Genomic DNA, 121896 nt, shown 5'->3' on the forward strand with positions numbered 1-121896 from the left:
AATGTTACCACAATAGATGCACGTGTGCTATAACAACGATCTGAGGTCTTTGCTACGCGCTGCTTTCTTGTTTACAAACATTGAATCTTGGTGAACTTAATTCACTATCGTCCCCATGCTAACATGCAAAAGAAGAAAACGCTTTTGTTCTTGTTTATGTGTACCATGCAGTGAACAGAAGGTAGACCTGTAAACTGTGCCGCTAGGCCCTAGCTGTAGTTTGCACTTTGACGGATTGTCACTGCTCGTCTACTATTCGAAGCGAAATGAAAATCAAACTAGAGATCTCGTGCTGTATACTTTCTCGTACTGTGTACTATATACCATATTTAAAATGCAATTTGTGGTAGTACTTGTCAACGCTGTGTTTTTGGCTCAAACTTTTCTCTCTCAAACTTACTTGGTTACGCAGGGGCGGATCCAGGGAGGACCGCAACCGGCGCCCGCCCCCCCCCCCTATTTTTTTTTTTTTTTTTTTGTTGAAACAAAAGAAATGTAAAAAAAAAAAAAAAATGGGGGAGGGGTGCGTGCGCCCCCCTTTAATTTTGTAAACGCGCCCCCACTTTACGGAATTCCTGGATCCGCCCCTGTTACGGGATAATACCTATCAGAATTGTGATTTTGGTGCAAGCTGCATGGCAGTATTGATTTTGAGACACTTCTATGGTCCGTCAGCACCTGATTCTCTTTATGTGACGATGTGCACGTGAAAAGCATTCAAACTTTCCCATGTTTTTGCTCTTGCGTTAAAGGCGTATTAATTCACCACGTACATGAAACAAAACCCCCATAGTTCTGAAATGTGAGTTATAGGGATAGAAACAACCGCTGGAAAAAAAAAATGAATCCGTATGATCGAAAATACAGTACACTATGTGAACGGTTACAGTTTGCTATTCCGAAGGTTCGTTAATCCGAAAATATGAGGTTTGTAACTTGTTATTCCAAAGGTTCATTTATCAAAAAATGAAATAAGGTTCGTTATGCCGAAGGTTCGTTAATCCGAAAATGAAACAAAGGTCCTAATTCCGAAGGTTCTTTACAATCTATAAGAGAAATACTGATATCTCCTTATATTCTAGGCTTTATTACAAAAAATTATGTAGGATGCTTTGCACAACGGACCTATTATGCATCACATGTGATATCTAAAGGTTTAACACGCGCCATGCCCCAATCTGTGCCGTCTTTAAAAAAAACGCAACCCGTTCCCCCCCCCCCCCCCATGATGCAACAGTCCTGCTTAGCGACGGCGTTAACGCTTCATCGCACACACATAAATGGCGACAGCTTGGGTGTGTGAGAAAATTCATTCTTAAATGGATGCACCCCCATGGCACTCAGGATTATCACTGACCCTCCTATGCCTTTTGTCTATCCACCCTCCTGCTTTAATCCCCCTCCCTTCACCTGTTGGCCTCCTTGCCCATGACCTCCCATCCTCTCCTTTTGTTTTCTTTGTTCCGTGTCCCTAGCCTGTCCCTGACTGTTCGTGTTGTGTGAACTTCTTTATAATGTGATTGCTTTCCCTGCCTGATTATCATTTTGCCTCTGACGAAGATTCTTCTGGAATCAAAAGCTCAGGCCCCTTTAGAGTATAGACTCCATTTTACTCCTTTGGCACGCCACTGATATTCGATAAGCAGTTTTCAGCATTTTTGTGTTTGTTTGTTTTGTTTTTGTTTTGTTTTGTTTTGTTTTGTTTTTGCTACAGATAATTAGCCAATCACAAGACAGATATAATTCGATTCTAACCAATACCAAAATACGGTTGCCTGAATGTAAACTTTGGTGTGTTTGTGTTGTGTGTCGGCTGCAGTGTAGTTTGAAACAACAGAAACAGAAAAAAAGAAAGAGGCACGCAATGTGTGCTATATACGAAAAGCCTCATTTTACCGAGAAAGTTGATCGCTTCCATTCTCCTCCCATGGCATGTTGTTGTCAATGGAAGCTAAAGAGAATGCTTTTAGCAAGTATACCAGTACCTAAAGAGGACCTGAGGAACCCGTCGTTTTGAATGCTGTGCTCGGTACGAGTTCAAAACGCAGTCGAAGTTATCAGAATGCCATTATAATAGAACTGATAGCTCTATAGAAAACTTGTTTAGGTCAGTAAAGGTTGCTGTAATGCAATCTTTGTGGAATTGACTCATTACATCTGAGCATTTTGAAAAACGTGTAGAGTACTTTCGTTTTGCATATAAATGTTAAGAAATAGTTTGAACTATGAAAATAAAAAAGTATGGTTACTTCAACGATGTTGAATAGTTCGATTAGCCGTGATGCATAAAGTGAATTCATGAATTCATCTGACTAATCCTTACCGATTGATGATCACTTCTATAAGCCAACAGTTAAGCTGAACTGCTTTGGAGTGATAAGACAGGTAAACGATGAAAACTTGGTACATGTTGTATGCTATTATAATTATTATAAAATCCTGTAGCCAGAACTGATTTTACGATCATCTTTAACCTTTCAGAAAGTTCCAGTTTTCAACTTAAATAGTAGCGATAGCTTGTAAGAGTAAATTAGCATCCCTCTGACTATTTTTGGTCAATATGCATACTCTTAACCCTATTCTAACTGGGTGGGGGGGGGGGGGGGTCAAATGGGTCAAATTGACCCCCCCCCCCACGTTTCGCGTCACGATTCTGCAACGCGCAAAGATTTTGCCGCGTCGTTTCACAACTTTTTTCATTGAAGTCTTCCGCATATTTTGAGACCAAATTTGCGACGTCTGAGTACACCGTTCTGAAGTTACGTAATGTTATGCAAATGCATGTCAACCGGAAAACAGCTCAAATTCATGATATCGTGTGCAAATTGAATGTAAATTGTGTTTTGGGGGTTAAATTGATATAAATTATAGTATTTCATCTTTGAACCATTGAAATTAATCAATTCTATATAGTGTAGATAAGCCTGAAAAAGTGCCTGCAACAAATTTTGAAAAACAACAGAAAACACAAGGTCGAACAATCAATAAAATACATAAGAAATTAACAAAACAATAAAAAACAAAAGAAATTGGTTTTGACTGGGCTTTATTTTTAAATGGAAATTGGTTTATATGTCTTGAGGAATTTTGACACAAAAATTTAGCAATACTTCAGTCTTTTTTATGGAGTTATAGGTGAAAATATGATTTCATGCACAACTTTGCATAATCAATTTATTAAAAATAGAAAGGCAATATTTTTCTATTGTATGACCATGTAATCTTGTAGTTGACATCCAGCTCTATCTTCAGGAAAAATTTCGCAGCGATCGCGCGATCGGTGGCCGAGATCTGAAGGGGGGGGGGGGGGTCACCCCCAGTAAAAACTCCTCCCAGTTAGAATAGGGTTAAGCCAGCTGGACAGAGCGATCAATGGGCGCGATTATCACCACGCGTGGTTAACCTAAACAATGCTCGGCCGGCTTGTTCGGTTTCAGTGTTGTTTATTTCCCCCTTTTAAAAACGAAGGTTCCTTAGTCCAGCCATTGTTTTCGCTTCCTGCTCAAGACATTGAACAGTTCAGCAAAGCTGAAGTTTAGATCACTAAACGGCGACATGAACTCATGATGATAATAGGACTTAGATCACAGCCGAAAGTGCGCTCCTTCATTACTCTAGAATGAGAAAGAATACCCTGTCTGTGTTCAAAGTTGGGTTACGGACGATGAAAAAAAAAAAAAAAGTTTGAATCATGAATTGTCGGATGACGTCGGCAGATTGATGATATAAATATTAGCGTATCATGGGAAAGATTAAGTAATGATGAGCCCAATGATATCGCAGGGCTCCAAACTAATTTTTATTTTTGACCACCAAAATCATTGATTTCTATTTTTTTTTTTGGTGGCCAAAAAAATCAAGAAAAACATAGGAAAAACTAAATCGGTCCTACTAAAAACAATTATTAAGCATTACTGACGTGACAGGTACCCATGTCTAAAATAAATGAATACAAAAGTAGATCATCTCAATCACCATTATTCTGAATTCTAAGATTTAGCAAATAGGCTTATAGATAATTATAAAAGTTGATGCCTATGCTATTAGGTGGTCATAGCTTACTTTTGGGATGAGAAAGTGGGAGCATTTCCAGATTGTTTGTTTTAGCATTGTAAAGAGCCGAAAGTTACCGCTATTCATTTCTGATTGTAAAAGCAATCATCCAACATTTACTATAGTATGTTAGAACCTTACGGAGCCGAATATTACCGTTAATCATTTTCAAATACACTGTATAAAAGCAAACAACCGACATTCATTTTAGCATCTTATGGAGCTGAATGTTACCCTTATTGATTTCCGAATGTGAAGCAAACATCCTCTATTTATTTAAGCATCATACTGAGCCTATGTATACCATTAATCATTTTCAAATGTGAAAGCAATAATCTGTTATTTATGTTAGCATTGTACCAGAGCTGCCAACCGTTCCGAAAAAATCGTATACGAAAAATCGAAGGGAATACGACAATATGAAAACGTCCTTAGAAAGTACGAATTCACAGTGGGGCAAAATAATGGATAAAAATATAGCAAACGCACGTCGCATGTGCCATGTTATCTGTATTCAGCTGGGATATCGATGCAACGCGTACGCACCGTATGTGGAAAGCGCTGAATAGAAAAATGTGCGCACACGCATATCGCTGTTGCGTACTGTGTACACCGAACAGAACTTCGCGCGCGTGAATCCCTGTCGCCTACGGACCCTGGATGTTTACATGGATCGCCGTGGTATCCCAATTAGCCAGCTGCCACTACAGTACCGTATGAGGCGGGGTGAAAGCGTCCCGTTGTGCAATGTCTGCTTCTTTTTCTCTTCTTTTCATCCTCTTGTCCCTTACCTCCCAAGTACGAAATGATTTTTAGAGTGTTGTCTGTTTTTTTTTTATAACGCTATTGCATCATTTTCTGCGAGGAAGTTGTAGAGGTGAGTTTCTGTTCGTGTATTGATGACTGATGTGCACTGCCCTCTGCAGTATATGTGCAGGTGAAAAGCGTTCGAACTTTCTTTCCAGAGTATCGTGGAAACTCGATTATTTCTAGGCCTATTAAAGGAGATCTCATATAACAGAATACTTATAACAAACTATTTTACCGTCAAAATGAATCAATTTCCTTTGTTTTGTATCGTTTATTGACTTGATCCCATAGGATCTCGTCGCAATACCGAGTTTTATATGTGTGTTTATTTTCGCGTAGCTTTCGGTGCTGCAAAACTTTTGCTAGGGCCTAAGCTTACTACTAAACTTCGTTTTATTTCCGTCGTTTCTCACACCTCGTTTAGTACGATTTCTTACATTTTATATCACTTTATCTGTTCCCTTTATACTTTGAAGTATTTAAACGTAATTCTCTTAGTGTCTCGCACTGTTATTTTCGGCGATTTCTCCGCTTCGCTGCAATCGAAGCGACGGAGTTTGATCCCAGTCGCTTCGATGTGCTATTTGCTGTCTTTTCTAAATGTTTGTGTTGTTGGGAGGTGTTGATACTTTGTATTTATTATTGAGTTTCCTAGGTATTTATCTCGAGGGATTATGCGTGTTTCTTAATGTTGATCATAGGAAAAGGCTAAAATGATCTTAAGTGATGTCTGATAGTGATGATAACTATGCTGGTGACTGGTGTAAAAAGACGGCTTCCTGTGAATGCTCAGCGTACGTGACGTTTGTTTTATTTCCCTTTCCCTCTAGTCTTCTTTCCCCCTTACTCTTCTTTCCCCTCTCAAGAATGATTAAAAAAAAGAAATTACGTACACCTCACAACAAAACGAACCATGTGCTATAGCAACTTTCGTAAAGTTAAATCTAAATGTTCAATATCAGCAAAGAATAAGGCGAAAACACGAATGACAATAAATAAAAGCGAAGAGATTGTGTATGCAGTCTCTTCGGCTCGAAGAAACTTGACACCCCACCCCTCTCCCTTGTGGAAATTTCCACAAAAGCAGGTGCCACACCCAGGTGCGTGCCAGACGAAAGAATGCGCGCATTGGAATAAACAGCGTGTAAGTATCCTGGAAATATCGATCGAAGAACCAGCTCATTAGTTGAATTAAAGGAAAAATTCCAAAGATATCATGGTTCTATGTCTATAGCCTTTCTTTTGGCGCATAGTAGGGAACATCGAAGAGTCGATTATAGTGTACTTGATCGAATATCTAATGTTCCCTGAACAATAACAAAAGGATTGATTATTTAGTCAATTAAAAATGCAATCACAGAAATACATGAAAGGTCTCGTATGCCCAGACAAATTCACTACGAGAAGGTCCAATGAGATGCAGTCATCACCTGGTTAGACAGCAAAATACAACGTGTAATGACAATTAATTTCAGTTCACGCGCATCAAAACTGCTTATTACTTTTCAAAGTTTTGGCTATCAACATTCGTTCGTGGGTGTATTTTGTTTGTTTGTTTGTTTGTTTTGTGTGTTTTTCCATCGTGAAAGACGTAATGATTTCTTCATATCGAACGTAAATTGCATGTTTACCGTAAACAAGCCATTCAGCTCAGCTCAGCTATGGCGCATTCGATCCATCGAACTTGCAGTAACCTCTTAGGCAGGAGCACATGGCGCATTCATTTAAACTTGAAAATGAAGCCACGTGTTTGCACCACATCGGCGCTTCCACACACAGCGCGGCATTTTGCGATCATCGTTATAGCAGACTTTCCGATTTCAGTCAGGGGAAAAGGAATTGGAATACTTCGAAAAATACTGATGTTTAAAATCCAATAAAATGAAAAAAGCCTGAAAACAACGCATGATTATGTTTTGATAGTGCATAATTGGAAACACAGAACAGAGTTTTGCATCCGCTCACACAGAAGCTCTCTTGAGAAGATCAAGCATTCCCCGTCCCCTGCTAGAAAATGGAAGCTTCCATAATCAGCCCAGAAAGATTTTGGAGGTACAAACTTGCACTTGTACACATTGCGAGAAAGCAATCAATCAACGCTGAACATTGCGTAGTTTAGAATCTTTATCGTGCTGGTGACCAGCTGGATGCTTCGGCATGTGTCATAACGTTATGTTTAGAGCCTGTAGGCCTCATAGCAAAAAGAGGGAGATGGAAAAAAATACGAATTCTGGTGGAAAATACGAATTTTGGAGCTGCTGAGTACTAATTTGTGCTTCGAAAGGTTGGCAGCTCTGTCGTATACGGAGCAGAATTTAACAGTTAGTCATTTCCAAATATAAAAGCAAACATCCGACATCTATTTTATCATCGTACGGAGCCGAATGTCACTGTTGTCCACTTGCGAAAGTGAAATGAGTCATCTGACAATTATTTCATCATATCGTACGGGGCCGAATTTTGAACGTCAAGGCAGACATCAGACAGTTTTGTGTGTGTGTGTGTGTTTTGTTTTGTTTTTGTTTTGTTTTTTACCATCAAACGCAGCCAAATGTTACTATTCATTTCGAAATGTAATACACATGTAGCAAATATCCGACATTTATTTTAGCATAGTACGGAACAGAATGTAACTGCTATTCACTTCCAAACGTAAAAGCAATCATGTGTCATTAATCATTTTGGCATCTTCCGGAGCCGAATGTTATTGCTATTTATTTGCGAAAGTACATAGCAATATAAATTATAAGCAAGCATCCGACATTTATTTAAACATCGTACGGAGTTGAATATTATTATCATTCATTTCCGAAAGTCGAAGGGAGCTGATTGTTATTGTTATATTTCGAACGTAAAACCGAATATCAGACATTTATTTTATCATCGTATATACGGAGTTATTTTGGTTATTCATTTCCGAACGTCACAACAAACATGCGTTATTTATTTTAGCATCTTCCGGAGCTGAATGTTATTGCTATTTACTCTTGAACATAAAAGCAAACATCAGACATTTATGTTATCATCATATACACGGAGTTGAATATCATTGTGTTCATTTCCGAACCATCGAACGCAGCTGAATGTATACTGTTATTCATTTCGAAATTTAAAAGCGAACATCCGACAGTTATTTTAGCATCGTATGGAGCAGAACATTACTGCTATTCACTTCCGAACGCAAAATCGTATATACGGAGTTGAATATTTTTGTTATTAATTTCCGAACGTCACAGCAAACATTCGACATTTATTTTAGCATCTTCCGGAGCTGAATGTTATTGCCATTTACTCTTGAACATAAAGGCAAACATCAGACATTTATGTTATCATCGTATACACGGAGTTGAATATTATTGTGTTCATTTCCGAAACATCGAACGCAGGTGAATGTTACTGTTATTCATTTCGAAATTTAAAAGCGAACATCCGACAGTTATTTTAGCATCGTATGGAGCAGAATATTACTGCTATTCACTTCCGAACGTAGAAGCAATCATCTGACATCTATTTTGTCATCTTCCGGAGCCGAATGCTATTGCTATTTACTTTCGAAAGTACAGGCAATCATCCGTCATTCATTTTATTATCGTAAGAAGTTGAATATTTTTGTTATTTATTTCCGAACGTCAAAGGGATCATTCGACATTTACTTTAGCATCTTCGGGAGCTGAATGTTATTGCTATTTACTTCCAAACGTAAAAGCAAACATCAGATATACATTGTATATTTTATAAACGTATATACGGAGTTGAATGTCATTGTTATTCATTTCCGAACATCAAAGCAATCATTGAACATTAATTTTACCACCGAACGCACCTGAATGTTACTGTTATTCATTTCGAAATCTAAAAGCAAACATCCAACAGTTTTTTTAGCATCGTATGGAGCAGAATATTACTGTTATTCACTTCCGAACGTAAAAGCAATCATCTGACATTTATGTTAGCATTTTCCGAAGCCGAATGTTATTGCTATTTATTTTCGAAAGTAAAAGCAAATATCCGTCTTTTATTTTATCATCGTACGGAGTTGAATATTTTTGTTATTCATTTCCGAACGTCAAAGGGATCATTCGACATATAGCCTACTCAAGCATCTTCCGGAGCTGAATGTTATTGCTATTTACTTTCGAACGTAAGAGCAAACATCCGGCATTTATCTTATCGTCTTACGGAGTTGAATATTATCATTCACTTCCGAACGCCAAAGCAAACATTCGGTATTTATTCCAGTATCATACGGAGTCAAATGTCACCGTGATTCATTTCTAAAATCAAAAGTAAACATGCGACATTCATTTTTGCGTCTTACGGAGCCGACTGTTACCGCTGTTCATTTTCAAAAGTAAAGGCAAACATCCGACTTTTTTTGTAGCCCGATTGGGCCACCGAATTTTCAGCAATGAAATTTTGGTGGCGCAGGTCGTTAAAAGTCGTGAATAGCGAGATGATCGTAACCGATGTCGATATGTTCTAATAATTATTGATACTTGAGTGATGAACGCATGTGCACAACTTCCGCAGGTGTACTTCTTTAGAAAGTAGCGAACAATCAAGGCAGTGGACATCAGAGTGTGATTAAATCGAAAAGAAGCCCCTGAAATCGGAATTTGATGAAAATGGGCAAAGTCGGAACTCCATGAAATGTATTTTGATTGAGCGGTCAAAATAAAGCTTAACGGGAATGTGCCCTTGAATACCCTCGTCCACCCTCGTCCACCCTCGTCCAACCCGCGTCAATCGAGACGCAAATTCCCGAGGATGGATTATCCGTGCGGGCGGATGGACTCGTCCACTGAACGCGTATACCCGCGGGTACCCGCGGGGATACGCGTCAGTGGCCTCGTCCAGATCTCGGAAAAGCGTGACGTTTCCCGCGGTCGGCACTGTAGTTGCTTTTATCAACTCAACGCGAACACGAAAACTGGCCTTGTCACTTCGCAGCTGCATTACGCAATTTGACCCGAGGAGAAGGAGTCATATACCATAAGCACAGTACAAAGCCGTTTCAAAATACAATGTAGCTTTGCGTAACTTATCTTGCTTCAAAGGACTTCTAGAAACAGGTTTCTGGAAACCTATTTCAGAAAGCACAAATTTGCGGCCTTCAAAAAGGCTTTGCGAACCCCATAATCAAAACAGCTTTGCGTTTATCATCTCACAAAAATTCCCTGAAAGCCATTTGGAAAGCCTGTTTCTGCCAAGAGGGAGTTGATAAACGCACCCTTTATCAAAAAATGACAGTCTGGTCTTGATTGAAGGATCGGCAGATGAAGGCAGCTGAGTGGTTTTGTGTGTGTGTGTGTGTGTCAAAGATGTGTCTTCAAGTCATTTGATTTCATCACAATGCAATTCCAAATTCATGCCATTGTTATGTAGATTCATCCAATCCAGTTGTGACATTGCAACAGCTGATTCTTTCAGGTTTTTAAAATCATTTATACTGCTTCATTTTTTAAACATTATTGCAGCTTGTGGTGCACACAAGTGTTGCCTTTATTTTTCTGACTTCATTTCACAATGGGAGCAGAATGACATTCATGGAAATGACGACTTCCTCAACAATGTCAGAGAGACAAAATGGATGAAAGAGAGGGGAATTGAATTCTTGGTATCGCCAATACCTAGATGTCGTGCGGCAAGCAGCGTTTTAGATGCATGAATTATAAGATAGCTGCATATGCACTCAGGTCACGTTCTGCCCTTATCCACAGATATTTATTTTTCTTGAAGATTTCTTCGCTTTCCATCATGCGAGTAGCACCTTAAAGCCTTGCGGTGGTGAACCATGACTCCAGTGACCGCAAATCAATAAAGATTTTGAAATTTTACACTCATCTTTTTTTAGTTGAATTCTAACTGAAGAAAAAAGCAACAAAAAAAAAAAGGAGACAAAAATTGCATTGAATTGCATGGGAACTAAGACACCTGCGCATTGGCGATACCAAGAATTGAGGAGTGTCTCACAAGGAGATCTATCTATTTTGGCAAGGAGAAGAATTTTGACTCTCCCAGTAGAAAGTCTGCATCTAATACTGGTCTGTCATGTTGTAGTTTCTGGGAGCATTATTACATAAAACTTAGAATTGCTTTCTGCCTTCAAATGAATCAAAGAATTCTATGTCATTTCACAAGTACATTGTACACTCACATTCCCTGAACCATAATATGGTTAACCCGTTGAGGACGGTTTGATTTTGCTACAACAAGCATTTCCCATACACACCTGCCCGAGTATACTCGGGACTCGTCCTCAATGGGTTAAAGGAGACCTTGGGATGATTTTCAGACTTTTACATTTGAACAACTATAAATGAGTTAAACTGAGGACAGATTTCAGAATTTAGGATAATTGGGATGAAGAATAAGAATATTTGCAAAATTTAGAACAAATTGCAATGAACAAGGATGATGACATGGCAGAGTCACCATAAGAATGCATGAGTTGGGGCTCAAGGAAGCAGAACAAAAGAAGAAGGCATGCATAGATATACACAGGTGAGCTCGCAAGCAAGCGGTATCATAATGGAATTTCACTGCTACATTTCTGAAATATGTGAGCCTCCTATGTCATCATCCTTGTTCAGTGTAATTTGTTTAAGGTTTTTCAAAGTATTGTTTCTCTGCTCAAGAACCACCATAAATTCCACAAATCTATACATGGAGTTGTCGATTTATGTACTACATGATGTGAAATTACGAAAATCGTCTGGAATGCCCCTTTAAGTGCTTATTTCAACATACAGTATCGTAGGGATAAGTGGATCAGTCAAGAATTGATTTGGTTTTGAAATAAGAACTTTCCTTGTAAAGCCATGCATGTGGTTCTGTCACAGGATTGTGTCATAAATTCTTTGCGGGCATTTGTGCTTGACAATTAACCCGTTGAGGACGAGTCCAGAGTACACTCAGGTAGAGGTCTATGGGAAATGCGTGTTGTAGCAAAATCAGCCCGTCCTCAACGGGTTAACAGCTAATTATGAATGTGTGCACAGCACCGCAGCTACACAGAGAATAGCTTGATAGCTGAATCACGTATGCAGCTGTGTACTCAGTCATCACAAGTCTTCATTTTGCAAGAGAAAAATGCCGCAAACTTTGCCGACTGAAAATATACAATCTCCCTACTGTCATTGAAAAAAGAAAAGAAAAATAATGTCAACATCCTGTGAACTTGCCGTCTTTTTAGAATTTTTCTTGGCTCAAATCAGCAATCCAAATTTTGGTAATTCTCCAATATGCCTGTCCAAATGGAACATTGTCTAGCCTAGTGCCGATGGATAGGCACTTTTATGAGCTAAAAATGCTTTTCTAAATGTTTTGTTGTTGTGGTGTCTCTCTTTTTCAATGTTTTTTCTTCTCTTTGCATGCAAAAAACGTCACAAACTTTCAAAGTGCACATGAACACTTTTTTCCCGAAAGTACTCTTGTAAGCTTGAAATTTTATTGAAATCCATTTACTTGTTTATGTAGAGTGTTAAATTGTATCACAAAATTCTTTTGAGGCCCATTCTGCCACAAAGACAATGCTACATAATTAAATGCTCAGTGAAATCATATTAATCCACTATTTGAGGCCTGCACTTCTCTCTCATTTAACAGATTAATAGAAGGAAGTCTAAAATGGCTGTGAATATAAAATGCTTCATTTGCTAGAGATTAGACCAACTACTGCACAATAGGTACAATAAGTACATATACTGGCCAAGCCTTGCCTCTCTCCATAGATGCATAGACCATTTCAAGAAGAAGGGAAAATTTGCAATGTTGTTGAATTTGCTTTGCATTACTAATACTTTTCACAGAACCATTTTCCTGTCTTTTTTCTTAATACATTGATAAATACAGATAGTGATTAAAAGCAATAGATGAATAGAAAATTAGATGAGTACATAGATGAATACACAGATCAATGAATAGACAGATGAATGATAGTTAGAAAGATAAATAAACAAGGAAAAGTAGAAATTACGCGGTGCGTAAAACATGTCCCCGCCGGAAGTAGCATTTAGTAGCAAAATGTACAATATCGGTAAAAAATCAAGGTCAAAGGTCAAAGAGGTCAAAGGTCAAAATTCTGTGTAGAAGTTTTGAAGCCCTCACCTAGTGCCATCACAAAAAGCAAACGGAATCGAAATCGGGTTAGAAATGGCAAAGGAGTAGCATTTTGTAGCCAATGTACAATATAGGTCAAAAATCAAGGTCAACGGTCAAAGAAGTCAACGGTCAAAATTCTGTGTAGAAGTTTTGAAGCCCTCACCTAGTGCCATCACAAAAAGCAAACGGAATCGAAATCGGGTTAGAAATGGCGAAGGAGTAGCATTTTGTAGCCAATGTACAATATAGGTCAAAAATCAAGGTCAAAGGTCAAAGAAGTCAAAGGTCAAAATTCTGTGTAGAAGTTTTGAAGCCCTCACCTAGTGCCATCACATAAAGAAAACGGAATCGAAATCGGGTGAGAAATGGCAAAGGAGGAGCATTTTGTAGCCAATGTACAACATAGGTCAAAAATCAAGGTCAAAGGTCAAAGAAGTCAAGGGTCAAAATTCTGTGTAGAAGTTTTGAAGCCCTCACCTACAGACTGTAGTGCCATCACATAAAGCAAACTGAAATGAAATTGGGTTAGAAATGACAAAGGAGTAGCATTTTGTAGCAAAATGTACAATGCAGGTCAAAAATCAAGGTCAAAGGTCAAAGAAGTCAAAGGTCAAAATTCTGTGTACAAGTATTGAAGCCCTCACCTAGTGCCATCACATAAAGCAAACGGAATCGAAATCGGGTTAGAAATGGCGAAGGAGTAGCATTTTGCAACTGATTGACAAATTGCCCTACATCGACGTAAATAAGCACTGAATTGATCAGTGTTTTAGTAGTAGCCATGATAAAAAATCATGGGCGTACATACTCGAGCAGGATTCGAACCTACGACCTCCTGATCACCGGACAGGCGTCAACATCTCGACGGAAGAAATTCATGAATTTGGAGTAGCATTTTGTAGCCAATGTACAATAAAGGTAAAAAATCAAGGTCAAAGGTCAAAGAAGTCAAAGGTCAAAATTCTGTGTAGAAGTTTTGAAGCCCTCACCTAGTGCCATCACATAAAGCAAACAGAATCGAAATCGGGTTAGAAATGGCGAAGGAGTAGCATTTTGAAGCAAAATGTACAATATAGGTCAAAGGTCAAGGTCAAAGGTCACAACTGAAATTCTGTGTACAAGTTTCAAAGCTCCCATGTAGTGCTATCATATAAAGCAAACAGAATCAAAATTGGCTCATAAATGACAGAGAAGTAGCAAATTGAACATTTTGATCACACACGGACGCACAGACAGACAGACGGACGGACAGACAGACGGACACACGGACACACACACGTACAGAGCCCGTTTCATAGTCCCCTGCTCGAACTCGTTCGGCGGGGACAATAAATGAATGTATGAATAAATAAATAAATAGACAGACTGATAAACTTAGTGATGATAAGAACGATGAAGATCTTCCAGAATTGCAGCACAAAATAGAAAGAAATATATGGACATAGTTTCTGGGGTGAGATTTCATGTTTACCTGTGTGAATGAGTCTGGTTCCAGCTTGAGAGAATACACTGCTTCAGAGGTCAGTAGGACGAGATATTCTGATGTTAGCTTGAAGTCAACCAACTGCCCCACAGAGCAACCTACAATCACATAAAAGCAGATTTTGATTTGTTGACTGGAATACCTTACTGTATACTGCAAAATGCCACATATTGTGTGGTGGTCTCATCTTAACCCGTTGAGGACGAGACCCGAGTATACTCGGGCAAGCGTCTATGGGAAATGCATGTTATAGCAAAATCAAACCGTCCTCAATGGGTTAATGAATTGGTGAAATGAGTTAAATTAACAACACCACAAATTATATCTCAATGACTGCAAGCACATTGAGTCTTGCCTCAGTTTTAGACACTCTGTATGTTCAAGTCTAGCATCACTTTCTTTGTTTCATTTTCTGTCTGGACAGTCATTGTACCCATTGCTATCAAATGACAACTTGTGTTCTGATTTATGTATGATGATGATTGATGAACCAATAGATCAAATATATCTCAAATGGTTTTTTGATTGTTTAACATGCCTTCTTGCCCCAATAAAATGACTGAACTGTGAATCTGATGCTTCGAGGATAAAAAGACATACCATGAGAAGGCATGCTGGCACACAGGGCACCCAGGTCATACCAGCTGGTAGTGTTATCTCTCAGACCTTCAAATGACACTCCAAGATACACTCCTAGATGCCAAGAGATACAATAATTATTACATCAATCAAATGCAGTGGCTTTAATTTGATTTGATTTAATTTGATTTCTGCATTTTTTACAAAATTAATGCACCATTACAAAGACATCTTCAAAAACAATTATACACTGAAAAACATGTATATTAATAAGAAAATGAAATAAGATTATCATACAGTTAAAAACTCATTAATCCTGTTGAATTAATATATTACAAAGATATTAATATCTGAAGATCTTGGCAGACAGAAATACCTGGCCTGCTGGAAACACTGTGTTGCTGCATTGTTCTTGTAATCCAAAGCCTAGGAGCAGTATTCACCATAAAGACTATTTTCTGTGATGCTGTCTTGGATTACTCATATGATTCTACCCCATGAAAACAATGTCAGCACTCCAAGTGTAAAACTGTGCCTTTGAATTGTCAGCCATGTTTCATATATACGTGTACATGCAACTGCACACAAAAATATGCTAGTACAATAACTTTTGTGGAATTAAGCATGTTTATTTTCACACACACACACACACACACACACACACAAAGAAACATGCGAAAAATGCAAAATAACATGATCTCAGCAAATGACATTTCATCAATCTCTTGATCTAACAGGTTTGATACATACTGAATAGAACCAACTAGGAATGGAGAATATAGAAAGGTGTAGGAAACATGCACACAAGCTCGCTACACGAAGGATCCTGCACACATGCATTGTCACATATTTTTAGTCACCAATAGAGGGGGTAGTTGCAAACTTGGGTGCAGTTTCCATAAAGTATTCACCTCCTTACACTACAATAGGCTACTGGCTAGAAGTAATTACCACTGAAGGCCTAACTTGACGAGAGTTCTTCTAAGATCTTGTTTAAAATAAAACAACAAATTTCTTTTCATATATTTTGCAATCCACATGCCTCTTAAAAGCATATTCTTTATAACAAAGTACATTTCTTTCCAGGATCCCGTGGATGCAAATCTTTCATGAGGAAGATGACACATGCAAGTGCCAAGCTTAACCTGTTGAGGACGAGTTCCGAGTATACTCGGGCAGGTGTCTATGGAAAATGCGTGTTGTAACAAAATCAATCTGTACTCAGCGGGTTAAAGTCCAGTCCAGTGTCTCACTCACCATCAGATGCTCCTGAAAGAATTGTCATGACAACAACATCTGGAGAGCAGGGACTCTGGGTGAATGAGATGTTGATGGGAGATTCTAGCATCCAAGGAGATTGGGACCACTCCACCACAGGACCAAGGTTCACATTCTTTATGGGCTCTTTAAAACAGTAAGGAACAGAAAGTAAAAGAGTTATTATACTTGTAAACCAGCAAGGTACACTTTAGCCTTCATGAATAGGGAATGTGGAAGATACAAATTGTACCTGTGGGTATGTAGGGACTAGTGTAAATGCATGAATTTTTGCAGTACATATTTGTAGCACATTAATATTTGTGTATTTTGCACTACTTTTGGCTAGCACAAATTCTAAAACCTGTGCAATTATTTTCACAATTTTCTATGCACATTTTGAATGAGTGCACAATTGTGCAGTACATATCTAAGAACCCACAAATGTATTGTGTTTTGGAGCTGCAAAAATTTCGACGCTTTCAGTAGCAAGTGCACTGCTTAAAGACAAACAAATTGTGATAACAGAATGGCTTGCAAAAGAGAAACAGATTATGACAGGTTGGGAGTGTGAGAGTCTACTGATGATGTTCAATTCACTTTCTTATCCACAGATACAGGGTTTTAGCTATATAAAGGAGTCTTAGTTTTAACCACACTGTTGACATTGGAAAGTAACAGATCTATCTCAAATAAATGTGACCAGTAACCATGCTATTGTGACACAGTTACAGACATTGAAGCGGAGAAAACTGCAAAATTAACTGATATGATTGAAAAAAATAATAAAATGTGTTCCCTTAAAAAAAGATGACATAGTCACAACTTTCAAAAAAGAAAGAATGGGAATTAAACCATGTTTCTCACAGGGTAGGGGGTCCATTAAGTGACCTTCTGTAACTTAAGTGCTTTACATTCTGCACTCTTGATGGTACTATTTTTCTCCGCAGTGATCTTAATGGAGGTGTTCTCTTTAAGTGAATGGAGACAGATTATAGTATATCATTCGAAAGAGTATAGTCTTGCGAGTCTAGAGTATTCATGATAGAAAAACACTATGTTCAGTGACTTTGTTAGGCTTTTATAGGAAAGGGTCTTCTTTAACTATTTATCCTTTCATAACAAACTGCACGACCAGCTCCTAAAGCTGCAAAAGTCACATAAAAACTTTCCTTGAACCTATTATAAAACAAGGCAATCGCCAAATTGTGTCTTGCCCATTTGCGTACAAGGAATAAATGTTTTTTATAACTCCAAGAAGTTAATTGACCTGCTTATGACCTTTGACCTTGTGGTGACCTTCAACACCCTAAGGGACATTTACCATCCAAGTTTGGTCACAAACGGACAAAGGGATCAAAAGTAATGAGCCATAATAGAAACGCGCCATAAAAACTTAACATTGGGCCCTAAAAATTTGTTGACCCCTTTCTGTGACCTTTGACCTTTTGATGACCTTTAACTCCCAAAGGCACAGCTACCGTCCAAGTTTGGTCACAAACGGACATAGGGATCAAAAGTTATGAGCCATAAACGAAATGCGCCCTAAAAACTTAACATTGGGCCCTAAAAGTTCGTTGACCCCCGTCTGTAACCTTTGACCTTGTGGCTACCTTTAACTTCCCAAGAGACATCTACCATCACCCAAGTTTGATTGCCACTGTAGCAACATGTGCTGAGTTACGTGTGATAAGAGAGTCTTGCAAGTAAACTTTAACGTATGACCTCAAATGACCTTTGACCTTATCATGTGACCTCTTACGGCACCATAACATGAAGGTACCCCCAGTGCATTCATCACCCAAGTTTGATTGCCATTGTAGCAACATGTGTCGAGTTACGTGTGATAAGAGTCTTGCAAGTAAACTTTAACGTATGACCTCAAATGACCTTTGACCTTATCCTGTGACCTCCAACAGCACCATGACATGAAGGTACCCCCAGTGCATCTATGACCCAAGTTAGGTTGTAATCCAAGCAACTTATGTGAAGTTATTTGTCAAAAGAGAGTCTTGCAGGTAAACTTTAACGTAGAAAAGAGAGTCTTGCACATACTCTTTAATATATGACCCCAAATGACCTTTGACATCATCACATGACCTCTGACAACACCATAACATGAAGATACCCCTAGTGCTTCTATCACCCAAGTGTGGCTACCATTGCTGTAACAGTTGCCAAGTTATGCATCATAAGAGAGTCTTGCAGGTAAACTTTAACATTTGTGATGGACGACGGACGGACGACGGACGGACGACGGACGGACGCCATTTGGATCCCTCAGTCTCGCCTTCACCTCCGGTGGGCGAGACAAAATGATTTCAATGTTGCAATGCAAACATTGGTAGCCAAGACTTACCTCTCAAAGGATCTATGATACTAACAGTCTTCTTCAGTAGACCAGTGTTGACATCCATTTCCACCACGCCGTACCACTCTCCAGTATTCACTACAATATAACAAGTGTACACCAGACAATGTATCAAACCAGCAAATGCTGATCATCATCAGTCATGTTAACCCATTGAGGGCAAGTCCTGAGTATACTCGGGCAGATGTCTATGGGAAATGCGTGCTGTAGCAAAATCAAACCGTCCTCAACGGGTTAATAGTCACTATTAAGTACTTACCATTTTTTACTGAATTTAATGGAAAAGTATGATGGATTCTTGCATTGGCCTACCTGAGTCTGATTTTTTATATCCTCGAGAAAATTTGCAAGCTTTTACACTACTGTGCCACGCTGTTTTGCACACTGTATAACATTTGACCAATCACTTTCATTACACTTCAAATCCAACTGTCACTTTATTTTCCAATTTTCTTTGCATGTGTCAAGACAGAGAATTCTTACATAGATCTGTAATTCATTGTATAGAATATTGCCAGGCTGTTCACCGCCTTTGATATTCTACCGTTGTCTTACAAATGAAATTAGATTTTGAATTCATGTGTTTGCGTTCATAAGTTAGTCCTGTACTATTCTTCACTTTGTTACTAGCAATCACATGTCAATGTAAAAATTTTCTTGCCATTTGAAATACAATATACATTTATCATATATATAATGCATGCTCATATCACAACATATTGTAAGGCAGGTAGTTTCTGATAGGCAGGTAGTTTCTGAATGGAATGTCCCCTTAAACAACCAATTACATTCAATATTTAATGGACTGTTCATAGGTAAGGGTTTTTTTTTTCTTCTTTTTTTCTTAGAATTAATCTTACCTGATCCATGAGGGCTAAAGCTATCACTCTGGATCTCCATTTCCCAGAAGCCAAGATATGGTTTCTACATCACAGGGGCAAAGAAACATCATCTGATTAGGAATATATACTTTTTCTTCCCCTTTGAATCAAGCCAAAAACATGAGAAAAGGAGTTATTGTACACTCCTAATCAAAACCAAACTGAGAGGTCTAAGGTCTTCTTGTTAAGTCAGATAGGTTGGCAATAGCAAGATCGAACGAGACACTTTGGAAAAAACCTAAGATTGAAGGGAATTTTGAAAGACCATTATAATTTCCCTCTTTCCACACACACACACAAAATCATCCGTTAATATAACTCATATCACTGTAGGCCAATGATTGAATTATGACTAAGATCAAAGAGAGAATGAAGGGGAGGGGAGGCATTGGGTATTTGTTCACACATCATCATGTGACTGCCTGACCTGGCTGTAGCTCAGAGATAGTGTCATTTACCCAGAAAGCAGTAGGTGATGCGGGTTCAAATCCAAGGCTAGTTCCTCCTTTTTCACTTGAACTTGATTATACAGATCAAACATACAATTTTGTTCACAAAGAACAACAACATAAAAAAAAAAGAAAAATCCCTCTAGAACTAAGATTATCTGTTTGTTAAACTTTTAATGTGTGTAAGCAAATACTGAATAAACCTATGATGGGGTGTACAATGTCTTTCAAGCAATGGGTGTAATATGATTTTGTTGGATGACAGGTGAAATATGAATACAGTGGACTCCCATTATAACAAAGTCCTCGTGACCGGCAGTTTTCTTTCGTTACATCAAAGTTTTGTTATAACCAAACAAATAAACAATAAAAAAACACAGAGCGGTATTTTGCAACCTGGATTTTTATTTCGTTGTAACCGGAATTCCGTGCACTGTACAAATTTTGGCCAAAAAGGAAAAAATGCTGAGCAGTAAGGAAAAGGAATTCCAAAACTGAGAGGTGATTGCTAATTTAAAAAAAAGTCATTTAACCCCCTCCCCCCCCCCCCCCCCCCATCCAAACTTGTGCATTTGACATCACGATGCACATGTACAAATAAGGAAGTTGCCTGTGGTATTTAGAGAAATTAGAAAGAAGAAAATATGAGGAGGGGCTAAAGGAAACAATCTGATAAGATCCTCTTACCCATGAGTCTGCTGTAAATGCGAATGTTTGGGACCAGGTGCTGTTGTAGATAGTGAGACTGGGTAGAAGTCCTGAGAAGAACAAGGTATTACCAAGGGCAATGCTGCTCTCAATGCTGTCTAAAGTAGGAATGCCATGGTTGACTCGGCAGAAGACCACCTAATTGCAGATATGCAACAATGACATTTGGCATACAGATGAAAAGACTTCAAACACATTGACGCCTGGGGTATTTTAGGAAAACTGTTACTTGTGTGCATGCACCTATTTTTGATCTTTTTTTAAATAATATTTTTTGTATTATGATTTGCTTGCTGGGGTAGCAACAATGATGAATGCTTGTATGTAAAGCAACCATGAAGCTTAAGAACTAGACAATGAAAATAAAGTGCATTGGCTAGTCCGGAACAAACCATTGCAGCCAGGCTACTCAAAGCACATACCATGGAATGACAGCCTAATTGAATGCCTCAACAGATCCATTGAAGTAGCTTGATTAACAAAGACAAAGTATGCATAGAAATCAATTGCACAACAATGTTAGCCATTACAATGGCCTCTTTACAACAGCATGATTAAATAAAGCATGCAGATTAGAGAACACTTCACAAACCCAATTGTAAAATGACAACTCAAGCTGTCCGCCCGAATGTGCTTTCCACGAGAAATACAGTATGACAAATGCCACATTTAGACCACATACCAATAAAAATATTATTGGGAATGAATGGGTGTGTGACATAAAGCTGAAGGAAAAACTGAAGAATACATGATTGATTAAACCAAGTCAATGAACACTAAGCATCACAATAATATGATGTAATTTTTGTTTTTAAATACCCGGTAATCATCTGCATTATGACACTTTCCCTGATAAGGAAGAATTGCCTTCCAAAAAATGATTTTCACATTCATCAATAGCAGGAGTACAATTATCTTTTAGAAAGTGAGACCCCGTTTACAGTTCATTTACCTTCGTTTACCTTCGTTTACCTTCATTTCAGTGTAAATGCGCAAAAGGCCAAATGCGAGGCCAAAATTGGCCTCGCATTTGGCCTAGCTCGCTCTGGAGGGGATCTCGGCCGCGGCCAAGCAGCCAGCCGGCCTTTTCTCGGTGTAAACGCAAACTGGGCCAAATGCGAGGCCAAATGTGCGGCCAAAATTGCGACCCTGGAAGTGCCTGGTTGTACAAGTAGGATATGACGTCATAATCCCATGATTAACAAACTTTCTACAACATTGGTGTATGCGCTACCGCTATGCATGCAAGTGATACAACTCGTCATCATCATCTGGGTATGAGGAAAGGTAAGATAATACATATTTTGTATGCATCGATTTCCAAACTTGAGTTTGAATTAACTGTACTACACCATTTCTTATATTTTGCTGGTCAACTTCGGTGATTGATAGAATGAAATTCGATATGTGCAGAACCATCGCTAAACCCATGTATATATAAAACTATATAGCCCCACTCACCTACTTTTGTGTTGATTCAGAAAAATCAGATCCGATATTTAAGTGAAATGCTGAAATATTCGGAAGAAAAATACTTCGATACTTTTTTTAATAAGAAATTGACCCTAGTTCAAATGAAGTGTCAGTAGAGGTGTATCACAATTTATTTTAGATTCGATGTGCACTATAACTTACCTTTTGAGTTGTCGGATGTCGTGCATATAGTGTCAATGTCCTTTCGCTAAAATTGTTTGTCGCACTGTTTTTCTAATATAGGCCTATTAAACCACATGATTACATTTCTGAATGAACTTTTATCCATACTGCATGTATATGAGTAAATAAAAGATGAGTGAATGGATCATAATAATGTCATCAGATGATTACAAAATTATTTCAACTACTCGTAAAATTTTGCTTAGAAGCATTCCACTACCGTTCTGGAATGGCTTTGGAAACATCCATTTTTTCCAAGCATTCTACCTGGTAGCACTTTGTACAGTGATTTGAAAATCAGAATCAATACTGAACTATCCTTTTCAGGGTTTGTGACATTTTTTTTCCAGTACTACCATGTTTTTTTATCGTAGTATCCTTATCAATTGTTAAATTATGCTTTCACATACTTCACGGTTTGCGAAATGCATATTATATACAGTGAACAAAATTAGTGATTGGTATTTACTTCATTATAAATGTTCACGTTGATGATTCTACAGTACTTTGGCTAAACTGTCAACTTCCAAAGCATGTACATGTAGTATTGATGCAAAACTCTATTTCCTTTGATTATTTGACATTTAGCAGCAGTGGAATGGCAAGCCGAGGGAGTTCATGGAGTGATGAGCAGACATTATGTCTGCTTGGAATTTGGAAAGACCAAAATATTCAAGATCAGCTAGATGGGACTGTGAGGAACAATGTAGTCATGCGAAAGATAGTGGAGATGATGGCTGCGAGTGGTTATGAAAAGACCATCTCTCAAGTCAAGAACAAAATGAAGAAGTTAAGGGAGAGTTTTAAACACACTGAAGATAATAATCGGACCTTTGGACGGGGACGAAAAACGTGCAAGTACTACAATGAGTTGGAAGAAATTCTAGGTGGACGACCAGAGACTGCACCTGTAGCTGTACTAGCATCTGTTGAATTGGAGGCACCACCAGCTACCACAGGAACTGCAAATGATGCTGAAGATAGTGGCATCCTGGAAGAACTCTGTGACCAGGGAAGTGGCACTGACAGCGACAGTACAAGTGAGGTTGACAAAGATGCCAACCCACAAAGACCAGCTGAACTAGGTACCTGTTGTCTGTGCATTAATAAGGACAGTAAAGACAGAATGACAGAGAAAGACTGCCATACATTTGTATCTCATTGTATGAAACTGAACTGCTAAATTGACTTCATTTTGCTATTTACAGTATCATTTTCTCTTTTTGGGTCATCTCACTGTAAACTATCCTTAGACCTATTTCGTATCTCTTTTTTTTTCATAGACAGAATATCAAAACTTGATGATAAAATATGTCTAAATAAAAGAACAAATCAGAAGAAAGTAATCATTGAAGATTATAATTTCAGAAGAGGACATGGCTTGTGAAAAGTAGATTCTGAAAAATAATGTTGATAAAGTTGGTATCCTTTTGATTTTATTTTTTTCTTTAATCTATCAAGTCTATATACATTATCAGTGATTCTATTATTTTGCCTATTATTAACATTCTTTCAGTTGGTGACTTTGTTCCAGAGGCGATAGCAGGCCAGAGTACTCCGCGCACAGCCAAATCAAAAGGCAAGTTATAAAAGACAAGCCGTTTATTTACTGCTAAGACTTTATAAAAAGATACACAATGCCTACAATTTAGTCTGTTCTTTTATCTAACAAAATAAGGGTATTACAATATGAAATGAACATTTCACAGGTAAACAAAGTTTATATGAATGGAAATTTCCAATATACAAGGTGTATTAAAAGAAAAATTTTGTTTTCTTTGACAGCAAAGTGGTTAAAAAGCATTGTCGCCCTTCATTTTGCAAATTTTCAGCAAAACAAAAATCTTTTCCATTCACAGCAAAATATTGTCTGTTCTTCTCTTTTTTTTCCCTTCAGGTACAAAACGCAAGAAGAGCAAACTTCAACAATCTCCTGAGTGGATGAGGAAGCAGATGAGGGTCATGGACCAGGAGTCAGCTCGCCAAAACCGAATCAACGAGGAGCAACACTGGCAAGAGCACTTGCAGTGGGAGCACAAACTTTTGAAAAGTAGAGAAGAATTAGAGGAAAGGAGGAGGCGAGAAGACAGAGAGTTCCGAGAAAGGGAAAGAGAGTGTGACAGGCAACATCAGTTGCAGATGTTGCAGATTGCGGCATCTGCATTTCAGAATCCTGTGCTAAGAAATGGCCCAATGCGCAACACGGAGGCCATGCCAACACAGCTTGACTCATATTCATTATGGGACCAGGCTTGTAGCGGTCCAAGATACACATCCCTTTAATCACATATTTTGATGACAGTTTTGATTTGTTTTCTTTTTTTCTTTTTTTCTTTTTTTTTCTGCCAACAGTGCCAATCACTTTGCCAAAGAGTTAGCTAAAGTATACCTCATATAACATTTTTGTTAAAGGCTAAAATTGAATGTTGTTAAAAGTTTGGTTACCATCTAAATACTGGTTCATTTATGTGCAGTTTGATTGCTTCCCCATAAACAATAATCAATGAAACTATGAAGTCAAATTTGAAGTTCAACTCTTAAGCATCTCTTACTACTCTGACTTCAATTTTTTATGGATAGGTCTTTATGGGGCAAACAAAATTGATTGATTGAGGCCAATTTAGGCCATTTATTCGGCAAAATAAAACACAATAACATGTAATAATGGCGTTTACAATGAGAGCCAGGCAGCCTTGAAAGCATCTTGTGCTTGTGTTAGGTTGCCTACACATGAAAATACAACTTTGCAATAGCAACATATATTACAACTGGTTCTGTGTGAAATCAAGTAAATAAAAAAAAAAAAAATCATCACATTAATACGTACATAGTATATACACACTCTCACACATACATACAACACACACACACACACACACATGCAGTTTACATACTACTCTACTACTCAGTCATGGCTAACTGTTCAAAGAAAGAACGCTTCAATAAGCACTTAAATCTAGAAAGAGTTGTACTGCATTTCAAAGCAGTACTTATTGAATTCCATTCACTTACACCTGTGAACCTAACAGAGTGGGATCGTACAGTCAAACGAGTAAAGGGATACCGTAAATTACTTCGGGAACGAGTGGAATACATATGAAAATAAGAATTTGTTAGAAACATATTATCAAATACAGAAGGGAGCATACCTCTATGATATTTAAACATAAAGATAAGGATATTCAATCTGACAAGTTCATGCAATGGCAAAATCTGTAATTTGAGAAACAATGGCAGACTGGGGCTATAATATGGGGCATTACTTATTAAACGTATTGTTCGTTTTTGAAGAAGAACAAGCTTATTAATATGCACATGATATGTTTTTCCCCAGATTTCATTACAGTAATTTAAATGTGGCAACACAATAGAGTTATAAATAATAATCAATATTTTTCTTGGTAAAAAATGTTTGAGTTTTGATAAAATCCCAACGGTCCGTGAGATTTTTGAAGAAACATTGGATATATGAAGTTTCCAACTGAGGGATTCACTGATAAGTATACCTAGAAAAGATATTGATTCAGTTCTTTCAATAACATTATTATCTATCATTAAAGTATCACTATTCAACGATACTTTTTTAGTCATAGAATGAAAAATAACATATTTTGTTTTTTTATAATTCAAAAATAACTTGTTACTCTTGAACCATTCATTTAATAATTGAAGTTGTGTATTCACTGTCCTTATCAATAAAGCAATATTCTTATGTGAAAACATAACCACTGTATCATCAGCAAAAAGTGAAAACTTAAATACACGAGAACAATTTACTATATCATTAACATAAATAAGAAAAAGCAGAGGACCCAAAACAGAACCTTGTGGTACACCAATATTTACAGAGAGATAAGAGGAGCTGACACCATCGACCATCACATACTGTTTTCTATTGGACAAATAATTTTCAAACCACTGTAACTGTACACCTCTCACTCCATATAGATACAATTTCTTAAGTAGAATCTTGTGGTCGATGGTGTCAAATGCTTTAGACAAATCCATGAAGACTCCACAACAATAATTACCATCATCAATTTTCTGCAAAATATAATCTGTGAAGGATATTACGCTAGAACATGTAGAGAAATATTTTCGAAATCCAAATTGTTCTGGTATCAATATATTATTTTTGGTTAAAAAATTAGAAAGACGATTGTACATTAATCTTTCCAAAACTTTAGCAAAAATAGAAAGAATTGCAACCGGCCTATAATTTTCAATACATTCTGGATTATCCTTCTTAAATAACGGAACAATTTTAGCTATTTTAAGATTATCAGGGACAACACCAAACTGCAAAGATAAATTATAAATATAACAAAGAGGTTCAACAAAACAATAAATGCATTCTTTTATAATTCTTGGCGCAATATCATCAGGACCGCTTGCCTTTGAACTTTGAATAGATAAAGATATATCTACTATTTCATGAGTAGATACTGGTGTACAGAAAAAAGAGTTACTGTTTTGATATGAAAAATAATCAGTAAAATCACGCGAAGTGTTCGGTACTGATGATGAGAGTTTTGCTCCAACATTAACAAAATAAGAATTTAACTGTTGCACAATATCCTGTCTCGATGTAAGCTTCACATCATCATGATACATACATTGAGGTAGTGAGTCATCTTTCTTCCTTCCAAGTACATCATTTATACATTGCCATGTTTTCTTCATATCACATTTTAAAGAAGTAAACTTATCAGTATAATATCTATATTTTGAATATCGTATAATGTTTGTAAGTCTATTTCTGTAGTTCTTGTAATTCTCAAAATATATAACACTTGGATTCTTCAAACTCAATTTATACAACTTATTCTTTTCATTTATAGATTTCAATATACCTTTTGTAATCCAAGGCTTTCTACAACTTGGGCTAGTATTTAAAGGAATAAACCGCAGTGGAAAACAACTATTATATACAGAGGAAAACATTTCAAAAAAGATATCATAACTTTCATTTACCCCTTTCTGGTTACAAACATTTGACCAATCAATTAATATCAATTTTTGTTTGAATAATGATATATTTTCATTTGTTATACATCTTTTCCTAATATATTTCTTTCCTTTATCAACCACAGCCATACATTTTGTTTTAGATATACAAAAGACTGGAAAATGATCGGAAAGATCGTCATAGATGATACCAGTCTGGAACTGATAATTCAACAAAACATTTGTATAAATATTATCAATCAAAGAAGCATGTTTGGTAGATACACGAGTTGGTTTTGTAATCAAAGGGTATAAATTAAACGAATACATCATATCCAAAAAATCTTTTGTTTTATTATGTATGCCAGATTTTAATAAATCGATATTGAAATCTCCTGTGAAGTAAATATCTTTCTTTTCACATTCCAATTTTTCTAATACATTACGCATTTTGTCAGAAAACGATGATATATCAGTATTTGGTGGTCTGTAAATACATGCTACAATTACAGACTTTTTCTTGATGACTATTTCAATAAAAAGCATTTCATAATCTGGTGTAATACATGATAAATCCTTGCGTAATATATGTTGATAATCATTGCGGATATACATAGCAACTCCACAGTTGTTGATAAGAATAGTATAAAAAGAAAGAAAATACATGTACAATGTATTCAGTACTTTTATTAAAGTTTTCTTTTCCTCTGTGGTGTAACAGACTAAGTACACCTAAATAATTCATTAGAGGCATTATTGTTATTTTATCTCTACATTTTTAGATACATTCCTCTGAAGTAAGACTACTAGTTGTTGGTGGTAATAGTATAAAAAGAAAAAAAATACAATGTATTCTGTACTTTTGTTAAAGGACAAGTCCACCTTCATATACATAAGGATTGAGAGAATGCAGCAATATTAGTAGAACACATCAGTGAAAGTTTGAGGAAAATTGGACAATCCGTTCAAAAGTTACGAACATTTTAAGTATCTGCACAGTCACTGCTGGAAGAGAAGACTACTACACTGTATGATGTCACATGCGGACAACTATATAAGGAAAAGTAAAAAGAGAATTTCACAAAACTTTACTTTTTGAATAAAGTGCTCATTTCTTTGACTTGCTACTGACGTATACGTTAAGGGTAATATTATTCCTCCTGACTTCTGAAAGAGAGAAGTCGAGTGTTCTTTTGTTATGCCAGAAAAGTAGAAATACGTTGAATTTTCTTTATTCTTTCTTTATATCGTTGTACTCATGTGACATCACAAGCTATAGTAGTCTTTTCATCCAGCCGTGACTAAGCAGAAACTTCAAAAATTCATAACTTTTTAACGGATTGTCCGATTTTGCTCAAACTCTCACTGATGTGTTCTACTAATATTGCTGCATTCACTCAACCTACATGTCTATGAAGGTGAACTTGTCCTTTAAAGGTCTCTTTTCCTCTGTGGTGTAACAGACTAGATACACCTAAATGATTGATACCAGGCTTTATTAGTTATAATAGTTTGATGGCTGAAAATAAGATGTATAGTAATGCCACCCATTGAAATTGTTTACACTATGGCTATGTTAAAAAACTGTTTGCAATTCAGTTTTCTTTTCCTTCAAAATGATTCTGTAAGTATGCTAATAGTTAGTACTTTATTGTGCATTGTTTCTATTTCTTGTTGTGTCTTGCTAGTCTTTTTCTTCATAAATGTGTTAATCACTCTATATTTGGATAGTGGATAAATATGTAGTGTGGATCTGACATAACTTTAATGTTTAGATTAAATGTAATAATTTGTATACAGATACTAGACTTGATTGATTTGCAATAAACATAAACCATACATTATTTTGTGCGACACAACTTTTTTTTTTGTTATAAAAGAGTAACATTCTGTGAAATGCAATTGTAGAAATTACATTCTTGTCTTTATGTACTGTTTGTATGCATACATTGTACTTCATGAATTATATCTTCTGAGGTGACTTTTTAGTAGTTATGTGAAGTGCACATGAGTTGAGAATCGTTTAAACTTGGATGCCAAGAATACATGCCTTGGCACTTTCAAAGCTTAGCTTTTTCATGTACAAAGGAGCTTATTTTGATTTTTTTCTTTCCATTGTAATTTTCATCCTGTATAAACAGAAGTGGTTCAATAAGAATGCAGGGGATATGACTATTGTATTTCATTGTACGTTTAAACTATGTATTCAGTGTAAAGTTTCTGAGGACATTCCAGGTTTTGTAATAAATTTGGGATGAATGCAAATAAATCATTTTATGTTCTTATTAAAGTTACACATTTGTTGCACAATTTATTATATGGGGAAATTTGACACATGGATTTCAAACTTCTGATTACAGTACTTTAGTGAGAGTTCACTGAGCAGCCATTTTTCAATGTTCGCTTCGTGCATCACTCATTATCCAGTACTTTTACAACACAGGCATCGACGTCATAATCCTTTCAGTCTTCTTATCACAACATTCTCATGGTAGACAACTCAAAATCATCCCACCAGAAGCACTGATGTCACCACATTTGAAGTAATCATGCACTAGTTTGAAAAGAAGTTGCTTTTGAATTTTCATAACAGAATAGAATTTTAATCCCAAACTGCACATTGCAAATGACTTTCATTTACATCAGGAACGTGGATAGTAAACAATCATCTGTACAATCTGAAGTTCCATGGTAGTTCAGTCATGTCAATATAGAGGATTGTTGAACCAAAATGATGGTCTCCGTGGCTTATTTCTTACAAGTACGTAGACTGTACAAACAAAATACAATACCCTATTTTTAAACACCACTTAGAAGTGCCTTTGTTATGGATTCTTTAAGGACAAGGTGCATATTGAAGGAGTTTAAGGGCATCCAGTTGACTCGACAAAAGAAATACATAATATACATGTATTATAATGGCTGTAAAAATGATTGATATCATAATGCAATCTGTTCCAACTGAATGAAGAGAATTTGCTTCTAAAATACTTCAAAGAGCATCATAGCCATAAAAATGTCACATGAGTGTATTCTACGCTATTGTATTCATTCAGTCCTGAAATTTAGAGTACATTTGGTACTTGGTAGAGCTTGCAATAAGTTTTAATTCTCCTGCATTCATGCATATTGCCTCAGTCTCGACACTTGTGATTTTTCATCTCTCTCATAGTCCATTAGGAAACAAAAGTGGAATTTGTACAAGAGTACAGGGGAAACTCGGTATAACGAACACTGCTATAACGAGATATCGGTTATAACGAGGAAATTTTCCCGGTCCCAAATTTCCTTCCACACAAGTCTATGTAAAATGCTACTCTTATAGCGAGATCGGCTATAACGAAATAACTGCTATAACGAGATATATTTTGTGACTTCCAAACAAAGAAAAACATAGTCAATCAAACCTGCTATAGCGAGGTAAAGCAAAATGCCTTCGGTAAAGCTTTACTTCGCCTGTGCTATCATCGTCCGAGATTGTAAAGCTTGATGCGCCAAAAACTGTCTTGTACACACATAATCATTTTCTTCAGTGCACTCCAGCTAGCACTGCATGTTGTACGTGTAAGTGTGTGTGTGCGCGCACACTGATACATGCAGAAAATGTGGTGGGACGGCCATATGTATACATGACATCATCATGACGTTTAGCAGGTGTGAGGCAATCTGATGCTGTGATTGGCCTTCTACGTAGGGAATTCCCCATCTTCACACACACACACAGTCATAATGTACATACAGGATGTGTCACATATACACACACAGCATTGTGCAGACCATATTCAAGCTTTCCACACAACACACACCCATACGATAACCACATACCAATCCACAGACGATCTTGATACAATCGCAAGCTATATAAATTTACAAATTCAAACATCTACAATTAATAAGAAACACATTCTTGATATTGGATTTCCTTGGCGAAAAACATCTTCTTACCCATAAAGGTGAGTAATTCCCTCACACACAATATCAAGTTATCAGTAATGATTTAAATATGATGGGTAGTCCCACATGTGCAAATTAATGTCTTTATGTTATGCCTTCTTTTATGCCTACTGATATAACGAGATATCGGCTATAACGAGGAAAATGACTCGGTCCCGACCATCTCGTTATATCGAGTTTCCACTGTACAAAGAGCATTTATCATGTTGAAAAATAAACCACAGCCTGGCATAAAACAAACAAACAACAACACATACTGTAATTAAAACTTATGAGGGTTATGTGGGAATATGCCGAAAAAACATTTTAAGTAAAGTGACACCTATGCCATGAGTTAATCAACAAGAACACGAAAAGTATCAAACAAAATTTCACTTCTATTTTAGCTGTTGACTTGTTCTCCAGCCTAATTTGACCATACCCCCTCCCCCAAACAAGGCAATCGCCAAATTGTGTCTCGCCCATTCGCGTACAAGGAATTAATATTTTTTATAACTCCAAGAAGTTAATTGACCTGCTTATGACCTTTGACCTTGTGGTGACCTTCAACACCCTAAGGGACATTTACCATCCAAGTTTGGTCACAAACGGACAAAGGGATCAAAAGTAATGAGCCATAATCGAAACGCGCCATAAAAACTTAACATTGGGCCCTAAAAATTTGTTGACCCCTTTCTGTGACCTTTGACCTTGTGATGACCTTTAACTCCCCAAGGGACATCTACCGTCCAAGTTTGGTCACAAACGGACATAGGGATCAAAAGTTATGAGCCACAATCAAAACGCGCCCTAAAAACATAACATTAGGCCCTAAAAGTTTGTTGACCCCTGTCTGTGACCTTTGACCTTGTGACGACCTTCACCTCCCCAAGGGACATCTTCCATCCAAGTTTGGTCACAAACGAACAAAGGGATCAAAAGTTATGAGCCATAAACGAAATGCACCCTAAAAACTTAACATTGGGCCCTAAAAGTTCGTTGACCCCTGTCTGTAACCTTTGACCTTGTGGCTACCGTCAACTTCCCAAGAGACATCTACCATCACCCAAGTTTGATTGCCATTGTAGCAATATGTGCTGAGTTACGTGTGATAAGAGAGTCTTGCAAGTAAACTTTAACGTATGACCTCAAATGACCTTTGACCTTATCATGTGACCTCTTACGGCACCATAACATGAAGGTACCTCCAGTGCATCCATCACCCAAGTTTGATTGCCATTGTAGCAATATGTGTCGAGTTACATGTGATAAGTCTTGCAAGTAAACTTTAACGTATGACCTCAAATGACCTTTGACCTTATCCTGTGACCTCCAACGGCACCATAACATGAAGGTACCCCCAGTGCATCTATGACCCAAGTTAGGTTGTAATCCAAGCAACTTATGTGAAGTTATTTGTCAAAAGAGAGTCTTGCAGGTAAACTTTAACATAGAAAAGAGTCTTGCACATACTCTTTAATATATGACCTCAAATGACCTTTGACATCATCACATGACCTCTGACAACACCATAACATGAAGATACCCCTAGTGCTTCTATCACCCAAGTGTGGCTGCCATTGCTGTAACAGCTGCCAAGTTATGCATCATAAGAGAGTCTTGCAGGTAAACTTTAACATTTGTGACGGACGACGGACGACGGACGGACGACGGACGGACGCCATTTGGATCCCTTAGTCTCGCCTTCACCTTCGGTGGGCGAGACAAAAAGGGATGAGACATAGAAATTAATTGCGATTAAAAGCAATTGAAATTGAAATCAAATTTTGATATGAAGGCGCTGGGCATACACTGGGCATACAAGGCATACATTTCATTGGTTTGTAGTACGAGCCGTATAAAATGTTGCAATGGTAATCACAATTTTATCACATTTTTATCAGAGGAGTTGGATCTGCTGCAGCAGGAGTATCAATCACCACCAGTTAAAGTTGGTGAGTTATACAAAGTGTTACGACAATTTTGGTAGATCTCTGGTTTTATTCGGCATGGAATGTGAGAAAAGAAGACATTTTTCGAAAAAAATTAAAGAATCTAATAACGGTCATGCAACTTGTGTGGTCACATGTTTATGAGGCACATATTTTGATAGATTGTTAGTTCTTCGCATATCTTAGCTTTCCTACTGACTAAGGAATTCTACTAGTGCATTCCAGATCGTTGCAGCGGGTGTTGCTTGTCCGTTTTAATTGCCTGTTTCGGTTACCATGTAGGAGAGGAGGTTGCAGCAAAAATCATTGTCGGACCAGTAATTTCTTAAGGAATACACCAGAACAAAATATGGGGAAAAAACTGGGTATACCTATTGGTCCGACAGATGTCGGACCAGTTTTAAAAAAAAAGTGCATGTGCAGGCACATGTACTGGTAAACATCTACACATATATCATATATATATTTCATGCTTAATAAATTGCGATCCACTCTTTACAGGTCTTTCAGAAGGTGTACTTACGGTACGTTAGTAGTATGCCACATCCTAAGCTACCCTGAATACACGTTTATCTTCTTTAATTCAAGTTTAATTCTACTATACAGCTTTATTTAAATTGTCAGGACTCTACACAAAGAAAGTGTATTGGGAAAGAAAGCCTACCTATAGTTATTGCCACAGACAGCCTGTAAAATTACAGAGTACCACCCCTTGCGATTGTAGTATTGACATCGGCTCGATATTTTTGTGGTCCTAAGATAGGGATGTGAGTTCCATCGATCACTCCACCAACTTGGGGAAATCCCATCTGCTGGAAGCCCTCAATGGTTGCGTTTAGCCTCTCGCCTGGCGGGAATGATATGTACCGCTGAAGCAATGCCTCCACAATGGCCCTACAAGTTGCGTTGACAATAATACAGACGGTGGATCGTGCTACTCCGAATAAATGCCCTATTGTCCGGTAGTCACAGTTTGTGGAGAGCCTCCATAATGTGATGGCCACACGCTTCCTCACCGTCACAGCCTCCCTGAAATTTGTGTCTGATTTCCAAATGGCGGGCTCCAATTCTGTGCACAAGAATTCGAAGGTGGATTTATTCACCCTGAAATTCTCCCTGAAGTCTTGAGCAGTGAATTGTTTATTCACTACTTGCTGCCAGAAATGGCCCGAGCGGTACTTACACCAGACTCCACGGTCTATGGTACAAGCGAGCGTCATCGCAAACACGAGCAGTAGGCTATTCCTTCTGCGACGATTCTCCTCGAATTGTTGTCTCCTCATCCTCCTGTCACAAGTGTACTTTCGAAGTCGACGAATTCGATCTTCCTCGTCCATTTTTCTTGTGCTGTATGCGAATGTGACGTTCCAAAGTTCGCCGTATAAAAGCTATGGTAGCCCTGCCGGCTGCCTCCGTTGTTCATTACATGCAATTGACCCCGGCGTGCCCCCTAATAATCGTTTGTTTACATGAAGAGCCCCACTACAACAAAATATTGAAAGGTTTGAATTAAAAGCGCGGCCGAGCCCAGCAGTTTAAACGGACAAAATTGCGAGGCTCGGCCGCGCAATTGAGGCCGCGCAATTGAGCCCGGCCCCGCACTGTAAACGGGGTCTATCAGATATTGAAGTAAGGCTGAGATTGCTATTGAAGGTTCCTCAAATACACTATTCCTGAACTTGTACATAAACATATATCCTGCAAACAATTCATTTACTGAATTTTTATTGATCTACATGTTTATTTTGGGTACAAATATCTATTTCAACAATATGCCTATGCTTTGTGAAATTAAATTTTCAAATATTTTGCTCAATTCATTATCTCAATTCCCCATCCTTATGAAAACGTTCAGTTCATCATGTATCATAAATGTAGCTACACAACTAGGAAAATAAACAGCTTACATGTGTATTTGTTTTTGCAACTTATTTGTAGCACTGAAAGCTGCAAGAATTTCAATTCAAAGTTTATTTCATTTTTCGACAAAACATATAAGTTACACTTCTTTTGACAACAGAGAATAAAGTGAACAGAACATTATGTATCGAAAAGAATGTAAAACAATTGAGGAGGACCTTATAGTAATTATACATTGTACATGTAGTAAAAAAAACCCCAGAAGTGATCGAAATAAAGTACATGTATAACTTTGCTTAAAGTGCGAAAAATGGAGAGACCCACTAAAAAGACAGAGCTTGTAGAATGTGGGCCAGACAGAGCTTGTAGAATGTGGGAATTGCAAAGATAAATTGTTGTTCAGGCATAAAAGACTTATCAAATGAGTTAAGTTGTACTAGCTAAATAACATCCATCCTCTTTTACCGACAGATTGACAGATTTGTTCTTACTTTTAAGGGAATTCATTTTGCTCAAACTCGAATTCAATTTTCTGATTTCACATCTACCACAGATAACACTTTTCATCTTGAACACCAAGATGCTTTACAATCTTTTAAAATTCTAAAAAATTCTTTTTAAATGATGTAATTTTTCATTACATCAAATATTTGTATGTTCAACTTGATCTTTCACAATATGCCGTAATCAACCCATTGAGGATAAGCTGATTTTGCTATTTGATAACACGCATTTCCCATAGACACCATAGACACGTTTTGGGGCATTGAAGGCTCTCGGAGAATTGCAGGAGGAACGGGTTAAAATTATTGATTACTCACCATGGAAGCATTCTCCACAACAAGAATTCCATTTAGGTTCCCATTAGAGTCCCACCTACTACCAACACTGATGGTTACTCCTGAAAAGAAAAAAACAAATAAGCCAAGTCTTTCCTAAAAATATTCTAGTATTGCTAGTAGTACTACATTCATCTGATATTATACAAACTGCTATTGAAGTACCACCAGTAATATGACACAGAGTTTTGTAATTATAGGAAATGTCCTGCTGTATTTACACCTGCATACTCTGTTGGAAATAAAATAAATGAAATCAAATGAAATCAAATTTGTTGAATAGTATTCTCAAAATACAAACAGGGATAACAGACCATGCATTTCCTGAAGAAGTTTTGATTTGATCAAGTTGATTTTATTGGTTCCTGCATTATCATTGCACATATTATGTGTGCATGTGTTGTTGGTAGCATAAAAACATATAGTTGCTTACAAAGTAATTTTGTCACCATTGAACTGACACTGCGTAACAAAAGTGTCAAGCATCACAATAGATAATACAGGACGCTAAGGACTACAGCTTATTAAAGTGCAGCTAGATCTACTTGCAGCCCTAAACATTCCTAACACTTATAATCTTGAAAGGAAAGATTAGCAGGGAAGAGTGACTTACATAGAGATAGGATAGAAGAACTTAGGGAGGAAGGAAAGGACAACTTGACTACAATGTACTTTCATCAAAGGTCTGCCTATTGTATGTTATTTTTTTAATACAAAGTTATATCACCTGTGTACAGTATAAGCTGTTATTTTCGCAAGGGTTTAATTTTCACAAATTTTGCAAATCACTGTTGAACCGCGAATTCACCAACACATGAAAATTTTGCCAAACATTGGTGTAATAACTATGGTGCACTTAAACAGCTTCTGTGTCAATTTGGGAAAACAGCATCTCATGAAAATGTCCATGACCTCATCATTCGCAAAATGAACTATACAAAAATAACAGCTTATAAAACACAGTGACTGATCAGAAAAGATCAGCAAAGAATGATATTCATGCTTTCTTACCAAGGTGCAAATTGAGAATTTTGTATGGTACGGTATACTTTGGTAGGTCATGGTCGGTCAAATATTAACAACTTTAGTCTAACTTGTCTGAAATTTAGACTGTCCTACTACAACTAGGTCTATACTGAATGTACAAGAATACAATAACAAGACTGCTAACATTCTCACATCAAAATCACGGTGGTTGAACCAAACAGAACAATCCGGGACATAGGCCCACTTGTGAGAAGTGTGTCACATGCTTCTGAATGGGCAAATCAATATCTGAATCTGAACAACTTTCTTACCGGTATGTACTTTCATATCTATGTGGATATCTCAAATTCTGGAAAACTAAAATTGAACCAAAACCACATTAGACACTTCATACAAATCATAGCTTATTCTAAATCACTCTGGTAAATTAAAAACAAATTCAGTCATTTTGGAAGCATCAATAATGACGTCAAATTTTATGTCATAGCTCAACATCTTATTCTTATGTGTGGTGTTTACAGTCCAATAGAAAAGGTTCAGCTTCCTTTGGAGACTGTTGAATAAATAATCTTCTACCAGAACCTCTCCTTTCACAACTGAGGGTTTAGTAGAGCCGAACTTGTCAGACGAACTTGTTACTGACAAGTTGGAGAGATGTACACTGACAGTGTCAGCATAGACATCCCATCAAGAAAATACTACTACAATAGCTAGGCTGGAGCTTTAGTTTCAGTATAGAGTTTAATAGCTAGGGCCAGGGCCACAGGGGCTGTTTCATGAAGAATCTAACGTTAAAAGATGCTGAAGGTTGACTAACTGCAACCAGCCCAAAAGTGAAGCTCCCACAGTAAGATAACTGTGTAGATCTGCAAGCCTTACAAGGAGTGCCCGGGGTGTCAAAAGTTGTTGGATTATATGCCACTGGTTTCCCTGTTCAGTTTTATCAGGTTTTCAGAATCCACTTTAAGTTCAAGTTATTATGAAAATTTTAAGAGAAATCACTTTGTCACTTATCAGATTTAACTTATTGAAGTTATGGTTTCATCTATCTACACACTCTTTCCAGACCCTCTACTCATCTCTATAAATGTTTGGTGCTGATGACAATGTAGGCCCCTAACCCTGGAGAGCTCCTCAATACAGCTTCAGCTGTACTTCGCTTCGCATTCCGGCTGGTCGCAGTTAGTAGGCCCTATACTTTTGTATCCATACGAAACTATCCATGGCATTAGACATCAAGCGCTGAAATGTTTCTTCCACTAATCCAGTTGTATGCTTACATTTAAAAGACATCTAGGTAACTTGTTACAATCTAGACCTCTACAATGATATCATACAGTGTGAGCATCGTTGATTGAACAGCCTTACTATTAGTTCGAGACAAAACCCTAACATACTCCCTACTCCTGCCCTCCTGACTCTAACATGTTGTTACAGACTCCACTAACAGTTAAACGGTTACCGGTATCAATTAATACTGTATAAGGCTCTGTCTTCTTCTGATTAAGTCTGCCTCCTTCAATAGGCTGACCCCATGAAGATTCTTGCAGACACTTCTTGAGTTCACTTCGACTCGAGTCCCTAACTACATGCACACTCACACACAAGGAGTAGGTCTGTGTCTGTGACAGTGTGTCCTGGTAAACGTTACAGTACTTACACTTACCCGGAAGAGATCTCGAAATGTTGAAAATGACTAAAATGATGAAAAAGACATCAACTCTTGCCATAGTTGAGCGATCTCGAATTCTAAACACAAATTCTAGTAGGACAATGAAGTTACGTTGTAGCGAGTTTTAGTAGCAAAGTGACTCTCACTAATGATAACCTCTCGTCAGAGTGTGTGCCGCGTAGTTTCTGTACACGGTATACGGTGGGGAGTTCACTTCATCTAGCTGACAGGCACAGAGATTATAATCTCTTTGCTGACAGGTTACACTTGCACTCACAAGGCGTAGGTCTGCATGGGATAGCCAGGGAGGTGGGCCTCGCTCTTCAACAACTCGGCGCACTTGAACGCGGGCCGGTCATGGATTGTGCCTATCACTGGACCCCAAGTCGTCGGAACCCCACGTATACTGTACAAGTGTACATGTACTACATAGGCCTATGCACACCCAAATTATGTGATTTTTTATTTAGTGAGTTGAACTTGAATTTTTATCAAAATTGGACAATCTGTTCGAAAATTATGATTTGAGTCATCACCATTGCTGGATGAGAAGACTACAACATTCCTTCACGAATGGACAACGACAGTGAAATTACAAAATATTTCACTAAAACAAACCCTAAAAACAAAACAAAACAAAACAAACTCCCTCGTGTTTAGAGGGGGTAGTTACCCCCTCCCCCCCCCCCCCCCCGGCCACATCCATAGACTTACGTAGTACACGGTAAAAGACGCACGTACACCATGGAACAAGAGGTGGCAGATAATCATTTTGTACCACGATTTTATAGTCTTTCACATTGCACTGTATAATTAAATTTTGTCTTCCTTTGTCGTCCCTGCTTATACAGCATTATATTCATCTCTCATATTGCCTTATTGTCCTCGCCGAACGAGTTCGAGCAGGGGACTATGAAACGGGCTCCGTACGTGTGTGTGTCCGTCCGTGCGTCCGTGCGTCCGTGCGTCCGTGTGTCCGTCCGTGTGTGCGTCCGTGTGTGATCAAAATGTTCAAAATGCTACTCCTTCGCCATTTCTAACCCGATTTTGATTCTGTTTGCTTTATATGATAGCACTACATGGGAGCTTTGAAACTTCTATACAGAATTTCAATTGTGACCTTTGACCTTGACCTTTGACCTATATTGTACATTTTGCTTCAAAATGCTACTCCTTCGCCATTTCTAACCCGATTTTGATTCCGTTTGCTTTATATGATGGCACTAGGTGAGGGCTTCAAAACTTCTACACAGAATTTTGACCTTTGACTTCTTTGACCTTTGACCTTGATTTTTGACCTATATTGTACATTTTGCTACAAAATGCTACTCCTTCGCTATTTGTAACCCGATTTCAATTCCGTTTGCTTTAAGTGATGGCACTAGGTGAGGGCTTCAAAACTTCTACACAGAATTTTGACCTTTGACTTCTTTGACCTTTGACCTTGATTTTTGACCTATATTGTACATTGCCTACAAAATGCTACTCCTTCGCCATTTCTAACCCGATTTTGATTCCGTTTGCTTTATGTGATGGCACTAGGTGAGGGCTTCAAAACTTCCACACAGAATTTTGACCTTTGACTTCTTTGACCTTTGACCTTGATTTTTGACCTATATTGTACATTTTGCTACAAAATGCTACTCCTTTGCCATTTGTAACCCGATTTCAATTCCGTTTGCTTTAAGTGATGGCACTAGGTGAGGGCTTCAAAACTTCTACACAGAATTTTGACCTTTGACTTCTTTGACCTTTGACCTTGATTTTTTTACCTATATTGTACATTGGCTACAAAATGCTACTCCTTCGCCATTTCTAACCCGATTTCGATTCCGTTTGCTTTATGTGATGGCACTAGGTGAGGGCTTCAAAACTTCTACATAGAATTTTGACCTTTGACTTCTTTGACCTTTGACCTTCATCTTTTTACCTATATTGTACATTTTGCTACTAAATGCTACTTCCGGCGGGGACATATATTACGCACCGCGTAATTTCTACTTTTCCTTGTTTAAATTATGGTATTCTTGTATGGGGAAGTACATATATCAAACACTCTTGGATAAATTACTTCTGTTACAAAAGAAGTCACTGCGTATTATGTCACACTGCATTTCAGTGTCTCATACTGATCCGTTATTTTTTGAAAATAGAAATATTTGAAATACAATTTAGGACAATGTATGTATAACTATAATAAAAATAATCTTCCAGATATATCATTTGAAACAATGTTTTCAAAAAAATCAATCCTTTCACAATTATCCAACAAGGCGATCCAATGAATTCCATTTGCCATTTTTTAAATGGCAAATGAAGAGGTATGTCATCTATACAGAGTTACTACAGGCCTATGCAGTGAGAAGAACTATATTCTGCAATGTAGTAAAACATAGAGAAAAGGCAGTATGCTTCCTGGCACAGGTGATAACAAATGAAATGGTGTAACATACAATGTTGATTTCCAGATACAATTTGGAAACAAAAAATGTGTAGATATGATAGGCCTATAATGTCATCAAAATCACGTTGGTATATGATCATAAAGCGGGGTTCCCACTATCGTGCGATCCATTGCGAACGCCACGATTGGACATTCGTAACTGATCGTAGAAAATTTGTTGAACTCGTCTGAAATTTCACGTTTGAACACGAGGTTATGCGAGTCAATACGCGTTGGTACGCTTGGATGCGATATGGTCACGATTGGTTTATTTCGAGCAATACGATCTGTCACGATCTGGTCTGCCGTTCAAATACGATCCGATAGGATTGTCCTGATTGAGTTCACGATTGGTACCGATCTAACATGACCATTACGACCGGGATCCCCGATCTGGTACGTGCAGCAACGTGCTGATACGTTCCAATACGAATACCGCGAACCAATACGGGCTGTTGAGATAAGATACGATATCTTTCACGATCGGGATCAAAAGCGACCCCCATTTAAGGCGCGATTGAACCCGAATGGGAATATTATAGTCCGGCTGACGATGTATTTGATTGTTTCCCTTAAATTCTGCAGAATAATTAGGCCTATTAATTTCATCCACAACCATTGATGATGGCAAGGGTTGACAGGTTGAGGATGAGGACAACGTAACCTTTGCAGTATTGTGAATGACGATTACGTTATCAGCCCTAGAGAAAGTAGCACCCAGGCCAGCCACAACCTCAGATAGTTCCTCATCTAATTCTAAACCTAAAGAAATTAATATATTGTTAAATCGACATACTCACCCTCCCCCCTCACAAAAAAGAAAAAAAAATAATGAACCCAAATACATAAGATCAGATGATTGCCCCTCTTCCCCAGAAAAAAACAAAACAAAACAAACGACCTTTCTCTCCAATACAGAAAGAAAATAATTATATAATGAAATGGAAGCTACAAAAGAGGATGGGATCATTTTCAATGTTATATAACGTAGTATTATGTGTTATATACGCTCGATATAAGAAAATTGGCAGAATGGATAGTATTGCTTGTGTGTTTGATTTCATATTCTTAAAGTGTACATATCATATGCCTTTTTATTTCAAAATGTCGTTATCTCAAGGGTTATTGAAAGTTTGATTTATTTGGCTTGATTTATTGTTTTACTTAATGTTTAACATAACTGATACACACACACAACAGAAAAGTGACTCCCCTAATCAAAATAATGTCACTTTTTAGCAAAGAAAAAGGAGGTTTTAAGCAACATTATTTCGCAGGGGTATATTGCAACACTTATTGACTAACTAACAGCGAAAAATAATGAGAGTGATCTTTATCGTCATAATACGGGTGATCTCACATCCACGATAATGGTCACTTTTACATTTGCAGTAATAATGAGAGTTGAAAATAACCATTTTCCTCTAAAGTTATGCTCTACCAAACACACACACACACCCACACACACAAATGACATTGAAAAGTGTCACAATAGACGTGAAGGGGTCAAACGATGGCTGATGAAACAACAACAACGCTTAATCATTATGTACAATACACAAACAACAGGATACTGCACCCCAAAAATACTATATAGTATACTTTTAAAAATTAACCATTTGCCTTTGATATGTGCTCATTCAAGCACGATTCATTGAATTATTCTCATCTTTGTACTGACGTTAGTCAATACGTGCAGTCATACAAATGCCATTTTATTTTTGCTCATTTTTGGTTTTCGTTACAAAAGTTACCCCATTTTGATTGCGGGAACAACTCCTGTTTTGCGTGTCTGTATAATAGTAATAACAACTTATTAATGATAACATCATTAGCATAATGTATGAAAATATCTAACAATCTGTAACACAACTTTCATATCTTAAAATCATAAAAATATGATTTTAATAATGTACCTTAAAAATTACAATTCAAAGCCCACACAGTCATACAATTTACCGTTTGGAAATAATAATCTGAAGATGCAGGCTACCACCTATCGGAATACAAAATATATGTAATCTGTGAGTAAAATAAGGGCAACTGGGAAAAAATAATGATAATACGCGGAAGTGAAGTGAAAAAGTCGATCCCGATTAACACGATTAAGAAGCACGATTAGATGAGATTTGCTGCGTTTAGATAGGATCCCAGGCGATCTGATGCGATGATCACGATCAAAAACTAATCGTGTTAATCGTAGAAAATTTTTGAACCGTCCAAAAATTTTCTACGATTAACACGATTGCCACGATTGACCTTAAGATCTGATACAATCTGATAAGACCATCACGCTTGCTCCACGATTAAGACCACGATTTCAATCGTGGCGCCAATCGTGATAGTGGGAACCCCGCTTTACTTGGAGTGTTACTCCAAATTTACAGGACTTGAATAGTGCTTTATTTTTTTAGTCAGCGACATTAAGGTCAGCCTAAAGAAGGAAAAATATTTTTGGAGATATCAACTAGAGGAACCTTAACTAGATGTAAATTATTGTATCTGAGATAAGGAGGCCTAACGTCTTTTGTCGCAAAACAGTGGGAGCTTCTAGAACCTGCATTTTTGGGGAAAATGTACACTGTTCTTTTTTTCGTTAAGTTATCACTCTCACTAATATTTTGTAGGTCCTATATTACAGTGAATGATTTGTCCTTACTTTAAATTGTTGTATCACCTTGTTTTATGTATTTCCTTTTATTGATGGAAATGAATTGTATTTGAATTGAATTGAATTGAATTGAACAGGCAGTTTGGATAATACATTCAAATTAACTATGCATCGTATAGGCCTACCTTTTAAACAAATGCCGGCTTGACAACCTCAGAGCTTGTCTGAGGCTTGTCCGACTTCGCAACAAGCATGTTTATGCAAACTGGATTCCAGCAACTAAATTTCATTTTAAGAAGAGGCAAGTTAATGGGATAGCTCGTCTCTCAGTGTTTTCCCGGGAATGAAACATCCATGAATTTGAATAGGGCCTACATTACGAAAAACGTCTTGACTCGCTGGCACGGCCTCACTCAATCGCATTAGCGATCGCATGGTCTGACGTCTACTCGCACGACGGACCATGGGATCATTCGTGCAACCATGGAGGTAGAAAAACCTCCATGGTGCAACTATTGTGATTGACGTCAAGCCACTTGCAATCAATCGTGACATGAGATCGACGGCGATTGAAGCCTGTTGCAGCCTGTCGTATATTATTGTCGCAAACGGTCGCATAAGAGATTCTCCCCTAAAAGGCAATCAATATCATCCTTGCCCTGTATACTTCGGTGGGGACTTAAAGGGATAGTATAGTATTGGTTGAGGTTAAGATTCAGCCTTTATTTTTCTTTTTGGCAACATTTGCAAGAAACAATTTTATGAAATGTTAAAAGAGCAAACAATTTTAGAAAAATTCAAAGTTTTCTTGATGAAAATCGGTTTTGAAATAGCTGAGATATCAAAAAAGAAAATAAAACAAAGAGTTGAAAAAATGAAAACAAAGAGATCGCGCTGTTTTGGATATCTCAGCCATTTCAAAACCAATTTTCACCAATTAAACTTTGAATTCCCCTTAGAATTATATGCTTTTTCATATTTCAGTGAAGGTTTTTCAATATCTTATATTAAAAAAATGTCATCAAAAGAAGCAGAGAACCAGAAGCCCCGTCTCAACCGAAACTGCACCATCCCTTCTTAGTATACCCTTCCTGTGCCCATTGGTCAACTGTGAACAAATTTTACACACAAAACTATAGACAGGTGATCAACAAGGCACACAGAGGGTTAAAGCGACATTGGTCCCGTGCTGTTTGCTTTCAAACGCTCATCGTTTCCCAAAAAGGGTATACGTATAATAGAAATCATATTTCACATTAAAAGTCAAGTTATAATTTGTCAACTTGTTGGCATGGAACTATTCGTCTTTATTTACGTCAATACTCTCGTTCCAAACTATTACCGTTCCTCAGATTATGCGTATTCATAACCGCGGCCCTGCGTGATCCACTGCCACGCAACATTTTTTCCATCTTCTTTTAACTGGTAATCGCGCCATCTGTGAATAACGAGTGGTAAGTCACTTCAGAACATAATAAGCAGGAGGAAAATCAGCGTGCAACATAATGTACAACATATACATATAGCGAGACGATGATATTTTCCAAAAAATTCGTGGCTTGTTGAGTTTTTGTTTGTTTGTTTGATTTTTTTAATTATCAATATATACCTGGGCGGATGGATTTCATTTTGTATGGACACAAAATACACGCATGATCCTTAATGTGTTATGAAGGAACGAGTGTTTCCCAAATGAAATCAATTACCGCTGGCGCTATAGTCCTTGTGCAGGCTGTCCTTCAATAAAACACTGATATACGTTGTAAATTGGTGAAGTACTGTGGGTGTTAGCTATTAAAACCTTATGAATCCATCTATTTCAGACTGAACATCTGTTCTCATTATAACAAGTGGGCATTTTGATTTATAATCATGTTCATTGTCGACAACTCATAGAACTTTCTCATACACGGAGTCCTTAACGGATCTTGAGACGCCCTTATCTCCCAGAGTAATTCACAAAATTTACAAGCTATGCTTCTCTTGTGATTTCCTCTTTTCCATATTATACAGTTAGAAAATAAAATTGTAGTTGCTAACTTGTTCATTTATCGAAATACAAAGTTGATATTACAATAATAGTATACGATGTTTTATTGTTGAAGCTTGTGTGATTCCTTTAAAAATTCTGTAATGATGTAAACGTTATGTACATTATTTTGTACTACTTTACATGGAAAAAAGCATTATTTGAATTTGAATTGAATTTCCATTGCATTGCGTTGTACAGACATTTTTTGTCTTGGATTTAAGGTTAAGAATGAAAAGTGCCAAATTATAGACATAGCCTTTCAATAGAACTGTATATTTCCAAAGTATAATGCCCACTGATGAAGTTATAAGATGAAATACAACGTGCTTTGCAGGGGCCGCGGAACGTTTTTCAGGGTGTGGGGCTGCCGAGCCGGGGAGGGGGGGGGGGGGGTAATGTCAATGGTGTCATCCCCTTTTTTGACAGAAACAATCTAAGGACGGAGACTTTGGGAACTCATGGGTGTTGTGATTTTTTTTTACATACAAATTGCCTTTTTTGCCGAGGCAAACAAGTGGGGGGGGGGGGGAGGGACTGCAGCCCCATCCTGCCGCGGACCCTGCTTTGTTTGTTGTTTTTTTTTTCTTAAAGAAATTTTCAACTTGACGATGTTACTTCATTAGCTTACTATTATGGAAAATGAACAAGTACGCCGTATGTATCACTGTTAAGAAGAACGATAAAGTATGTTGCGATCACTCTATGTAAACTCGTTATATATGTTATTTGTTGTTAATAAATGCATCAATAATTCTGTGATTCAAACATGGTTGTTATGATGTGGATGTTCCATCTATTTTTTCACTCCTGAACATGATTGTGATGCATCCTTTTCTTTTTTTTCACAGAGGATTATTCTGGATGAATATTTTTTTGTCATTTTTCAAAAAAATAAGCGTACAATGATTGGTATAATGATTTAGTTATAAGCAAGATTAGATGAACAATAATTTGATAAAAAGATTGGAAAGACATGTTGATTTTGAGCTGTTCATGATAGAGAAATAAATGGCGATCTGATTGAATTATGCATGCAATGGTAGAATGCATTGGTTTGACAGGAATGCAGATGGCTTTCGTTGGATAGACAGGTAGCTTTTCAAAAAAGACGACAGCCTGAAGAAAAGATGAGAAATATATAAAGCCATTATCCCTTCCATTATTTTGTCGTCACATTGGGATGACAGCAATAAATTATGTGGGTATAATTGGAATGTGTGGCCCTAAGGTACAGTAGTCTGTTTCATTATATTTCACTTATTTCATTTGCTCGACATTATTTTGGGGACATTGATCGATCAAAGAAATTATAATATGGGCGAAACTATCAGTTATAGTTGTTGAAGAGCATGGTTAGGGCCTAAGTCTTTCCTTGATCACAGAGTAATTGTTTACGATGTATAAAAATAGGAACTACAACATTACAGGAAATTGCAGTCATCATTTATCAAACTTAATCTAGTCTATGTTCCTGCTTATATCCCCTCAATTTTTCTTCATATATGTTACGCAATATATTAGAAGGATACAGGGCGGTAGATCTAGAAACAGAGATAATGAAAAGAGACTATAATGCGCGTACGTGTTTGTGCGTGCGTGGTGTGTCAATTATTTCACTCAGGAGATTCCAAGCTCCATGCTACGATTAATTATGAACTTGCGCAAAGTACTTTAACATCTAGGAGAGAATGAGAAAAAATTCCTTCAAAAGACATGACAAGGTAAAACAGATATCAATACGGAATATATAAGCGATACCTTTTATTTGTTTGAGAAAACCATAATAAAAGCTGTGACTGAAGGTGTAGAGTTTCAATGTGTCATGCCATCACAGAGCTCAGCAAATTAATGGAGGAGATGATTAGTTCTGTCCCGAAATTACATAGGATTAAACCTCCGTCATCGGAACTACTGCATTCAGTGTGATCTAATTTCACAGAGAGAACTAGGTTGCACTCTCCAGTTGCCTTAAGTGGTAGGGGCGATGCTTTTGGTCTCAAGAATTATTCACGCCCTGATGGTGCGGATTCGCAAATGGAGGTATAGTCTTTGAAGTGAAGGAAAAGGTCAAAGCATCATTTGCATCGTTATTACGGAGGGGCAACCAAAGACGTAGGTTTTCCCATCGATCGACACGAATCGAACGCTGTGTCTCAGCAGGCAGAGTGCGGAATACATTATTAGACGGTCGAATTTTAGGGTCATTGTACCACACGGTGCTGTAACGAAAATTCCTGTATGCAATCTGATTTTTTTTTCTTTTTTCTGCGCGTCAATTTCTTGAGGTCGTATCGCATATATTGAGAAGTTCATATCTACTAAGTCAAATCAAACAATCATATGAAATAGCTACAATAATTTATCACACTCGTACATACATTATATAGACGATGTTTCTTATACTTAAGTACGCATGAAAGGAGGGTAAATTAATGTTCTCTCTCATTATCCGTTCCAATGAAATACTTGATTCGCTCAAAAGAAGGGGTAAATTCGTGCAGAACGAATAAGGATCTACTTTTCTCATGCTTTGCTATCGTGAAAATGAAGGCCCTATACACTTTGTTACAAATTCCATTTTCTCGCAGGTGTGCTTCGTTCCTTCTGAGCTGTTCTAAAGCATCTTTCAAACATCAGACTATTTTCTACTGCTGTTTGGAAAAAATATTACCATCACTGATCAATTATTAAAATGATAATATCTCTCATTTAGGACTGTAATCGTCATTTCGTCCTGTTTGTTTGAATAGGACATTACATACAACTGATTGATTTCATGAATTTAAAGGATACCATTATTCTATCAAAATCTCTTAATACTGCGCAAAACAAACATCCAGGGCAATAGAACTCTTGAGATCCAGACAAGCATTGACAAACTCGACTTTGCCCGAGCCTAAGAGGGATTGCTCGTTCTGGTTGGTATATATACATTTTAAGTTTTGTGTTTGCACGGGGCTATTCAATTGGAACAAGTCTTTAGAAAACACAATGCAAATACAATCTGCCTGTACGTATAGCCTCGCAATGCAAACGGAAGAAGACCTTCCAGTGCTTGAAGCGGCTGAATTAAAATACAGGATAGAAGCCGGAGGTCAGACCACCGTACTACGCCATTGCTATCAATATTCGTACATCGAGGGATCGATCTACATGAGGAAAGTAGGGTAAGTCAAAGTTTGCTGTCGTTTTCGTGCACTGTTTTACTAATGCGAAACGCTCTGTTTCACGCTCGGAATTGTTTATTCTTACAGATACCATTATCGTAACCGAAAGTTTCAGTTATAGTGCCGTTGCGATCAGGTTGAATGCACTTCCTTTTGTGATCTCTGATCGTGCTGGTATTTGCATGGTGAGAAGGCTCTGTCATTGAGAGGTGGACAGGGTATGCATTGCATTTAATCTCTCGCAACTGGTAGCGCGGTCAGAAAGCAACAATCCCATGCGTGTATGAAGGTTTCAAATGCAATTTCAGGGAAGCAGTCGAGAGGGGAAGCATTTTACTCGAGTTGGTTATGTATAGAGCAGTGACCATTTACTTCAAGGGGTAAACAAGGATGATTGTAGCGTTGAGACAGGTTCATTACTCCCCCAAAAAGATATGATTATACGTTTTATATCACACATTCTTATCAAGCTATGCATGAGTGTGTCTGCAAAACATAAACGAGAGAGATAACCACACACTTATTCATATTTAAACATGATTAATGTATTGAACATTATTACGTCTGTTATGCACATGTAGGGCCCTACATGTCGTATAGAGACAGAGAGTCAGTGATTGATAAGTGATGAGTAACTGATTATCTATAGGATTTGCTATTAAGAGCAAGACATCATCTCTCAATTCGAGTTTAACGAACTGGTGTGCACTTGACTTAAGAAACTGCATGGTTGCAAATTATCTCCTAGAGTTGAACATTGTATGCTCGAATGCAAAGCGTACCCACTTTTCTGCCTGTTGCATCGTCTTCCATGGTCTCTCGAAACACAGAACTCTGGCGGACCAACAAAATGGCGGCAAACGAACCTGCGTTTATAAATCAGTCTCATGAGTACAAGGGCTTTATGTATCCCAACATCGTTCTGGACTCCAGCATCGACGCGATGCAGACGTTTGAAGTTCGTCCGGACGACGTGTGGATCTGCACCTACCCGAAATCAGGTACGCATCCATCGATTATTGTGATCTTTATCATAGAAATGACGACGATGCTGTTGATGACGATGAGGTTGATGAGGACAATGATGATGATGATGGTAAGAGCGTGACGTCTTGGCTTGAAACGATACTAAGGATAGTGATGATAAAAATAATCGTACTATCACCTTTTCTCAGTTTCGTTGTTATAGATTGAGAGTTCATAACTATTGATTTTTTTAAATATAATTATTATGAAATGTTATTATTTTCATTAAGAAATTTTCATTAAGATTATGTAGGTACCATTCACAGACATGCATGCATGAAACAACTTTATCCATTCGAGTTCTTACATCATGACCCTATACTGAGTGCATTGATATGCCCCTTTATGAAGAGTCCTTTGTAATCAGACCTGTTGAAGGATGGTCTCATTTTTACCTTAAAATTAATGCAAATACAGTACTGTGGAGCTTAACATTTTTTCAATCTATAGCAGTACGTCGTTTCCTTAAAGACTGCTAGAATTGTGCATGTAAGGGCTTTGTTGCAAAACATTTAGGTTTGACTATACGCCAGATTTTTTTTAAACACGGTTTCACTTTCAGTTTCACTAAGTTTTATTTCTCCACTTGTATATAAAAGAAAATAAGTATGACAATATGAAACATGTTATTCACAAGTCACGAAAATATAAATAATAGTTCACATTACAAATATACAATCATGTGAAATAACACTTTTTTTATGGCAAATCTTTAAATATACAGGTGGGGGAGACCATTATAATAAGCAAATAACTTGACTTGGACAACCGCCTCTAAACATTACGCCTTGTAACAATTGATTCTGTATATTTTTTTTTTCTTTAACTAAAGGACCACACAAAGGACCACACACAGAGAACAAATAACGTAAATCTTTAAAGTATTTAATTGTCACTTGACCAAAAAGGACAACACAAGGTGGAATATAAAAGGAAAAAAAACGATAACAAGGGACAAGAATAAGGGGGTACCGAATAGGAAGTGAAGGGAAGAAAAGTGATAGTATACAGTGTTCAGGAGTTGGGAGCTATAAATCTGTTTATGGTGTGAGGCCAACCAAAAAAAAAGTTGAACAATAATCAAAACAAAACTGGTATAGCCGGGCGGATGTTTCTCTTAACTTCCTATTCGAAACAAATAACATTCTCTCTGATGCTCTTGTGACCAAACTATACAACGCGTTACTACACAGTATTATCTTTTCCGTTCAGAAGTCCAATAATCACAGACCAGCTATAGGGTACCATTTCATTAGAAGTCGATATGATAGCAACTCTTGCTGGAATGGCAATTGTCATGTTAATGACAAAAATTCAGCTTCCTGATTGGCTGTTACTATGGGAAGTTGCCATTCCAGCAAAAGTTGCATCTTTGATGAAATGGGGCCCTTGTGTACATTTGTTGATCATACACTTTAAAGAGATAAACAAAATTTTGACTTAACATAAATGGAAGATTGATTATTGGACATCTTTACACGTCTTCTCCTTCTTCTTCCATTTGTAGTGCATATTCCTCCAGGGTTTGAAGATTAATCACACTGCATAGAGTCAATCAAACTATAAGCACAGATAGGATCTCGGTGCATTATTGTCTACACTGAGGTTCAGTTAAAAGTGCATCGTTATAGGACTAGCTGCTTGCTATCAACAGTAGAACCTCCCGTAATGCAAACTGGGAGACATCTTAAAAAGTTGATATGATGGCAACTCTTGGTGGAATGACAATTGTCATGGTATATATACGACAAGAAAGAATCCAGCTTCCTGATTGGCTGTTGCTATGGAAAGTTGCCATTCCAGCAAGAGTTGTCATCCTAACATCTTTTATGAAATGGGACCCAGGTGATGAGAAGTCAGTTGGATCCTCCTCGATTGCATTCCATTCACTTCTCAGTATATTGTGCATAGGAAGAAAAGGAGGAAGTCAGAACCTGGGAACCTGGGCAGACTGGGGTCTGAAAATGACATGTATGGCCAATTGTGATTGAAGACAACGGTATAAGATGGTTGTCCCATTTGATATCAGTTGATTTTGATACTGATGAAATTTGATATCAAAGCGGATTCTGTCTATACAGCATTGCCAGACTGATTTCTTGACGCCAGATTTGAAAAGCGTTCCACTCAATCACCCTTAGTATGAAATGAAATGCAATGAAATGCAATGAAAGTAAAGTAAAGTAAAGTAAAGTAAAGTAAAATAAAATAAAATAAAATAAAATAAAATAAAATAAAATGAAATAAAATGAAATAAAATTTACCAAACAAACATCGTCAACATAGTTAAAACTGTCAATAGTTAAAGTACAGTTTTGGCAAAAAAAGAACCGGCAATAGCGTGCAAGCTAGTCGAGGCCAGTCCTTTCAATGATATAACGTATTTACAATATTCACATAAGCAATGTTATACATATCTACAGTTTTTAAGGGGATCATTTATACATTATTTGATAAGAGATACGTTCGCAATAATTTCCGAAAAGCGTTTCGGGTGTTCATCTTTTTTTAGATCCTGTGGAAATCCTCTCCAAATTATACTGCCCGCATAATTATGACGTGGAGTGTTTCAGATTTGATTTTGATATAATTATTTGGTATAGTTGAAGTTGGTTGAAATTGCCAGTCACATACCTGACACTGTTTCGTAATACCTGTTTATTGATATTATTATTACTTTTCTTTTACTTGTGTGTGTGTGTAAGTGTGCTCTGTGTGTGTGTGTGTGTGTGTGGGTATTGGTATTCATCTCATTGATCTTCCTGGAGGAGCAATTCTTTGAAATCGCGCCGGAGAAAAGCACGGGTGAAATTTGTTTTCTCGCTTTTGACATCAACAATATGTGTCACATATTCCTTTTTGCGAACATCCTTCATATTCAAATACCCACAGTCTATTTGTGTCACGTATTCCTTTGGCGAACATCCCTCATTTCATACCCACAGTTTATTTATGCAGTGATACATGAACTAGCATAAATAGATCAGATGTGAAAACAATTGTTATACAGTGTGATCATGCAGCCATGCAATATCAAAGTCCCTCTTTAGTGGTTACAGCATAATTAGGTCTATAATAGTGGTCCAAGGTCGACGACATCAGAAGTCATCACACACGACATTGTTTCCGGTTCCCGCGATTTATACAAGGTTATAAACTATAGGCGGCAGCATCCCGTTCACAATAGTATATACGGAAGTTATAGGCAAACATGTGGTTTTCCTTATTAAGTTTTACAAGGAAGTCTGTCTTGTTGATTTGATATAGGGTGCCTACCCTACGCACATACATACACACAAATGATTATGTGGTATAAACGTACCACACGCGTATCCTTGCTTACAAATGCTGTGTGTAAAGTATTGTTCGTGTAATACTGTAATATTATAAATATTTAATTACATAACTTTATCGTTCGTCCAGGAACGCACTGGATGATGGAGATAGTTGGTCTCGTACTTTCAAGAGGCGTGCCAGAAAAGATCGACCGATCATTAAATACCAGTACTATAGAGATGATAAACACAGCACAGAAGTTCCCGAAAAACCGCGAGGAGGAACTAAAGAATCCCATGGATATGTCACCATTCATTGATGTGGTTGCCAAGGCAACGTCACCGAGAGTCATCATCACCCATCTCGCGCATCAACTGTTACCTCCAAAGCTGGAGGAGAGAGGAAAAGTATGCAAGAGTTGGAATCACCCTTCCCCAGTAATCTAATTATCACGATCACTAAAGTCAACACTGATTACAATACGCAGCTCTGTCTATTGTATACGGCATACATGACAAGGTTTACCAAGGCCTGTACAAAGTGGTCCTAAGTAACAAGACCATAAGTAAACTTCATTGACATGGTAAGATATGTCTAAAATGTATAAGTACCGTTTCAGCAGACAAGTAGGGAAAGTTGATTAATGTTACCATCAGAAATTAATTAATGGACACTTCGGTCTTTTTTTTAGAGGAAGGAAAGGCATGAAAACAATTAACGTTAAAGGATGATCTATAGATGAATTATGTAAAGTGAACTAAAACTATACAAACTTTGAAATGGTGCTATGTTCAATTTCAAAAGCTCTTAATCATTGCTGACAAAAAGCAAAACGTTCTATTTGAGTAGTGTATCATCACTATTCATCATCTGCGCATTACATTCATCGAACAGAAATGACCGTTATTTTCACACAGAGTATTCAAAAAGCGATCAAGTATCACATGAAATGAAAAACAAACAAAAGAAATTGTGTAAGTCTAGAGGCCCAAATATTGTCTCCCTCTGAGATTGAAAGAAATGAGGGACTCTCTTTAAGCGCAATGCATGTATAAAGCCTTGCTCTTCGGGAAAATTCATGTCAAATGAGTGAAAGTAAAAAGGAATTTATGTATATAAATACATTGTTCATCTGCACACTGCAAAAAAAAAAAAAAAAATCGGTGTTAGATTTAACACCTTAGGTGTTAAATCTAACACCGATCAAGTGTCAATAGAGGACTACACCCACAGGTGTAGAAAGTATGTTGTGATGGTGTTGAAAAGTGTTCACCTGTCACTTCGTGGAGTTAATTTGACACTGTATTATACCTGGTGATATTTTTGACACTGCGCTGGTGTTAATTTAAAAAAAGTGACACCACATGGTGTTGATTTGATATTGCTGGTGTTAATTTCAATGTTAAAACACCCGTCCAGTTTCAATAGGAGATCACACCAACTGGTGTTACTGTGGTGTAAATGTGTTTACACTTTTTTAAATCAAGTACTTTATCGGAAAATTCTTGATCGTCTTGTTGAAGTTCAAAATCAACAAGAAGAAAAGTAACTAAGAAACGATTCAAAACACAATTCTATATTTTGAAATTTCACCCTGCCGTGTTAATCTAACACCATAAATGAGCACCGGGAATTTAACACCGGCTCGGTGTTTCTTTTGTAACACCGGACTTTTTGCAGTGTGGACTATAATGCGTCCTTCTCTGTAATCTCGGTGTTGTTGCGGTTTTTTTTAAGGTAATATACGTGGCTCGGAACCCCAAGGACTGTCTCAATTCTCTGTACAACATGATGATGGCAGAAGAAGACGTTGTTGGCATGATCGCATGGGAGACACTGTTGGAATCCTTCTTAAAAGACAGTGAGTCTGAATCAAAGTTATACTCGCCACTTGGAAAAGATAACGCATCGCAAACACTGTACATACGTGTATTTGAAGAAGGCAAGGCCATACCTTTTTCTTCGAAAAAAAAAAGCAGCAACCACAAAATGTAGAGAACTTCATAACAGCATATTATAGAGGCCTTGTAAGGGATCTGACAATGAACAGAGAACCTTGTTAAGATGATCACAAGGCCTTTGGATCTGAGCGTGCAACAGATAATGAAAATAATATCACCCGATTTTATCACAGAGTTAAAGCCTTCTTTGCAATACAGTGATCTTAGAGGACAATGGCACGGCATCATTTCTAGCTGCTCATTTTTCTACCCTTTGGTCAAATAGGGAATTGTGGGTACACCATAGTCTACTTCAAGTCTCCAGATTACAAGCCTCGATACGAGTCCACTACATACTGGTAGGTCACAAAAAGATGTAAAAGATTGAAAACGACTTTTGATGTCTGTGCGAGACGAATCAGGACATGATGATTCGATGACCCTTTTCATCTTTAATGTATGATTTTTTTGATAGAGACGTCGTGTGGTCCGTGGCTTGATCACAACCATGGCTTCTGGAAAATCAGGAACAAAGAAAACGTTCTCTTCCTCTTCTACGAGAACATGAAGAAGGTACAAAATAATTTCCATATCCCTATTGATCTACACACTGTCTATACAAAATTCGAAGGCAAGGATTAGTTCGCTGGAATACACGTTTTATCTTGTGCTAAAGTTGACCTCAATGAAAAGCTCACGAGCAATCAGAAAAAGGATTTCAATGACATTCGACACAAACAAGAACAAACTCATAGTCCTTTTGCACGCAGGGGCCGTGGGGGCCGTGGGGGCCGTGGGGGCTCGGGCCCCCACAAGTTTTTGTGCACCACACAAAGGAATACATAAGGTGTCATCACTTTGGGCCCCCACACTTTTTTCAACCCGGAAGTACGTAAGTGGCACTAAAATAGAAATAGATAGAGATCTTGGAGAGAATGAGCTGAGGACCTTTTTTTTTTTTTTTTTGCTTGTCAGCTGAGGAAACCCGGAAGTGGACGGGGGAGAGATGAGCTGAGGCCATTTTTTTTTTTTTTTTTTTTTTTTGCTTGTCAGCTGAAGAAACCCGGAAGTGGACGGGGACGGGGAGAGATGAGCTGAGGACCTTTTTTTTTTTTTTTTTTGCTTGTTAGCTCATGAAACCCGGAAGTGGGCCCCCACACTTTTGAAAACACTGCGCCGGCCCTGCACGTACATGCGGAACTTTATTGTAAAAATCTATTGTGAATTCAGAAAATGATTGACGTAATTGCATGTGCCTTTCAAAGCAAGAAGACAGAATAGGCCAGTGTTACAAAATTAATCTATATAATTTTGTCCTTTATCCGTCCTCTGTATGTTGAAAAGGATCCGGTGAATAGTATACGACAGGTGGCCACCCACATCGGCATTGATCTGACCGACGAGGAACTCCAGAAGGTAGTTGAGCACAGCTCGTTTAAGGGAATGAAGAAAACGTACACGACTAAAACGCCCGAGGAGAAAGGTACAAACAAGGACTTCTACGACGTGGTCAACGCCTTCTCGTTCATGAACAAAGGTATTCTATCTAGGATTGGTTATTTAACGTTCTCGCTCGTTCTTTGTATGAGGCCTGAGTGTTGCTACACTGTTTCGTGAAGCTGCCCTAACTAGTCCATAGTGTCATGGCTTGGGTAGGTCAGATCATGAATGGGAGGGCTCCCAGGAGGAACAAGTCTGGAGCACTCGAACAAGATGTGGTCCACAGTTTGCTTTAGAGCACCGCACAGGCAGGCTGCATGTGGCGCCAAAACGGCCAACTCCATTTGCGCAGGCGAGTTAAAAGTTACCCACTCTCTGCGGCCATGAACCTAATATACAAGGACGTTCATTGTTAATAATCAATCAATGCGCCTGTACATCTCAAAGGCGCCACAAAGACATTTTTAGCATGCTTCACTGCTTTGATCCAATGATCGTCACCGCCAGCAAGCCGGGAGAAGAACAAGACGGAGATTCGAGAAAACTAAATCTACATGCGCAGAAAAAATAAATGAATGTGCAGTTGTGGTGTATGGTAGGAAATCATGTCTCAAACAATTTCGCTTGGGAGAAGTAGGCAGTTTTTAAAAGAAAGCTAACATTTTGGCAGAATGATTGTCATTTGTGATCTCAATATTTCACTTTTCCGCAGCTTATTCCAGAGCAAAAAGTGACGGTAATGGTAGAAAACAGGTATATCTTACCATATGGCAAGGTCTTATACGTGTGCGAAAATGTGCGAATCAGCAATTACCCATCGTTTGACACAAATATTGTCATGATCTCAGGTTTGCTGCTCCTCCGTCTGATAAAGACACATCAGCGAAGAGGGAAACGATTCTTTTGTTAGTGATGATACATTATCACACAATCGTTATTGTCCAGACACTTGAATGTACTCATTAAGATGCATATATTGTGTCGGCGACGATGATAACATCAAAGAAAGTCTGCCGTGAACAGTCCATGTATATTCGGTCCATGCTGCGGCGGACATTAGTTCGTGTAGTTTGTTCTGGACTTCTGGGATGCATTGTTAGCTACGTATAATACTTTACAGTCCTTTGCTAATAACATGCTTCCACTGTTTACTGCTCATCAGAAAGTTGAAGTTTGTGAGGGATATTGCTTGCTGGTGACGGAAAGGCCTGTTACGGTACATTTTGGTAAATTGGACATTTTGGTAAATTTACCGAAATGTGCAGGACATTGACGGCACGTTTTTGTAACTTTCTGCTCCTCCACAATCATCACAAAACAAATTGTAAGTGCAGTTGGTTTTTGACCCCACCGAATGAGTTCGGCTGCCTAAAGGCCGTGTCACACCTTTCCGGGCAAGCTACGCGGGCTTGTTGCGAGTAAGGTTTTTCCAGCACGCAGGAAAATTATCTCGCCGGTAGTTGCCCGGAGCTGCGCACGCAAGTCCGATTTACCCGCAGCCAAGTTTTGAGCAGCACCTCGCAGGCAACTCCCAAGCAGGTACTTCGCAGTCCCCGTATGCGGTCAGCGCGGCCAAGATAATGACATTCTGTCATTTCTGTTGGACTTCTGTCGTTCCTTCAGATGAATTTCTGAGTCGTCAGCCCCCACGCGCTTAGCACGCAGTTCACCCGCAAGAAGAACATAAGTAGCAGGCATCAAGCAAGTAAGACATATGCACAACTCGCCCAAATCCTTGTCCGCCCTCAGAAATTGTCCGGTATGCTGAAAAATCCTCACACGCAACATGCCCGCGTAGCTTGCCCGGAAAGGTGTTACGGGTAAAAAAGATTTGCGTGCGCACCTCCGGGCGACTACGGGTGAGATACGTGCTAGGTACTGTTACGTGCGAGTCATCTGCGGGGACCTCCGGGAAGAAACAATTGTTCTTCGCAAGTCGCACGCAAGGCTTCCCCGAAAAGATGTGACACGGCCTTAAGCTTTATTCAGGAGGTTTCATTCAGATGTGAATGTGATCCCTTTTGAGATGGTTAACACGGAAAAGAAGCGGTTAAGTGAATTCCGGCAAGTATACATTAAGGTGATTTGGATTTCTGTTTACGTTTATAGTTATTTTACTCGACAACTATATACAAGGTATACTTATGCCATCATTGTCAGATGGTTACAGGTAAGATCATGCATTAGCTAATATACTGTACTGTGTTTTAAACTGATTCCTTTGTAGTGGAGTTTGCATTGTTTCTTTTGATTGCAGGGGTTTCCGGTCAGTGGAAGAATCGCTTCACTGTGGCCCAGAATGAAATGTTCGACCAGTGGTTTAAGGAAAAGACTGCAGGACTGGACATCACATACCAATTCGAATAATTTGGATCCTGTATGATAACAACTGCAATATAACATTTTGATGTGAACATAAATAACAGGTATAATACTCTTATGCTGGAAGTTGCTCGGCATATGCTTCGGACCCCAGTTCCCTTATTCCTTCTTCCTTCTTTCTTACTCAAATGAAGGCAATGAGTAAGTAGTAATAAACACTTCAAAAACAAAGGATAGAGAAACTGATATGTGATGGGATCATGGATTCATATATGGCGCCTATAGATTAGAGGCATGCCGGGACCTGTTCCGTGAGGCTGCCATGTCATCATCCTTGCTCATTGTAATTAGTTATAAATTTTGAAAACATTCTTATTCTTCATCCCAATCATTATAAATTCCAAAACTCTGTACTCGGTATAACTAATTTATAGTTGTTCAAATGTAAAAGTCTGAAAATCGTCCGGAGGTCTCCTTTGTTTCCCCAAGCCTCTGTACGTATGGTGTGTGTGTGTGTGTGTGTGTGTTTCCATTGCTTTACTTTTCGTCTTTCGTAAGTTCTTTCAGGAGCCCACATTTCTATCATCTTGTCTTTAATGTGGTCCTCTCTTTTCCATTCCTGCAATAATGCGATGATTTTTGAATGAATAGTTTTATATCTGAATGTTTATGTAATTTTGTATGTCGTGTTTTTTTATGTATCGGGAAAATGTGTTGATTAAACTTGCCGCTTGAGATAGATTTATATTCTTGAGTCTTTCTGGACATGAGATATATTGTATATAGGAATAGAGAACGAAAAGATAGATACTTGTTTCGGCGATCAGTTCAGATCATAACCTATTGAAAACAAAAATGAGTGAGATTTTGGGTTTGAAAAAAAGTGACGTAGATTCGGACCTTTTTTAAGTCATTAGTCAATTAGATGAGTTGCCCACAGTTTAAGCTTTGCTTTTAGTGGACTCCTCATATTTGTCTTTTTTCCTCAGAGCATGAATAATATAGCATAATACATAATGAAAGGGAAACTATATGTATATGTATGTTCTGTGGGGGAAAATAGTTTAATAGAATTGGATCGAATTTAACTGAATTGAAATAAATGAGCTCAAACATTATCTTAGTTGATCTCTACTCTAAAGCTACCACCGTTAAGGATATCATTTTTCTTTATGAAGGTTTATTTTCTTAATGTGCAATAGAGCATACCAGAAGGAAAGCTAAATTGTGATCTCGACCTCAAGACTTTTTTTAACACAAATTATATGAATAAAAAGACTGCCACGAAGAAATTTACTTCGTGCAACAGACTCACAGTTCGTCTTGCAGTAACTGGGTATTCTTAGAGTAGCTCGCGTGTCTTGCAAAGAAAATATCTGGACCAGTAAAACTTTAGTCTGAAAAGAAAAAGAAAATTCTCTCAGAAAAAAAAAATGCCCACTCTCAAACCGTGATATACCTAACTGATTATCATTTTGTAGCAGGAATGCAACTTTATATATATATATATATATATATATATATATATATATATATGTATATTTCATTATACATATATACACACTCACACACACACACACACACACACATATATATATATATATATATATATATATATATATACATATATAACACGACCAATGGGAAATTGTGAGGTGATGTCACCATCGGCCCACTCTTCCTCATCTACACATCTGTATCAACTGTTCAGCAGAAATTATCATAGCTACACAATTTCATAAATTCCCTGATTTTTTCTCCGTTTATTTTTGACCAAATCTTCACTTTGCTTGTCATATTTTACTTTCTCTTTTGAGATTGACTTTTATCTGACTCGGAATCCCCCTTAAAGAAAGTACCCTTCTATACAATGTGCAATCTGAAAAGTACACTGCAAGTTGCTCTGAGATTATGTATACCTTGCAAACATTGCTCTTTATATACATATTTGCGACAAACATTCCAATATGATATATCTAATGAATACTTAAACATTGCAACGTTCCAAATCTCTCTGCAGGATTTCACGTGAAATAGATGTTAATTACATTCTTTTAAATACATGCTCTTCGAATGTTAATCCATGAGTCTGCATTTACAAACAAATTTCCTTCAGAGCTTAAGAAAAAAAAAACAGTCTTGTCATCTCGGAATGCACATTAATAATATTCTTAATAGAGGCTATCAGTGAATATGAGATATGTTAAATAAACAGATATATATATATATATATATATATATATATATATATATATACAGATATATATGAGGGCATATTCATTCATTTTCATTCATTCATTTTATTCTGTCACGGTACCGGACTCAGCCGGAGGCTGTTTTTTGGTCAGTCCGTGAATTAAAAATACACGATACACAATGAATTGTACAATACAAAAGTTACATAACTGCAAATGAGTAGGAAAAACAGATTAAAACAAAACAAAACAATACAAAACAGCATAACAAACGTACAAAACTTAAGACATAGAAATATGTACAGAATAGAATTATCAGAAATTATACAAAATTTAAGATAATTGTCATAGTAAGGTACACAAATGAAATCAGCTAATTGCAGACTGATCTCCCCCCCCCCCCCCGCCCACTTATTTTACTAATCTCCGGTGTTTACTAAACTCAAATGTTTCACGTTATAAAATTATTCACCTGTCTCCTGAAGTTGTTCCAACCAAGCCCTTTTATTCCAAAGTCTTACCCCACTAAACGACAAACTTCTTTTTTTAATTCAGTACGGACTTTTGGTAACTGAAAATTATTCATTTGGTGTCTAAGATTATGCTCATTATTCTTAAATTGAAAAAGTTTACAAATAACGTGAGGTGACATTTCATGTGCGATCTTATACATTGTATAAAGAATTCGCTTTTTCCTCCGAGTTTCAAGTTTATCAATTTTCAGTTCACGATATATAGATTCAGAAGGAAATTCCCAGTTTACGCCCATAACTGTTCGAAGGGCACGATTTTGTTGCTTTTGAAGTCTGCTCTTTAGTCCTATTCCCATAGTCCCCTAAACACTATCACAATAATCAAATTTAGTCTGAATTACGGACTTATAAAACACCAATGCTACCTTTTGATTTATAAAAGCCTTAATCCTCTTAAGCAAATAAATATCCTTATTCACCTTTTTGATAACAGATTCTGTTTGAGCAGTCCAGTCCAGATGTTCGTCTAACATAACCCCTAAGTATTTACATTTTCGTACTCGCTGAATTTGTTTTTGTCCTATATAAACGCTTGGAACAGAAACTTGTTTGATTCGTTTCCTCGAACCTATCATCAGGAATTCACATTTCTTCACATTCAGTGCTAATTTGTTATCATTAAGCCATACATCCACTACTTTAAGTTCCCTATTCAGCGTATCGACAACTCTATTTGCATTCTTGCCTTGCGCATAAATTAACGTGTCGTCGGCGTACAAAGAGATGTTACAATCCTTCAAACAGGTTGACATATCGTTAACGTATATAACAAAGAGAAGTGGGCCGAGGTTGCTACCCTGTGGAATACCACACTCGATCGGTTGCATTGTAGACGATATACCGTTAACTACAGTACATTGTGCTCTGCCATTTTAGTGATATTTCTCTAATCCCCAGACGTTTGAGTTTGGAAAGCAACAAATCGTAAGCATTCCCACTACATTCCCTTTATCGAGACAATCAGCCCAGTTTTGTGTTACATTTATAAGTGCCGTCTCCGTGGAGTGTTTTGGTCTGAATCCAAACTGATTTTCACATAATAATGAGTATTGTTTAAGGTATCCATATAATTGTCCGAAAACGATTTTTTCAAAGATTTTTGTAAACACATTCAGAACTGATATTGGCCTATAGTTTCCCAGATCTAATTTGTCTCCTCCCTTAAATATTGGAGTTACTCTAGATAACTTGCATGGCACAGGTACCGTTCCTTGAGTGAAAGACAAATTAATGATATGAACTAATGGTTTAACAATGTAAGATGCTGTCTGCTGCACTATTGATACATATAATATGTAGATGTTATATATGTATATATGTATGTATAAATATATATATATATATATATATATATATATATATATTCTTATGATATGAACTAATGGTTTAACAATGTAAGATGCTGTCTGCTGCACTATTGATACATATAATATGTAGATGTTATATATGTATATATATATATATATATATATATATATATATATGTATAAATATATATATATATTCTTTTTTATTTCGTCTTCACTGAGTGTACACATCCCCTTCACAGAGAAGTCTGTGTAAAAGATTTTGTGAGAGATTTATAAGACATAAGTGATTTGCATCACCCGGATTCGGATTCAACATCCTCGAAATAGGGTAAAACCTATCAAAAAATGGGAGGGCATTAAGATAAGTTTCAGCCCCTGGCACCCAGACTATCAACTCTACAGACACAACGCCAAACACAATGTCGTGACTGCACGTGCAGTTTATCAGTGTGCACGGAATAAACATGCAACTGAATCAAAATGCGTGGGAAATTTGGAAAGCAGACAACCGTGTCACGGCGTTAATAAATACGTGCACATTGAGGCATCGGTGTGCTCTGAGGAAAGGAGGGTAAGTACGATGTTTGTTGTCTTTGTGTGCTGCAAAATGTTCTGTTTGCACTCGAAACTATTCCAGCTCTTATAATGATGTCGTTATCTCGCCTACTGAAATTTACTGTTATGGTATCTTCGCCATATTACTCATGTGATTTCTGGTCGTGCTATTTCGTGCATGTTTAAAAGGCTCAGATATGGTATGCACATCAGTTAACATGTCCGCGACGATTCTCTAGGTCAGAAACTGACGGTTCATGCGTGTATAACATCAATAACACAATTTCAAACTGCAAAAAGTCGGGTGTTATATGAAACATCGAGCTGGTGTTAAATTTCAGGTGTTCATTTCTTAAGTTAACAGCTCTGGGTGTCAATTCAAAATACAAAACTCCTTATTAATAGGTATACCGTAGTTGGTTCCTGCTCTTGTTGATTGTGAAATTCAATAAGACGAACAAGAACTTCCCGATAGCTCATTATTCAAACAAAAATGTGAACACATTTAGGCTCTACCTCACAGAACATCAGTTGGTGACCGTGTGGTTTCCTATTCACAGTGGGCGGGGGTTTTACCACTGGAATTAATACCAGCAGTGTCATATTATCAACACCATGTAGTGTCATTGTTGAATTAACACCATGGTAGTGCAGTGTCAAAAATATCACCAGTTATACAGTGTCACCACGAAGTGCCATCATGCAGGTGAACGCTTTTCAACATCATCACAACATATCATACTTCTACACCTGTCGGTGTGGTCCTGTATTGACATTCGTGCTTAACGCCTATCTTTTGCTGTGAAGAAACATAGTTGAAAAGGAAGGCATTACTACTCGAAAGTGGTAATGCACAATGACTGCAAATTGCTCTGTGAGTTTAGTCAATATTGTATTGCCATTTCCTTTTCAAACCGGATCTCTTTATTCGTTCGTAGTCGAGTGTGAAGAATGGCTGTGATCGACTGAACGTTTCAATCCCGTATGACACTACAAACCTGGGATGTTGATTTGCTAATACAGCGTCGCTATAAAAAAATCCTCCAATATCGACACCGTCAGTCAAAGCAGACAAAGAACAAGGTCAGCTGTTTTCTGAACTGTAGAGAAGGGACACATAAGGCTTGAAGCGACATCACCATTTTAGTTGTTAGAAAAGGATAAAGATTGAGCAATACTCATAATAGCATTCTGAAATAGGTGGTAGACGAGATCGCCCTTTGCAGAAAGTCTGTTACGCCTCAGTCACACCTTTGTGTATAGCATATCGCTGCGTATAGCTGTGCTTTGGGGCATAATGGTATACATGTATTACGACGTAGCCATTTCAAAGGGACAAAGGTTGAGGTACAGCATTCTGAAGAGGGTGATATAGACCTCTTATTGCATATAGTCTGTTGCGAGAATGATTCTGGCATCATTAAGTCGTTACTCCACAACAAAATTATACATGATTATATACTTTGTAATTTTGTATGCATACATGTATAGTCCCATGAAAAAATAGACGGAACAACAGAAACAAAAACATGCGTAATTACAATCATATATGTATCCTGCACATCGATTAACTGTATACAACATGTCGTAGAGATTGGAAGTTTTACGATTATCTATGGCATTTGCTAAAGAGAGCAAGATAGGATCTCTTCAATAAAAGTAACAAAAACAACAACAACAAAACAAAAAACTGGTGTCTTCTTGAGGTAAGAACATGGTTGCAAATATCGTGTAGAGTTGAGCATAGCGTGTTGGATGTACTTCGATGCCCGTTGCATCTCATTTCCTCATCTAAAATATCCAGGACTGACGGACCAACAAAATGGCGGCAAACGAACCTGCATATGTAAATCAGATTCACATGTACAAGGGCATTATGTATCCCAATGCCGTCCTGGACTCCAGTATCGACGCGATGCAGACGTTTGAAGTTCGTCCGGACGACGTGTGGGTCTGCACCTATCCAAAAACAGGTATACGCTCATATATCACTATGATCTTTGTCATAACCTACAGTGTAGGAGTGACGATGAGGATGATGATGATGATGATGTTGGTAGAGTGTAACCATGGCTTAGATGATACTCAGGATGATGATGATGACAATATTATCACCTTTTCCCCATTCCTATTGTCACAAACGATCGAGGTAGTAACTTGTGTCTCTGTTTTATTATGATTGTGAAAATGTTATTAGCTTCATTAACTGTAGAGTATATCTTGTACTTCTCCATATATCACACAGGTAAAGGACCGCCATTAATGCCTACATGCATGAAACGCACTTCCTCAATTTGCACTCTGACATTATGGGCCTTACTGCCCCTACTAAAGTGATATGCTCTATGTGAATTAAAGTGATATGCTCTATGTGAAGAGTCCATTTGTACCAGACCTGTTGAAGGATGATGTAATTTTCCAGAAACTGTCAGAACTGTGATTTTTTTTTTCATATTTCGCAAACAAAAGCAGTTCGTCGTTTGCCTCAATATATTGTTTGCTTCAAAACAATTCACGTTTGACTACACCAGAAGTTCTATTTTTACGCAGTTGTGCTGTGAGACCAAAAGGTCGAAACTTAATATGAAAACAAAATCAGTGGAGCCGGGCGGATATTTCCCTCAACGTCCGGTTCAAGGCTAACCTCTTCTCTGGTGCTCTTGTAACCAAAAACCTTCCTTCAAAACACACTATATTAATACCATCATATCCATTTAGAAGCTATCAATATCTTTGTAAGCCGAATGTTCATGAACATAGTTTTTTTTTTTGGATAAATTCGTAATATACACATTTTTGCTCAAAAACAAATTTGACGGCATGATTTATAGAGTATAAAGTAAAGATTAGGGATTGAGTGAATTTGATACGTGTCACATTCCCTTCCTTCATGTCATAAACTTATAAGTGTAACACTTCAGTGATGCAGTGAGCGTAGATTGGATATAAAAGAAGTTGGTATAATCATGATTAGAATATCCCAAGCTTTACAACATAATCATTAGCGTATTCCAAGGTCGACATACAGAAGTCATGACACACGACATTGTTTCCGGTTACCGCGACAGAAGGTTATAAACTATAGGCACCAGCATCTCATTAACATTGGTATATCATACGGAAGTACACAAACATGTTTTTCTTTCAGTTCTTGCAAGAAATTCTGTCTTCTTGATTTAACACCTTACAGACACCCACCCCTCCCCCCACACACACAACAAACAAACAAACAAACACACAGACATGTGTTATTGTATGCATGCGAATATTGTGCGTGTACTTAATTATGTTAAGTATAATTATTTAACTTTATTATTTTTCTAGGAACCCACTGGATGATGGAGGTTGTTGGTCTCGTGCTTTCAAGAGGCGTGCCAGAAAAGATCGACCGATTAACACATACCAGTACTATAGAGATGATAAACACGGCACAGAAGTTCCCGAAAAACCGCGAGGAAGAACTGAAGAATCCCATGGATATGTCACCTTTCGCTGATGTGATTGCTAAGGCAACGTCACCAAGAGTCATCTCGACCCACCTTGCACATCAACTTTTGCCTCCAAAACTGGAGGAGAGAGCAAAAGTATGCAAGAGTTGATGGAAGTGATCAGTCACCCCCTATAATTCTCATAATGGAGGTCAACACTTCTTATACAGTTCGGCGTTTTTACGCTAGATACAAAAGAAAGTATTTTTAAGACTTGTACCAATACTGTCACACGAGAATAGTGGCGGATCTAGAAATTCCGTACGGGGGGGGGGGGGGGCGCAAAAATATTTCTGGTGCCACTTCCCAGTTTAATCAGCTGACAAGTTTATGTTCATGTTCATCTTAATGAGGATGCTAGTTGATTGCATATCGAATATTAAAAAGCCCTTGAATATTGCAGGTGATTAAAAACAAACAAACAAACAAACAAACGAAGTCATGAACGTGTACCAATGTCACCAGGCTGTGAGAGGAAAAATTACTTTGTAGGGTGCTCGTGGTGCACGTATAATGCATGCAAAACGTTAACCTTCAACGAAAAACTTCTTAAATAAGATATAGGGAAGGAAAATGAATGTCACTGAAACGTTCATGGGCAAGACCTTATTCATTCTGCTTTGCAATCCTCATGTGACTGCTATGTTTCGCTTTGATTTTTTGAAGGTAATATACGTGGCTCGGAACCCTAAGGATTGTCTCAATTCTCTGTACCACATGCTCGCTACAGGACCACAGACTGTTGATATGCCCTGGGAGGTGCTACTACTGTACATTCCTTCTTAGAGGACAGTAAGTCTGAAACAGTTTTGTCGTCACTTAGAAAAGATAATGAATACCAAATAGACATGTTGGGTTTTGTTTGTTTTGTTTTGTTTTGTTTGTTTGTTTGTTTGTTTGTTATTTGTGGGGTGCAAAGGTCATAAAACTAGTTGAAGAGATCAGTACCATTTTAAGAGGAAAGTTCTGAGAAATAAGTGTAGTACAGTACCTTAAATAACCATCAAAATAGGCGTCATATCTGCTTTGATGACGAGAGAACCCTATGATCACAAGTCCCTTTGAGCATGAACAGAATTGTAATGACAATAACACTGCAATATTTGCATTGGATGACCTTCTAAGAAACAATGGTAAGCACAATAGTGATCTCTTCTTTAGTGCACTGCCATTGCGATCCTTTTACAATTGTCAATGTCGCATAATGTGTACCCAAATAGGTCAATGTGGGTATTGTGGGTAAAATGTAATCTTCTCCACAGACATGACAGATGTTCGCAGCGAGCGGGATTCATCTTCGGTACCTCGTAATTACTTGCCCAGTGTCCACTACACTTTCAAGTCGTAATGGGGTGAATTGCGGGAAAACAACTTCAGATATACGTGCAAGGCAACCTAATCAATTTGAGAATTTGATTACTTCTTTCCCTACAATTTCTTTGACAGATGCGGCGTATGGACCTTGGCTAGATCACAACCTCCGGTTCTGGAATATCAGGGACAAAGAAAATGTTCTCTTCGTCTTCTACGAGGACATGAAGAAGGTACACGCATCAATAACCCTTGACTTATGTCCTATATAGCGGAATATCAATAAATAAAACTATTAGATATGGGTTTTGATTAGCTAAGAAGATCTGGTCACTGACTGCTACTATGGTGATTGCCACAGATTCTGAAAGCTTTTCAGGGATGACAACTTTCATGATACAGTGCCCTGCACTCATGAAAGGAACAAAGTCTTAATGTTTCTTCTGCTCTACATGTGTATACAAATATTCTATAAGGCAGCTTCGCCTACTTTTTTTAATCGTAATTTGGAACAATTTTTTTATCTCAATTTTTAAAGATTGATCTCATTGAAAAGCGCTCAAGCAAATAGAAACACGGTTTCAATTGCTTTTTACAAACAAGAGCAAAATCATGCAGTCGTTTCACACGTACACGTGAATGTAACTTTAATCGTAGCAGTTTAAGATTATGAAATTCGGAGAATGGATGATAGAATTGCGTGTATCTTTCAAAGCAAGGAGACAAAATAGAACAGTGTTACAATCAATTTGTCCTTTACCCGTCCTCTGTATGTTGGCAAGGATCCGGTGACCAGTATACGACTGGTGGCCACCCACATCGGCGTTGATCTGACCGAGGAGGAGCTCCAGAATGTAGTCGAGCACAGCTCGTTCAAGGGAATGAAGAAAACGTACACGACTAAAACGACCGAGGAGAAAGATACAAACAGGGACTTCTACAAAGTAGTCAACGCCTTCTCGTTCATGAACAAAGGTATGCTGTCTGGAGTTGACATTTCTTTTTGTTCTATCGTAGTTTGTTACGTCACAAATGGCGGGAATATCTGGCGATATTTCCGACTTATGTTAATGTGTTTCCCGTGTATGATAAAATGTGATGAATTTAACACTAAACTGTTTTGTTTAATTGTTTCATTGCTCAAAAAGTCCAGGAAATGGAACCACTTCTTACTCACTTTCCAAAAAGAAAAAAAAAATGACTTTTTGCACATTACACAAGCAGCTTGCTTGAGATGCGCCCGTCTCAAGAAATTTGACCTATTTCACAATTTTGGGATATTTGTAATTGATTACTGATGGAAAGAATTAACCTTGAAATTCTAACTAGTGTTCACTGAGAATGATATGATTTTAGTGATAGCTTCAATTCATTTTGATTAATTACTTAAATGTTTTCATGTTATCATTGTCATGTCGTTATTTACTGTCTTTTTAGGTTTTAAATACTTCCTGTATCGTGCAGTTGGTAATGTCCTTCTCATTGCAGGGGTTTCCGGTCAGTGGAAGAATCGCTTCACTGTGGCTCAGAACGAAATGTTCGACCAGTGGTTTAAGGAAAAGACTGCAGGACTGGACATCACATACCAGTTCGAATGATTTAGATTTTTTTGTCACAACTTCAAGACAATTTAATGATGAGAAGATACCGCATGTGTGGACTCGCCCATATCCTATTATGCTATACATGCATGGTGATATTATTGTAGTGATAATGGTGCGTCCTTGTATAATCTCACGTTTTCTTGAGCGCATAGGGACATTCGACACTGTATGTTATGCTCTATGTAAGCATTAATTAGATATTTTTGTTATTATGAATATAAATGTGTATATATATATATCGTTTTATGTGTATGTGAATGTATATGCAGGGCTTAACTTTATAGCGTTGGACCAGGGTCACTAAAATTGATGTGGGGCCTGTAAATTTCGAAAACAGATATTCTTTGGTGCAACTTCAAAGTGGATTGTTACATTCTTCCTTATTTCTACCATTACCTCTTTTTTTTTTTTTTTGGGGGGGGGGGGGCACCGAAATTTCAGATTTACAGAATTTGCTAATCCTTCCCCGATTCAAACGAGCCACCTGAGAAAAAGATTATTCTCGAGCTCCGATATATATATATAAGAACTTATAGGCGAAATTGTGTATGTATTTTTAAAGTTGATTAGAGACTTGGAAATCTTGGCCTTTTGCATGTCATTCAAATCCTTGCCACATTCATGTTATTACGATAAATATTGTATGGGAAGAAAATCTTAATTGAATTGAAGTGATTGCATTGAATGAAAACAATTTATTCTCAATTTTTAATTTAAATTTATTTTCATATTTCTCGGTGAAAATGCATCAAATATAACAAGATTAAATAATACTTGATGAAATATAGACTCTAAGATCGTCCTGAATACAGTTTGTCTAAAGTAGCCTTCGTGTTTCAACGTGCTTGAATTGTCTCTGTAAAAATAGTGGACTCTGCTCTCCTGCTAAAATCTGAAATATATCACGCTGTTTATTTTCTCCTGTAGATAATATACTTGTAGTTTTCTACCATTGCTCTTTTTTAACATTTTGGATTAACCACTGTTTATTAGAACAGTACAGTACTACACGTGAAATAGATGTCATTTTAATAACTAAATTCGATCTTTGGATTTCTTGCTTTCCGAATTTTTGACCATGAACAGTGATGAATCTGCATATTACACACGATATTATGAGAAAATGTCGATAGCATAATCACATGCAAAAACAACAAAAAAAAGGGGTGGGGCAATACAGCACAATTTGACGTATAGGGAGCAAAAGTTAATCTGAAAAGCTGTCATATTCATCTGAATAAGAGACGAGTCACACCCGTGTGTGTGTGTGTGTGTGTGTGTGTACACCAAGTCGTGTGTGTGTCGTTATTTGATCAAAATGATATGATTTGCCTTTATTGGGCCACAAAACATACCCCCCCCCCATCCCAGATCTGAGAACTTGTCACAAACTGTTGTCTTCTCATTTCTACAGTGTCGGCAGTTAAACTTAAAGAATCCTTGAATTTTAAGCGGATTGTCCAATTTTCCGCAAATTCACAGATGTGTTCTACTGATATTGTTGCATTCACTCAATCCACACATACATCATTATCTGGTGAACTTGTCTTATGATTAAGTAAAACATGTTTTGTTTTTTGTTTTTTGCATAATCGCTGTGTATATACCTAGAAGCTAATGGAAAAGTCGTGAGGTTATAACGCAACAACCCCATTCAATGAGCATATTCCTACAATCATCTCCTCTCCATAAAGTGGAATTTTTAAAAATTGTAACGTCATCATGTCATGTTTTCTTTTATTGCTGACACATCCATACCATTATGTTTGTGTGATCGGACTCTCACTCATAAAGTTTTGTTTGAAAAAGAGTGAAAAGGAATTGTCACACAAGTCAAACTGATCATGCCCAACTGGGAAAGTAGGACTTGAATTCACGAGACCAAATTTTGATAAAGCCGCATAAAACCTTACTTTCGCTATTCGAGTTCCATGCTTATCCTAAAGGCGTCACAAAATCTACACTAGGACTGACGTTTTGGCTTTAGACCAGAGAGAAACGAAATACAACCAAGTTCAGATATACTGTAATCTGTGGAACAAATCCGTCAGATTATACCATGGCACATAACACGCGCCAACGTCACTGTGCTGAACAATATAATATGTTTGAGTCACGTAATGTATTCAGTATACACAGAACGCCTGTAAATATTCATTATGAAAGTGAAAAAATAATCCAGTTACCTTGTGGGTGTACGTACCAGGGAGATGTGGGTGTCTTCATTCTCTTTCTGCTTTAGTGTAGTGTATCATACCTACCATGAGGCAATGGTCATTTTATATCTAATCGCATTACATCCATATCATTTTGCATGCGTAGCGGACGTACATGTATTCTGTTATTGACATGATGATCAGAGGGCATGTGATTTATCGAGGAGCTGACGTGTTTTTAGATGAAAATCTTACGACTTGCTTTCCAAACAATCCTCAAGCAGAATAAAGTATGTTCCCTATTGGTTTTCGACATGAACAGAATTTCAATCAAGGCCCCATATATCTTTTTGTTGTTTTTATTGTTGTCATCTTGCTATTTAAATTGCCCGTTAAGATGCTGCAAAAGAGATCTATACGTTCTACAGAACATAATTATCTAAACATTCAGAACATCTTTGTTATCCAACCAACCATATAAATCCTTCCAATGCAGCTTCTTTTACTCCCTTCTCAGGACGACTAATGATATGGATGAAGAAGATGATGATGATGATGATGATGGTGATGATGATAATGACGAAATAATGTATAGACTTACATAACAACCCCTGAAAGAGAGTCGAAAGTGATTGCATTGGGGTGCTATTTCACTGCATCATAGTGGAATTACGTTAACATAGTTTAAAATCAACCCTGGTCTGGCGATTAGTGTATCCTATAGCAAGTGTGTACGTTTAATAGTTCTATATTCTATTATTCAGGCCTTTGTGCCGGTGTTAGGGTAGTCTAGCTTCTGGACTCTTTTTACTCGTCGCCGTGATTGTACGCGACAAGCCGTATGAGGGCGTGACACCCGAGGATTGCGATACCCGAGAAAAACGCGCAGTCTCTCGATTATCGCAATAAGAAAATTTGCGCCCTCTCTTGGTCGCACCAAGGAAAAGGGGACGGAGCCCAGACTAGTGTTAGGGTGTTTGAAACGCAACTAGGGTCATGAGCACGTTGGCTCAGCTATAGGAGTGAAGTACACTGTATACATACTGTACCTGGTGTGTATAAAAAGCGTATTTACATATGAATGTATGCGACTCGATGAGACTTTTATTTGAGAGAAATATTACGATTGAAGGGACCAATGTCCAAACATGGATAGCTCCCTATCAAAGCTCCCCCCCCCCCCATGACACCCGGCAGGACGTCTGACCTTTGGAGCACACCGTCCTACAATTGTATTTTCATCTGCAGGTAAACACTCCAAAGTCCGCGTTCGGGGTTTATGTGTAGAAACCTAGGGATAGTCACTGCTCGTTGCACTTCGTCTTTGGAACTTCGATCGGAAGGGCTAACATCGAGCTGCCGAAGTGAGGAGAGATTCAAGAACAGATTGTCTGTCGAGAGGGACCAAATTACGTCTAACCCCTATAACTTTCGAAGAGTAACAACAGTTGCAACCTGTTCTGATCTGCAATCAGCTTAAAAAGGTAGGCAGTTCATCTTGGGGAAGCAGAACCCTGTATCAAACAGATGCCAAAGACGGCGTACTTAACCACCAGCCTAATGCGTGCGTCGCAACTGGTCACATTTTTTTGCAACTTTCCTGTCTAACTTTCTTCTTCTTTTTTCAGGGAAGAAGAAGCTTTGATCAACCTTGTATTCATGCTTTTGTGAACTCCTGCAAAGACTAAGTGATGTATGAGAGATGAGTGAAATCACGCATTTCTGAAATATTTTCAACCATTGATTGTTTTTGAAGTCATGGTTGGCAGAATTGAGCTGGTATGTTAATTTCATCCGTTTTAACCTTTTGTGTGCTTTGGGTATCAAGAATGACACTGGGAACGCCAGCATTGTAGATATACTGTCTTAAGTCCAAGCTGACACAGAAAGGATTAAGTTGCTTTGAAATTGGTCAATGGTGGACCAATAAACAGAAAGCATTGGTGGTAAAGTGTAGATCACCGTCGAAATTCCCGAATTTTCCTAAAGGTACTTTAGAAAAATATTCGAGAAGAGGACAGTTTCAACATGATATTTAAATTAATTTAATTAAAAGTGCCCAACATTGATTTTGGTTACAAAATTAGGAAACAAATTAAGATCCTCAGTCATACAGTGATGAAGGATGTCAAAACGTTTCGGTATAGGGATCATGAGAGATTTCTTGCTAGAGTTGCCAGACTTTCTGCCTTGTAGAAAGTCAAATTTCACCAATATCTCTATGTTATCGTTTTTTCCCCTTTGTACATTGTAATCTTGTAAGATCATGTTGTAGAAATGGATCGAAATTGAAATTGATAAACGAGTGGTCTCAGTTTTCCTCCACACTTTGTGGCGATTGGTATATGTTGCGTTCATGCAGGACTCTTTTGAGGTATAGGCCTATGTACATCGAGTTTGCGGGTTGATAGATATCACAAAATCCACTCAATGAGGCCTATTGATTTCTATGATTTTGAATCAAATTAACCCTCGTTCAACTTTTGCTAACACATGACATCATGTAATGTTAGAATGTCATGATACATAAATACATGCCTTTTCCGATGTGTGTGTGTGATTAAATCCCCTTTGTTACTGAGTGCGAATTTTGTGTGTACGATATATGGTATTTCACTGCTTTGATGCGCCCTGATGTAGGCCCCTACGTTTGAAGGTTTCGCAAACATGGCGGAAAATGAACCGGCTCACATCAACGGAATGCACGTATACAAGGGGATCGTACTACCCAACGTCATTCTGGACTCCAGCGTAGATGCGTTGCCGAATTTTGAAGTTCGTCCGGATGACGTGTGGATTTGCACCTACCCTAAGACAGGTACGGACTGCAGGAATTCTACAGTGTGTCCCAAAGAATTTACAATCAGATTTTCGCATTGGTAACACCAAATATGATTAAACTGTCTAAATGCTACTTCAGGGTCTTAAAACATAAGATCTTCACTATATTTTACAGAAAACCCCATTCAATTTGGTTAAGCGGTCACAGAGAAATGTGGATTGTTGTAAAGCATGCCATGAGTCTGATTCTTCCAAGTGTAGCACTTCGATGTTCTTGTGTGTGAATACAATAGACAGAACTTGGAGGGAAGAGACTCCTGACATCCTCTACAAAATTCCTCATTTCTCTTTGACCACTGAAGCAAATCGAATGGGGTTTTCTGTAAGATGTGGGCAATGAGTTATAGTTTCATACCCTGAATTTTTGTTTAGATTGATTAATCATTTTCAAATATATTATTGGGGAGGGCACGGTTGTAATTTGTTTGGGGGAAATACGGTATTGTCACACTTGTCTGATAAAACGTGTTGTACATGTGCGTTTAAGTGCGCATATATATATATTTATACATATATAAAATACTCCTTGACTACAAGCCCACTACTACTTGTACGAAAGCAAACAAAGAATGATACAAAGACAAGCAACAAAATATGCCATAGCGATAAAGACATGATTTGCTATGATAGCTTTATATCACATCATGACTCGATCAGAGGGAATCCATTCTTGAACATGTCAAGCATACACATACCCACGTACACGCTGAGCCCATTATTGTACATTTGTATACTCGTACAAACTTACATGCTGCTGGTATCACTGCTTAAATACAGAACGGGCCACCTTACACTTAGCACATGAAATGGTGGCACAGTTGTGTATAATCACTGTACACAAATTTCCAAGCAACGTTACAAGCAATCTACCATCTTCCTCTGGTATGTAGGAACACACTGGATGAATGAAATCGTTGGACTTATCCTGGCCCGGGGAGTACCTGAGAAAATAGACCGAACGCTGTCTACGAGCACTGTAGCCATGATAAACGTGGCCCAAAAGATGCCCAAGACACGGGCGGACGAGCTCCAGAATCCTCTGAACATGACGCCATTTTTGGATGTGGTTGCCAAGGCGAAATCTCCCCGCGTCATTCTGACACACCTTCCGATCCAGATGCTGCCTACGAAACTTGAGGAGAAGGGAAAGGTCTGTATGTTTGTGCCCCCTGCCCCCCGCCCCCCTCGTTTGTGGATTACTAGAGCCTAATACTGGCGCTGTCCTCAATACGCGTAGACAACATGTATCAACGTTCATTCTTAGTATGATATGCTGTTTTGTTTGTCCATGAAACATGTGATTATGCCACTTGTTTTCTGCGTTTGTTTAAAATCAGTTTTGTAGTCGTCGGTCTCTAGAAGAATTTAGTTGGTTGTACATATTTGATCTAAGCACTCTGCATTGATGGACACAAACAATGTTTCTATACACAATGCTTATTTTCATGATATAAATTTCAACGAACAAAAAAAATCAGATAAAACAGTTTCAAATGTAATCTTTGTACTTTCCCAGGTTATTTACGTAGCCCGTAACCCGAAGGATATTCTCAACTCGATCTACAACATGATAGTGAAGGGGAAGATTGAGCCCCCTGGTGGTTTCTCATGGGAAATGGTCCTGGGATCCTTCATGGAAGACAGTGGGTATCTGGTGCATCTTCATCAGTTCTTGGTCGTTTATGGCCTCGTTTTATTCCTAATGATCGTTATTTCAGTGAAAGATTGATTCACTTTCCGGTAAAAATAGGCACCAAGGAGAAGTTAAGCTTAAAGGAATGGTATGGTTCTGGTTGACCTGTCCAAAAACAAAATGTTCCTAATAAAAGGTGGGTCCTACCATTTTTTAGGACCACTTTCTTTTCCTTCTTTTTTTTTTTTGGGGGGGGGGGGATATCTCATGCATTTCAAAATCCATCTTCACCAAATAATCTTTGAAGTGCCCATTATACGGTTATTATTATGCTCTTTAGTATTTCATAAAGTCGGTTTCTTACTATTTCACAAAAAGTTAAAACCTAAATCCCCAGTTCAACCAGAACTATACCATCCCATTAAAATCGTTAGACTCAGCATAATTCAGCGAAAATATATATGTCTATCTAGATGTAGATTATAGTAGATAATTATGACATGGTAATGGCATGTTATGGCTATTGTAATTATACATAAACTGTGCAAACTGAAATATGTACACATCTTCAATTCAATTCAGTTCAATTCAATTCAATTCAATTCAATTCAATTCAATTCAATTCAATTCAGTCTGTAGATTCTCGCATCTGGAAAGCGTCAGACAAGATTGAGGGCATGTTGCTGCATTTCAAGTAATGGAATGTGGAATCTTTCTAGCATCAATATCAAATGTAATGAAATTCAATGAGAGTAAACTCTTGTGTGCTAACAATGGCTAAGATACCTCAATAAACGTGAGGCAACGCCAAGAAAGAATAAAACATGGAATAACGGTAAATGTGGATGAAGTTGGGGCATAGAATCAAACCTGTTTATCTACAATATGTTATTGGTAAAGCTTTCTCAAATATCAATAAGAACGTTTTCCCCAAGAGAATCAATTGTTGCCTGCAATAGCAAGAAATTGTAATACATACACACACACACACACACACATACACTTTTGTATGTTATATAAAGTTATATAATCATCATGTATCCTTATATATTACATGATACGGTTTACATCCTTTAAATATTCTCTGAATAACCTTTGTTCGGAATAAATCAAAATCAATGAGTTGATGAAACCTACCCGTTCTTGTAATAATAACTCACAAAATTTGAGCATCGATGTTTTACCATTTTTTCCCTACATTGCTGTATTTCACTTTGTTAAGGTTTATTTCTTAATTTCATTTATCTATTTGTTGGTCAATCTTCTTCGCCTTTCGTGTAGAGGCATCGTTCGGGCCGTGGTTAGATCACAACCTGGGATTCTGGAAAGTCCGAGATAAAGACAACGTGCTCTTCCTCTTCTACGAGAATCTCAAAAAGGTATGATGATTCTGAAGTCTGGTGCTGTAACGTTTAAAGAGGCAGATGATCTTAGTGGATAAGTTCCTAGTAATTCTTTCTTTTCCAGAAACGGCACAATGTGCTGAGTGGATATGACGTTCCCCTGCCGTTACCACTGACCTTGGGCAATTTAGGAAGGGTCATCATCATTGTTCCATTTTCCGGTGCTTGTTTGCTTATTGTTCGTTGTTTGTTTGTTGTTTGTTTGTTGATTGTTTGTGTGTTTGTTTGCGCCCTGTTCAAAAAGTAGGATTTTTCACCCGATGCATAAGCTGTGATTCGATCAGACCTCTATATACGTTCTCTCCGAGAGGCAGGAGTGTGTTTGTCTATTACTAGAGGGGATGGCATAAAAGCACTCAACAGGGTTCAGGCATGACTCATTAGATCTTAGAAACAATCCGTTTGATAGCAAGGAAAAAGCGTTTCATACCTTCACACAGTACCTGTTGGAGAAGGGTCACATGTGGGTGTGTGTATGGCATGGGGTGGGGTGATTATTCTTACAAACAAGCGCAATATACGAATATTCCACATCAATTGGTCGATATAGAATAACAATGAATTGCCCCTGGTTATTAACGTGCAGGGGAAAGGTTGTAGGTGTTACAAAAAGACATTTCCCACTTTTGATCCTTAATAGTTCAAAAACTATATCTCCGATAACACTATTGTTGATATGAGTAATAGCTGAATAGTGTACAATTAAGTTGGAGGTGATTTGAATATGAGAGCATGAATCAGTTTCGTAAAATTCATGATTGATTTTAAAGTTAAGTTCCAGATTTTGGTCAAATTTTAACCCTCTATACAAAATTGAACTTTACACAAGAACCAATGATATGTATGTGAGTGTGTGCTTACAATGACCCCTGAACAATAGACATGAATACCACGAATACCACCTTTTCAGAGCTCTGCTGACTAGGCTTCTGGACTCTTGCTCCAAGGCACATGAATGCTTTATTAATAATTATACACTGTAGTTCATTATGGATTGCCCTTGGCACTTATAGTCTGAATTCATGGTAAAGGGTAAAATGCATGCACATGAAAAAAAAATAAGCACATGTTTTCATGTGCTTGCATACACTACATTTCTGGATGAAAAAAGACTAGCTGTGACAGTGGAATGCCAAGACGATTTTCCCACCGAAATTGTGCTCTCCTTTAAAGCGTGTTTTTTTTTTTTTTTTTTTTTTTTTTTTTTAAGAGAGAAGCAACAGATAATCAGTGGCGATCAGAATGACGCACTAGTGGAAGCTTAGACAGAGCTTGCCATGTATCAGAAGTAGCCCATTCTTGTACGAATATATACAGCATAAGTATAACAGATCGTTTACGTACTGTTACCCGCACGAGAGTTCGCGACAGCCTGTTATACTACAAATCTCACATCTCTAATGGCGGCTATACTTGGCCTCAACGCCACAGTTTGTCTTGGGCAGTTGCGTGCCCCAGAATTTTTTTTTGAATATTGACTCAATGTGACAAGTAGTGTTTGCTTTCAAAACTCAAGTGCATCCTTCTAAATGAACTATATGACTGCAGCATACTGCCAAATACCCATACGCACAAACACGCTCACACCACACGCACATACACAAACACACACACAAAAGAGACAGACGATTTAACAAGTACTAGTATTTGATTATTCTTACAAACAAGCGCAATATCCGAATACTCCACATTGATTGGTCGATCAAGAATAACAATGAATTGCCACTGGTTATTAATTCATTCCTTATTTTACTTCCATCGCCAATACCTGGCCAACACAATTTGAATACAAAATCAATAAAATTCAGCGCATGTATTTGCATAATGGTACGCGGATATTCCAGTTGCTATTATTTTTGTACAACAGTCACACAACTCGAAATATTGAGTACAGTCACTATTAGTGGTGCAGGCTCAACGTGAACATGCAAAGAGAAAAAGGCAAGAAAGGGGAAATAGTAATGGTAGGGAAATCAATTGTAGCATCATTTTTGAAGCTGAGATTTGAAGGTAAGGATTCTACGGTGTTTCTGACTAGTTTCGTGAACAGATTGTTATTCTTTGACCTGCCGACCTGAACGTTTCATAAAACACGGGATAAAAACAAGACCAGACGGAAAGGTTTCACGCACTTTATATACAGGCAATTAAAAATCAAGTGCTGATCACTGTGCCCGTTCTTCCTAAGAGTAAGATGAGATATAGTCTTTGATGTTGCAGACGCAAATATATAAAGTAGTGCAAAGTCCAAAGTCCATGAACCAGAAAGTGACTGTGCAGAAAACAATATCTTTCAATCAAAACATCCATATTTACCTACTAAAAGGTCTGTCGACCCTCAAGACTGCGAAAGCAAACTTTGAGAGCGTAAGATATGCGCTTTGATATGGTTCCCTTATGCACGATATACATTCAGGCTTGAATAAATTCAATTCAATTCAAATGAATTTATTAGGAATTGTCTGCAGCAAATACATATTGCAAATGAAATACAGTCATTTCTTTTTGTTTACAAGACATTAGAACATATAGTGTGTTTATCCGAATATAAAACTGAGATATACGTGTACAGATTAAAGAAAAGAATAAGGGAACACGTTAATTGGGAACCACTCGGGGAAAAAGTGAATCAAATGATCTGACTGAATTATGGCACATGTATTGGGCGTGTGAATGCAGAAGACTGTCGTCAAATAAGCATAGAGCTTGAAGATACGACAGCCTTTAAAAAGAAGAAGAAAAGAAAATGGGCAAAACATACATCTTGTATACTTATCGAAAAGAAAAGAAAAAAACAAACAATGACATTCTGACATCGCATTGCGACAGCAAAAATTGTGAAGACACTACATAATACAGAGAATGAGGTGAGTGACGTGAGTGCTGGTGCAAGTGAAAGGGCCCGGCAGGCGCGCGATACTAGGTGCCTTTTACGATACGAAAACTTAAATATGTTTATTGAATAGTTTGATGTAAAGAGACTGGGGAGGATATCAAAACATTTAAATCAATCTATTTAGTTATTGGTTACAAAGGTCAGATATCAGATAATTCCCATAACTTGATATAATGTACTTTTTCATGTTTGCTTTACAAGAAAGAAGTGATGTGCATGCTTTAATTTGTTCGGGCAGAGAATTCCATATATCCGGTCCATGGTGTCGGATAGATCTATGAGCGACAAGTACCTTCGGGTTATTTAGATGATTGTCATTGCAATGACGAGTAGGATAGGAGTGTACTTTGTTATTTGAGATGAAACGGTATAAATGAAACGGTATGTTGAAGTGAAAAAGATATATGTCAAAAAGATGAGGTCGGAGATATGTACCCGATTCTATCAAACATCCGGTACAAAACAGTAGCTCCAATATAATTACTTGGAGGCTACTGCCAGAGTGACGGGGAAAAACCACGGCACATGGCAATCTTCAAGCATTTGGTACGACTACTGGAAATCACAAAGTTCCCACGGTCGGTGGTTAAAGTTTTACACGGTGTACAAAAACAGCGATTTACACAAAGGCTGGTGACAACGGCATGGTATGATCAACACACGACATGGTGCCCATTCACACTTAGGCACTCCACGTTATGTGTTATAGGGATAACGTGAAGTAGGGAAAGGCTTTACGAGACAACGGAAATATTTGACAGAACATCTATTGGTGAGTAGTAATTTCTGATCAAATTCCGACAATTCTTTTTTTTTTTTTAATTCAGTCTATCTACTCGTCGGCCGGAAAAAAGGTCCAAATTTTCTCGGATATACGCTGTGTGTTGCACAGGAGGCACAAAAGCTGCGCAATCCAGATGGTTATAATGATGGGAGTATGGTTGCAAAGGAAAATCATGGAGCTGAATATGTATGTTCTCAAGGCAGACTTAATTTGATGTTGTTGTTGTTTTAAAGAAGAAAGAGAAAGAGAGAAAAATTGGGGCCCTATACATCAAATAATTTTGCCCCAGACAATTATACTAATGTAAAAATTTGACAAGGCTATATTGGTGACTTGTGTTTAGTCCATGCCCTCGACTTGCGTCTCGACATTTGTTTGTTTGATTTATTTTTCTTCCAACACAATTTCATACATAAATTAAGATTATTTTCAGTAATATCACATGGAATATCAGTAAGCAGATTACATGTACATGATTCAAAGAAGGAAAATCAATGTGTAAATTAATTTCATTAACAAAATATAACTCGTATTACCAAATTTCCAAATAATTATCCGAGAAATTATGCGGAAGAAGGACTGCCACTATAAGCAAAAGCTTGAGCACGTGGCAGCCACATTTCATACTGGCCTCAGTAGTATTTGAATTCCTTCGGACGAAACCTTCTACAACTTTTTTTCCCCATCGGAAGTCATCCTTAAAGGCACTATATACATTTGCACATGAAAACAAAAACAGCTTTAGTGCTTCGATAGTTCTAAAATGTGAGTTAGGGATGAAAAAATATAAAACTGCTAATCGTTATAATCAATAATCAATAATCAAAGCTAAGTCCTTTTAATATAAAAAAAATTTAACAATCGTTATTATAAAACTGTTTCTAGACTTAACCGTCTAGCAGTTATGATTTACAGAGTAAAACAGTGATATCTTCTTATAATTTAGGCTTCATTGCAAAATGTTCATATGATAGGATGTTCTGTGATACAGCTACCCTACACGTTATATGCATAAAAATGTGATAACTCGAACATTTTTTTATCACTGCTCCCAATGGTAAACAATACCTTGAAAGGGAAAATCCAGTGCAGTTGAAAGTTAGTCTGAAAAAGAGTTCAGTTTTCTGAGCACATCAATGAAAAGTTGATCAGAATCGAATGAAAAATAAGGAATTATGACATTTTGAAGTTGTTTCAGTTTTCAGAAAAAGACTTCTTGAACAGCCAATATGAATATGCAAATAGTGAAGTGATGATGTTATCCCCTCACAGCTTGCCATATAATTCATACACAAAATTTTGAAACTTCCAGGTTTTCATTCAAACGCAATTGCGCCCCAAGCTCAAACTCTGATATATTATACAGATACTGATCATTCAGGCGCGGTGGAGCACCCCAATTTGCATCTCATTATCGCCCCGTTCTATTTGAATTTCCAACGGGCATCCACGGCTGCCCGAAGCTGTGTGCATGAAAAAGTCAGATCTTTACCTTCTCCTTGTGCCGCTATGCGTGCCGCTAGTAAACTCAAACTTCCCACTCTAAGTTCTTAAAAACCTTCCTTTTGATGAAAAAATTATGAAATTTGCTGCACTAGAACTTGAGATATTAAAGCGTTTTGAAAATCACCTCTCGCAAAACATGCTCTCTGTTTTTTTTCTGACCGGGCTCCAATGTGTCCGAAATTCGCAACATAAGTTCATCAGGCTTCAATCCATATATGGTGAAAGTTTTCGCTTGGTTCCACCTGTATTTTTGGAGAAATCAACTTGTTTCTACAGGGTTTGGAATAGAAAATTTTAGTCAGCGAAACATTTGAAAATGACGTCATTTCTTTTCCCGCAATATCGCGTATGCGTGGTACGTGAGATTCAGGATCTCGTGCTCATTGTTGGTTTACATGTGACACAGTCAATTTTGCCAGCTGGGTTTCTCGTGTTGTGTGATTTGGTAAGTAGGAAGTTTGATGAAATTTCATTCGTGATAATCATATTTGAATGTTTTATTTCTTACAAACATCTTAATGTTTCGTTTAAATGAGTAAAATAATCAGAATAATGTAACGGTCTGACATGATGTGGTTTTGATCGGACTCTGCGGCGCGTCTCTGTCGAGGCCGAGCTCGAGGTTCGGCCCGGCCAGCCCGGGCGGTGGACCTTAGCAGTTGGTAGTTAAAGCTGAGCGGAGCCTGTGATTGTGTTTGTGAATGTGTGAGGCCCGTGTGTGAAGCTTTTTAGATTAACATGTCAGCTCAGTTCAGTCTGCATTTTTCTACTTTCTCCTGTTTTTGTTTCTGTTAAAATATCTCCTTCGTAGAAGGTGAGAAATTACATTTATTCAATCAAATAAAAGTGCAGTGGCTGAGTGTCGCACGGCGGTGACTGCTGAGCTGCTGCCGCGCACGCTGCATGCAGCAATGCGTTGTGTGTGCTGTGACATGCAACGCTACAGTGACGCGATTATATATACATGGGACCGACCTGTACGCTTTGCGTTCGTGTCATTTTTGACATCACCTTCTGTTTTTTTCTGACACAACCATGGCCGGGAATATTACGGTATGAAATTTTAAATGCAAGCAGATAAATAAATTTCGGTGTACTTTGTTCGAATGACGCTTTGGTTCCGCAATTACACTTCGTGAATTTTAGGATGATTTCGAGGCATATTTTTGGTAATTTTGCTCGCCATGTTTTCGCTAAAATTTCACATTTTATCATTGTCAAATCCTTTAATATGTTATATGTGCATATTCGGACATGTTTTCAAATTCAAACTAACTCAATTTTAGTCCGAAAATAGGTTTCCTTAAATTGTTATTAGCTTGAGAAGTTGTTTACTTTTTCACAACTACGCGAGTACATGTTGTTTACTTTATGCAAATGAGGCTCGGCTGCCGATGGATTTCTGCGAGATAATTGGGGTGCTCCACCGCGCCTGCATTATTCTGAAGTTACTCAACCAGGAATAAGATCATGTTTTACACTAATGACAGAAACATTGAATTTCGTCAGTTTTTTCACACGATCAATGGGAAATTGTGAGGTGATGACATAATTAGCTAACCCATTTGTATATTCATACCAAATGTGCGAGAACTGTTCTGCAGAAATTAACGAAACCTCACAATTTCACATTTCAACTTCCTCGGTTTTCATCCGATTTTGATCAAAATTTCACTGCTGTACTCGTGAGATTTTACCCTTTCTTATCAGTCTAACTTACAACTGGTTTGGAATCATCTTCTTTACATCCGATTCCCTTATAATCTAGGCATCCAGAAAATGATGTTAAAAGTGTGCTTGGCCGGAGTAGAAGATTTTAAACAGAAACAACGCATCAAGTAATTATTCAAAATGGAATTGTTTGAATTTCACGATAAAATTTTGACTGCTCATTGGGTATTTATCCTGGCATCAGAATCCCGTAGAGGGCGTACGGCAGGTGGCAGCCCACATTGGCGTTGACCTGACGGATGACGAGGTGCAGAAAGTTGTCGAGTGCAGCTCGTTCAAGGGAATGAGTAAGACGTACACAACGCGTAAGACGGACGAAAAAGCAGCCGATAAGGACTTCCACGATGTGGTGAACTCAATCCCCTTCATGAACAAAGGTATAAATCAACAGCTTGAGATGTGTTCTGGGACCAAGCAGAGTTCTTATATTGCTTGCATATTCTCTTTATTGAGTTGATACTAACAAAATGTACTCTAATCTGTCACATGATTGTATAGTGTGTACTTATCAAGAAGAGAAGAGAGAAGAGTTCGTGAAAGAGAGTTAGAGAGAGAGAGAGAGATGGAGGGAGAGAGGGAGAGAAGGAGAGACAGAAAGACAGACAGACAGCCTCCGGCCCAAGAAGTAATGTACTTTTATGTAGAATAAAATACAACAGATAAATAATATTCCTAACCAATCCGCATTTCAATAAATTTTGAAAATCAGTGACAACAATGCTCGGTTTTGTTTTTTGTTTTTGTTGTTGTTGTTTTGTTGTTGTTGCTGTTTTGTTTGTTTGTTTGTTTGTTTTGTTTTTGTGTTCATATTTGGGTTTTTGTTTTTTCACATAGGCATTTCCGGTCAGTGGAAAGAGCGCTTCACCGTGGCCCAAAACGAAATGTTTGACAAGTGGTACGAAGAGAAAATGAAAGGAGTCGACCTCACTTTCGAGTTTGAATAAATATCGTCCGGGTATTTGCAGCAATTTGACATTGGTATCTACGACGCCAACATCAGACTGATCTGTTTTACATGCTGAACCCAAGAGAATGTGGTTTCTATGTTGTCAATGTAGTTTTCTTTCAAATCCACGTTTCCATCTTTGCAGCTTTACATCATCACACTGACAAAACCACAAAAACCTTAGTTTCTTATACAAATACAAATACAAATACAAATATTACATAAACACAGAAGAGGTGTAACCTTTACCTGAATGTACGGCTGTCTCGATGTGAAAATAATAATACTGCATGATATTTCCAGTGTGTCATACAGCCAAACAATCAAACAGAAAAACAAACAAGCAAAAACCTTAAAATTACAACACTATGCAGTCAGTTCACAGCTGGCCACTAGACTGGAGTGAGTTTCCGTTGAAAATTATCTTCTTTTTTTTCAATGTTTGAACCACGAAATTGTTTTAATAATTTCAATCCATGCCAACCATGTTAATATAAGAAAGCTGCCATTAAGTTTCACGTTGTAGTAAGTATACAGCCACGCAAGCCCACAAAGTTTCATGTACTGGCATTGCATTTTGATTGTAAATCACTTTATACTCTAGTTAGTTGTATTGTTTGAAAGGTATTACTCAGGTCAGGGACTTCGTGGATTATGCAGGAATTGCCAAATTGGCAAACCATGAGAGACCCTCTCATTTTCATACCAGAGACAAATAGCAGGTGTCTTGTCCAAAATCAACGGCACTGACAATTACAAAATTTACGAACTTACAAACTATTGTAGGCGTTCAATGTGGGGACAAAATGCTACCAGCAGGGCACCTGCTATGTACCAAACGCATACCAAACTACAACTACATTACATATCATAATTATTTGTAATAAAGACTTGTGGATGGTGTTGGCTATAAAAATGTGACAAACAAACACTGTATTGTGTAGCAGCACTTTAATTGGGCATTCCAAACGATTTTCATAATTCAACATCGTGTAGTACATAAATCGACAGCTCCATGTATAGATTTGTGAAATTTATCGTGGTCCTTGAGCATAGAAACCAGTAAACAAACTGAAAATATTATACAAATTACACTGGAGAGTGTTGATGACATCAGAGCCTCACATATTTCAGAAATGTAGCAGTGTAATTCAATTACAACATCGCTTGCTCAACAAGCTCACCTGTGAAGAATCTATGCATGCCTTCTTCTTTTGTTCTGCTTCCTTAAGCCCCAACTCATGCATTCTTATGATGAGGCTGCATGTAATCATCCTTGTTCATCGCAATTTGTTATAAATGTTGAAAACATTCTCATTCCTCATCCCAATCGTTATATATTCTGAAACTTGTGTAGTCAGTTTAACTAAATTTATGATTGTTTAATTGTAAAAATCTGAAATCATCTGGAGGTTCCCTTTACGTTGTGTTCTATTATTGGATTAAGATGGAATCCCATTTACTTTGTTCAATTTTCCACTAATAAATAATATTCATTATAACAAGTAGGGGAAAAAATCCCAGTTACCCTTGTGGGTGTACCAGGGAGATGTGGGGATGTCTGCATTCTCTTTCTGGCGTAGTATCGTGTATGATACCTATCAATGCAATGATAGGCAATGGTCATTTTATATCGAATGGCATTACACCCATTATCATTTTGCATGCGTAGCGCATGTATTCTGTTATTTACATGATGATCAGAGTGCATGGGACATATCGAGAGGCCGAGGTGTTTTAGATGCAAATCGTATGACTTGCTTTCCAGGCGATCCTCAAACAGAATAAAGTATGTTCCCTGTTGGTTTTAGACATGAACAGAATTTCAATCAAGCCCCCATGAATCTTTTTGTTGTTTTTTGTTGTTGTCATCTTGCTCTTTAAATTGCCCGTGAAGATGCTGCAAAAGAGATACGTCAGACAGAACAACATATTTCAGAACATCTTTGTTATCCAACCAAACATAATAAAACCTTCCAATGCAGCTTCTTCTGCTCCCTCTACAGACGACTAGTGATATGGATGAAGAAGAAGAAGAAGATGATGATGATGATGATGATGATAATGATAATTACGAAATAATGTATAGACTTACATAACAACCCCTGAAAGACAGTCGAAAGTGATTTCGCATATATCACTGCATCATTCGTTAACATAGTATACGTTTAAAAGTCCTACAGTCTATTATTATAGGGCTTATGCGAATGCCAAAATGCAAGGTAACGCATGATGGGAACGCAACTAGGGTCATGAGCAAGTTGACTCGGGTCTGACCTTTGGAACACAACGGCCTATTTGCATCTGCAGGTAAACACTCCAAGTCCGCGTTCGTGTTTTCTTTGTGTGTGTGTGTGCGTGTGTGTGTGTGTGTGTGTCTGTGTGTGTGTGTGTGTGTATGTGTGTGTGTGTATGTGTGTATGTGCGTGTGTGTGTGAGTGTGTGTGGGGGGGGGGGGGTGTGGGTGTGTAGAATTCTAGCGATCATGACTGTTCACTGCACTTCGTCTTTGGAACTTCGATCGGAAGGTCTATACATCGAGCTGCCGAAGTGAGGAGAGATTCAAGAGCAGAATACCTGATTGTCTATCGAGAGGGACCAAATCACGTCCAACCCCTATAACTTTACAATAGTAGCAACAGTTGCAACCTGTTCTGATCTGCAATCAGCTTAAAAGGGTAGGCAGTTCATCTTAAGGAAGCAGAACCCTGTATCAAACAAATGTCAAAGACGATGTGCTGCCACCAGCCTAATGCGTGCATCGCAATTGTTCAAATTTTTTTTTTGCAACTTTCCTGTTTATTTTCTGTCTTTCTTTTTCAGGAAAGAAGAAGCTTTGTTCAACCATGTAGTCATTCTTTTGTCAACTCCTGCAAATAGTGGTGTATGACAGATGAGTGAAATTACCCATTTCTGAAAGTGTTTTTAACCATGTGTATGATGTCATAGTTGGTAGAATAGGGCTTGTATGTTAATTTCATCCACTTTAAACTTTTGTGTACTTTGGGTATCGAATTGCACTGGAAACGCCACGATTGCAGATACAAGTTGGCACATAAAGGGTTAAGTAGCTATGAAATGGGTCAGAGGTAAGCCAATTAATGGAAATCATTGGTGGTAAAGTGTAGATCACCGTTGAAATTCCTGATTTTGGAGATACCACAGGAAAATTTCGAGACGAAGACCGTTTCAGCATGATATTTAAATGAATTTAATCAAAAAGTGCCCAACATTAATTTTGGTTACAACTTAAGGAAACAAATTTAGATCCTCATACTGGCAATATTGCGCATGATCAATACAGTGAAATAACGGATGGCAAAATCTATAGGGTTCGTGAGAAATGTCTTGCTAGATCTGCAAGACTTTGTGTTGTCGAAAATTTTACCAACTTATATCTGTTATTGTTCTTTGTTCCTTCGTACTGTTTGGTAATCTTTTAAGATTAAGTTGCAGAAATAGATTGAAATTAAAATTGATAAACAAGCGGTGTCAGTTTTCCTGCGCACTTTGTTGAGATTGTGTACGTTGCGTTCTAGCAAGACTCTTTCAAGGTAGAGGTCTATGTACACCGAGTTAGCGGGTTGATATATATCCCAAAATCCAGTCAATGAGGCCTATTGATTTCTGTGATTTTTAATCAAATTGACCCTCGTTTAACTTTTGCGAACACATGACATAATGTAATGTTAGAATGCCACGATACAATCATACATGCCTTTTTGATGTGTGTGTGATCAAATCCCCTTTATCATTGTTTATTATTTCATTATATATCATCGTTATGCGAATTCTGTGTATTAAATGTGTATTATGGTATTCCACTGCTTTGATGCGCCTTGATGCATGTTTAAAGATTTCGCAAACATGGCGGAAAACGAACAAGCTCAGATCAACGGAATGCACATGTACAAGGGGATTGTACTACCCAACGTCATTCTGGACTCCAGCGTAGACGCGTTGCCGAATTTTGAAGTTCGTACGGACGACGTGTGGATTTGCACTTTCCCCAAGACAGGTACGGGCTGCAGGACTTCAATTATCACACTTCTTTAATGTGTGTTTCTGTGCATGTATACGTGCGCATATATATACACTCCTTGACTACACTTGGGCCCCATTACTACTTGTATGAAAACAGACAAGGAATGATACAAAGACAAGCAACAAAATATGCCATAACGATAAAAACATGATCTGATATAGATAGCTATATCACATCATGATTTGATCAGAGGGAATCCATTCTTGAATATATGAAGCATTTAGATACCCTCGTACACGCTGAGCACATTAATTGTTGTACATATTGTATACTGGTACAAACTTACAAGCGGCTGATATCACTGCTTATAATGTAGAACAGGTCACCTTACACTTAGCACAAGAAATGGTGGCACAGTTGTGTATAATCACTGTACACAAATTTCCTATCTAAGCAACCTACCATCTCCCTCTGCTATCTGGTATATAGGAACTCATTGGATGAATGAAATCGTTGGACTTATTCTGGCTCGGGGAGTACCGGAGAAAATAGACCGAACGCTGTCTACAAGCACTGCGGAGATGATAATCATGGCCCAAAAGATGCCCAAGACACGTGCGGAAGAGCTCCAGAATCCTCCGAACATGGCGCCATTTTTGGATGTGGTTGCCAAGGCGAAATCTCCCCGCGTCATTCTGTCACACCTTCCGATCCAGATGCTGCCTACGAAACTTGAGGAAAAGGCAAAGGTCTGTATGTTTGTGCCCCCCTCCCCTCCCCGTTTGTGGATTACTAGGGCCTATAATACTGGTGCTATCTTCAATATGCTTAGACAGCATGTGTCAATGTTCATTCTTAGTATGATATACATGGTCTGCTTTGTTTGTCCATGAAACATGTGATAATGCCACTTGTTTTCTGCGTTTGTTTAAGATCAGTTCTGTAGTCGTCGGTCTTTAGAAGAAAGGAGTTGTTCTATATATTTGATCTAAGCACTCAGCATTGATGGAACGAGCAAAGTTGTCTCTGCACAATGCTTATTTTCATGACATAAATTTCAACGAGAATAATCAGATAAAACAGTTTTAGATGTAAACTTTGTACTTTCCCCTCTGTATCAAAGGTTATCTACGTAGCCCGTAACCCGAAGGATATTCTCACTTCGATTTACAACATGATAGTGAAGGGGAAGATGGAGCCCCCTGGTGGTTTCTCATGGGAAATGGTCCTTGGATCCTTCATGGAAGACAGTGGGTATTTGGTGCATCTTCATCAGTTCTTGGTCGTTTATTGCCTCTTTTTGTTCATAATGATCGTTAGTTCAGTGAAAGATATATGATTCACTTTCCGGTAAAAACAAGCACCACCAAGGAGAAGTAAATCTTAAAGGAATGGTATGGTTCTGGTTGAGATATCCAGAAACAAAGTGATCATGACAAAAGTTGGGTCCCACCATTTATTTTAAAATCCATCTTCACCAAATAAACTTTGAATCGCCCTTACAGTTATATGCTCTTTAGTATTTCATAGAAGTGGTTTCTAACTATTTCACAATAAGTTAAAACCTCAATCCCCAGTTCAACCATAACTATACCATCCCTTTAAAATCGTTAGACTTAGCATAATTCAGCGAAAAATATATGTGTATCTAGATGTAGATTATAGTAGATAATGATGATAAGGCATGTTATGGCTATTGTAATTATACATAAACTGTGCAAACTGAAATATGTACACATCTTCAATTCAATTCAATTCAAATTCAATCTGTAAATTCTCGCATCTGGAAAGCGTCAGACAAGATTGAGAGCATGTTGCTGCATTTCAAGTATAATTGGAAGTGGAATCTTTCTAGCAACAATATCCAATGTATAAAGATCAATGAGAGTTAACTCATGTGTGCTAACAGTGGCTAAGATACCTTAATAAACGTGAGGCGACGCCAAGAAAGAATAAAACATTAAGTACCGGTAAATGTGGATGAAGTTGGGGCATAGAATCAAAACATGTTTATCTACCAAATGTTATGGGTAAAGCTTTCTCAAATATCAATAAGAACATTTTCCCCAATAGAATCAATTGTTGCCCGCAATAGCAGGAAATTGTACTAACACACACACACACACACACACACACACACACAATATATATATATATATATATTTACATATATATATAGTAATATAAATGTATCATATCAGATGATACGGTTTACATCCTTTAAATATTCTCTGATTAACCTTTGTTCGGAATAAATCAAAATCAATGAGTTGATGAAACCAACCCGTTTTTGTAATAATAAGTCATATTTGAGCATCGATGTTTTACCATTTTTTCCCTACATTGCTGTGTTTCACTTGTTAAGGTTTATTTCTTAATTTCACTTATCTATTTGTTGGTCTTTCTTCTTCGACTTTCGTGTAGAGTCACTGTTCGGGCCGTGGGTAGATCACAATCTGGGATTCTGGAAAGTCCGGGATAAAGACAACGTGCTCTTCCTCTTCTACGAGAATCTCAAAAAGGTATGATGATTCTGAAATCTCTGGCGCTGTAATGTTAGAAGAGGCAGATGACTGTAGTGGAGAAGTTCCTGTAATTCTGTCTTTTCCAGAAACGGCACAATGTGCTGAGTTGATATCATCCCCCTGCCGTTACCACTGACCTTGGGTATAATTTAGGAAGGGTCATCATCATTGTTCCTTTTTCCGGAGCTTGTTTGTTTATTGTTCGTTGTTTGTTTGCTGTTTGTTTGTGTGTTTGTTTGCGCCCTGTTCAAAAAGTAGGATTTTTCACCTGATGCATGAGCTGTGATTCAGACTTCTATATACGTTCTCTCCGAGAGACAGGAGTGTGTTTGTCTATTACTAGAGGGGATGGCATAAAAGCACTCAACAGGATTCAGGCATGACTCATTGGATCTTAGAAACAATCCGTTTGATAGCAAGGAAAAAGCGTTTCATACCTTCACACAGTACCTGTTGGAGAAGGGTCACATGTTGGTGTGTGTATGGCATGGGGTGGGCGTGGCATGCTCGTGCCATTAAACGTGCAGGGGAAAGGTTATAGGTGTTACAAAAAGACATTTCCCACTTTTGATCCTTAATAGTTCGAAAACTATACCTCAGATAACACTGTTATTGACATGAGTAATAGCTGAATAGTGTACAATTTAGTTGGAGGTGATTTGAATATGAGAGAACACTGATGAACATGATGAATCAGTTTCGTTAAATTTATGACTAGTTTTAAAGTTAAGTTTCAGATTTTGGTCAAATTTGAACCCTTGTTTGTTTTATTTCCGTACTAAAAATCAACATATTTCATACATAAAGGTCCTCAAGAAAAATACATACGGAAGGTAGCCCATTTTCAGTAGTGACAATGACAGTCACTTCTGGTCTTCCATGGGGCCCTGTTCACAAAAATTACATACTATCAGGAACTGATAATAGAATGAAATATAACACAAACACAAATAGAACGGTACATACATTACTACATTGTGACTACATACCATATTATTACACATTGTTCAAAGGTTTGGAGCATAAAAAAGATCAAGTGGAAAGGATTTCGGTTTTGTCTAAATTGAACTTAAAAACGGGTAAAGAGGAAAGTTGACGTAAATCATTATAATTATAGGTATGTTGTTATACGCTGCTGCAGCTCTGTATGAAAATGGTCTCTTACAATAATTAGTTTTAGGCCGTGGTAACTGTAAATCGTTTTGATTACGGAGAGAGTATGGTGATGTCTTGTTCTTAAACATATCTTTCATATATTCGGGGGCCATGTTATTCATAATCTTATACATAAATGAAAGCAGATGGATTTTTTGTCTTTTGATTACTGTATTCCACCATAAGCTGTAATGAACATTACTGGTAGTAATGTGGGAATAAGGGTTAATTTTCGAAATTAATCTCCCGGCTCTATATTGCATCTTCTGAAGTTGGGAAAGAGAGTTACCGTTGGCGGATTGCCATACAACATCACCGTAATCAAAATGAGGTAACACGATAGAATTATATATCAGTTGCAAATCAGTCATATTAACAAACTGTCTCAAACGACCCATATAATTAATCATTTTACTTAACTTGTTACATAGTTGTTCGATGTGAACATCCCACAATAACTTATTATCTACAATAATTCCTAGATATTTAAAACTATTCTCCTGAAGTAATTGTTTACCCCTTAGTTTAGCATTCAAAATGCTCTTGCTTTTTTTAACATATTATTTGTACCAAATAACATACAAACAGTTCTATAAAAATTGATTTTTAAATTGTTGTCAGCCATCCATGTTTCCATACATACAAACTCTTTTTGCAAAACATTTTCCGCAACTTTCGTTTTTTTATGTGAGTAATAAATGACCGTGTCATCGGCATATGAATGGGCCGTGCAGTCAGAAAAAAAACCCGAATTGATATCATTGATAAAAAATATACTAAACAACAACGGTCCTAACAAGGATCCTTGTGGCACTCCTCTGGTTAATAATCTTTCATCCGAAAGGGTATTACTGATTGACGTCCTTATTCTCCGGTTCGAAAAATAACTCTCGAACCACTCCAGTCCTATGCCAGTAACCCCCATATTTTCAAGTTTAGATAGAAGGATCAGGTGATCAACCCTCTATACAAAATTGAACTTTACACAAGAACCAGTGATATGTATGTGAGTGCGTGCTCACAATGACCCTGAACAATAGACATGAATACCACGAATACCACCTTTTCAGTGCTCTGCTGACTAGGCTTCTGGACTCTTGCTCCAAGGCACATGAATGCTTTATCAATAATTTACGATGGATTGCCCTGGGCACTGGTAGTCTGAATTCATGGTAATGGGTAAAATGCATGCACATGGAAAAAAAAAATAAGCACATGATTCCATGTGCTTGCATACACTACATAATCTGGATGAATACAGACTAGCTGTGACAGTGGAATGGCAAGAGGATTTTTCCCACCCAATTTTTTTTAACGCAGTTGTTTTTTGTTTTTTTTTTTTTAGAGAGAAGCAACAGATAATCAGCGGCGATCAGAATGACTCACTAGTAGTAGCTAAGACAGAGCTTGCAATATGATATCAGAAGTAGCCCATTCTTGTACAAATATACACAGCAAAAGCATAGAGTTTTATTTTCGTTTACACGCTGTTACCCGCACGCTGAGTTCGTGACAGCCTGTATTACCCCACACCTCCCTATGGCGGTTATGTGACCTCAACGTCACAGTTGCGTGCCATAGAAAATTGTTAAATATTGACTCCACGTGACAAGTAGTGTTTGATTTCAAAACTCAAGTGCATCCCTTCTAAATGAACTATACGGCTGCAGCATACTGTCAAATACACATACACTGTACGTACACACTCGCACACACCACACACACATACACAAACACGCATACAAAAGAGACAAACGATTTAACAAGTGTTTGATTATTCTTGCAAACAAGCGTAACATCAGAATACTCCATATTGATCGTTCGATCTAGAATAACAATTACCATTGCCCCTGGTTATTAATTCATTCCTCATTTTACTTTCCATGGCCAAAACATCCATTAGATTATGCATGTACAATGTACTAACATGCATTGGTAGTATGCAAACCAAGGGCTGCACACAATACAAGAGATGCCCGGCGTGACGATGGTGGAAACAGTAAAGAGACAAGGTAGTAATATTAAACAACATGTTTGTTCAACGTGAGAGTGAATCACAGAACTCGAAAATAAGCCTCAAGTTCTGTGGAGTGAATCCCTTTTGACAGTGGACAACTGCATTAAAAAAAGTGATACGCCTGGCCAACACAATTTGAATACAAAATAAATAAAATTCAGCCCATTTATTTGCGTAGTTGTACATGGATATTCCGTTTACGCACGTTTTTTACGCAGTCATTTCTTAGTTTTGTACAACAGTCACACAACTCGCAATATTGAGTATAGTCACTATTAGTGGTGCAGGCACAATGTGAACATGCAAAGAGAAAAGGGCAAGCAAGGAAAAATAGTAAGCAATGGTGAGGAAATTAATTATAACATCACTTTTGAGGCTGAGATTAAAAGGTAAAGAATCTACGGTGTTTCTGACTAGTTTCGTGTAAGTGGTTGTTATTCTTTGACCGGTTTACCTGAAAGTTTTACAAAACATAGGATAAAAACAAGACCAGACGGAAAGGTTTCACGCACTTTATATACAAGCAATCAAATATCTTGTGCTTATTACCGTACCCGCTCTAAGATGAGATGTAATCTTTGATGTTGCAGACGTATAAGTGGTCCAAAGTCCAAAGTCCGTGAACCCGGGAGTGACTGTGCAGAAAAAATATCAATCAAAACATCCATATTTACCTACGAAAAGGTCTGTCGACCCTCAAGACTTAGAAAGCAAACTTTGAGAGCGTAAGATATGCGCTTTGATATGGTTCCCCTTTTCTCACGATATACATTCAGGCTTGAATAAATTCAATTCAATTCAAATGAATTTATTAGGAATTTTATGCATCAAATATATATTACAAATAAAATACAGTCATTTCTTTTTGTTCACAAGATAACAGAACATAGAGTGTGTACATCCGAATATAAAACTGAGATATACGTGTAGAGATTAAAGAAAGAATAAGGGAACACGTCAATTGGGAACCACTCGGGGAAAAAGTGAATCAAATGATCTTACTAAATTATGGTACAGAAGGTGTACATGCACTGGGAGTGTGAATGCAGAAGACTGTCGTCAAATAAGCATTGAGCTTGAAGATACGACAGCCTTGAAAAAGAAAAAGAAAAAAAAAAGAAAACGGGCAAAACATACATCTTACATACTTATCGAAAAGAAAATAAAAAAAAAACAGTGACATTCTGACATCACATTCACATGCGACAACAAAAATTGTATAGACACTATACAATACAGAGAATGAGGTGAGTGAGGTGAGTGCTGGTGCAAGTAAAGAGCCCAGCAGGCGAGCGATAGTAGGTGCCTTTTACGATACGAAAACTTAAATATGTTTATTGAATAGTTTGATGTAGGAGACGGGGGGGGGGGGGGGGGGGATATCAAAACATCAAAAATTAATCTATTTAGTTTTTGGTTACAAAGGTCAGATACAGCTAATTCGAATAACTTGATATAATGGACTTTTTCATGTTTGCTTTAGAAGAAAGAAATGATGTGCATGCTTTAATTTGTTCGGGCAGAGAATTCCATATATCCGGTCCATTAGTGTCGGATAGATCTATGAGCGACAATTAAGCAACTTCGGGTTATTTAGATGATTGTCATTGCAATGACGAGTATAGGATAGGAGTGTACTTTGCTATTTGAGATGAAACGGTATGTTGAAGTGAAAAAGATATATATCACAAAGTTGAGGTCACAGATATGTACCCGATTCTATCAAACATCCGGTACAAAACAGTAGCTCCAGTATAATTACCAGGAGGCTACTGTCAGAGTGACGGGGCAAAAACCACGGCACATGGCAATCTTCAAGCATTTGGTACGACTGCTGGAAATCACAAAGTTCCCACGGTCGGTGGTTAAAGTTTACACGGTATACAAAAACAGCGATTTTATACACAAAGGCTGGTAAGAATAACGGTATGGTATGATCAACGCACGACATGGTGCCTTAGTTGTAACCATTCGTACTTTGGCTGTCTGTTTTTGTTTTGTTTTTTGTTTGTTTGTCTGTTCATTTCCATCTGAGAAGATGGCTGAATAGCCCATATTCAGCTACGCTAAGCTGGTCTTCCATGGGGTCCAGTTGGATGTGAGGTGGGACCACTTCACCGGGTTAAACACCTTGCTCTTTGCGATGAATGAATGAAGTGGGATCTTTTACGTGTATGAGTTGTGACTCTCTCATACACGGGACCCCCATTTTATGTCCTATCCGAGGACAGAGTGTTCTGCCTCTTGCTAGAGGGGTTACACACGACATTGCTCAGTATAGGACCCGGGAATCGAACCGGGGTCCTTTGGCTCGTGAAGCAGACGCGCTACCGACTGAGTCAACTTACCAATCCACCTTATGTAGGGAAAAAGTGAAGTAGGGAAAGGGTTTACGAGACAGCGGAAATATTTGACAGAACATCTATTGGTGTACAGTAATTTCTGATCAAATACTGACAATTTTTTTAAAATCTAGTCTACTCGTCGGCAAACACAAAAAAGTCGCGGGTACGCTGTACGTCGCACACGAGGCACAAAAGCTGCCCGATGGGTAGCGATGGGAGTTATTGGTTGCCAAGGAAAATCATGGAGCTGAATATATATGTTGTCAAGGCAGACCTAATTTGACTAGGCTGTACTGATTATTTATGTTCAGTCCCTTGACTTGGGTCTCGACGTTTCATACTCGCCTTACTAGCATTCCAATTCCTTCGGACGAAACATTCTACATTTTTTTTTTTAAATCGGAAGTCATCCTTAAGGTCACTATTTACTATTTGCACATGAAACAAAAACCCAGCTTTAGTGTTTCGATAGTTCTAAAATGTGAGTTAGGGATGAAACATAAATTAATGTAAAACTGTTTATCGGTATAATCAATGTTAAGTCTTTTTAATACACAAAATGTAAGCAATCGTTATTATAAAATTGCTTCTAGACTTGACAGTCGTCAGTTATGATTTACTGAGAAAAACAGTGATATCTTCTTAAGTTTTAGGCTTCATTGCAAAATTTTTTATGTGGTAAGATGTTCTGTAGTACAACTACCCTACACAAATGCATCAAATGTGATAACTTGAACATTTTTGATCACTGCTCCCAATTGTATACAATACCTTGAAAAGGGAAATCCAATGCAGTTGAAAGTTAGTCTGAAAAGGAGTGATTTTTTTTTCTATGCGCGTCAATGAAAAGTTTGATCAGAATCGAATGAAAAATAAGTAATTGTGACATTGTAAAATTGTTTCATTTTTCAGAAAAACTACTTCTTGAACAGTCAACATGAATATGCAAATAGTGAAGTGATGATGTAATCCCCTCGCAGCTCGCCGTATAATTCATACACAAAATTCAGAAATTTTCAGTTTTTCATTCAAACGCAATTGCGCCCCAGGCTCAAAGTTCTGATATATTGTACTGAGGCTGATCATTATTCTGAAGTTATTTTATCAGGAATAAAATCATGTTTTACACTTTAATAACAAAAACTTTGAATTTCGTCATTTTTTTTACACGATCAACGGCAAATTGTGAGGTGATGACATAATTAGCTAACTCATTTGTATATTCATAGTGCTAGAACTCTTTTGCAGAAATTAGCGAAACTTCACAATTTCACAACTTTCTCGATTTTCATCAAATTTTGATCAAATTTCACTGTTGTACTCGTAAGATTTTTACTCTTCCTTATCATTCTAATTTACAACTGGCTTGGAAACCTCTTTAAGCATTCTTTACATCCGGTCCCTTCATAATCTAGGCATCCAGAAAATGATGCAAAAAGTGTGCTTGGTCGGAGTATAAGATTTTAAACAGAAACAACGCATCAAGTAATTATTCCAAATGACATTGTTTGAATGTCGAGATAAAGTTTGGACTGTTCGCTTTTTATTTATCCTGGCATCAGAACCCCGTGGAGGGCGTACGGCAGGTGGCAGCCCACATCGGCGTTGACCTGACTGATGACGAGGTGCAGAAAGTTGTCGAGTACAGTTCGTTCAAGGGAATGAGTAAGACGTACGCAACGCGTAAGACGGACGAAAAAGCAGCCGATAAGGACTTCCACGATGTGGTGAACTCAATCCCCTTCATGAACAAAGGTATAAATCAACAGCTTGCGATGTGTTCTGGGATCAAGCAGAGTTCTTATATTGCTTGCATATTCTCTTTATTGAGTTATCTTGGTGTAGTAGGTGTACCGGACGCATGATTGGGAAAATGGTAGTATTTCATGAATTTACGGGCCCATTTTATACCACAAATAATGCACAGGCCTATTTCGTGGATAAGTGAGAATTAGATGCTCTCGATTAACTAAAACCCACTAGCACAAGTTCCAAAGTTAAACTGGCGCATCCAGTTCTCACCGATCCACTCTGTCCTGTGCATCATTTGTATCCTGACAAATGTGTTCTTTAATCTGTCACATGATTGTATAGTGTGTACTCATCAAGAAGAGAAGAGAGAAGTAACGTACTTTTTGTGTAGAATATGATACAACAGATACACTATTCTTAACCAATCCGCATTTCAGTAAATGCATTTTGGAAATTAATGACAACAATGCTCGTTTTGCATGTTTTCGTTTTTGGTATTGTTGTTTTATTTTATTGCTGCTTGTTTGTTTATTTGTGTAATTGGTTTTGTGTTAACATTCGTTTGTTGTTGTTGTTGTTTTTCACACAGGCGTTTCTGGTCAGTGGAAAGAGCGCTTCACCGTGGCCCAAAACGAAATGTTTGACAAGTGGTACGAACAGAAAATGAAAGGAGTCGACCTCACATTCGAGTTTGAATAAATATCGTCCTGGTATTTGCAGCCTTTTGACATTGGTATCTTCAGATACCAATCAGACTGATCTGATTTATTACCTGAATTACCCTGAATTACCTACGGTGACGCCCAGTAAGTTGAAAACTTGCAGAAGGCCATTAATGGGATTCAATCCTGAGCCTGAGGAGATCCATGTGATGTACTGTATCTATGTACTATATATTTACATGCTGAACTCCAGAGAATGTGGTTTCTACATTGTCAAGTGATTTTCTTTCAAAACCACGTTTTCCATTTTTGCTGCTTTACATCATTACACTGACAAGACCACAAAAACCAGAGTTTCTTATACAATCACAAATATCACGTAAACACAGAAGAGGTGTAACCTTTTCCTGAATGTACGGCTGTCTCGATGTGAAAATGATAATACTGCATGATATTAGCAGTGTGTCATATAGCCAAACAATCAAACAGAAAAACAAACAAGCAAAAACCTTAAAATTACAACATTATGCAGTCAACATTAGCTGGTCACTAGACTGGAGTGAGTTTTCGTTGAAAATTATTATTTTTTTCAATGTTTGAACCACAACATTGTTTTAATAATTTCAATCCATGTCAATGTTAATACATGACAGTAAAGCTACACTTAATTCTCACGTTGTATTGCATATACAGCCAAGCAAGCCCACAAAGTACTGGCCTTTCATTTTGATTGTAAACCACTTTATACTCTCGTTAGTGGTATTGTTTGAAAGATAGTAGGGAGTTTTCGCTACACGACGGGAAGACCGAGAATAAGCGGAAGCAATCAGCTGTGACAGTCCCGTACTCAGACTCCCGTCCCCATATCTAGGCAGTTTCGCTTTCCTGTACAGGACAGAGGCGTGGGGACAAGATCGCTGATTGGCTGGCTGGCTGGCTGGCTCACTCGCTGCCCAGCATTGGGACCGAACGCTATTTTGGCTGAATACCGTACTCGATTTCCCCAGGACGGGACGTTTCCCGGATTTGATCATGCGCAGAAGCAAATTTTGCACACGACACGCTAATATCCCGGCCGCGTCGTGCTTGCGAAAACTCCCTATTACATTAGGTACAACTCAGGAACTTCGTGGATTATGCAGGAATTGCCAAATTGGCAAACCACGAGAGCCCTCTCATTATCATACCGGAAACAAATAGCAGGTGTCTTGTCCAAAATTAACGGCACTGACAATTACAAAATTAACAATTAAAGGGTAACCAAATTATTCACTGTTGTAGCCCGACCAGACGCCGTGTTCGATTTATACAGCGACTGGGCTGTATATAGTTATCACAGTTGCAGGGGTTCAATGTGTGCACAAAATGCCACCAGCAGGGCACCTGCTATGTGAAAAATGCATACCAAACCACTATACAGTTGTAGTTACATTACATATCATAATTATTTGTAACAAAGACACGTGGATGGCGTTGGCTATAAAAAAAAAATGTGATAAACACTGTACTGTGAACGATTTTCATAATTTCACATCGTGTAGTACATAAATCGACAGCTCCATGTATAGATTTGTGAGATTTGTGGAATTTATTGTGATCCTTGAGCAGAGAAACCAATAAACTGAAAATCTTAAACGAGTTACACTGAACAGTGTGTGTGACACCAGAGCCACACCTATTTCAGAAATGTAGCAGTTTAATTCAATTCCAATACCTCCTGCTCAACAAGATCACCTGTGAAAAATCTATGCATGCCTTCTTCTGTTGCTCTGCTTCCTTCAGCCCCAACTCATGCATTCTTATGATGAGGCTGCCACGTAATCATCCTTGTTCAGAGCAATTTGTTATAAATTTTGAAAACATTCTCATTCCTCATCCCAATCACTATAAATTCTGAAACGTTGGACTCAGTGTAACTAATTAACAGTTGTTCAAATGTAAAAGTCTGAAAATCATCTGGAGGTCCCCTTTAAAGGGGATGGCTAGTAACCGATCAGTGGGAATCAGTCGGAATGCTGAGGGATGATTGTTCCAATCCTTGTGGTATTCATTTAAGAGTACATTATATATCTATTGTTGTGTGAAAATCATTTGCCTCAGAACGGTCTCATATTCAAGTACTAGTAATGTGCAGATTAATGCCCCGTCACTGACCAGGCACGCTAACCTGGAAACATTAAACTGCACATTACTTGAATATGAGACCATCCTGAAGCAAATAATTTTCACGCAACAATAGATCTATAATGTACTCTTAAATGAATCCCACAAGGAATGGAACAATCATCCACCAGCATTCCCACTGATCAGATACTAGCCATCCCCTTTAAGTTTGTTTTTATTATTGAGTTAAGAAATTTAGCAATGTTGCATGAGATGTTGAGTATAATCTTATATGGAATGATAATCTTGAATCCCCATGGTTATTGGTTTTTTTCTTTTCTCTGCAGTGTTTCTTGATTTCCTAATAAAACCAATAAATCCTGTGAACACCACTATCCTGCGTCCATTCCTTCATTTGAGTCCTGGGGACTATCACTACATCTTCATAACCCACCCCCCCCCCCCACTATATCCATGATATTTCTTTAATCATTTTAATCAATGTAAACCGCGTTAATACACGCAAGCAATTCTTATCTTGAAAATGAAGTGCACACAGCTAAGTACTCAAGCTAACAAGGTTTCACTCTACTGGAACTGTATTTTGAATGTATGAAGTTATATTATTCTAAAGGTTTCACCTTAGGAACAACTCATGTATTTAGTCGATCTTTAGGAAATTGCCATATTGGCAAGCCATGAGTGCCCTGTTATTTTCATACCAGAGAGCAACGATAATGTCGTGTCCAAAATAAAGGCACTGATAATTAAGAAACTCATAAACTGCAACCACATTATTCACTCTCGTAGGCGTTCACGGCGCCAAGAAATACCCTGCATCGCGTTTGGTATTCAAAGGACTCACTAACACAATTACATCACATGTAATATTTATGATAAAGATGCAAGTACAGTGTGAACTTAAAACAAAGACTTATAATTAAGAAACGGCTTCAGACATCTAATGTGATTTACCTTTGAATTTGAAAGAGGCTCTACAAGAGCGCAATGTTCAAATCTGGAATGGAAAGTGGCAGAGGCCCATGAATGTATAGTGAGAGGCGGCTGCCGTTACAATTAACTGTATACATTTAAATCGTTTAGTTTCTTATGTCAAACTAGAAGCGATCATTTCGTAATGTTATGTAAAATTAGACTGTGATATCGAAAATATACAGGAATAATCACCGCGAGCAAAATTTCATTTATTTTCTCATTCATTAGTTCTCATGAACAAAAACTTTGCAAATAATCATCGTTCATTATTACGGATTTAATAATATCGGTACTCTAAATGTTTATCACATAACTACTGTACATAATTATTTCAACTTTTTCAAATTCTACATTATCTGTGAATCACTATCATTTGATGGTGATGCAACTTTTGTGTCACAACTTCAAGCCAATGTAATAATGTGAATATATATACCGTATGAGGGCACTCGCCCATATATGCTACAGAACATGTTAATTTCATTGTAATTGCAATTGCATATTCTTGTATAATCTTGCTTTTTCTTGAGCACACTGCGTGTTATGTGCTAAATAAGCAAAGCTAATTAGTTTTATTATTTTGAATATATTATGTACATATACAGCGTATATGTGTATGTATACGCAAGGTTTTATATTAGCGATGGCCCAGGGCCACGAAAAATTGATGTCGGGTTCCAAATTTCTTTGATGGCCGATCATGCAACTTAGATTCAAAATGGATTGTTACGTTTGCTCTCATTTCGACCATTATCTTCTTTTTTTAATCGGGACACCAAAATTTCAGATTTAAATAATTTAGTGATTCAAATGAGGTGGCAGCTATTAACAGGCTTGATTGCACATAGAATCAGGCTGAGAATTCTGAGAGTTTCAATTTGTACGTCTTCGTAAACATGATATACATATCATACATGTTTCAGCAATCAGTAAAGATCATACCTGGTGAAAAAAAAAACTCAGTGGCGTAAATTCTAACCGTGTGGTTTGGTAAAGGTCGACATGAATTTATTTGATCTCTACCTCGATCTAAGAATATGGTATTCGCTGAAGTTTATTTCATTGTCCTTTAAAATACGACAAATAAACAACAACACACAATTGTGATGTCACTAACAAGACCTTTAGAGGAATCATAAATTATTATGAAAGGGATTTTTTTTCCCGACAGATGGTGATGTTGATGATGATGATGGAATAAAGCTTACATAACCTCTCCAAGAAAGTCGAAATTGATTTTGCATCGGGTTGCTATTTTACTGCATCCTACCTTAAAATAGTTTAAAATCAACCCTGGTCTGGCATTTGATGTATCCTATATGTTTAAAAGTCGAATAGCCTATTATTCAGGATTGTGCAAATGTCAAGATGCAGGCTAACGCACATTGGGAATGCAGCTATATAGGGAGTCATGAACAAGTTAAGGCCGTGTCACACCAGCCTTGCGTGCGACTTGCAAAGAACAATTTTGACTACCCGGAGGTCCCCGTAGATATCCGCACATGACAGTACCTAGCATGTATCTCAAAAGTAGTCGCCCGGAGGTGCGCACGCATATTTTTTTACCCGCAACCGTGTTTAGGCCCTGTCACACCTTTCCGGGCAAGCTACTCGGGCTTGTTACGTGTAGGGATTTTCTAGCATACCGGACATTCCTGAGGGCGGAAAAGGATTTGAGCGAGTCAGCGCATGTGTCTTACTTGCTGGACGCGTTATACTTGCGAGTATACTGTGTGACCTTTGTACCAGTCGCGTGGGGGCTGACAACCTAGTGAAGGAATTCCTCGAATGGAATGGCTGAAATCTCACAGAATTTCATTATCTTGGCTGCATACGGGACTGCGAAGTACCTGCGTGGGAATTGCCTGGGAAGTACTGCCGCTAAGGGTCTCCTACTGGCGTTCTGCGTGGACCTCTACGGGCATTCCCGCGACTCACCCGAAAAAAGTTTTGGTCATGCTCAAAACTTGGCTGCGGTTAAATCGGACTTGCGTGAGCACCTCCGGGCAACTGCGCGCTAGATACTGTCAGGTGCGGACCAACTGCGGAGAGCTCCTTGGAGTAAATTTGTTTCCCCGCAAGTCAAGCCGCAGAAGTTCCCCCGTACGGTATGACAAGGCATGAATGAAAATTGCAAACATTCTTGTTCGCCCGCTGAAAATCTTCTACGTGCTGGAAACTACCTCCTCGCCACAAGCCCGCGTTATGGTGTGACACGGCCTTTAACTCAGCTGTAGGAGTGAAGGATATAATATGGGATGGGATTTTTATTTGAGAAAAAGATTGCAACATAATGTTCCGAACATGGAATAGTTCTCTGTATTAGCACTGGGGGCCCCCATGACTTTCAGCAGGACTTCTGACCTTTGGAGCACACGGACCTATTTTCATCTGCAGGTATAAACACTGCAAGTCTGCGTTCGTGGTTTCTGTGTAGAATCCTAGTGATCGTAAGTGTTCACTGCACTTCGTCTTTGGAACTTCGACCGCAAGGTCTAACATCGAGCTGCCGAAGTGACGAGAAATCCAAGGACAGGCCTTTTTGTCGTGGGAAAGCAAACCACGTTCAACTGATATAGTTTTACAACAGCAGCGTATTCTGATCTGCAATCAGTTCAAACAGGTAGGCGGTTCATCTACGGGAAGCAGAACCCAGTATCCAAGACTGTGTACCGCCACCAGCCTAATGCGTACATCCCAACTGTTCCCATATTTATAGTTGCAGGTTTCCTGCCTACTCTGTTATTTTCAGGAAACAATAAGACGCTCTGTTCAACCTTGCAATAATGCTTTTGTGAAGTCCTGCCAACAGTAATGTATGAGAGACGAGTGAAATTACCCATTTCTGATATATTTTCAACCATTAATAGTTCTTCAAAACTATTAATGGTTGAAAATATATCAGAAATGGGTAATTTCACTCGATGTAGGGGCGGATGTCACGGTTGGCAGCTCGTATGTCAATATAATTCACTTTAACATTTTGTGTGCGCTGGACACCGGATGGTATAGAAAGTTCCATAGGATTGCACGCCCACATGCTGGCGCAGAAAGGGTTAAATAGCTTTGAAATGGGTCAGAGGTGGACCAATTGGCTGAAATCATTGGTGGTAGTGTAGATCAATGTTTAAATTCCCGAATTCTCATAAAGGAGTATAAACTTTCAAGATAAGGACAATTTTCAGCATGATATTTAATTGTTTTCCTACTTAGTAAAAAAATGCCAAAGATTAATTTTTTGGTCATAACATTAAGAAACAAAATAAATTTGAGATCCTCATATACTGGCAATGCTATGCATAAGCAATACAGAGAGAACGGATGTCAAAACTTTCCGGTAGGCCCTTAAAGACCTAATAAAATGCTTGCAAAATGTTTTGATATGCAAAAGAAATGTAAAATATATGTCATGATTATCAATGTAAATATGTTGTCAGTGTCGTTCCGGTTTTTATCGCTTCTAGAAACTCCCCCAAATATCACATTTTTGGAGGACCCCGTTGCAGCTTTTGCGAAAAAGATAGTCACGTGACCAACACCCCTGAACCGATTGATGACGTATAAGCACGGAGTTGTGCTCAGTTAGCAGACGCCGCTCAGCACAAGCACTCAGATTACTAGCTTGGTACACGCGCGTACACGATAGCTAGCGCTAGCCCGGCCAGGCCCGGGCCCCGCGGGATGTGCGCTCCCGGTCGACCCACTGACTGTCGACATGTACGCATTATACCACGTACATTATCACTAAGTTAGCTTGCACGGATACCTGGTACCTCGAGCATAATGTCTTCCCCTATATGGGTAAACTTCGACATTGATGATGATGATGAAGACTGCAGCTCTGACGATAGCGGAGAAGAAGAGGAGGCACATGAAGTTGAAGGGGAAGATGGGGAGGGAGAGGCAGCCGATGAACCAGAACGTTATCGTGGGGCTGCACCTTACCGATATGAACCAGCTGCATCTCCCCCGCTGCCAGTGCAAGAGCGTATGAACATGGCACCAAGCCCGAGAATAGACCTCACGGAAACGATCGCCTGGGAAATACAGAGTGGTATGTCTGGTATGCCCCCATATAGTTTAACGTTAGAAAGGATATACAACCTGTATTCTACATGATTGACATTGTAAGTTGTAACTGTTTGTCTAGTACGTAAGTAGATTAGAAGAACAGGCCCAGCTCGCTCACAAAGTGAGCGGCTACTCCGGCCGCAGCAAGCAAGCGGGAGCGTCCCGGCCGTGGCCTGGCCCGTCGGCCGGCGCTTACAAGTTAAACTACCAGTAGTAGTCTAGTAGTAGATCTAGTAACAGTCTACTAGTAGTTATAGTAGTCTACTAGTAGTAGTAGTCTACTAGTACTACTACTAGTAGTAGTGCTATTACCACTACGGCACTAGGTCTAGTAGACTAGTGAGTAGTAATAGCAGAATCTTTGGTAGTAGTACAGAGGCTACACTCTACGCCTAACGGTTAGGGGGATATCAACAGGGTGGGTCGTGGCTCAAAAAAAAACTAGAAATGTCGCTATGGCGACTGGTATGCCTCCGCCATAATGCATGATTCTCCTAATAGGTCTATAGTACATGTGGATAATGTGTGATTACATTTTCACAAAATTGGCAAAATATTAAAATGACATGTTTGTCACAAATGTATTGAATGTTTACCTTCCTTGACCTATGTTTAATTGGATGAATAGGAGAGCATGTATTTGGGGATTTAAGAACTTTAATTTGACATTGACCATTTCATAAGTTTATGCACTGAGTAATTTTCAAGGTAAGGAGAAAAAGCGCAATTTCTGTATTGAACAGTAAATTGTTATCATTTTCATCTGGCCTTTGATTTATAAGAGAATCACTGTCAGGCAGAACATACATAAATTCAGCATGTACTAGGTTTCAAGATAACTTGAGCCACTTCCGAGATATGGAGAAAGGAGTAAGTTCAGCACTTTCACTTGATCTTTGACCTTTTGACCTTTGACGTTCTTGGCAAAAAAAAAAATCCCAGAGAATCTCTATTGGTTTATACATGCATACCCACATCGAGTTTAAAAAAAAAATCCTGCTGGCATTGCATAAATATAAGGAAAATAGTAAAATTTTGAAGTATTGCCCTTGACCTTTGACCCCTGACCCCATGAACCCTAAATTCCCTAGATAACCACTGCCAGTCAGTAGATGCATATATACTATGTTCCATGAAGATACCTTGAACAATTTCCAAGATACAGAGAAAAAAGTGAAATTTTAACATTTTGCTTGACCTTTTGACCTTTGACCTTTTGACCTCATGACCCCAAACTTTCACCAGAGAATCTTAATTGGGTAGTACATGTATACACTAAGTTTCAAGAAAATATCTTCAGGCATTGCATAGATATGGGGGAAATAGTAAAATTTTAAGCATTTGACCTTGACCTTTTGACCTTTGACCTTGAGCATGTGCACCCAAAAGTTGATAGGCACAACTTCACCCCCTAATACACATACATGCCAAGTTTCATTAGGATACCTCAAAAGGTTTTGGTACCTGGTAGTTACCCTGTCCACAAAATTCATTACGGACGGACGGAAGGACGGACGGACGGAAGGACGGGCGGACGGAAAGACGGACGGACGGACGGACAACCCGAAAACATAATGCCTCCGGCACCACTTCGTGGCGGAGGCATAAAAAAAAAAAAAGCCTAACCAGTTTCCCGTAGTCAGTTTCTGCAACATTTGTTATCAGTAATTTAGATGCGCCATTTTCTAAGAAAAACGATACCAAGAATTATCGTCAATTTTGGTCGAGTAGTTTTTGTTTTATGCTAAAAATCATACTGTGGAAGGAAGCCCAAACGCCGTGCTTATCTACCGATGAATGCCACGGTGGGGCTGGATTCACGAGTAGGTCTAGGCCTATAAAGCAGGCGAGTCGCCGTAGTATTAGTACAGACACGCAGTGGTGGTGGGGCTATCGTGAAATAGGCCCCACCGCAGTGCGCGTGCACCGTACCCGTGCGTTTATAGCAAGCAAGGGTAGGTCCTCCTAGGGTTTAGGGTTAGGTAGGGTTGTATTTATGGTTAAATTGGCCGTTAAATTAGTCGAGGGCCATACCAAGAAGTCATTTTCGCCGCATTCACGAGTATTCACTGTGGAAGGCAGCCCCACCGCCGTGCTTACCTACCGAGATGAACGCCACACGGTGGGGCTGAAACAAGCGAGTCGCCGTAATATTACTATTAGTACAGACACGCAGTGGTAGGGCCTATTTCACGAGTTTGCCGAAAATAATGGATATCCAAGCGTACCACAGTTGTAATCTGTATTACTGGCAGTATTAAATCCGATACAGTTCATTAAATATTCTTTTGTCTAAAGGCTTAGCGAATGGCAATAGTGCAGCGCAGCACCTGCTATGCGCTCGCTAGCTCGCTCCCCCGCCAGCGCTAGCCAGTGCAGCCGCCGGCCGGCTGTCGCTGCGCTGCGCTAGCATAGCCTTGCCAGCTCGCTGGCTACGGCTAGACTGGTCGTGAACGACTCCGTTCTTAGACGTCATCACAATTTAGAAGTGATAGTGCGCCGCATGCGGCGAAAGTATAGCAAGTTTTCCAAAACCGAGGAAATTGCATCCATTATGTTAACAAATATAGAACAAAATTCAGAACAGTAAAAAAACCCGCACAACCATAGAATTACTTAGAATTTAACATTTGATATTATTACATCATTGAGAAAAAAATGCCTAAACCATTTTATTAGGTCTTTAATAGGGTTCGTGAGAAATTTCTTGCTAGAGTTGCCAGACTTTATTTTGTGTTGTAGAAAATCCAATTTCACCAACACCTATCTGTCACTGTCGTGTTTTCGTTTATACATGGGGATCTTTTATATGATCTATTTGCAGAAATAGATTAAAAATTGTAATTGATAACCAAGTGGTGTCAGTTTTCCTCCACACTTAGTGGCGATTTGAAATTCGTTGCGTTCATGCAGGAGTAGAGCTCCTTCGAAGTATGTAGGTACACTGTACATCGAGTCTGCAGGTTACCTGGCGGGTTTTCTGGCAGGTTAATGATATATCCTAAGATCCACTCAATTAGACCTATTGTTTTTTGTGATTTTGAATCAAAATGAAATTGACCCTCGTTCAACTTTTGCTAACACATGACACCATGTAGTGTCAGGATGTCATGATACATAAATACATACTTTGTATATACCTTTTTTAACGTGGGTGTGTTTAAATCCCCTTTGTTAATGAATGCGAATTTTGTGTGCACTATGATTATGTGTGTAGTATTTCACTGCCTTGATGCATAGTTGAAGGTAATTTCGCAAACATGGCGGAAAATGAACCACCTCACCTCACTGGAGCCCACACGTACAAGGGGATCGTACTACCCAACATCATTCTGGACTCTAGCGTAGACGCGTTACCAACTTTTGAAGTTCGTCCGGATGACGTGTGGATTTGCACCTACCCTAAGACAGGTACGTACTGGCACCAAGAATTCTATGTTATCACGCCTGTCTTGTCAAACAATTTGTGTGTGATTCTGTTGATGTACACGTACATGTAATATATATATATATATATATATATATATACTACATATATGCTGTATGTACACCTTGACTATAGGCCCATTACTGCTTGAATGTTTTATATGAAAGCAAAGAAAGAACAGTACAAAGATGAGCAACAAAATATACGTTATTACGGTATAGGCCGAGACAAATGATTTGCTATAATAGCTATATCATATCATGATGTTATTTGATCAGGAAAAAAAATCATTTTCGAACATGTCAAGCATATACGTGAAACCACGCACATGCTGAGCACATTATTGTACATTTGTATAAAGTATGTCCTCCCCCCCCCCCAAAAAAAAAAACCCAAACAAACAAACAAAGTACAATCAAATTTTCGCATCGATAACACCCAATACGATTAAACTGTGTAAATGCTACTTCAGGGATTTAAAATATAACATTTTAGCTCTATTTTGCAGAAAACCCCTTTCGATTTCGTTAAGCGGTCACAGAGAAATGTGGATTATTGTAAAGCATGTCATGAGTCTGATTCTTCCAAGTTTAGCACTTCGATGATCCTGTGTGTGAATACAATATAGACAGAACTTGGAGGGAGGAGATTCCCGACATCCTCTCTATACAAAACTCTTCATTTCTCTTTGACAGCTAAAGCAAATTGAATGGAGTTTTCTCTCATAAGATGTTGGCAATGAGTTATAGTTTCATACCCTGAATTTGTATTTAGATTGATTCACCGGAGGGTCCCGTTGTATTTTTTTTTTTTTTTTTTGGGGGGGGGGGGACATACGGCACTTGTATACTTACTCACTCTCGGCTGATATCAGTGCTTGGATGTAGAACAGGCCACCTTACACCTTACATTTAATACATGAAATGTTGACAAAGTTGTTCGTAACCACCGTACTTGGTATGCAAATGTCACATCCAAACAATCAACCATCGTGACCATGAGTATCTTCCTCTGTTATAGGAACTCACTGGATGAATGAAATCGTTGGACTTATCCTGGCCCGGGGAGTACCGGAGAAAATAGACCGAACGCTGTCTTAGAGCACCGTCGAGATGATAAACGTGGCCGAAAAGCTTCCCTGGACACGGGCAGAAGAGCTCCAGAATCCTCCGAACATGGCGCCGTTTTTGGATGTGGTTGCCAAGGCGAAATCTCCCCGCGTCATTCTGTCACACCTTCCGATCCAGATGCTGCCTACGAAACTCGAGGAAAAAGCAAAGGTCTGTACTCGTGTTGTTTCCAATTACATGTGCATAAAACATACTACAACCAGTTGTATGTCGACATTTATTGTCAGTATGACAACTGCTTTTTTGTCCATGAAACATGAGATTATACGACTGGTCTTCAGCGTTTGTTTAATAACAATCATTTCCAGAGTCGTCGGTCGCTGTAGAAGAAATGAGTTGTTCTACTGATATCTAAGCACTCTGCACTGATGGAACACAATCGACACGTGCAAAATTTTCTATACACAATGCTTACTTTCATGACATAATATTCAACGAATATTCAACGAATGAAATTCAGAAGAAAAAATAAAACAGTTTCAAATGTGACCTTTGTTCTTTCCCTCGTGCGTCAAAGGTTATCTACGTAGCCCGTAACCCGAAGGATGTTCTCAATTCGAATTACAACATGGTGGTGAAGGGGAAGATTGCACCAACTGGTTTCTCATGGGAATTCCTTCTTGGATCCTTCATGGAGGACAGTGGGTATCTGATGCATCTTCGTCAGTTCTTGATTCTTTTATTGCCTCTTTTTATTCATAATGATCGTTGGTTCAGTGAACGATTGATTCACTTTCCGATTAAAACAGGCACCAAGGAGAAGTTAAGCTTAAAACAATGACTATTCTTGAGACTGAGCATATATGACATTCAGCAAAAAAATCTATGTTTATATGGAAGCAGACAATGATAGTGATGATAAGGAATGTTATGGCAATTGAAATTAAACTGTGCTAACCGAAACAGGTGCACATCTTGCAGCTGTAACTGCTCGCATTTTGAAAGCGACAGACAGGATTGAGAGCATGTTACTGCATTTAAAGTAGACAGATCTAATGCGACGTGAAATCTTGTTTAGCAACAATATCATACTTTATATAAAGTTTAATGAGAACTGGCCCCTGTATGCTAAAATAAAGTGACACCAACGAAGAATAAACATAAACATAAACATAAACATAAACATAAACATAAACATAAACCTGTTTTGTTATGTGTAAAGCTTTTTCAGATATCAATAAGATCATTTTCCTCAAAAGATTGCTTGTTGTCCGCAATAGCAAGAAATTTCATTTCACACACACACACACACACACACACAGCACACACACACATAAATACACAAACACAAACATATATAACACGGATGATATGGTTAACATCCGCTGAATATTATCCTAATAACCCTTGTTCAGAATAACTCAAAATCAATGAGTTGATGAAACCAACACGAGGGGCTGATCCAGGAATTCCTTAAGGGGCGACGCGTTTACAAAATTTAGGGGGAAGGGCGTGAATCCCCATCTTTTCCCTTTTATGTCTTTTGTGTAAAAAAAAAATAATGATAATAAGGGGGGCGCCCGGCCTAAATCCGCCACTGAACACAGTTCTGTAATGATAAGTCACAAAATGTCATTAATGTTTCCCCGAAATGGTCTCTCTACATTGCTGTGTACCACTTTATTCAGTTTTTGTTTAATTCATTAACATAATATTTGCTGGTCTTTCTTCTTCGACTTTCATGTAGAGCCAGCATATGGGCCGTGGTTAGATCACAACCTGGCATTCTGGAAACTCCGGGATAGAGATAACGTGATTTTTCTCTTCTACGAGAATCTCAAAAAGGTACGATGATCTTGAAATGGCTGACGCTGAAGCGTTAAGAGAACCAGATGACTTCAGCGGAGAAACTCCTAACAATATTTTCTTCTTCCAGAAATGGCACAATGTAGCGTGATATCGTCTGTAGCGACCCCTTCAGTAGCCTAGCTGGAACGGAATAGGAAAGATTAACGACATCATTCTGCCATTTTCTGGTGCTTCTTGTCTGTTTGTGTGTATGTCTGTGTGTGTGTGTGTGTGTGTGTGTGTGTGTGCGTGTGTGTGTGTGTTCATATTTACACCCCGCTCTATTCTCAAGTGGAGCATTTCACCTGCCTGACTTATGACTCTCTCACACACAGGAGCTCTATTGTCACCATTTTCTATTCGACGAACAAAAGTATTTTGGGCATAAAATAATTCGAGAGGGCATAAAAGACCACTCAATATCGTTCAGAAAGGTTCACTGGAGATTGGAACTGATCCGTTTGACAGCAAGGCAAAAGCACTTCCGCTGAACTTCCCAAGCAAAACCTTATACGCAGTACCTACTGGTGCCCATGCACAAAGCCCAACGGGGCTATGTGTATGGAACTGGGTGTATGGGCGTGGCAAGAGGAAAGGCAAGAGGCGGTATTTTACAGTCAACATGACAAAAGTTCATTCCGTCCTCATCGCCTGCCCCTATAATTGTTTACGACAAATCCTTCTAATACCACGATGGTTTTTTTTTTAATCCAAATCATGTGCTCCTTTAAATCAGAAACAGCAAATGATAAGAAGGACCCCGAATGATGCATAAGTGGCAGCTACGAAGGAACTGCATGGACACGTCTCATCAATCGCACATTTCTGTATAGTCGATAAAATAGAAATTTATGGGAGTTCATGCAGCTCGTATTACAGATCTCACACCTTTATATGGCGGCTATGTGGCCTCAACTCGCAGTTGCGTGCCGTAGAAAATTGTTAAATATTGACTCTACGTGACAAGTAGTGTTTGGTATCAAAACTCAAGAGAATCCTTGTAAGTGAGCAATGTGGGTGCAGCATTACCTGTCTACCACAAACACACACACACGCATACACATGTTCACATACACGAGGAGACATAAGATTGAAAAGTATTTGATTACTTTTGTAAGCGAGCGAAATATCCGAGTTCAAGTACTCCATATCAGTGTGATCGGTCGATCGAGAGTAATATCTGACACCCGCTGATTATTACTTACTTCTTATTTTACTTTATATGGCCAAAACATCCATCAAATAATGATCACATGACGCATTACAAAGAGAAGACTGCACATGAAAAAACAAAAACAAAGATGAATGGATTGACAGTCGTGAAAACAGTAAGAAAACAAGGTCGAAAACAATGTGCTCAAAACAGATGCCATTTATATAATTCAAGGTTTCACCACCAACAAACAAGAGTACAAACTGCCGACTGAAAAGCCTTCGGAGGGAATCGTAGAAGCGATATGGTATAAGTCAGTTCGCAGTTCCACTTTTACGCATGAGCAGAAGACCAACACAAACAGGCTTTTGGTTTTTAAATTCACTGGGATAAGCATCTGTGATGTAATAATTAAATCACGTAATACTTATAAATGCTGCTTGCTGGCACATCCACCTGACAGTAAAAGTAGTATTTGGCAATAGAGATTGTTAATACATTCACTGCAAAATGATGACATGGATGTTTTCCGAAGGTGTTAATTGACAGATCATTCTTGTCATTAGTGTGGTATACGCGAGTCCATCCTCTGTTTGAACAAGATCGATGAATTGTTACGTGAAGCTTATGCATTATAAGGAGTGAAGTGCCCCTAATGGACTGAGAAAGAAGAAAGCTCATTCGTACCAATGTGCCCATGTGAGCTATAACTCCGAACTGGCATATTCTCTATTATCAAACATGACAGTTATACATCCGCTGAAACAGTATACAGCCATTGCTCTGTACTATTCTATGAGAGTGAATCTCTCATGCCAGTGGGCACCTATGTATTAAAAAAATGATACACCTGGCGAACACAAGTTGGATACAAGGGAAATAGATTCAGCACATTCATTTGCATAATGGTTGATTCTCCAATTACACGAGTTTTAACGCAGTCTTTTTTATAATATGCTGTACAACAATCACACAATTTAAAATATTGAGTATAGTCACTATTAGTGTGTAGACACAATGTGAACATGCAAAGAGAAAAGGACAAGAAACGGGAAAAAGCCAGTAAGGAAATTATAACATCTCTTTTGAAGCTCTATGAAGATTTGAAGCTAAGGAATCTGCGGTGTTTCTTACTATAGTTTCGTGAACAGATTGTTATTCTTTGACTTGTTGAGCTGAAAGTTGTACAAAACACGGAATAAAAACAAGACTAGACGGAAAAGTTTCACACACTTTAGTTATACAAGTAATTAAAAATATGTAGTGCTGATAACGGTGCCCTTCCTTCGTAAGAATAAGATGAAATGTAATCATTGATGTTGCAGATGTAAATTGATAAGTAGTGCAAAGTCCAAAGTCCATGAACTCGAGAGTGACTGTGCAGAAATCATATAATTCATATTTACCTATCAAAAGGTCTATCAGCCCTCAACAGTGCGAAAGCAAACTTTGAGAGCGTAAGAGCTTAGATATGGTCTTTTTTTCCTCTCTTGAAAACAGGCGTTCACATTATACCTTCAGGCTTGAATAAATGAAATGATATGTTATGTGTATAATGAGAAATAATATGTCACAAAGTTGAGGTCGGATATACGTACCTCATTCTATCAAACTCCGGTACAAAACAGTAGCTCAAATATAATGATTAGGATGCTATACTGCCCTCATTACATGTGACGGGGAAGAACATTGTACATGGCACCCTTAAAGCACCTGTAGGACTGCTGGAAATCACCTGGTTCGCACGGTCTGTGGTTGAAGCTATAGTATATACACGGTATACAAAAACAGCGATTTTCACAAAGGCTGTTAACACCGTTAACAACAGAATGGAGTGATCAACACACGACATGGTGACTGAGTTGCACCCATTCATACTTAGGCACTCCACCTTATGTATATAGGGATAAAGTGAAATAGGGATAGAGTTTACGAGACAATCGAAGTGTTTGAGAGAACATCTATTCGTGTACAGCAATTTCTGATCAGATTCCGACAATTCTTTTTTTAATCTATAGTCTATCTACTCGTCGGGAAAAATAGGTCCCATCTCGGGTACGCTGTGCGTTGCACACAACGCACAAAAGCAGCACGATCCGGATGGGTAATGATGGAAATATAGCTGCCAAGGAAAATCAGGGAGCTGAATGTGTATGTTCTCAAGGCAGACCTAATTTGACTATAGGCTATATTGTTCAGTCCCTCGACTTGCGTCTCGACATTTCATACTAGCCTCAGTGGCATTCCAATTCCATCTGACGAAACATTCTACCACTCTTTTTTTTTTCCATTGGAAGTCATCCTTACGGGGGAAATCCAGTGCAGTTGAAAGTTAGTCTGAAGAGGAGTGAATTTTTTTAAAGCTCATCTATGAAAATTTAATCAGAATCGAATGAAAAATAGGGAATTGTGACATTTTAAAGTTGTTTCATTTTTCAGAAAAATACTTCTTGAATAGTCAATATGAATATGCAAATAGCGAAGTGATGATGTTAACCCCTCACAGCTTGTCATTATAGTTTGTATAACCACATAAAATTTTGAAATATTTTTTTTTTCATTCAAACGTAATTGCGCCCAAGGATCAAATCCTGATATATCTAACTGATCATTATTCTGAAGTTATTCAACCAGGAATAACATCATGTTTTTCACTGTAATAACAGAAACATTGAATTTCGTCATTTTTTACACCATCGATGAAAATATTGTGAGGTGATGACATCATCAGCTCACTCATTTGCATATTCATATCAATGTGCCAGAACTGTTCTGCAGAAATTAACGAAACTTCACAATTTCATAACTCCCGGATTTTCATCCGATTTTGGTCAAATATTGTTGTATTATTGTTGTACTCGTAAGATTTTGCCCTTTTTTATCAGCCCAACTTATTACTGGTTTGGAATCCTCTTTAAGCATTCTTTATATTCGATTCCCTCATAATCTAGGCATCCAGAAAAAAAAAGAGAAATATGTAAAAAAGTGTGCTTGGTCGGAGGAGAGGATTTTAAACAAAAACAACGAACTAAGTAAATATTCGAAATGGCATTGCTTAAATCTCATGATATAATTTTGACTGCTCGCTGTGTTTTGATCCTGACACCAGAACCCCGTGGAGGGCGTACAGCAGGTGGCAGCCCACATCGGCGTTGACCTGACTGCGGAGGAAGTGCAGAAGGTGGTCGAGTACAGCTCGTTCAAGGGAATGAGTAAGACGTACGCAACACGTAAGACGGACGAGAAAGGAGTCGATAAGGATTTCCATGATGTGGTGAACGCAATCCCCTTCATGAATAAAGGTATCAACAGCTGTTGCATATTCTCTTTATTGGGCCGATTCTGACAGTTGTAGGCTACTCCAATCTGTCACATCATGATATAGTGTGTACTTTGCTCACATAACAGGTATTATGCAGTGTACCCCCCCCCCCCCACACACACACACACACTTTCTCACAAACATATTCCATCCATTAGAATGAATATATATATATATATATATATATATATATATATATATATATATATTTATTTATGTATGTATATATATGTATAAAACAAAGAATCAAGAAATAAGGTAGTAATGCATTTTTTTGCCAATAAAGAATGAGTTTATTGGACTCATATATATGTTTTAGTATAAATGTATTATACACACCTGTTTTAATTATCGATAGGTGATCGTAACCTATCATTTTCTATCAGAGTGAGGATGATGAAATCATAGAAGGGCCACGTTAGAAAAGAAGTTGATCCTACAATTTTGGAGGGGTTTTAATTCTGCTTAATTTATGTATATATGTTGAACCATAAAGAGAGAGAAGAAAACTAACACACAGCGTCCGGCCTGAGAAGTTATGTACAGTACTTTTACTTAGAATAGAATACAACAGATATTACTAATCAATTTGCGCTTTAGTAAATGCGTTTTTGGAAATAAATCATATGACAAAAATGCTCGTTTTCATGTATTGGTGTTGTTTGTTGTTGTTGTTTTTTCTGTGTACAGGCGTTTCCGGTCAGTGGAAAGAGCGCTTCACCGTGGCCCAAAACGAAATGTTTGACAAGTGGTACGAAGAAAAAATGAAAGGAGTCGACCTCACATTCGAGTTTGAATAAATATCGTCGGGGTATTTGCAGCCTTTTGACATTGGTATCTACGACACCAACATTAGACTGATCCGTTTTACACGCTGAACTACAGAGAATGTGGTTTCTATATTGTCAATGTAGTTTTCTTTCAAATCCACGTTCCCATCTTTGCAGCTTTACATCATTACACTGACAAGACCACGCTCGTACAGAAAAAAATAGAAGCAAGTTTCCTATACGAATACGAATATTACAAAAACACAAATGAGGTGTAACCTTTACCTGAATGTACAGGTCTCTCAATAATGAAAATAAACATACTCATGATATTTGCAGTGTACCATGCAGCCAAACAATCAAACAGAAAAACAAACAAGCAAAAAAAAAATAATAATATCACAACACTATGCAGTCAGTTCGTTGCTGGATTCGTGGCTGGAGTGTATTTTCGTTGAAAATTATCCTTTCCTCAGTGTTTGCATCATGTAATTGTTTTTTATAATTTCAATCCATGTCAACCATGTTGCTATATCAAAGGAAGCGATCAGTAAGTGTCACCTTGTGGTGCGTATACAGCCACGCAAACTCATAAAGTTTTATGCTGTGAATGCATGTTTGAATGTAAATCATTTTATAGGTAGTTGTATTATTTGAAAGAGATTACCTTATAAAGGAACAAATCAGGCACTTTCATATAGTGGATTATACAGGATGATTGCCAAATTGGGAAGCCATAAGAGCTCTCTCATTTCCATGCCAGAGACGTGTCTTGTCCCAAATAAACGGCACAGATAATTAAAACATTTACAAACAAAGCGTAACCACATTATTCACTATTGTAGGCGTTCAATGCACAAACAAAATGCTACCAGCAAGGCACCTGCTAGTTGAAGAACGCAAAACACACCACTACAATCAGGTTGTATGTCATATTTGTAATAAAGACACATGGATTGTGTTAGCAAAAAAGTGATGAACAAATAATTTATTGAGAAACAGTCCTTTAGGTTTGTCTATATTACTCGGTTTAATAGGAAATGTTATATGTAATGTAACATTAATAGTAATGTTATATAAGATGTTGAGTATAATCTTGTACATCTGTAATAATGGCAATTGTTTTTCTATTTTCTGCAGTGTTTCTTGAGTTCCTGATAAAACCAATAAATCCCGTGAACATCACATTCCTGCGTCAATTCATTCATTTGAGTCCGGGGGGGGGGGGGGTGTTCATCAACGTTTGTCAGCGCTGTCAATTTCAGCAATATCCTTGGTTTTGATTGGCTGAGATGCTCTGGTCACTGACTGCGATTCCAGTTGTTAGCGCTGACAAACGTTGATGAAACACCCCCAGGGGTCTACCACTACATCTTCACAACTACTCCCCCTCCCCCCCCCCCCCCAAAAAAAGAGAAAAATTATAAGATGACATCCGTTATTGTACTTTCAATTAGTATCATATATAAATATACATCAATATTTTATAATTATATTTATATCTGTGCGCTTTTCGGTTTTACTTCTCATGTATATATATATATATATATATATATATATATATATATATATATATGTGTGTGTGTGTGTGTGTGTGTGTGTGTGTGCGTCCGTGTGCGTGAGTATATGAGTTAGTAGTTACGTGTGCGTGAGGATATGAGTTAGTAGGTGGGCGGGTATTGGTTGATAAATAATATGGTTCCATTATTTATTACTGCATAATTCATTTGGATGGTTATTAAGATTAATGCTAGAAGAATTGAATCATCACTGTTAAATTTAAGCAATTTTTTTGAGAGCATAGGGGAAGTGACTGTATGTAAATTGATAATTGTTCATGAAAATGTAATTTTTGTTATGTCATTATGTACAGCAATAGCAAATTTGCTATTATGATCACAAATGTATATTTTCGTCATTTCAATTGTAGCAAATGAAAATTGTTATTTTTTTCTATTACTTTGAATGGAACAGAATAAAAATCGTTGAAAAACAAAAAAAAAGTGAGTGCGAATGTGAGTGCGTGTTTTTTGTTTGTTTTAATGGGAATTAAAGAGGGCAGGAGGAAGAACAGAAATCTGGTACTAATGGCTTGGAATTTAAAGGGGAAGGGATAGGTATTCATGATGTAAGGAAAAGTGCGTTTTTGTCTCGTGCCTGCGTCTTTTCTCTTCTCTCTTTCTTCTCATCACTTCTCTGTGCTTCTCTTCTTCTGTTATCTCATTGTACTCATCAACTATCAATTGGGGAGGAATTTTGATGCTTTATCGTTTTCTAGCAAATTGAAAAGAATTTAGTGAAGAAGAAGAGAAGAGAAGAGACAAGAGATTTGAAAAGAAGAGAAGAAAAGAGAAACTGGATATCAAAGAAGAAAAGAGGGGAGGAAGAAAAGATTAGAGAAGAAGAGAAGTGAAAAAATAGAAATAAAGAGAAGTGAAGAGAAGATCGAGTCGTAGAAAAAATAACTGGTCAAAATATGCTTGTGTGCGTTTGTTTGAGTGGGTTACTAAATTAGGTGTACTTGTCATTGTGCATTTTTAAAACATATTCCCAAAATGAAAATTTAACGCATAAAGATTAAAAACTCTCCATGCATTTTTTGTTGTTGTTGCTAAAGTGACATCAAAAAATTATCCAAGCCTTCTCTTCTTTTTTCTTCTCTTTTCTCACTTCTCTTCGATCGTTTTAAGATCTCTCCTCTTCTTAATCTTCACTTCTCTTCTTTGCTATTCTTCCTCGATCTATTCGTTTCTTCTCTTTTCTTCACTTTTGTTCTCTGCTCTTCTATTTCTCTTCCCATCTTCTCTTCCCTTCTTCTCACTTTTGTTCATTTTCTTCTCCCAGTCTTATTACTTCTCTTCTCTCTTTCTTCTCGTCACTTCTCCCTATTTCTCTTCTCTATATTCTCTTCCCTCAATTTCCTTCTCCTCTCTTCTCTCCTCTTCTCAATCTTTTCTTCACTTCTCTTCTTTGCTGTGGAGCTGTCGAACTCGAAGTCTCTCACAC

General features: G+C 38.0%; 5 protein-coding genes across 6 annotated transcripts; all 5 read left to right on the plus strand.

Moving 5' to 3' along the window:
* The first annotated feature begins 48695 nt into the window (after positions 1–48695).
* Positions 48696–69787, plus strand: LOC139718439 (sulfotransferase 1C2-like). The gene is made up of 7 exons (XM_071629911.1): positions 48696–48793; positions 49624–49794; positions 53243–53502; positions 54833–54956; positions 55511–55608; positions 68972–69164; positions 69627–69787. Exons 2-7 carry the CDS (start codon positions 49644–49646, stop codon positions 69785–69787), a joined length of 987 nt encoding a protein of 328 aa, XP_071486012.1. The 5' UTR covers positions 48696–48793; positions 49624–49643.
* On the plus strand, positions 65203–67664 carry LOC139718395 (sulfotransferase 1C3-like). The gene is made up of 3 exons (XM_071629866.1): positions 65203–65363; positions 66715–66974; positions 67545–67664. The coding sequence occupies exons 1-3, from the start codon at positions 65213–65215 to the stop codon at positions 67662–67664; spliced, it is 531 nt and encodes a 176-aa protein (XP_071485967.1). The 5' UTR covers positions 65203–65212.
* Positions 69788–73292: 3505 nt separating the features above from the next.
* Positions 73293–87010, plus strand: LOC139718458 (sulfotransferase 1A1-like). Its single transcript, XM_071629929.1, has 7 exons — positions 73293–73433; positions 74590–74767; positions 75681–75940; positions 76307–76433; positions 77705–77802; positions 84928–85120; positions 85578–87010. Exons 2-7 carry the CDS (start codon positions 74617–74619, stop codon positions 85685–85687), a joined length of 939 nt encoding a protein of 312 aa, XP_071486030.1. The 5' UTR covers positions 73293–73433; positions 74590–74616; the 3' UTR covers positions 85688–87010.
* A 1153-nt stretch (positions 87011–88163) lies between these two features.
* On the plus strand, positions 88164–102265 carry LOC139718457 (sulfotransferase 1A1-like). Of its 2 annotated transcripts, none has more exons than XM_071629927.1 (7): positions 88164–88367; positions 89546–89707; positions 90164–90423; positions 90798–90924; positions 92099–92196; positions 99279–99471; positions 100058–102265. In XM_071629927.1, exons 2-7 carry the CDS (start codon positions 89557–89559, stop codon positions 100165–100167), a joined length of 939 nt encoding a protein of 312 aa, XP_071486028.1. In that variant the 5' UTR covers positions 88164–88367; positions 89546–89556; the 3' UTR covers positions 100168–102265. The 2 variants fall into 2 exon arrangements, with proteins under 2 accessions (XP_071486028.1, XP_071486029.1); XM_071629928.1 differs by having other exon boundaries at positions 88164–88364; positions 89542–89707.
* A 1504-nt stretch (positions 102266–103769) lies between these two features.
* LOC139718440 (sulfotransferase 1A2-like) lies at positions 103770–119919 on the plus strand. Its single transcript, XM_071629912.1, has 7 exons — positions 103770–105852; positions 110541–110737; positions 111861–112007; positions 112375–112606; positions 113545–113642; positions 117908–118100; positions 118811–119919. The coding sequence occupies exons 2-7, from the start codon at positions 110561–110563 to the stop codon at positions 118918–118920; spliced, it is 957 nt and encodes a 318-aa protein (XP_071486013.1). The 5' UTR covers positions 103770–105852; positions 110541–110560; the 3' UTR covers positions 118921–119919.
* Positions 119920–121896: the final 1977 nt, after the last annotated feature.

This window comes from Diadema antillarum, unplaced genomic scaffold (genome assembly GCF_040938485.1).
Source record: "Diadema antillarum isolate AM-2024a unplaced genomic scaffold, OU_Dant_1.0 scf00000094, whole genome shotgun sequence".
NCBI classification, from domain to species: domain Eukaryota; kingdom Metazoa; phylum Echinodermata; class Echinoidea; order Diadematoida; family Diadematidae; genus Diadema; species Diadema antillarum.

Excerpts from the sequence above, each read along its gene's own strand:
- LOC139718439 (XM_071629911.1), top strand. The coding sequence starts at position 49,644 with ATGGCGGCAAACGAACCTGCGTTTATAAATCAGTCTCATGAGTACAAG. Across the intron at positions 53,503-54,832 it reads AGCTGGAGGAGAGAGGAAAA|GTAATATACGTGGCTCGGAA; the intron begins GTATGCAAGAGT and ends GTTTTTTTTAAG. Across the intron at positions 69,165-69,626 it reads CTTCTCGTTCATGAACAAAG|GTTTTAAATACTTCCTGTAT; the intron begins GTATGCTGTCTG and ends CTGTCTTTTTAG.
- LOC139718395 (XM_071629866.1), top strand. The coding sequence starts at position 65,213 with ATGGCGGCAAACGAACCTGCATATGTAAATCAGATTCACATGTACAAG. Across the intron at positions 65,364-66,714 it reads CTGCACCTATCCAAAAACAG|GAACCCACTGGATGATGGAG; the intron begins GTATACGCTCAT and ends TTATTTTTCTAG. Across the intron at positions 66,975-67,544 it reads AACTGGAGGAGAGAGCAAAA|GTAATATACGTGGCTCGGAA; the intron begins GTATGCAAGAGT and ends GATTTTTTGAAG.
- LOC139718458 (XM_071629929.1), top strand. The coding sequence starts at position 74,617 with ATGGCGGAAAATGAACCGGCTCACATCAACGGAATGCACGTATACAAG. Across the intron at positions 74,768-75,680 it reads TTGCACCTACCCTAAGACAG|GAACACACTGGATGAATGAA; the intron begins GTACGGACTGCA and ends TCTGGTATGTAG. Across the intron at positions 76,434-77,704 it reads GGGATCCTTCATGGAAGACA|AGGCATCGTTCGGGCCGTGG; the intron begins GTGGGTATCTGG and ends CCTTTCGTGTAG.
- LOC139718457 (XM_071629927.1), top strand. The coding sequence starts at position 89,557 with ATGGCGGAAAACGAACAAGCTCAGATCAACGGAATGCACATGTACAAG. Across the intron at positions 92,197-99,278 it reads TCTACGAGAATCTCAAAAAG|AACCCCGTGGAGGGCGTACG; the intron begins GTATGATGATTC and ends TCCTGGCATCAG. Across the intron at positions 99,472-100,057 it reads AATCCCCTTCATGAACAAAG|GCGTTTCTGGTCAGTGGAAA; the intron begins GTATAAATCAAC and ends TTTTTCACACAG.
- LOC139718440 (XM_071629912.1), top strand. The coding sequence starts at position 110,561 with ATGGCGGAAAATGAACCACCTCACCTCACTGGAGCCCACACGTACAAG. Across the intron at positions 112,607-113,544 it reads TCACTTTCCGATTAAAACAG|AGCCAGCATATGGGCCGTGG; the intron begins GCACCAAGGAGA and ends ACTTTCATGTAG. Across the intron at positions 118,101-118,810 it reads AATCCCCTTCATGAATAAAG|GCGTTTCCGGTCAGTGGAAA; the intron begins GTATCAACAGCT and ends TTCTGTGTACAG.